The 101,449-nt window shown below is 44.9% G+C and overlaps 5 protein-coding genes across 11 annotated transcripts; 3 read left to right on the top strand and 2 right to left on the bottom strand.

Annotated features, from left to right (window-relative positions):
- Positions 1-293: 293 nt before the first annotated feature.
- unkl (unk like zinc finger) lies at positions 294-26,560 on the top strand. 3 transcript variants are annotated; one of them, XM_066690211.1, is made up of 16 exons: positions 294-596; positions 1,449-1,658; positions 10,932-11,108; positions 13,574-13,707; positions 14,337-14,472; positions 14,686-14,803; positions 15,135-15,219; positions 16,914-17,080; positions 17,799-17,987; positions 19,487-19,549; positions 20,170-20,347; positions 22,267-22,356; positions 22,581-22,817; positions 22,903-23,099; positions 23,339-23,596; positions 23,712-26,560. In XM_066690211.1, the coding sequence occupies exons 1-16, from the start codon at positions 532-534 to the stop codon at positions 23,865-23,867; spliced, it is 2,460 nt and encodes an 819-aa protein (XP_066546308.1). In that variant the 5' UTR covers positions 294-531; the 3' UTR covers positions 23,868-26,560. The 3 variants fall into 3 exon arrangements, with proteins under 3 accessions (XP_066546308.1, XP_066546310.1, XP_066546309.1); XM_066690212.1 differs by lacking the exon at positions 294-596 and adding an exon at positions 724-1,139; XM_066690213.1 differs by lacking the exon at positions 17,799-17,987.
- A 3,639-nt stretch (positions 26,561-30,199) lies between these two features.
- LOC136713187 (cyclic AMP-dependent transcription factor ATF-5) lies at positions 30,200-33,002 on the top strand. Of its 2 annotated transcripts, XM_066690220.1 has the most exons (3): positions 30,200-30,344; positions 30,959-31,237; positions 31,554-33,002. In XM_066690220.1, exons 2-3 carry the CDS (start codon positions 31,069-31,071, stop codon positions 32,321-32,323), a joined length of 939 nt encoding a protein of 312 aa, XP_066546317.1. In that variant the 5' UTR covers positions 30,200-30,344; positions 30,959-31,068; the 3' UTR covers positions 32,324-33,002. The 2 variants fall into 2 exon arrangements, with proteins under 2 accessions (XP_066546317.1, XP_066546316.1); XM_066690219.1 differs by having other exon boundaries at positions 30,200-31,237.
- A 98-nt stretch (positions 33,003-33,100) lies between these two features.
- Positions 33,101-38,155, bottom strand: gnptg (N-acetylglucosamine-1-phosphate transferase subunit gamma). Of its 2 annotated transcripts, none has more exons than XM_066690218.1 (11): positions 37,871-38,155; positions 37,008-37,062; positions 36,774-36,841; positions 36,613-36,667; positions 36,359-36,442; positions 36,170-36,263; positions 35,837-35,951; positions 35,565-35,647; positions 35,179-35,304; positions 33,910-33,991; positions 33,101-33,700 (listed from the first exon to the last, which is right to left on the bottom strand). In XM_066690218.1, the coding sequence occupies exons 2-11, from the start codon at positions 37,037-37,039 to the stop codon at positions 33,597-33,599; spliced, it is 843 nt and encodes a 280-aa protein (XP_066546315.1). In that variant the 5' UTR covers positions 37,040-37,062; positions 37,871-38,155; the 3' UTR covers positions 33,101-33,596. The 2 variants fall into 2 exon arrangements, with proteins under 2 accessions (XP_066546315.1, XP_066546314.1); XM_066690217.1 differs by lacking the exon at positions 37,871-38,155 and adding an exon at positions 37,200-37,376.
- On the top strand, positions 37,555-44,840 carry tsr3 (TSR3 ribosome maturation factor). 3 transcript variants are annotated; one of them, XM_066690215.1, is made up of 7 exons: positions 37,555-37,839; positions 39,174-39,371; positions 42,197-42,407; positions 42,939-43,132; positions 43,270-43,437; positions 44,070-44,124; positions 44,409-44,840. In XM_066690215.1, the coding sequence occupies exons 2-7, from the start codon at positions 39,236-39,238 to the stop codon at positions 44,620-44,622; spliced, it is 978 nt and encodes a 325-aa protein (XP_066546312.1). In that variant the 5' UTR covers positions 37,555-37,839; positions 39,174-39,235; the 3' UTR covers positions 44,623-44,840. The 3 variants fall into 3 exon arrangements, with proteins under 3 accessions (XP_066546312.1, XP_066546313.1, XP_066546311.1); XM_066690216.1 differs by having other exon boundaries at positions 39,142-39,371; XM_066690214.1 differs by having other exon boundaries at positions 39,138-39,371.
- Positions 44,841-45,404: 564 nt separating this feature from the next.
- Positions 45,405-88,673, bottom strand: baiap3 (BAI1 associated protein 3). Its single transcript, XM_066689597.1, has 34 exons — positions 88,564-88,673; positions 77,725-77,871; positions 64,347-64,434; positions 63,126-63,212; positions 61,689-61,796; positions 60,923-60,982; positions 59,441-59,507; positions 58,969-59,182; positions 58,768-58,812; positions 58,304-58,381; positions 57,635-57,737; positions 57,052-57,159; positions 56,658-56,750; positions 56,398-56,501; positions 55,175-55,292; positions 54,727-54,851; positions 54,383-54,473; positions 54,094-54,150; positions 53,493-53,590; positions 53,247-53,298; positions 52,908-53,059; positions 52,363-52,486; positions 51,572-51,715; positions 51,206-51,301; positions 50,578-50,793; positions 50,414-50,482; positions 49,797-49,876; positions 49,466-49,574; positions 48,675-48,746; positions 48,385-48,468; positions 47,632-47,752; positions 47,026-47,149; positions 46,621-46,826; positions 45,405-46,493 (listed from the first exon to the last, which is right to left on the bottom strand). The coding sequence occupies exons 2-34, from the start codon at positions 77,862-77,864 to the stop codon at positions 46,387-46,389; spliced, it is 3,540 nt and encodes a 1,179-aa protein (XP_066545694.1). The 5' UTR covers positions 77,865-77,871; positions 88,564-88,673; the 3' UTR covers positions 45,405-46,386.
- Positions 88,674-101,449: the final 12,776 nt, after the last annotated feature.

The raw sequence follows: 101,449 nt of genomic DNA, 5'->3' as shown, positions 1-101,449 counted from the left end.
TACATGTACATATACATTATATATATATATATATATATATATATATATATATATATATATATACATACATTAAGACAGTTGCTGTCCAAGTGACTCTTCAGAAAACCTGTCAACATGTAAACGGGGAATATGAATTTGGCAAAATCAGTTCTGCTTTAACCAGTATATTAACACAGACGAACTACTCACGATTTCAATTTAAAAGGGCATTTCTTTGCAGCTTTTAAACACAGATCAAATAAAACAGAGTCAGGTTGTTGTTTACTAGATTAAAACGTGTTTGGAGAAAAGGGGGAGCAACTGATTTCACTAAAAAGAAGAGAAGCACATCATTTTAAACTCAGCCCAGTTAGCATGTATATCTGTGTAGGGACAAATGAAAGCACACAGACGAGAGCAAGGCGTCCCTGCGCCGGACGCGGGCCGGTTCGTTTATCCCGCCAGTGGCCCATGCTGCCCTGCTGCAGTGTACGAGAGGGCGAGGAGCGGCGAGGGCCTTCGCGCAGGCGCCTTTCATTGTTTTGACTGAAAATGCCGTCGGTTTCGAAAACGGCGGCGAGCGCTTCTCCTCAAACCGAGAAACCAACCCACTACACGTAAGTAAAGGCAGATTGAAAGCGTAGAAAATGCATTAAAAATCCCTCCGTGCAGATCTTGTTGGCCGCAGCAGAGGCAGAGCACTGTAGATTTGGGCACCAAGAGTGGGTTTAAAAATGGTGCTTTTTTCCCTTTTGTAAATTCTTGCGAATACAACCACGTAAGTAAACTAAAAAGGCGATTTGAAAACGGCGAGGTGGGCACAGCTACGGAAAGGCATGTTTTGCGACGGCGGGACACCCCTCGCCACACGGCCAACACGAAACCGTGGCGATTTGCGCGAACGGGCAGCAGCTAAGTTGCATTTTTACTTTTTTATTTTTCCTTCTTCCATCTCGGCCTGATTTGCTGAAGTCCCTACGTGTCTTTCCTGACGTACGCACTCGCGGGCAGCACGGCGCCTACGCTGGAAATCTGGCGCAAGTGCTACCGGAATAGCCCAGTGTCGAGAGCGCAGCGCCAGAGTTTGGGCAGCATGGAGTAACATTTCTTGCAACAATGAGCGACGATGAAATGTGGTCCGGCTCTGCTGTGTGTTTTAAGTATGTTTTACTCTTGGCCACTTGATTGCGGCTGTATTTATGCGTGGATTAGGACTTATTTAGTTTGTGTAACTCTTCAGCTTAGTCGTGTGGGGGAAAATATTGATGCATCTGCTTCCATAAAGACAGCAATTAAATTAATTATATAAAGCTATAGGATGCGTGTGGCGTTGCTTTTCTGCGCGCAGTGTAAGCCGTGATAAAATCCGAGTGGCCAACAGATTGTGCTTCAGTGTTTTTTTTCTTCTTTTCTCTCTTTCTTCATGTTGACAAGAGCATTTTTTAACACTGGTCTCTGATACTTTGCAGCTATTTAAAGGAGTTTAGGACCGAGCAATGCCCCCTCTTCTTGCAGCACAAGTGTACCCAGCACAGACCTTTTACATGTTTTCACTGGCATTTCCTAAACCAGCGGAGACGAAGACCTATCAGGAGACGAGATGGGACTTTTAACTACAGCCCCGACGTTTATTGTACAAAATACGATGAAACGACAGGCATCTGCCCGGATGGAGACGAGTAAGTTCTTCGGTTCATTTGTTTTTAATGGATGTGTTGTTTCTTGCACCTCGACTCGCTATTCGTAATGGGGCTCTTATTTGAGAGAATTGGTGTATATTGGTTTTTATTATGGGTTTATTGGTTTGTTTGTCGGTGTTAAAAACAATCAGGTATTTTATTATTATTATTATTATTATTATTATTATTAAACGTGGTACTTTCCACATTGGCCTGATTTCATGCACTGTATAGAGGTGTGCTTTTTGTAATCCCAAGAAACGTGGGAGTTGATTGTTTTGCGATGCAAGCAGTACTGTATTACTGTATGTGAAGAGCTAATGGTGTGGCGTATTGCCTGCTCAACATTGTGCATTATGTTGTAGCGCGGTTACACTTAGTATATTTGCTCATTAAATATCGGGGTGCGCATATAATAAATCCCACTATCTTGGGTGCACATAATGCAGATATGACCCGATCCTCAAAGCACCTGCATGCTCCGTGCAGCCTATATGTGGTATTAAAAAAGCAAACGCGTATTCTGTATTTGCTGTTTTTTCGCGGCGGTGTTTCCATTACGATGGCTGTAACGAGCAGTGCATCCTGATAGAAATGGTCGAAAATGCGGGCGGTCGTGTCTATTGTTCTGGGGTATAACGCACGTACACACCCCTTCTGGCTGCTGCCATGCTTGTTATACAGCTGCATGGGGCTTTGAAGTGCTAGTACATCTCATTTTTGTAATGCGGAAGTCTGGCCTTGCTCTCTTTCTGTGTGTGGGTGTGTATAGGGGGGAAGAGCGAACTGTTTTAGGCGATTGTCGTCTGTAAATGCACCGTCTTTTGTGGGTGCGAAAAACCCACATATTAAAATACTGGATTAAATAAACGTTTTGTGTTGAAATATGATCTGGCTTTGTTGTGCGGGACGCGGAGGGAAGGTACACACCCCCTTTCTTTCTGGCTTGTGATTGGCTGTCCCGTCGCACGGAGCCTTGCTATTGGTTCAAATAATGTTTACCATTCCATTGCTGTGTGCCATTCGAATACCTGCGGTTGAAAATGGATCTGTTTTATTGTAGTCTTCCGCCTTTGTTAGGCATATCCCTACCGACATGAAGTCGTTTGTTGTGTTTTGGAGGGAAATTGCCTTTGGCTAGCTATACATTTGTTAAGACACGTGATTTGTTCTGGTCGCAATTGTTAGTAAAGGTAACACGCATGATTAGGGCGAGTGCAGTTCAAGAAAAGCCAGGCACCGTTTTTAGCAAAATGAAAATGACAAGTCACTAATATAACTCCATGTCATGAAAGATATAAGCTACAGTTTCGGCTTGTGCGACTTGCATGCTGTCAGGTGTCATGGTGCAGTCTGGGTACGAAAAGACAGTTTGTAAACTGGAAATATCTGCCCATGCACCTTTGAACCTTTTGGTGTAAGATGAAGAAAAAATTGCACGGTCCATTATTAATACAGAGGTGTAAATAAATTATGCAAGATTGTTTCAAATGCCTAGAAAAATAAGACCTTCAGGAATTTGGAGTAAATGTCAATCTCATTGTAGTAGCAGCAGTGATGTGTATTTATTTATTTTACTAGTTGGTGTTATTTAAAGACACTTCAACATGCAGGCACTTTTACAGGCAAACCTGTAAGATTATAGATCTTCAAACCTGAAATAGTTTGCTTTCATGAATTGGGAAAGCTGTTGTAACACGGAAGGACAAACAAGTGGTTACAGTTTCTTTTAAGTAGTAATTCAATGTGGGGAATTTAGAGCTGTGAGGGAACTTTCCATCTGGGATCTTCAATTAGTTTGTTAGAGTTGAAAGGGGTAACACAGCATAATGTGATACCATTGCACTTGATTGTGGAATACCCTGTAGTTTGAATGAAGGTCCTCTGTGTGCCCAGACTGGAGTTAATCCTGTAAATTGGTTCTACATGCAAACCTGGGGAATTCTGCAGCGCTTGTAAATAAGCGCTAATGAAACTCAGAGGGGGTTTATCTCCGTGGTGTATACAGCACATTGCTTAATTGATTGCACACACACTCCAGTTTAGTTTCTTTTGTAGGAAAATTATCCTTTGCTAAACGAGGAGAGGGTTACACAACATTTGACATCACCTGGTGTTGAAGGCTGATACGTTAGAATTTTTCCTTATTTAGAAAAGTAAATGATAAAGATCTGTATCGGGCAGAGAGAGCCTGTATAGGGAAACCAACCAGCCTTTTTGCAGAAGCCAGTTTATTTTCTGCATCATTAGATTCTGTTTTCTATCCCTTTAACCAGGCTGCTGTGGGTATGTGATATGAACTGCTAACGTGTGCAAAATCCTATTCCACAGATCTGTAACACATTTGTTGGGTGGTTTTGTTTAAGAAGCTGAAGGAGTCATGTACAATAGTGCCCTTTTAAAGGCTGTTGTGGAGGGGGGGGATCAAGTCCGCTTGGAATGACTGTACCGTTTGAGGAGCCAGGGTGATCGGAGCATCGTGGAGCCCCCAGTATTCACTAACTGTTCGCTTTAATTATAGTAGCTTCTCCATCATCATCATCATCATCATCAAGGCCATTCTGTGGAACCATTTCCTACAGTCTGGTGATCAAAATGATGTAAAATTAGATTATCAAAATTATATATATTGACCAGGTACAAAATTCCAAACTCGAAAAAACAGATAGGCCTATGAAGAACCCTTACGTTAGGCCAGAACTGATGAGCACAAAGCTTGTACACTTGTGCACTTCCATCTTTAAGGCGTTTGCAGGTCAGTCTGTAATGTTTAAACAGCCTGGTCTTCGAATAACCTGGCTTTGTTTTTTAGTGAAGGCTGCATTGAATGGACAGGCAGAGTGACGCATACATTCTAGTTGGTGGTGAACTTCTTCTAGATCTCGTACACTGCAACATACGGTGACAGACATTTGTCTTCTGAGCGATCTTTGCCTCTGAGGGTGAGATGTAGTGGCCATGCTGTAACTGATAGTATAACAAGCCAGACGAATCTTGGTATGGTGAAAATGTTATAAATTGGCGTCTGAGAGTCCGTTCTTACTCCTTTCCAAATCTGATACTGAGCATTGTGAAATTTTTAAATAAATAAATAAAAATCCTTCAGCTGTAATCGTTTTGCAAACACGTCTCTGCCAGACTGACAGAGCCCCACACAGCTGAGACCATTCAATGCAGGCTGTTAGCATTCATAGGCTTATATAAACATCACAAGAAGGGGAAAAAAAAAGAGAAAACAATAATGTCTGTGACCTGGGGGGTGGGGGGGAGAGGACCTGTGACCCCAAGACTGCAGTAACAAGTTCTGTCAGATGTTAACCATCCAGTGCTTTGAGACTCTGCTTCCCTGTGTGTCGCAGTGCTGGGTGTTCTACTTATAGAGGATCTCGATGTTGCATAATACCAGTAGCATCAATGTCCTTTTTCATTACATGCCATCACAAACCGCAAACATCTTCATGAGGATTGTACAGTAACATTGATCCCCATTCTTCTGTGGGTCGTCTGGGGTTGATTTGTCTTCAGATCACACACTGCAAAGCATTGGCAATTGTATAACTTGAGCTAGATACTGCTGATGAGTGGTAATCACAAGGCATGAGCTGGGATTAATAATGTTGAGAATTATACCATACAGTGCGAGAGACTACATTTAGTGCTGGTTAGTAGTTACTGTTGTTGCCAGGAGCGTCTGGGCTAATTCAGCCTCTGTCACTTGTTTGGATTGCTGCACTGACCGGTAATGGAGGCTTCTCCAGGATGCACCGCAGCTTTGTTCAAATTTGTGACCGTCGTTCGTGAAGAGGCAGCTTCTACAGGACTCTTCAGTGCAGGGGGGAAAAAATGAGACTTCAAAAGGATGAATATATGAATAGATTAACTGTGCATCTACCTATAAATAGGAACTTGTTTGATTTTATTCTTATTTTCAAGGTCATTAAAGTGAAGGGCTGCTGGTAGTCATTAAAGAAATGCACCAGCAATTTTATTAAGTAGCCTACCCAAGTCGGTCCTGCTTAGTGTGGTGATGAGAGAAAGACGCTCTGAAAATGAGATTTGGTGTTACTGCTGTTGATCTGTGGTGATGCAGAGATTGGAGGTGGAAGAGTTTATTCCATTGTGCTTAATGACAGTTTAAATTGTATATATATCCTTATCAGCCTATGTTGATGCACTGCTGGATGAAGGCCCTCACAAGAAGTTTTGACTTTTGTAAAAAGTATCTCCTCTTAATCTGTAAACAAGCACTTGCTGTTTACATGTGGAGTTTTGATCCCAATTCTAATTAAAAAAAAAAATTCTTGTCAGCTATAGACAATTCAGTTGTAACAAGCCCCAGAACATCTGCCTCCTGTTGTAGGTACCAGTCCCTTAGGCAGGTCCTTTTACTGGTTACTGTATTATAATATATAGTAATAGATTATTGTAAGAGAGAGGCCACCTGTTTTTCTGCCTCTTTTTTTAAGATAACTGGTTGGCTGCAATGTTGAAGTCCTTCTACATATTCAGTCGGTACATGGGACAAAAAACTGCTGGCTTACAGAGGTGTAGGTTTGCTGTAGATTGAGTAGAATATGTCAGAACAGTCGAGTTTAAAATGTTTCGCAACACTCGCTGTACATAACTGAAAATATTTCACTTCAGTAGTTGGGAACATAGGGGAACCAGACCTATCTGCAAGGGGAAAAAAAAGGCAGGGAACATTAAATTGAAAGCAGGTGTTAGGTGGTATTAAAAAAAAATAAAAATAATAAAAAACACAACATAATTTTTTTTTGTATTCCAAGTACCGGTTTTATTTTAGCTGATTTCATAAGTTAATGTTTAATAAAGATAAAGTGTGAAAAGTATCGCCTTGCAAACAGCCCATGTGTTTTGGCCACATGGCTGTCATCAGCTGTCATCAGCTGACACCAACTGCACTGAAGTGATAGGGTGTGTACAAATACATTTTTAAACCTGAATTTTCTGCATGTATTATCATTGTGTATTAATGACTTTAATCATTTAGAGACCCCTAGACTGTTCCCCAGTCAGGGTAAGGTAGAGGCGATTCCTTTTTCAACTCTCTTCCCATTCCTGTAGAGTTTATCTCCACGGCAGAAACTACTGGACTCTGAATTTGTAATGGGTATGAAAGAGGTTATCGGTGCTGGGAAGCGTGGTCACCCCGCAGTCAAGTGGCTCTGATATCTGAAATCGCAACGCACCTGCTCATCCAGCTAGTTCACTGCAAGTTCAGAATGCAAACTGTGTCGCTTCTGCCACTAAAAATAGTAACTTATGTAAATTAATACTGAACTTACTGTAGGAATTCGAGAGATCGTACTTCGAGCATACTGTATGTGCACCGACTTGCAGGAGGCGGTCTGTAATGAACCGCTTCAGTCTATTTGCATTTAACTATACAATGACTTTGCTACTGGCTCTTCTGAATGTGATGGTCATTGCACTTTCTCCCTCACAGTTGTTTTTAATGATTGTCTAATGAAGTGCCTAGCAGTGCGTGCTTCAAATCAGTGAATTTCTGCTTCCCTGCCTTATTTGGAAAACTACAGTTGAGTAGATCAATACCCTAAAAAAAACACAGCAGTAAAGTAAGCTTAGATTACGACCTCTTGTCCTGACCAGTGTCGTTAATCCCATTCTCTTCTTTTACGCAACTGTGTAAAGTGATGCAGAATATTTTATCCAGGCATTGTTTAAATTGTTATGAGCTAGCCTAAATGTATTTTTTCCTTCATATTTGCTCCTCACCTAAAATTGCCGGTTTAACCTTTGCTATTAAATATTCAGTGCGCTATTGAGGTCACACAAAGGAAGTTGACAGGTTTAAACACCATTGTTTTCCTCCCTGTATTGTTTATCCCACCTTTACTGAGTCTGTTTGCCGGAGCTGCTGTAGAAAACAGTTTTGTGCACTGAGAGTAAAATGCACACCTGGAGTTGGATGGCATTCCTTTCCTTAACCTGGTTTGCCCTTTGTTATGATTGATTACTTCCCATTAAGTCATTCGCTGGCACTCAGAAATCGCGTTTTATTCGAGAGCGTCTCTTTAATTTCCTGTTTCTTCGATCAGAAGCAGGGCACGGCTTCCTATTCGTGCCGATTCCTGCGTGCTGTTTATTGTCCTTAAAAGTGACTCTTGGCCACGTGATGACCAGTCCCTCGCTTTCTCTTAAACTGCGCTGTTGAATGATCTCACCGTGGTAATAATTGGACCTGGTGGTTGTTTTTCTGTTGTTTTTTAAATCGACTGGCCTGGCAGAGTCTGTGATTCCAGCAGAAGATTAACAACATCCCGCATTACAAGAGTTTTTGAATGTGATTCGCATCTGTACCATCGCGGCTCGTCAATGATTGTAATGATAATGACATGATGCAATCTGCTCTGTAAGTGTAGTGGTAAGGATGATGTTGCGGTGGTGTGGGGTAACGGAGGGTGGTCGTGTTCTTCCAGTCCATTTGACATGGATTTAGTGCCAATCAGGTCCCTACAGATTCTTAAAGGAAAAGTCGGTTCTACTCAGTTGTGGGTTAACGTTTTCTCTAAAAGGATCGAATACCCCTTTTGTTTGTTTGTGTGTTTTTGTTGTTGTCCTCCTCCGCAGCTTTGTAAGAATTAGTGGGGAATTTGCCTCCTGAGCTGGTTTGCAGGGGGTGTCAGCACTCCCAACTGGAGAGTGCCATTGGAATTGGGTCAGAACGGGTTTCACACAGCCGCGCAAAGCCGTGAAATCCCGGGAGGGTTGAGATCTACATGAGTCCCGGAGGAACTGGAGACGAGAGCTCGGTGACGGCCGGCCCCTGCCATCGCTGGTGTTGCCATAGTAACGGCTCTGGGTGGCGTAGGCTGGCTCTGCCTGAGCGCGGTCTGTTGGTCACCTCGCCCTCCCAGGATGACTGAACGCCGCTGCCCTTCCCCTCTCGTCACACGTGTTTGTCGTTCTTAAGCCTACGTGTTTCTACCCCCTCCGAGCGGTTAAGCAGAGACTTGGCTCGTGTTCCGCTCTTATTTTCCTTCTTGGAGGTAATTAATGCGTGACATGAATTCAGCACTCGGAGGTTTTACATTGGTGGGGTTTGGAGGGAGGGATTATTTTTTTTGTTTACAATAGAGCGAGTTTCATTCTGCCCACAAACGGATGCTGGGATCTCTCATCAGAGGAGGGAAGCGATTAGTATATTGACTGAGACTGAGCCCGAGCACGTTGTCTTGGGCTAGAGAGTAGGAGTGCAGGTGACTTGTGGGGACGACGCCACACGTTCACCTCGGTCGTTCGGTGTACAAGGACACGCTGACCACTGACAAAGCCCTTGCTATTCGTTCGGTGCCTTTCCCCATGTCCGGTTCACTCTGCACACTTGCAGCCCTCCCCTGAACTGACCTGTCTCTCCGTTTCAGGGCAGGGCCTTGTCCAGTTAGTCAGCCTGGTAGTGAAGCTGAGCACTGTCTGTAGGAGACCTTGTGGGGTAAAGGACCTAGCAGGCTGTAACCAGTGAGAATTCACAACCGTCCCCGTCCCCCCCACAGGGACACTGACTCTTAGCTCTCGCGATTTGACAGTGACAATATGTGTCTGTCGTTTGCGTTAACGTTGTTAAACTTTGAGACACTGTTAATGTGCCTTGTTCTGTCGGTTCTGTCAATATTCTGTAAATATCAACACTCTGTGTGTTTGTGTGTGTGTATCTGACTGTGACTGTGTCTGTCCGTCTGTGGGTGGCTGCTATTGTTCCCCCACGTTTTGCTTTCTCTCTGCATGCCAGAAGATGAAGGTTTCGGTTTGGCATGCTTCACTGAAGTGGTGCTGCTCTGTCACTGGTGCTGGTGTCTTTATCCTAAATTGTGATGAGTTACAATACGTGAAGGCTTTGGCTGAGCTCCAGGGCACAGTACATTGTGTGGTGCTGAAAGAGTTTAATTTGCCAATGAAAAATCTGCCGTTTCTTTTTCACACTGAACTCCTTGTGTTTTTGTTTTTTTTAATCAGTTTTAGTTTTTTTGATAAAATTGAGCAGATCAATTGTAGATTGGGTGGAATATGATACATTTATCTGAATTCAGTTTCTTACATGGAGTTAAAATATTTATCTCGCATATTATGTATTGATTTTTATTTCCTTGCTAATAAATGGCAGGTTATACCAATTATGCAGTTATGGAACAATTTATATTTTAATTAACAATTTAGACCAATAACTAGCCCACAAAAACATGTTTGTGTGTGTTCATGAACTTTCCCAAAAATGGAAAAGGATGACTGTCACTTGGTTCACTGAAGGGACGCAGTGCTAGAGGTGATGGGTTTGTTCCTGGTTCTGTTGAGACTGTATCGGAACAGGCTGTAGAAGCGCTGGGTGATGTGTGAGAGAGAAGAGCATTGATTAAAGCCAGTAAAGGGTGTCTGAAGAGGAGACTGCACAGAGAGAGATGATGTCAACTTGTATTTGCAGGAATTGTTATTGATGGTTGTATCAATTGAGCAGGTCTGTGTGGGTCAGGTTGACATGACTGAGCTCCTTGTTTAAGAATGCTAGGTAAAATCCACTTTTGTATCGGCGGCCTCTTCCTTTCTCCTCTGCGTCTCTCCGTGGTGCTTTCCTTGGGAGTTTTGCTCAGATGCGAGAGGTGGTGAAATAATAAATGCAGATAATCTGTAGAATTGGGAATCTCCCAGTCGTGGGGGTTTCGGATCAGCTCTGGCTCCTTCTGGTACCATCTTTGAGACTGTAGCACACACGCAGAGTATTGAACTGCAGGAGGATATTGGGTCTGATTGTACCATAGTGCAGAATTGTCTAGTTTAATTTAATTTTATACTTACATTATGGAAACCCCCCCTCCCCATAACTTGCCTGTGAAAATGTCCATCTTTACAAGACAAGGGAGGTGTGGTGCTTTGTAGCTGCTGTCTGGTGTGATTATCTGATTCTGACTACCTAATGCAGGGGTGGAGGGGTGTGCAGTTATTTACATGTTTGTTGCTGAAGTAGGGCAGGCCTTTGAAAATCTGCTGGGTTCCTAGTTTATAAATGTGCTGTCTTTGAGTTTTATTAAACTGTTTTCATGCCTGCACAACATACAAAATTCTAAGTGTTCAGTCAAAGTAAGGCCGAGCTAATGTTTGCACGCCTCCCAGAACAGGAAAGAGAAGGGTGGTCAGGGATTTAACAAAGTTTACAATATTCCTATTATTTAAAAACAAAACACACATTCTGCCCTCCCCCCCATCTCTCTCTCTCTCTCTCTCTCTCTCTCTCTCTCTTAGCTGTCCTTATCTGCACCGGACGACCGGTGATACAGAGCGGAAGTACCATCTGCGTTATTACAAGACTGGGACTTGTATCCACGAGACAGACGCTCGGGGGCACTGTGTGAAGAACGGCCTCCACTGCGCCTTCGCCCACGGCCCACATGACCTCCGACCTCCGGTCTACGACATCAGGTACGGGACCGAAGACCCAAGCAGGCTGTGTGTGTGTGTGTGTGTGTGTGATTTAGTTTTTCTAATTTGAGGATGCCAGCCTGTGAAGATGCATTCGATGTTCACACGTGTGCCTACGCACCAGCCTGCTTTGGCTGTTCTGCTTGAACTTGTGTTTCTGTGTGAGAGTGAAGAAGATAAAGAGCCGTGTGTGTAATCTGTGCCCTTCTACACTTGCCAGCTGCAGGGCTCTAACAGGCGTGCGGCTGTGCTAGTTAATTGGTCATAGCGAATGCATGAATAAGGAATCAAGTGCTGTACGTGGTTTATATTTGCATGAACATGAGTACAGGCATGTGTCTCTTGACGAGCATTGCCAGCTAATCGCGGCAGTATGCTCAATTACGAGGTACAGCAGTAGTTCCTTTATGGCTGCTCAGACCAACTGTAACCGAAGGCAGTGGCGTAGTCGCGTGGGCTTGTTTCCGTAGGGAGCTTGTGTTGGCAGGACGTATCGAGTAAGGAATTTAACAGAAACGTATAGTTTTTTCTGTATAGTTATAAGCTTTACGAAATACGCCGCCTGGCCCACAGACGCGGCTGTGAATGCTGGGTAATGAACATGGGAAGGGTGATTAGATGTTGATCCCTGCAGAGTGATGGTTGGGTGTAAATTATTTCATTCCCAAGAGTAGGTCTGTCCTGATTGTAAACGTAAACTCCTGTTATTTTCTAATTTATTTGTTTGCAGTGATCTTAATTAAATAACTGGTAGGAAATCCAGGTTTGAAAATAACCGTTAAGGCTCCATAAAATTCCATCTTCATAATTGATATATTCATGATTTATTTGATGTATTCATGAAATACACAATTTAAAGTGAGAAAAGGACTGAGGAATTAGGAATATTCAGTCAAGGGCCGCTGCAATATGGCTGAGCCCGGAGGCAACTACGGGAGATAGAGGAAGTGACCCGACCAAAGTGTGTAGCTCTAATCCAGGAAACTCCTGTTGCTGCAGAGGGAGGGAATTTCCCTGCCGAAGCGCCAACCGTGGCTTCTGGGCACGTGAAGTTTAAAAAGTTGCTGATCAGTGTGTTTCTCTAAAGTTTTAAAATAAAATCTAATACTGTCTCCAGGCACATCACTCATGGCACCCCAGACCCTTAAATAAGTTAGTTTTATTCCTTTATTTATTTTTGGCTGCTTAAACGAAATCCCAGTATTATTGCTGTCGAATCTAAATAAATACAAATAAAGAAATCAAAGAAAGGCACCGTTTGAACTTTTCTTTTCTGTTCCATAAAAACCATTCGAGTTCTCTGGCAGAACTGAGTGTTTACAAAATTCTCTTGTTTTTGCATCATTTATTTCTCTTGGCTGGCGCAGTAGGCGGCACGGCTCCCAATCAGGTCTGACCGGTTTGTGCCCCCCCCACCCCCCCGCTCTGTAAGCACAGGCCTGACTGTTTATCTCCCAGGAGGGACGCCAGTGTCCGGGGGGGGCGGTATATGGTGGGAGGGAAACCACATGTGGGGCACTGTCTGTGAATTACTACTGTTGACCAGAAAACGAATACCGTTTTTTAACACATGCCTGAGGGAATCATTGTTGTAGTGATAAAATAATCAACATGCCTATCTCCAAAACCACACGCATCTTAATCCACATGAAGCCGTTGATATTAAACAAACTGAAATTGAAGGCGGGCAGAGACGAGGAAGTGTGAACGTGGAGCTCTGCCTCTGGGGTTTTCTGCCCCTTCAGGACTGCTGACAAGTTTTTCTTCTCACTCTGGGTTTAACAGTCACGTCTCGTAGGATGTCTTGGCGTGTTGGACCAGGGGTTTCAGTTGGTTCCCAGTGTTTGCAATGTTTGAAAGCCCACGAGTTGTAGTTTTGGATACACGTGTGACACACAGCTCGGTCACAAAGCAAAAGCAACAAACGCATACATGTGGGCACAAAAAACAGGTACTGCTCTAGTCCATTTCCCCTCCTGGTGAGGTCGGTCTTTGTCGTGTGACGGGCACGTCCAGGAGACCGCTGCCCCCCCCGACCCGCCCAATTCAATTAGGGACAGTGATGTAGGTGGGTGCTGATACTCGGCTTAGTCCCACTTGTGCCTGGTGGGTAAATTGATGCCACTCTGAAATCAGGCCTGTTTCACGTTTACTTTTCTATTGGCTGCATTGCTTTCTCGTACTTCAGTGTATCCCGATCTGGTGTTACCCGGCTGCAAGAATTGCTCTTCAGGCAGATTCACCCTTCAGCGCCTAGGGAGAGAGAAATGAAAACTCGGCAAACGGTTTAAATCAGAAGAGAGAGCAATGAAAATCAGTAGAGTGAAATGATTGTGATTGTTCTGAGGCGAAACAAAAAAACACTGCTGAAGGATATTCTGCCGTTTCCTATCAACTTGTATTCTGTCTGCTCAGACTAAGCTGCTGCCTGTCATTGAGGGACTGTCTTTTGAATCGATTTGCAGAGAAATCCAAGCGCAGGAGGCCCTGCAGAATGGACAGCTGGGCGCTGGGGAGGGGATCCCCGACCTGCAGCCCGGAGTGCTGGCCAGCCAGGCGATGATCGAGAAGACGCTCACAGAGGACCCCAGGTGGCAGGGTAAGGAAGCGTGCCCCCCTGAGACGGCCAGGTGGGCCAGACCTCGGCTCCTGAGCCCGTCGGCATTCACCCCCATTACTTTAACCCTGCTGAGCCATCAAAGTGCGCCCCGATAAAGTAAACAAACGTCACTGTGTTGGTTTGGTTGTTTTCTTCACTTAAATTTGTCTCCCTTCCCTATTCCTTCTTGCTGCCTCCTGTTCTCTGCTGTATGGGTTTTATTTTGCTCGTTTTGTGGTTTTGCGTGGTCTGTACTGCAGGCGCATCTGCCCCTGTGGAAACATTTGATTTTCCACCAGTAAAGCCTTTCCTATAAAATAACACCAAGTAAATGAAGGTGGTTTGGATAAAATTAGTTTTTCTGTTCATGGAGGGGGTGCCGCCCTCTAGTGGAGCAATAGACAATAACATCGATAGCATTTATAAATCTGCACCTTTTGAAAAGCATTTTAAAAGGCAGTTGTTGCAATCTAAATGTGTGAGTTGGCTCCCCTTACTTTCACTTAGATTTCTTTATCTCAGCGATCATAACTTATATATTATTATTATTCTTGTATATTCTCCACCAGATGGTACAGTACGATTACATTTGTTTCACTCTGCATGGGAACACTGTTTGTCTTGAACAGATACCAACTTTGTTCTCGCCAACTACAAGACGGAACAGTGCACCAAACCTCCACGCCTCTGCAGACAAGGATATGCCTGCCCACACTATCACAACAGTCGAGACCGGAGAAGAAACCCCAGGAAGTTTAAATACAGGTAAGAAAATGGCTATTATAATAATCCATTAAAGTAATTATAATTGTTGTTCGACAGCGTAGATTTAGATTTCGCCGGTGCTCCGACCCAGGAAACAATTTTTTGTATTTCCAGCTATTTGGTTTCTGAAGAATAATTCAGAACTGATTTGAGGTTTTATTTTCTCTCTCATCGATCTTTGCCCAACGCATCCTGTCCTCTCTGTGGTTGCAGGTCCACCCCCTGTCCGAATGTAAAGCATGGCGATGAATGGGGCGAACCTTCGAAGTGTGACAGCGGAGACAGCTGCCAGTATTGCCACTCGCGCACGGAGCAGCAGTTCCATCCGGAGGTCGGTGGACCGGGTGGCACACGAGCCACTGATGAGAGTGGGACTGGACCTCGTTAGTGCGATGGCTGGAGTTCACCTGATTAAACCTGATCTGAATCAAGACTTTCAACACCTTTTAATAGCAGGGCCTTTCTTGAGCCAAGTCATTGAGTTTTTTGTTATTGTTTATCAGAAGAGACTGGGGTTGCTTGCCTTCTGAGAAAAGCTGACCGGGCCTGACATGTCCGTTCCTCCGATCAGTAGTAGTATTGTAGTATTAAGGATATCTAACCATGTACACCTTTTAATCCAGCTCACCTAAGTAAGTGTCTTGTTCTGTTGTGTTTTTCAGATTTACAAATCCACAAAATGCAATGACATGCGTCAAACGGGCTACTGTCCACGGGGGCCGTTCTGTGCGTTTGCACACGTGGAAAGTAAGTCTTTACTCTCTGGCAGGGGTCGTGAGATCTGGGGGGCTTTTTGGAAATAAAATCTTCTTGGCACTAGTTCTTTCCTTGTTCTTCCAGTTTGTTCAAACGTTAACCACAGCCTTGTTGTAAAATGCTATTTAAAGTCTGAAAAACAAGAAAGGTCTGGCAGTTAATTGTCAAGATGGATACAGATGTCATTATCTGATGTGAAAACCCCTCTAGGATGTGTAGTGAACAGGAAGTGTTAAAATAGATGGAAACTTTACTTAGCTGAGTTGCGTATCACTGTAAAGGAGGTCACTGTATTAACTCCTGTCAATCACCTGCTGGAAAGTGTACACTCACCTAAAGGATTATTAGGAACACCTGTTCAATTTCTCATTAATGCAATTATCTAACCAACCAATCACATGGCAGTTGCTTCAATGCATTTAGGGGTGTGGTCCTGGTCAAGACAATCTCCTGAACTCCAAACTGAATGTCTGAATGGGAAAGAAAGGTGATTTAAGCAATTTTGAGCGTGGCATGGTTGTTGGTGCCAGACGGGCCGGTCTGAGTATTTCACAATCTGCTCAGTTACTGGGATTTTCACGCACAACCATTTCTAGGGTTTACAAAGAATGGTGTGAAAAGGGAAAAACATCCAGTATGCGGCAGTCCTGTGGGCGAAAATGCCTTGTTGATGCTAGAGGTCAGAGGAGAATGGGCCGACTGATTCAAGCTGATAGAAGAGCAACTTTGACTGAAATAACCACTCGTTACAACCGAGGTATGCAGCAAAGCATTTGTGAAGCCACAACACGTACAACCTTGAGGCGGATGGGCTACAACAGCAGAAGACCCCACCGGGTACCACTCATCTCCACTACAAATAGGAAAAAGAGGCTACAATTTGCACAAGCTCACCAAAATTGGACAGTTGAAGACTGGAAAAATGTTGCCTGGTCTGATGAGTCTCGATTTCTGTTGACACATTCAGATGGTAGAGTCAGAATTTGGCGTAAACAGAATGAGAACATGGATCCATCATGCCTTGTTACCACTGTGCAGGCTGGTGGTGGTGGTGTAATGGTGTGGGGGATGTTTTCTTGGCACACTTTAGGCCCCTTAGTGCCAATTGGGCATCGTTTAAATGCCACGGCCTACCTGAGCATTGTTTCTGACCATGTCCATCCCTTTATGACCACCATGTACCCATCCTCTGATGGCTACTTCCAGCAGGATAATGCACCATGTCACAAAGGTCGAATCATTTCAAATTGGTTTCTTGAACATGACAATGAGTTCACTGTACTAAACTGGCCCCCACAGTCACCAGATCTCAACCCAATAGAGCATCTTTGGGATGTGGTGGAACGGGAGCTTCGTGCCCTGGATGTGCATCCCACAAATCTCCATCAACTGCAAGATGCTATCCTATCAATATGGGCCAACATTTCTAAAGAATGCTTTCAGCACCTTGTTGAATCAATGCCACGTAGAATTAAGGCAGTTCTGAAGGCAAAAGGGGGTCAAACACAGTATTAGTATGGTGTTCATAATAATCCTTTAGGTGAGTGTATATCATCAGTTTGTTGAAACGGCACCATTTGCATAGATTTCCCTGTGTAATGTCGGAGCTTTGTGGCACTCAAATTTTTTGCAGTTGTTTTGTTTTGATGAGTCGGCAAGTCTAATCCCTGTGTCGTTTGTTGCAGGAATATCTTCCTCCGATGAGCCCATGAGTTCGTTGCTTACTGTGATGCATTCTGGGTCCCAGTCCAAGCCGGGCTCCCAGCAGTATTCTGAGTGTCCGGTCAGTGAGTGGTGTGGCAACGCAAACTCTATAGGCAGTACTGCCAACAACAATGGTCAAATGGTGAATGTACGTAGACGCCTCCTTTTCTTTTCCTCTCTCTGTGTAGTTCTAAGGATTTTGTTTTCTTGTCTTCACACCAAACAGACTTGACAAATGGTAGGCCGGATGCTTTTAACGGGTACAGTTTCACCAGTGTTAGTTCAGCGCTGCATGGCGGGTTCTTTGCAGTGCCAGGGTTCAGTAAATTCACAAACCAGCATGATCAACTGAGAATCTGATGACTAATTTATAACTAATTGCACTATCCTCAAGGTGAAGAGTATTTCGAAGTCTTTAAATTCCCTCCCCTGACCTCACGTGAGCAAGTAATTTCTTCATTTTATGTTTTTTTATTTGTGTGATTATCCATTTATTTGCATACTGACATAAAGTAGGGGAGAGGCTGAGTAAGGCCAATGTTTATTTTTATTATTATTATTTTTTTTTCTGTTCCATCATACACTAGTCAACAAATAAATCTAAGGGGATTAGGTGTATAACTCAATTCAATATTTCTGTTGTTCTACCAAATAAGATATAGCTTTATTTTATGCATTCTATTTTTCTTTATTTTATGACTACTGTATTGTTTTGCCAGTCCAGTTAAATACCATTTAAGTCCAGGTCGCATGAAGTAAGTTGCTGCCAGTTGTCCAGCTGTCGGTTAACTGAGACGCACACAACAGCGAGCACATTTCTCTGGCTTTGAAACCTACTTAAGATCCTCTGTACTTTTCTCCTTCAGGTTTCATGCACTAGTAGTCCGACTGTAACGTCAGGCTCAGGAAGCAACAGTTCTTTGTCCCCAGTTGGACCCATCAGCAGGCCCAAATGCTTTACTAATGGTAGCTTATGTTCAGAGTCCACCACGTCCAATGTTTCGTCTCCGACGTCTAACTATCCCAAAGCACCGGGGTTTGAACGTGAGGATCAGGTATATAAAGATTAATTTCTCTTTACCCCTCCTGCCCTCCCGGGAGGCTTCAGTGACGCTATAGCAGGCAGGCAGGCCTTTGACCTTTGACTTTTGCCCTTTGGCCAAGGGCATTTTGCTTTAGACGGCTTCCATCCCAGCACAACATCTTGTCTACGATCACTCAATTCTCTTTAGTAAGAACTTCATTCAAGGGTTCTCCGAAAGTGCCTAGTTATCAGACGGATTGTACACACAACTTTATTTTTATACATGTATTATTTATTGTTATTATTTATTAGTTTAGCAGGTTGTTTGGGGACCCACTGGTTTTTACTAAAGAGTTTTGTTTTACTCCAATGGCAGGGTATTTTAGCAAGGGGGTGGCGGGTGGGTGTTGGCACAAAATATTGAATTTGTATTAACTACCTTAGTTTTCAACATGTAGTTTTCCCAGGTTAGCTGCCATGTCAAGTTTTTGTTTTTTAATGGGTGTGTACTTCTCAAAGCATTGCTGTGTTATGTCCTTGTACCAAAGAACATATCAGTGTTGTGCATTTATCATTTGTTGGTTATTTTTTTCTTAAAAAGTTATTACTATTATTATTGTACATATTTCCCAGTCTGAATCTTTTTTAAGGAGCTTAGAAATGCAATGTAGGATTATACATCTGGCTGCTGCTGTTTGATGAGTTTGACAGATGATTAAAACCAAAATAACTGATTTCATTCAGCTCTGTTGTGCTGTTTAGCGTTGTTACTTTTTTTGTGTGCAAAAGACTGTTTACTTCCTTGTCTCCTAATAGTTCAATCTGTGTAGGGGGGGATGAGGAAGTTAATGAAAATGCACCCGAGACCTGCCTGGGCTAATCTGACTTTGCAGTGATCATTTAACCATGTTACATTGAGTAAAACCTCCTAGAACACAGCTGCTCAGCCCTGGTCCTGGGGACCTTCTGACCTGCTGTTTTTTTTTTTTATCCAACCCAGCTCTCAATTCTTTAATTTAACCCTCAATTTAACTGTTTTGCTTCATTTGACTTTCTAAATTGTGTGGCTTATTAAAAGGTTAAGATTTCAAGCTCCAATTACAGTTTCATATTCAACATTAATTCTACAACTGTTTAAAATAATGTATGATCTCAGATTAGGGAAATTGAGTTAAATTAGGGTTCAATTAAGTTACACTACTTGTAATTAAGTAATTGAGAGCTCAGTTGGAACAAAAGCCGGCAGGGCAGGGTGTCACTAGGACCAGGGTTGAGAACCAGTGTCCTAGAAGAATGAAGATGGACTAGACCTGTAGTACCGTTATCCTTTCACTGATCTGTGTCTGTGTGTAACTAGCATCTGGGAAAGTAATCTCATCCCAGGGATCCTCTTTGCTCTCAACTGCAGCCATAGTGTAAAGACTTACTGATGTTTATACTGTCTCTCTTGTCCTGAAGAATCGCTCAGGCTGTGTTGTGTTCAGTAGCTGGATGTGGTGTGACTTAATGGATTCTGGTTTCTGTTTTTAGGCCAAAAACATGAAGGTTCATCCAATGGATGGTAGTCAAAAGTTAATGGACCACGAAAAACAGGTGCGTCTCACGGCAGGCTGGATGAGTACAGTACTGTATGTGTTTGGTGTTTCAGACAATCTGTCGGATGAGATGGCAGGAGATTTATGGAAACTATATTTTAATAATTTTCATCCATATAATAGTGTTTCTCAACGCTGGTCCTGGAGGACCCCCTACCTGCTGGTTTTTGTTCCAGCCGAGCTCCCAGTTTCTAAATGTTCTAAATCGGAGCCTTTTAAATATTTTAAACAGTTGGGGTATTAAGGAACCAACTTTATATCAGTTACACAATTAAAAAAGTGAAATATAAGAAAGTTATTACTTCAATTAAGGGTTCAATTAAGTAATAGAGAGCTCGGTTGGAACAAAAGTTGATGGGATACGGTGTCCTGTAGAACCGTTGTTTAGAAACACTGGCATAAGAGGCTTCTGTATATTTTCTTTGACTAGTACTGAAGACAGGAGTGTTGTCTGTTAGGTCCACTGGGGGCACTACTGAGTTCAGATATGCAAACATGCTGGAAACTGTATAGCATTTGAAAAAGAAGACTTTACAATATTAAGAGTAGAATTATGATTATTTTTGTGGAGTCAGTTTGAAATAATTAACGAAAATCCATGTTCTTTCTTCTTTGCAGAATCTTATTAGTGTTTTTTCAGTGGTAAACCCACTGGCGTCGAGTATAACATCCAGTATAACTTCAAGCCTAGCCTCCAGTATTGGCTCGGACAGCTCGTCCCCGACTACTCTGTCAACGATGAATGCAAAAGCTACCCCCTTCTACCCTGGTAGCAATACTGTTGAATCGGTGATAGGTAAGTCCAGTGTTTGAGCTTGTGTCAGTGTGTAAGCGTTGCGAACCGGATGCTGTTTCAAACTGTGGGAGGCATGCACCCTTCAGGAAGGTTGTGTCGTCGTGTGAAGAGGCTGTCGGCCCCGTTTACACTGGCCATGTTTAGGTGCACCTCCGCCTGGGCCCAGACTAGTTTTGTACATCGTGGACACCTTACGTAGCGGCCACTATCGATGGGCGAGATGCAGTAGAAACTTTTCCCAAGAAAGACTGTGGGTGTTTACCTTGAGTAGATGACGAAATTAGAGCACTTATTAATGTATGGTGGGAAAGTGCCACACACAATCGATTTGCTTGGAGCAGTAAGACATTAAAAGGTGTTTGAAAAGATTGCAAAAAGACTGCATTGGGCTGCATTACAGCGTGTCGTGACCAAACACATTTACCTTTTTTTGGTGGTATAAATACACACAAATATGAGACTAAGATATCGCAACAACATTTCAGTCCAAAGTGTGGTATGGACAGGCTGAGGTGTACCTAAGTGTGGACAGTGGAAACTGCATGGTACTGGCATTTGTGAATGAGGTTTGGCACTGCTGCTCCATTAGGTTTCGAGGTCTGTCCTGAAATGACAGCTACGGGGCTTTGGAGGGATTGGAGGAAATAAATAGTGGTGGTCGGGACTGTGAGACAACAGAGTTTGGTTCAGCAGAAGGTTAAACAGGGTCTGTTGTTGCCTGCAGCCCTAAGGAGTACAATGGTGCTTCAGTACTCTAGTAACTGTACGCCTAAACCCAGTGGAAAACTGCTAGCTTGTCTGCCTCTATACCTGGCTCCCTGGTGCTGCTAGGCAGCTGTGGTCACATGACCAGGGCTTGTTGTGCTTAAACGTGCATGTGCAAGGGGTCTGTGTTTGAATGGTTGTGCTGAGAGGGAGGGATGGAGTGAAGGAGGGAGGGAGAGAGAGAGAGAGAGACGCGCTGGCTGCTGCAGCAGCCGGTGAGTCAGCACTTAGCAGGGTGGATACTAATTCTCTCTAACAACTCCTTAGCTCTCTGCCAGTGAGGTAGGGTGACTTCACCGCGGGAAATTGGTGAAACTTGTGTGTGTCGAGAGGTTTATAATGGACAGGACGAGCATCTGTTGTGACTAGCACACTGCCAAGTTGTTTCATGTTTGTGATCTCGTTTTAAATGTACAACTGATGGTGGCTAGTCTGTGTGTATATATCTTTATAGATCTACAATGCATAACTGTAGAGTGGCTCAAATTGGTCTTGGAGTTCTCTGTGCTTGGTGACTATTGAATTGAAAGACTTGTATCTGTTGTTAGTGTGACTTTCAAAGGGAGTATTGCTATTTAGTATTACTGTCAGCATGATTTAAATGCTGTGTCACAGTGGCACTGCTGCCTGGAAGTGACTGTACTGTGATACAGCGTATGTGAATCTGCATAGAGCGCAGCACGGCACATATTTCTGGTGCTGGGCGATGTGAATCGAGTGGAGGGTGGACAGTGCAGACGGACGGTCTAGGGAGAAGACATGTCCGGAGTGAACGTGCCAGTGAAGCGGCCGGAGCAGAGGGTTATAAATAGCAATGAAGTGCAACTGCGTTCAGGAACGGCGGTGCTTCACACAGAGGGCTTTGTGTTACGAGGAGCGGGGGGGCCGAGCCCGGCCGTGGATGCTTGCGGAGTCTCTGGGGGCATTTGGCCACAATCCCAGGGGACTTCCTGCCTGTTGGCAATAGTTCCTCTCACACGAGCGAGATGCGCAGATTGTCACTCCTCTTGCTCTTTCTTGTGCTCCAATATTTCACTCGGCTTGTTTTTTTATACCATGTAAAATACTCCACTGTTTATTTTGCTTGCCTTCCTGCTGCAGGAAAACGGCATCTGCATTCAAACTGCAAATTATCTCTAAACTGGTTCTTTCAGGTTCTGCTCTGGATCTAAATTTCAGTGACATCAACGTCTCTCTAGACAAAGAATTAGAAGACCAAGAGAACAGCGACCTTGGTTTGACAAGTAAGTGAGATGTTTTGGTTAGACTGGGGAAAAATAAAACTATCGCCTAGTGGGACCCCGTACCTGCCCCCTTGCACTCTGTATTTAAGCGTAGACCTATACGATGCAGACTGCAGACAACCTCCGAACTTCTCTCCTGCAGCTCCCGAAGCACGTCTTGCACTCGATCGTGTCACCTGTGCATGTTCTCATCCCTCTCTCCCTCTCTCATCTCCACCCCACAGATCAGAGATTGTTAGGCGGCTCGGCTCCCGTCAATATTCCTGGCTCCCTGGCCCGCTCTTCCTCGCTGCACTCCTCCTCCTCGCTCTCTGCCTCCCCGCTGAGCTCGCTCTCTCAGTCCCTGTCCCAGTCGCTCCTCTCCGCAGGAATGGCCCCCCAGCAGAGTCAGCCCCAGGCCCACCCAACCAAAGCAGAGCACGGCCTCCTGGGAACTTCCGCCTCCTCCCAGAACTCCCTCGGTGAGAAAACGAGGAGCCCTAGACATGTTTTGCTAGTGCTGGTTGTTAGGAGACTAACCTTTTGATGGGTTTCTTGACGTGACAGGTTTAAACGGGGGTGCTGGCAGCATATGGGACTTTGTGAGCGGCAGTTTCTCACCCAGCCCGTCGCCCGTGTTCAGCAACGTCACCTCGACCACTGTGAGTTCCAGCAGCGCTGACCTCGTCAGGTTACGGAGGGACCTGGACGAAGCCAAGCGGAAAATCAAGCAGTGGGAAGACTCGTGGCAGCAGGTAAAACAGGTCAGTGCCCGAGACGATGGACGCCTTCGTTTATTGCGGCCGATTGCACAGCGTCGCGGTTCTTGGTGGGCAGGTCGATCCATGCAAGGTTGAGGTAGGCAGTGGGCCGCACTCAATCCCCTGACCTGTTTAGTACCCCAGTTAGTTTGCCCATAAAGACATGCTTACCCGAAACACTATGTCTGAACACAGGTCTTAGACGGGAGTTTTTGACTGTGCGCCCCCGTGTGTGTTGGCAGGCTTGTGACGCCTGGCAGAAGGAGGCGCAGGAGGCGAAGGAGCAGGCCCAGTCCGCGGAGGCCGAGCGGCTGCTGGCGGCGCAGAAGCGGGACGAGGCGGACCGGCGGCTCAAGCAGCTGCAGGACGACTTCGACTCTGTGTGCCGCTCGCCCAACGTGCCGCTCTTGCGCAGCTACGGCGATCTGGACCAGATGCCCCTGCCCAAGCTGCACGCCCTCCAGAGCCAGCTGCGGGCCGACTTGGACCTCATAGACGGGGTGAGCTCCGAACCTGCCCTCGCCGTGCCCTCCTGAGATCTCGCTTTTACTCAGTGGATTGTCTTGTTTGGTCTTCTCTCTGGTCCTGTGACTGATCCTTCTTTTCTCCACACAGGTAATATATCAGCTTCAGTCAAAGAAATGTATAGTTTGCCAAAAGCATGACCGGTGCATCGTCCTGCAGCCATGCCAGCATTATGTACTCTGTGAGAACTGCGCGCCTAGCAAATCCGAATGTCCCTACTGTCAGACGAAGATACTGAAGTGGTGATGTAGAGATATTCAAGGTACCCGTTCTGGATCTAGCTCTTTGAAGAACTACTACTAATATATTATGTTAACAGTTTAAGTACAGCATTTTGTGTTCTCAGTATTTCATATAGTAATTGAATTGATAGTTTTATTAGAAATTATTAATGGTGTTTGACTGATACATCTGTGGATCTCAAATCATCCAGGGGGTCTGTCAGGATTCGTGAGCATTGTGATATTTCAGAAGCTCCCCCTCAGCTCATTTTGATTACTTAGGTCTATATAATTCCCATTCCAATACCGCATGTGATAATTGATAACACATTTGATTAAAGGTGTCAGTCAAACACTGTTAGCGCTACTAGTTATGTGAAGAAGATTGATTTCTTGTAAAAGCACTTTGTTGACCTGGGGATTTGTTAAAAAGTTACTTTAGAAAATTGCTTCAAGCTGCTTTGTAGAATTATTTTTGTTTGTTTTTAGTTTTATTTCATTTTCTCTAAATATGCTATTATATGAAGCTTTTGTTTGTGTACTGTGAAACATAATAGAATATTTCATATTCAATTTCTTACTGTTAAATCATGGTATAGTAAATATATTGTTAAAGATTTCATATTCTAAAAAACAAAATAGTACTTAATAAATAAATATTAATATTAGTATTGTTGAACTTGATTAGGATTTTTACATTTTTGAATCAAAATAAAAAAATAAAAAAAATAAACAAGTGCAAATGTTTAATGCTTATAAGCATAACCAGCAAGTATAGTGATATCATAAAGGCACATATGCTAAAGCATTTAGGAAATCAATTGCCATTTAAATTTTTTTTTTTTTTTTTTTTTTTTATATATATATTTTGTTGTTGGAGGAACCAACTTTTTACTTCTAACAGCTGCAGGTACCAGCCCTGTGGTGCTTTGTAACTGTTTTTGTAGAGAAATGTTTTGTATAACTCCTAGCCTCTTGGAACTGTTGTGAACATACCTGATACTTGGCCACTCGTTCTTTTAAGTGCCTTGCACAGAAAATCTTAAGCATCTGTGAGCAACTCAAGATTGTAGTAAAATGGCTACAGGTAACGATAAGCTTGTACAAATTTCAGTCAAATATTAATTGCATTTTGAAATCAGAAAAACAAACCAACAATAAAAACTTACTGTAGAATTGCCTGTGAACCACTTTGGGTTCTCCTCTATAGGCATTTCAATCTAAACAAGAACATTGATCTTGTCAGTGTGGGATCCTGACGCCAGGCTTACAAGTCCTGTCCCCATTTTCAATGTCTAATGGGCAATGGTGCTTCATTTTGGTGTTTTTATTGGTGTCGCTACAGTATCAGTTCAAAGTGTTAACCATCTTTAATTTACTTGGTTAGGAGTATGCAATTCAGGATATCTTAATGTGTGTGTAAAAACTGGCACTGTTTTTTGTTTTGTTTGTTTTTGTTTTAAATGTGGAAAAAATATAATTCTGTACTGTCTTTACAGAAGAAATCAATGGTGTTAAATTCTGTAATCTGTGTTGTCAAATGCGACCGTGTAATGTGCTTAGGTTAAACTAATTGAAATGACCTACTACTGTGTTCACAAAAAAGTATTTGTGTTCATATTCTTTACTCTATATATGGTCCTTTAATATTTACAGCAATGAGTACGTTCAGCAGAAAGAGGAGATTTTCCCATTCCTGATTTTGACATGCGTTGTGCTGGGAGATATCTGTGTAGATTTTAAGGAACAAAACCTTTTTAAAAAACAAAAAACAAAAACCTGAATTGCACCGGAGTCCATTTGCACGACAGACCAGAAGATTTTATATCGGCCAGTTAATTTCATTACATGGCAAGGTATATCACTAGTGCAAAAATATAAGAATAACACATCATCATAGAATAGCTGTAGGTTCTTGTTACAAGTTGTTCAGTTGTCGTTTAATTTATAATACAATGAAAGCTTTAGATCTTTTTTTTTTTATTCACTTGTTGGTCAGATCGTTGGCAAATTCATCTACTACTACTTAAACATGCAAATATATACGATGATCATCAGGAATACAAAAGCAAAGACTATGTTAGGTTTTTTTTTTTCTTCCCCAGGCACTCATTTCAGTCGGATCCAAAATGCAACCTAGTACTTTAAAAGTGGAGCAAAGTTTATTTTTTCAGCCCGTGTGGGGGTCCGACAGCTCTTGCATAACCCAGTTCACACGGCCAGCTTTTCATCTGTTCCGTTAAAAGCTTTTATAATTGAGTGTTAATCAACAAATTATTAGATTCAAATGATCTCGTGCAGCTTGAAGACATTTCTGTGCTGAGGACTAGACTTTTACAGCTGATGCATTTGTATTAAATAAACCAAAGTGCTATAGCTTTTAGTTCGTGTTTAGTGTCACTTTCAAATATTTAACAATAGTAATAAAAAAAATGGTATCATGAAATATATATCTTCCCTTGTTTAATCTAAATGACTATGCCAACTGCTTTTGCTGACAATATTAATGGACTTTTAGCCCATTTTTGTAGTTTTTTGCCAAAGACCTTTACTGTTCTACAATGATTATTTTGTGATTGTTCTTTTCTTTTAATTATTATTATTGTAACATTCTAAGCAAGAAATGGCTAGAACATGATTTTTGAGAAATGACCAAACTTAATGTCATGTTCAATTGTGTATTGTGTATCAGAACATGTATAACAATAATGCTCTGTTTTGTTTTTTTTCTTTTTTTTTCTCGTGTGTGTAATTATTTAATGCACAAGTTGGGGAAAAAAGCAACACAAAAATACATGGCAGTTTAAACTGGCAGCAGTTAATTGTGAAGAAATGTTGGAGAAATTAATGAATTTTGTGTTGAAATTCTTAAGTGGCCATACGGATCAGTACTTGGTAAAACAGAATAGTACAGTTTTTATTTTGTGCTAAACTCACTTATTTGTAAGCCTCTTAATCTATATTGCATATTAATGGTTGTGCACTACTATTTGCAGTCGGGAGTAAATATATTTGGACTGTAAGGTGCTTTCTTTAGTTTTCACTTGACTGGTTTATTATGATCGCCATTCACAATATATAGATTTTATATTTAATTCTACAACCAGAAGTACATAAACTAGCAAGAAATGTTACCAATCCATTTGAGTTATTCATGTATTTTTATTTTATTTGTTCTCCCCCCCCCAAAATGGTGCTTGTATCTTTGTGGCTGTATTTTCAGAAATGCCACTAGAGTGGCTCCTTTGACCAGTTATGATCTGGGAAGAGATTTAGACCGACCCTTCTCTGGGCAATGCAGGTGGGCCGGAGTCGCAGCAACAGAGGCAGCTGCAGTTTCCACCTCAAACAAAAAAGCCCCGTGTCCTGAACGACACCGCGCGCTCCCGGATAGACCTGCGTAAACGTTGCCGCTCAGACGCGGTTTGGATCTCCCGTTTGTGTTGAAAGGGCGCAGGGCGAACATGAATGAACCGGATTTTCACACTGCAGCTGTGGGGGCAGGGTGGTCCCTGGGGAGGAAACCCTCGGACCAGTGGCAAGGGTAGTAAAAACAAGTGAAGACGGGTCTACGATTCATAACCTTGTCTGATGTCTGTGGAGGAGGAGAGGGGAGCTCTCCCTGGGTGACTGTTCCCTCTAGCTTCTCCTTGCTAAAGAGAGCGCTCCAGCTCCTAGCCTTTCAGTTTGCTTGCTGGTAGCTTGCTTGGTGTTTCGTGGCAAAGTTTTTGTTCTTTTCTCAGGAAACATTCAACGTTTGGTTCCAGTCTCTTGCAGGATACGGGCAAGAGATGCCAGTGAAGGGGCTGTGCGAGAGCAGAGATGCTTTACAGTGGAGCCAGAAAAGTCTGTTTCCCTTGAGTCATTCACGTCATTCATATTTCTTGGTTAAAAAATTAAGGGAGTTCATTCTCACGATTCCGAAAGAAACTGCAGTTTCAACCGAAAGGTCTGTTTGATTCTTTCATTTCAAGATCAGGTGTGATCAGGAAATGTCTGGTTTTTCTTTTGCTTTTGCACTGTACCTCTACATCGTCTTGAGGGCTTGCCTTCGGTATGAAGATGCCACGTTTGTGCTGCTGTGGCCTGGCCAGAGGTGACCTGGACAGCACTGTAGATGTTGGTGGTGGACGGTGGCTTGTCCCCTCATCCAGGCACAGATGCACCCGTATCATGTGCCAACTGTGTTTTTCCCCCCAACCCCTTTCATAAGGGCTGCTAGTGATTCAGCGTGTTTTCTCAGTGCCTCATGCGACAAGGCAGCCCAGCGGTTTCTGTTGGGGGTCTTAGGACTTACAACTCCCCTCCTGCCTTTACTTACCCCGGGGGAGGCTAGCTCGGTGGTCCTGCACACCTTACACGACTATGAACTGTTGAGCGTGGCAGTCCACTGTAGTTAAGCTCTACCATGGGTGGAGCTGGAGAACGGTGCCGAGGTCGGTCGTTGTGGTCTGGGCCTGGAATGGTATTAAGCGATTCTTGCCGGAGATCAAAGCTGGTGTCACAGGAAACCCAGTCTCCTGTGATGCCCCTCTGGTTGAGCTGGTATTGGACTGTATTGGTGTTCACTGTGGTATCCTGGCCAGTATCGTAACTAGGTGCTTATGCTGAGTCAGTGCGAACCACTTATTCCCCGAACCGTTCCCACAATGCCTCTGTGTCCCACCGTGCCCCGTCCTGCCTACATCTGCCACCCTAGGATTACAGCACAGCACTTACTCCAGGGCTTATTTATTTGTATTTCTTCAGTTTTATGCATGCAAACCCCCCGAGAGAACTTCAGATCTATAAAGCAGGCAACTGTCACTAGAGAAACACACCCGATGGAGATCTCACTGTTTGCAGCTTTTAAATGAACTGTATTTGAAAAGTATAAAGTCTTGGGTGTGAATGATCTTGCATTCACATGAATTTTTTTTGTTTTTTTGTTGGTATTATTGTTACTAAATTTGAGGACTTTTATGCAATCCTGTATGGAAACCTAAAGCTCTGTTTTGACTAGAATTTCCAAGAATTTTAGAATATAAAGTTTATCAAAGCATTAAATATGAATTCTCTTCTTAAAGGATAACAAAAATGTTAAATGATGTTAAAATTACTGGAACCACTGTTCCCTATAATTAGTTTTTTCTGATGTTTTTTTTTTACATTCTAGTTTTTTCTATATTTAAACCCAACCTTGAATGTACCATTCACAAATTGAATATAGCCCACTCTGAAAAGCAGAACGTTTAAATTATTTAGATGTAGCATTAGTTTTGTGAAATGGCTATAAAATACAAACTCAAAAGTATGAAATAAGAATTTAATGTGAATGCAGCTTTTCAAGTTTGCGTATTTATCAGCCTAACGATATGAAGAGGGGGAAAAAGAATTCAGTTTATTTTCTCAGGGTTTTACAGTAATAACTGTAGAATAAAGAAAGGTGTTAAGTTCTTACAGACTTTAAGCTGCATTTCATAGATTTACTTGCATTATTGAATTGGGGTAGACCTTTTATTATAGAGATTGAAACATATCCCTTATTTTGTTATGTATTGATATATAGAATAGCTCATATCCTAATTAGTGTTTAAATATTCCTAGAAATATTACTGTCAGTATATTAATTTTGTGTACGTGTTGTCAACATAAGACCTTAATTGCATATTATGGGATTTTTCATATGTTTAATTTATGGAAGCCTTTACATGGTGTAGCTGAGTGTCTATAGAAGAGATTGAAGACCGGAATGGCTTTTTTTCTTAAAAAGTAGAAGGCATTATTTATAATGCATAATCATTTACTTGTAGTGTATGGTTTAAAATTGTTAACACTTGTTAAAATTTTTACACTATAGCATTTATGCAATGGTTTACAGAATTCATGGAATTATTTTTATTATCATTATGGGAATTAAAATAATTTTTGATCTTAAACGTGTGTGAGTGTTTATTTTAAGTTTCTTGCTTCAAACTACTCGGTTCACAACATTACAGATTAAATTAAACTAGTCCAATAATTAAAAACTAACAGCTCATTGCTTAACAGGGATATAAACCACTCCAATCTTCTTCATCCCTTTGTTTCCAGTTTGTACAGCCTGTGATGCAGAAAACACCAGCCTGGATGGCCCAGAATTGCCTTAAATTGCATCATGTTGCTGTTCTTTGGTGCAATCTGTCAATCTTTAGTTTTGTAGTCTCCGGTTTAATGAGTTAAGTGGGAAGTGGCTGGAAAGCATAAAAGGGGGAGAAAAACAATCCTGCTGTGGATTGCTTACAGATCCTGTAATCTGAGCCCAATCACATCCCCGTGCTGCAGTTTGAGGCTCCTCTGATTGGCAGAGGCAGTGGGCTGCGGTTCTGTGATTGGTGGTCTGCTGGCCAATCCGCCGCAGGGCTGGGAGAGTGTGCCGAGTCGGCTGGAGCGCGCTGTCAGTGTCCTTGGGTCGGGCACGGCGGCTGCACTCTGCCATGGACTCCCTCGCCTAGACCGTCCAGCACCCACACCCCAACATGGAGTGAGTATCCTGGGAATCCTGCGCGGGGAATCTCCACTGCTGGGAGATTTTGTGGGCATGTTGTGTGAGGGAAGTGAAAGTTTAGTATTGTACATATAGAGGCATTTATCAAAAGATATGTATTTAAAGAAGCTGCAGAAGGGTGGTGTGTGTGTGTGTGTGTGTGTGAGAGAGAGAGATTTTTCAAGAATAGATTTTTCTCTAAACGGAATTAGATTTTCATTGTATGTTACTGATGTTTCCTTGCCATGAGTGCAGGAAAAAGACAGGCATGCTGTGGGGGGGGTGGGGGTGCCGGCGCCGGCAGGGTAATGATTGCACAGCACATTGCAACGCAGCTTTAGCACATTTCCTTTGCTGGCCTCTTTGGATGAGCTGTATTAAAAACTAAGCTAAAACCTCCTTTACTTTAGATTTAAGACTACATTTCAATTCTAGAGTCCTTTAATTTTAGTTTTGGACTGAATTTAGTGAATAATTAATCATATTACAACACATCTAAACCTCCTGATAGTGACAGCCTATTCTGTACAGCTGCTCAGCATTTCCTGACGGAGGCCGGTCCTCTCCGGTCTCCTGTCTTGTCTGTGTGCATGTCCCGCTGTGTTCCGCAGGCTTCACGATGGCACCTCCGCCCACCTTGTGACTCGTGCCTTGCCGGAGAAGACCTCTTACCCCCGTGGGTCAGTCCCAGCCGGAGCCTTCGCCGCCCTGACCCGCGCCCATGGAGTGGACAGAGACGCTGTGGCCAGAGAGCCTGTATCCAGAACTTGTTTCACTGACCGCTGAGCCCGAGATGCTGCTGGGTGCCCTGACTGGTCCCGGTGGACACTGCGAGCCAGAGGGGGGGGCAGCGTCAGCTTCTCACAGTCTCCTCCAGTCTGGCTCACAAAGTAGGTCTTGGCTACTGGTCTCTATACTTCACTTTTCCAGGTTACCATGTTGCATCCACCACCTGTTCTCATTCATGGTATTTCAATACAGGCGCCTCATTACTTTTATACTCCTGCGGCAACTGGCCCAACTCCTCTAACAGTGCTTCCCAGTAGGCACCTAAGGGTTTCATTTAAATATCTGCCTTAGGTGAGGATGTATTCCATTGTAAACTGAATGAGGGTGTGAACTTCTGAGATGTTTTTTGAGATCTTGCAGGGTGGGTGGGTTAGTAGAGGGTACCAGGGTAGAGAGAACTTGCGTTTAATTTTGCAGGCATCTCTGAGATGGACTGGATGGGCGAGAGGATGGACGTCTACCTCCTGGATAGCCTCATCGAAGATGGGCCGATGCCCTCCGAGGACCTCCCGCGGGGGGTGCGGAGGGGTGTGAAAGTCCAGGCCGAAATCTCAGCCGCTCCTCCTGCAGACGGAGGGTCGCCAGCGTGGCGGGACTGGGCCAGCGATCAGGTGGCTCCCTACACGCCTCCCCGCTCCCCGGACTCTCCGGTGCATAGAGCCAACGGCCCGTATGCCCTGGCCTCCGCTCAGCCCAGCAGGCTCCTGGCGTACGCACCCGTGAGGGTGGTGAAACTGGCCTACGATTCTTTGTTGAGCAGCACCGGGCCGGCAGCTCCCTCCGACGCCGAGAGTTCAGAGTGTGATGACCGGGGCCAGGTACCGCTGAAACATCCCGCTCACTGCCCGCCCAAAATCCTCCGTGGGGGCGGCTCTCCGTGTAGAGTGACGGAGGCCACTGCCGCTCCCTCCTCTGCCAACCCTAACCGCAAGCACAAGAAGAAGGAGCAGAACAAAACCGCAGCGACCCGGTATCGCCAGAAGCAGAGGACCAAGAGAGCAGTGCTGGAAGGGGAGCTGGGCGAGCTGCTCTGCAGGAACAAGGCGCTGCGGGAGAGACTGGCCTCGCTGGCGGCCGAGACCCGGTGTCTGAGAGGCCTGCTGACCGAGATCCGGAGCGCGGGGGCGGACCAGGGTGGCACTGGTAGCTGTGACTCTGCTGTAGAGCGCAAGACGGGAGATAACTGATGCTTGCTGCGTTGGGTAGTGACTAGATGTCTCTGATCTACGTTTCCAAATCCTGAACTGCGGCTCTAGTTTGCTTTGATGGCGACGGACGGGAGGGAGCTGGGACAGCCGTTCTGTGACCGTCCCTCTGTGGCATGTGGTGTTAGTCTGTACTGGTGAATCACAACCCCCTTCTGTAATTGTTTCATCTTTAAACTGAGTTCTGGGTTAAATGTGTCGAATACCATTGATTCCATCATGCTAGGGGAAGTCCCTTGCTGTGTGCCTCACAGGATAATATTAGAGCTGGCTTACTCCCACCCTCCGCTAGTGCAGTGTCGGCTTTCTCATTGTAATTATAGACACGAGACTCTGAACAGATTTCCTTTCTGAAAAACTGTGCCGTCGGGTCACGTCCAGGCGCATGAGATGGGGACACTTCCGACTCTGTCCCAGCATGGTAGATAACGCTTTAAAAAGCACCATTCAAGAAAGTTTGCAGTGATCTTCTAACAATGCTTGGGTCTCCGTGATCAGACGAGTGGGGGATAAGGACACAGTTGGGGGGAGACAGATGAATTCTGCCACCGTGTGCGAGAACTGAGCTGTAACATCACGTCTGCGGTGACCGAGTTGGATCACAGAGCGAGTCACACACTTTTAATTACTTTTAATAATCGGAGAAGGCGGTGGTTTAGCAGGGATTTGTCCAAATGAGGCGCAGGATTAAACACATTATATTCTCTACTTTGGGGTGAAAATAAACTGTTTTGCACGGGTTTACTTAAAAGACCTGCACAGCATTTACAAGATTTTTTAATTTAACAGGTCAGACGTTCCATGTTAATCCAAAATCACAGCATAGCATTACTTTTAAGACATTAAAGTTTGCCGACTATACAAAAGGGTTACCATTTTTTGTTTTGTTTTTCTGCACAGCAGAAATGTTGTAATGCCACTGATTTAAATGTCAACAACCAGCACAGAGCAGCTACTTTACACTGCCTGTCTTCCTGTCCCTGGCACCTGCGCTGAGCACTGACCGTTATCTCTGGAACATAAACAGGAAGACCCCAGTCTCGTTCTGCTGCACAATCGTGAATGTGCAATTTTCATTTGGCCCTGCAAACCAACCATATTTTAACTCTTAATGCTGATCATGTGAACAGCAGTGACCCTGGAAGTTTGTTTAAGGACAGACCTCCTCCCACACTACAAAATATGTCTTTCTGCAGCAGTCTCTGTTCATTCCCGGGGCTGTGGGCGCCTCTCTCCCGCGCTCCTCTCGTCTCCCTCAGAGCACGTCGCTTAGCAGCCCTGTGTCGCCACGCAGGTGCCTCTCTTTGGATGCCGGTGTGGTGGTTGTGGGCTGATGGCTGTTAGGCGGCTCTGTGGCTCCTGTCCATGAGGGAATAAACACATAAACGTGTGCACAATCAGCAGTGCCTCTCACAACACAATTCTCAGACCAGGCCTAAGAACGCCTGGCGAAGCTTCCTGGGGAAGGAGCCGCAGAGCCTTTACACTGTAAGGAACTTGAGGCAGTGGCCATGTCTACAAGCAGCAGATATTCACTGAGCGGAGAGTGTCCGTAAGGGCCGCCTCACCTGGCTGTGTGTTGTGCTGTATGCCGTGCTGAGACAGCAGCGCCTTCAGCCTCTCCACCTCCTCCGTCTGTTTCCGGACCTCCTGCATGAGACACAAACGGCAGGCGCCTGCAGTTAATACGATCGCTGGACACACGGCTGCCAGCAAGTGATTGTCAGAATGACACCAGCCTGCGTAAGAACGCCACACCCCCATTAAGACTGAATCAACAGGGGGACAAATGAGAGGTTACCGTTGACGTTGTGAAACATTGTAATGCTCGTGCTACAAAGCAAACACCCCATTATTCAGTCTTACATGTTTGAATTGTGAAGATCTGCCAAAGATCTGAACAGGGATTTAGGCAGTTCGATTTTAGTGGGAATGACTTCAGTGTCAATTCCTGCTGAAAGAAACTAACCCAAACCTTTCACACGGCCTCCTCACGATACCAGGATCTACCAGGTTGCTCAAATGGGATATCGCTGGGTCACGGCTGTAACCGAGCTCTGATCCTTCAGAAGCCAGACAGGTAATTGGGATTGGGAAAGCTGTGTATTTAATAATACACATTACTGCTAAATCTAAATTGAACAGGGAGGTTTCAGGAGGAAAACACACCCCATTTAATGGAGAACAAAGGGCTAATTATTTCAATGAAACTGCAGTTCCAAAAAACCCAAAACCAAGCCATGCGCCCGAGGCTCAGCGAATCTATTAAATGTTTCAGATGAAACTGATGGCTCTTAATATGGAGCTGTGGGAGTGTTGATGAGCGGAGGCGGCGGGAGATGCTGCAGTGCCTGGGGGTGGGGGGGGATTACCTACAGGAAAGTGCTGGATTTCTGCAGCAGGGACATTATGAATGTAAAGAACTCTGCTGGGGGCTCTTGTAGTTCAATCCAGTCCATTTTAACAAGGGCAGTTTCTACACAGCGGCACAAACCGAGGTCTGATCTTGCGCCCAGGAGCCCCGAGGCCCTTTTATTCATGAGCATTTAGCTACCTAGATGTTACGTGGATGGTTTAAAAATAGATAAAATGCTTACAACTTCTATTTTTAAATCTGCTTCAGTTCATAGTAATCATCTGACTACAAATCACTCATTAACTGTAATCAGGCTTTAGATTTATATTCGCTGTTCAATCACTCCATAGTAAATGTCACACACTAAAGCCGACGTGCACAGTGTGTGTATTAGTAAAACAACTGGTGGAAGGAGGCGATGTTCACTGCAAACTCCCAGAGGAGCAGCAGAACCGTCTCCCCAGCCCCCCAGCTCACGCACCTCACCGCACTGCTCCAGGGTATCGAACTTCCTCGAGGGATTGCTGACCGGCTGCTTCTCCTTCAGCTTTTTGTTTTTCAGAAACCCGGCCTCTTCAAAGATCTCCTTCAGCATCTTATTGTAGCCCTTCCAAAAACAGGAGCAAATGTTTTCTGTCCCCATGAGCTCAATAAACAGGGATGGACAGACTTCTCTCAGAAATCTGTTTTTAACAGTTTGGTAGCACATGACAATGACCGGCCGTGTCCGTATACAGATATCTGTAGATCTTTGACTCCATCTCACCTACTGAGGGCATGTTTCTCTAACTGAGTAAGACACAGATATAGATAGACATCTCTATACAGATGTGCTGCAGTCCAGCGGTGGTATTGCGCTCCTCTGACCTGCTCTGTGATGAGCCCGTCGTAAAGGGCCTGCTCGGCTTCGTTCCAGTCTTCCTGCAGTCTCTCGGGGAGTGTTGGATACACTGCGGAGAAATGCAAGAGTCCTCAGTGAAGTGTTTCATACACTGTGTTCAAACTCAGGACACTGTCTCCTGCTGTGGAGACGTCCTGTTGCACATGAAGTCTGGACGGGGTGTCCCACAGAGACCGCTGCCCTCACAGTGTCCACAGAGATCGCTCGCCCCGTGTCCCTGCTGGCCCGGCTGCCTTACCTAAGAGCGCGTGTGGGTGGCAGACCAGGGGGCTCTGGAAGGTCAGTGAGTAAACGCAGGTGCTGGGCTCCGACACCTGTGCCAGCTTACTGCTCTGCCCACAGGTCAGGAGGACCTGCGATATATACAAGAATGTGAGGCAATAACCACGAGTCACTCAGTGTGTTGTTTCTGTAGACAGGTACATAAGTCACTTCACTAATAGTGTCATCATCATTTTGTTCTAAACAACATAATCCCCCACACTCGTCTTGGGTGTGACAGAAGTGTGCGGACCACCACGAGGGCAGCTGGAGGAAAATCCACCTTGACCGGAGTGCGAGAGGCCCCTACCTTTGTCTGTCTGTTCTTGTTGCCACAGGAGTCTCCTTCTCTCATCCACATGGCGGTGAAGGTGTTGTTCACAATCTCCCACTCCTGCCAAATGCTATTGATGTGGAACACACAGAGCTGCAGTGAGGTGAGGTGAGGGGGACAGCCAGCTATCCCAGCTGAAGGCAGAGTGTGAAAAAGACCACTCACCCCAATATCCCGCTGTAGGCGTTCCAGCGGAAGGACTGCTCGTGCTGGGTGATGTTGTGGAATGGGCAGAACTCATATTTGTACCTGTTGTTAGGCAAACGCAAAGACGTTGAAATACAAATGTAATGTATTAATCATGTCAATATAAATAATGAAGGCCAAGCTTTAATAATAAAGTCTCCCCACAGCTTTAGCAGCAATGGAGAGCAAACGCATCAGTGAATGATGAGTGCAATGATGGCTGCCATACGTACGTGGATTCTATGAAGCTGAAACACTTCCCGGCTAATTTCTGCAGGTGAGCTGGACCTGAAACAGAAGAGCACAGCATTCAAAACATGTGCCCCCATGTTTGTGCACACACAGTCAAACACCAACAGCAGCTGTTAAGACAAGTGAAAAACAGATCAATTACCCGACACAGGAGATGGAGTCGCCCTGGGCTGCAGCCTGTTGCCCTGAGCCAGCAAAGGACTGTTAAGCCTTCAATATAAACAAATAAAATGTGATTTGACATGACGGGAGGTCTCTGGTTTTGTCATTTAATGTCTTTGGTATGTGAGGTAGTGGGATGAGTGCACGTACACTTTGCACGGGAGTAAAGGTACATCATGACGTGATCATTTACGTCACGGTGACTCTCACTCACCCGAATGTATTCGGTTCCTCCACGATCTTCATCTTCCCCCCAGAGCAGACCAGCACTGCGTCACAAACGACACGGGAATACGCATACTCCTGTTATCACTTCACAGCATTACGCCATCATTTCAATCATTATTTTCAATTCTAACCAACGCATCTCCAACACTGCAGCTGCTACACCCGAGCAGACACTCACCTTGCAGCGCCACAAACAGCAGCGCCAGGATGTGCCAACCACGACGCACAGATCCAGAAATGAACACGTCTAATCCCATCCTGTATCCAATCTTAAAACAATAACATCAAATACAGAAGCGGCAGAAACGCGGCACCGCCTGCGAACCCGGAAGTGGCCGATGAGGACCCACGTGACCGCCGCTCCGCCCAAACAGGAAGCCGGAGACCAGAGTAAATCTTACGTTTGACGTGTCGAGACGTCCAGAAAGTTAATCTTATATATTGTTCTTCTAAACAACACGAATATAAAATGGGAGAGCACCGTGAGCACAGCGCAGCCAATACATACATCCGTAATTGGGCAGTTTAGCAGCGGGTCGTTTTTTTTAAGTTAAAGTTTTATTTTAGTTTGACCCACTATTTTGTAATATTTCCATAACGACGTATTTCTTACTGATTTAACCTTTTATTTTTATTTTAAACCCCTCTGTAAGCTACGCACTGAATTAATAGAGTTAGCATCATTTTGTAAAAGTGCGTGTTTACAGGACCGTCTAATTCCCAAAGGACTGGCGTTGCAGGCGGGCGGATCCGTTAAACAGAAAAGAAAACGACAAAATGGCCGCGCTTGTTTATAAGCGTGGCGACTGAGAAACAGTGTAAGTTTATCGATGCATTTCAATATCTCACCTTTGACACCCTTTGTAGCTTGAGGCAGTTAATACGGTGTTGAAACGAGAGGCCTGGGTTCGCTTAAACATGCATTTAAGATCAAATAGGCTGGCTAGGCTGGCCTACTCGAGAGCCTGTGCATCCAGAGAGAAATGAGCGCACAGCCCTGCGCATGTAGCTGCAGCTTTACTGCCTCTGCGCTGCCGTGTCTTCATCATTGTGTCAGGGTCGTTCATTTGCCATGGCGGGTTATTTCTGATTATTGTGTGTTCAGTGCAGTATAGTAAAGCAGCCATTCTCACCCATCCTGCTGGATTGTGGTCCAACTAACGTCAATTTCCCAATTTGACTCGTGACTGGCCTCATCAGTGCCTTGTCATTATTTTAATAGGGGGTAGAATTGAAGTTAAATATAAAATGTCACGCACTTGCATTCTCCAACGTAAACAAACAAACAATCTAACAGGTAAAATTAAGCAAAATGTTAATTCCATGAACATCTCAATGAAGTAATTTATGGGTTTTGTGCAAAGCTAGGGTTGAGAAGGACTGTAGTGTAGTCCAGTGGTTTTCAAACCGGTCCCGGAGTACCCCCTGCCCTGCTGGTTTTTGTTCCAACTAAGGTCTTAATTGCTTAATTGAAGCCTTAATTGCTTATTTGAATCCTTAATTGAACTAACAACGTGATATACTGTTAAATTAAGTAATTAAGACCTCTGCTGGAACAAAAACCAGGGCAGGGGGTACTCCAGGACCGGTTTGAAAACCACTGGTATAGTCCAATCAGTCTATGAACCGATGAGAATGTTCCTTCTATAATGGATCATACTGTGCAGTGCAATTTATCAATATCCCTTTAACATGTAAATACTGTCCAAACAATGTAAATCCAGCCCATGTGTCATACAGCACAGTCAGAGTGTAGCAGTAGCAATACACAACACTGTATAAACCACACTGACTTCACATCTCAGAGTGACCAGAGAAAGATCTCTAAGCAGAGTCATATTAACGAACAAACTGCTCAATGTTCAGCAATATTGACATGTTCATCATTAGTATAGCAACTTGGATGCTTGATATTTTCCTAAACTATGAAGCAGGGACACCTGGGTGGGTAGCATGGAGAATTTGGAAATAAATAACAAATAATTAGAATATATACTGTTTTATTGTGTATAGTATTTTACGTTTACATATAAAAACAATTCAATTAGAATATATACCCTGAGATTATCTGCCTGTCTTTTGTATGGATCATCTTTGTCATTCCTTCTCCTGTCAGGCAGCGTGTTGGTCTCACTGGGGCTCTTTCCCTCAGGGGCGGCTGTGTGTGCGTGTAGCGGGGAGCTGTGAGGCTTTGGGCAGCGTGGGTGGCTCAGGATGGGCAAAAAGAAGAAGCAGCAGCCGCAGCATGGCAAACCAGAGGGCACCTCTGCCCGGGGGAAGGATGCCCGCCACCGGCACAAAGGAAAGTCCCTGGAGGCGTTCACAGAGGAGATGCACGACGCCCTGCAAGGTCGGTCACAGTCCTTCTGTCCAGAGTCAGCTGCTCTTATACTTTAGATCTAGCGGTCACAATCACAGTGCAAGCCTCTCTCTCAGTCTCGTCATTTATATAAAAAAGCTGCCTGTACTCATGATACATCTACAGTGAGGGAAAAAAGTATTTGATCCCCTGCTGATTTTGTATGTTTGCCCACTGACAAAGAAATGATCAGTCTATAATTTTAATGGTAGGTGTATTTTAACAGTGAGAGACAGAATAACAACAAAAAAATCCAGAAAAACGCATTTCAAAAAAGTTATAAATTGATTTGCATGTTAATGAGGGAAATAAGTATTTGATCCCCTGTCAATCAGCAAGATTTCTGGCTCCCAGGTGTCTTTTATACAGGTAACGAGCTGAGATTAGGAGCACTCTCTTAAAGGGACTCTCCTAATCTCAGCTCGTTACCTGTATAAAAGACACCTGGCCACAGAAGCAATCAATCAATCAGATTCCAAACTCTCCACCATGGCCAAGACCAAAGAGCTGTCCAAGGATGTCAGGGACAAGATTGTAGACCTACACAAGGCTGGAATGGGCTACAAGCCCATCGCCAAGCAGCTTGGTGAGAAGGTGACAACAGTTGGTGCGATTATTCGCAAATGGAAGAAACACAAAATAACTGTCAGTCTCCCTCGGTCTGGGGCTCCATGCAAGATCTCACCTCGCGGAGTTTCAATGATCATGAGAACGGTGAGGAATCAGCCCAGAACTACACGGGAGGATCTTGTTAATGATCTCAAGGCAGCTGGGACCATAGTCACCAAGAAAACAATTGGTAACACACTACGCCGTGAAGGACTGAAATCCTGCAGCGCCCGCAAGGTCCCCCTGCTCAAGAAAGCACATGTACAGGCCCGTCTGAAGTTTGCCAATGAACATCTGAATGATTCAGAGGAGAACTGGGTGAAAGTGTTGTGGTCAGATGAGACCAAAATCAAGCTCTTTGGCATCAACTCAACTCGCCGTGTTTGGAGGAGGAGGAATGACCCCAAGAACACCATCCCCACCGTCAAACATGGAGGTGGAAACATTATGCTTTGGGGGTGTTTTTCTGCTAAGGGGACAGGACAACTGCACCGCATCAAAGGGACGATGGACGGGGCCATGTACCGTCAAATCTTAGGTGAGAACCTCCTTCCCTCAGCCAGGGCATTGAAAATGGGTCGTGGATGGGTTTTCCAGCATGACAATGACCCAAAACACACAGCCAAGGCAACAAAGGAGTGGCTCAAGAAGAAGCACATTAAGGTCCTGGAGTGGCCTAGCCAGTCTCCAGACCTTAATCCCATAGAAAATCTGTGGAGGGAGCTGAAGGTTCGAGTTGCCAAACGTCAGCCTCGAAACCTTAATGACTTGGAGAGGATCTGCAAAGAGGAGTGGGACAAAATCCCTCCTGAGATGTGTGCAAACCTGGTGGCCAACTACAAGAAACGTCTGACCTCTGTGATTGCCAACAAGGGTTTTGCCACCAAGTACTAAGTCGAAGGGGTCAAATACTTATTTCCCTCATTAACATGCAAATCAATTTATAACTTTTTTGAAATGCGTTTTTCTGGATTTTTTTGCTGTTATTCTGTCTCTCACTGTTAAAATACACCTACCATTAAAATTATAGACTGATCATTTCTTTGTCAGTGGGCAAACGTACAAAATCAGCAGGGGATCAAATACTTTTTTCCCTCACTGTAAACGTTACATTTATTTAAGAAACACAATATAAATGCTGTAGCCCAATGTGAAGACAAGGAAGGGCTATAGAAAAACTATATCTTAAATAACAACAACAACGCAAAACATGATCCCAAACCCAAGCAGAGAACTGGGCTGCAAGTAATTGTGAGCCCACACATCAGCCCTGTGCAGTTCATGTGAATAGAGATGTCGCTCTGTTTCTGATCACAGTTCAGGAAACAAAGTGGAGAGCGTCCACTGGGCACCGCAGTCACACAATGGGCCTAGTGTTCCACAGCCGGCGAACAGCCCACTCCAGAAGCTGTGGAAACTCACCCCAGTGCGAGTGTGTCGTCTGGTGTTCTGATGGCAGTGAATTAAACCAGATGCCACCACTTCTCTGCCCTCTCCAGCCATCTCCACAGCCACACCATTGTCCTGCCACCGGCTTGGTCGCCACATTGGCCAAAGTGTTTATAAACTGAGACCGGAGAGGCGATTGCAGTGCTGCGCTGACACCGGCAGAGGGCAGTAGAGACCTTTGCTCCCGTTTACCATCACTTAACACAAGTCTCGCCACAGAGCGGCACTGCTTAGTGCTGCAGTCTGAAATGCTACTTATCTAGTTTCAAACGTCCTTCAAACAAAAAAAGATCATTCAGTACTGTTTATATAAAAGACCCTTGAGAAAATGTACTCCCACATGCTGTTACTTTAAATAATATTATTAGCAGACCCGTGCAAACTGTCTGCCTAGAGTTTCAGGGTTTGTTTTTCAGTGTAGCTTGATTTTATATACCAGGCAGAATTATAGATCAGCTTCATGTTTAGCCTGACTTATCTGTTGGTCGGCTGGGCTGTTGTACGATTTGCCCGTTACAGGTTATAATTATGTGATAAAAACACGCTGAAAGTCTACTCGCTATGTGCCAGTGGTCTTTAGATCCCCAAATTCCAGGAGGTCAAAGAAAAGTTTAAATCTGAGCAGTTCATTAAATAATTAGACCGGTAATCCAATTAACCAATGAATGACCCAGGTGGGATGAAGAGTCGAACACGCTGGCAGTGTAGTGAGCGGCCCGTCCCACTATGTAACACGTCTGCCTCTCCGGTCCCGTCAGCTTGTGTCGAGGGAGACGGCGCTAAGGAGGAGACGCAGTTCCGGCTGCCCTGCCCCCTGGCCATGTGGGAGCTGGGCCACTGCGACCCCAACCGCTGCACGGGGCGCAAACTGGTGCGCAAGGGGCTGGTGCGCACCCTGAGGCTCAACCAGAGGTTCAACGGCCTCATCCTCAGCCCCATGGGCACCAAGTACGTGTCCCCACTGGACAGGTGAGTCACCCCTGGCCCGATGGCATGACTATGTGAGAATGGGTTTTGTTTGAGGTTTTATTTTGACATCGGTAGCGGTGCAGACAGCTTGGCGTTTTTTAATTTCCTGTTACAAAATCAATTCCTGAAGCGACAGCATGCCAAGCCAGACAGTACAAAGTGATTTAAATGTAGGCAAAGATACTTTTTTCGGATTTGCAGGGGCTTATTAGTATTCCACCGAGCGGGATTATAATCAGTAATCAGCGAGCAGCATCTGTGCCTGAGACTGATGCATTGTGGGTCTGTTATTGTTTTAGATAATATTCCATCTGATACAGAGCACTGCCTGCTGTTACCAGCAAACCCCTGTACGGTTACTGTATCGTTCACCCTTTTGAAAACTGGCCACCATGAAATCCGCATGATCTGGAAAGTGTGGGTGTGTGTGTGGGGTCATTTATTTTCATTAATCAGAGGGTGTGTGGGTGTCGGGATCAACTCTCCCCATCGTGGCCCCCCAGTGTGGTGATGAAATGCGTTCTCCTCCAGGGAGATCGTGGCCCAGAGCGGCGTGGCGGTGATTGACTGCTCCTGGGCCAAGCTGGAGGAGACGCCCTTCAGCAAGATGAAGGGCACTCACCCCAGGCTGCTGCCCTACCTGGTGGCCGCCAACCCCGTCAACTACGGCCGCCCCTGCAAGCTGTCCTGCGTCGAGGCCTTTGCCGCCACTTTCTGCATCGTTGGTAAGCGAGGCATCTCCGCTTTGTTGATTCCACGACCGGCCGGCGGGTTGGGTCGTGCGCTTGCATCCTATTCGTACATGTTTCGGCCCCTTGTGAGGGCGAGGGCAGTGACGGTGTTGTCTGTGATCGGAACGCAGGGTTCAGGGACCTGGCTGTCATCCTGCTGAGGAAGTTCAAGTGGGGGAAGGTGTTTCTGGACCTGAACCAGACCCTGCTGGAGGGCTACGCGGCCTGTCAGTCCGAGGAGGAGCTGCTGATGGTGGAGAGGGAGTTCCTGGCTGCCAAGCCCGAGGAGGAGGACATTGGTACAGTATAGCAGCAGCAATGTAGGCCCTCCCTGCTCTGATAGGCAGAAGCACTAGGGTGCAGGCCAACAGGCATAGTGTGCGATTTGTGCGGTGGCCTGTTGGCGTGCACCCTGGTGCTTCTGCCTGTCTGAGCAGGGAGGGTGGGTGCATGCATCTTAACCTGGCTCAGTATTTTGCAAGACAAACTTTATACCAGTTACAGCATATGAAGTGCAAATGCCCTCTCAATGAAGCTCTGTAACGTAATCAGATGAAGCCGTCAGTGCGTGTCATCGCACGGACAAAAACTCCCAACAGTGCCGTCTTGTCTGCCACTCGACCTTGATCGCTGGTCTCTCAAAGCCTTTTAACGCAGCTGGAGATGTATTTATCGTTTTTAATTGAATGTTGTTGAATAGTCCTCCATGGGAGATGATTCTGTATGTGCTATTGATATATTTAATGCAGTGTATCACTCCTGTGCCCACTGAAGGTCAATATTAAATAGTCTGTACTTGCTTTTTGGAATTTGAATTCCCCCTTAAAACATGACAATATTGATTTGCATTGTGTCGCACTGTAAGGGACATGTTCGGTGATTTGAGTCACATGTTCGGCAACAGTTTCTCGTGTTCCCCGTTTCTTTTCAGATCCCTTCGACGTGGACTCGGGCAGAGTGTGTTCAAACCCCAACAGACCCCGATGGTAAATTACGCCTTTGTGCTCAGAATTCACTCCTGATGTCCTGAATCCCGAGTACTGGGTCTCGGGTGAAGGTTAGCTTTTCAGTGTCTGGAGGCTGAATTTCAAATGGATAAATTGAATTTGATATATGTATGAGAGAGAGAGACTGATATTCCAATCGTCTATCCAGCAATCTGTTTCCCCTCATTTTTCTATATTTCTATCTTTGTATGATTTGTGAATCTGAATTGTCCTGAAGATACTCACCACCTCAATCTAACCTGTGCCATTGTGCCATCCCTCAGGGCCGATGAGGAAGAGGAGGAGAGCGATAGTGAGGAGGAGGAATCTGATGAGGAAGAGGAGGGAGGCCCTGAGGGAGAGCAGGAGGCGCCTCCACAGAAAGAGGGTGAGGATGAGAAGGAGGGGAGCGACGAGGAGGAAGAGGGGAAGCTGTCCTGCGCCGCCCCCAGCGCCGATGCCATATGGAAAGGCGCCAAGAAAAAGAACAGGCGCTGACCGCCTCTCGGCCCTGTGGACTTCAGCTGTAAAGACTGTGTTTGGCCGTGGTCTTTATTGGAACCATAGCTGAAAGCATGTGGAGGTAGGGGCTTATTTTTGTAGTTTAAAATATGCCAAAAACAGTAAAGTTAGAAGATCATGTGGAATAATTTATCTCTGTATGTGTGGATCCCCACCTAACTTCAAACCATTAAAGTGCTGCGATCGTGTCAGGATTCGTGGCGTCTCATTGGTTGGTCTTTTGTTGTCTGGTTGATTCCTCTTCTGCTGAACCCTGTTCCTTATGTTCACACACTTGTACACAAAATATCCCCTCGCCACTGCAGCAATGTTTGTATAATGTAATGAAAAAGTGTAATGTGTAATGCAAGACATTCTCTCTTGGTTCTTTTACACACATTTCAACATCTGGAACAGCTGCCAGGGTGTCGGAAAAGTTCCATACATAGGAAGAGTTTTAATATCCACTAGGAAATGTGAAAATATGTGACTTTAGCTCACTCAAATAGGTCCTTCCAGTTTCACTACATTATCTGTGGACTTAAATAAGGTCACATGAAGTGCAGCCCGTATCCGTGCTGTTACCCTCTGTGACCCCAGACGGGGGTTTGCGTGTTTCAAGGCTGCCGAGCTGCACCGCACACACAACGCCGGAGACCCGAGCGCGGCTGGCGCTTTCATTACCGGCAACTCTGCAGCCGCCCGGGTCTTTACAACAAGATGACTGAACACACACGTATAAAAACGCAACTCTCAGCCAAGGACACACGCAGAAGGCCTTTTTAAATAAACGATCCTTTTGATTTCAACAGTTACAAAATCGTACAATGCATCAATTCAAAGGACAACTATTCAACATCAACGGGCACGGAGTTTACTTCAGACTAATACAGAAATTCTTCTTCTTCTTAAAAGGATCCGTCACATTTATAGATTCCAAGAAGACGACATTATATAATAGAAACTCCATTACACTTTGCACAAGAAAACCACCTTTGAAGCAGATTGTCTTTACAGGTCACCAAATGTTATACTTACTTTTCTCTTTTCTTTAAATGACACTTATTTACAGGAAAAAAAAAAGCCATGTCTTTTATAATACATTCATAGTTCTCATCACATAATTGATCTGCAAGGTCGTCTCTCTCCTCCTGCTCGCCTGGCGTTTATAGAGCAAATGTTAAAACGTGAAGCTGCGCGAAGACTGGCTCGGGGATTAGCAAAGGAAAACGGCCAGGCCAGGGGTCAGCACGGGGGTCCTGCGGAGACGCACTCCCACGCCTCACTTCCAGAGGTCCACGTTGAAACCTGGAAAAGGTGCTAACTTGTACTAATTCAGAAAACATTGAAAGAGGATCAGTAGAGAGTACAGTAAAATGCCAGTAAAGAAGACCGCTCACTCCAGAAAAAAAAATGTTACGCACATGCAATGTCTGTGCCTGGATGTCTGTCTAACGATTTCCAATGAGTGTAAACAAGTGTGCAGTGCAGTTTCTAGTGTGAGATTTGTAGTAATTAAGCGATTAATTACTGAGCAGGAAAGAAAGCCAGAAGCCTGGCTCGTAGGATGGGGTTTGCAGACCCCTGGGCTGTAGGGGAACACAACGCACGACCACAACGCAAGGTCACCTGCAGACGGAACCAGACAGACAGGGTTCTTCGCTCAATAAAAACTAAATGTACAACAGGACTTTTTCTCGGAACACTGTGGTGAAGTGGCTGGAGAGACCCGGGGGCCGGGGGGTCCGGTCACGCCGCCGCTCAGTCCTCTTCGGCCATCGACTTCTCGATCTCTTTCAGCTTCTTCACGAACTCCTGGGCCTCCCTGTCCCCGGCTCTCGCCTCCAGCATCTTCAAGATAGGCTTGTCTGTGTCGGGAGGAAATGGAGGAGGGTGTGGATTGAAAGTGGGGAGAGGAGACGCAACCAATCAATTAGGATTTAAAAAATAAAAGGGTGTTTATTTTCCTCTATACCCCCTGAGCGTCCGCCTTACCGCTGGGCTTGGGTCTGGACAGCTGCAGTATCAGAGGCTGCACGGCCTTCCCTCCCCCGGGCAGGACGGCCTTGTCCGGGCCGCAGAAGTCGCTGAGGGGCGCGGTGGCCTCCCCGGCGAAGTCATTGGTGGACAGCCAGTCGTGGTCCATGACCGTGAACTCGATGCAGGCGAACTTCTTCCTGTACTGCTCCGGAGAGACGTGGCTGAGGGGACAGAAACGCGGGGGGTCAGTGAGCGATCGACAGCGTCCAGCCTCGCTAATCTGACCACGACGACCTCCTTCGCTCACGGACTCGGCAGCCGACCGGCCCGTTCTTTATCGCGGTCTGTTAAATCAGCCCGAGGAGCCGTTTCTCTGCCCCGCATGACGCCTGTGGGCTGTACTGTCGAACTCATACTCACAACTGGAAGAGCTCGTCGAACACGGGGTGAAGGGTTTTATTCTTCACTTGAGTGCGCTGACTCTTGGTCGTGGGGAACAGGTGGTGTGGGCACAGCTCCACGATGACAAAGGGGTCACTGAGACCTGTGGAGAAAGGATGACGGAGAATAAACACGCCCGACGGTGGATGAAAAGAGCTTCCTGAGACAAATGAAGATGTTTCTGCAGTGAGTTATTCAGAAACATAATTATACTATTGTTAGTAATTATATCAAAAATAATTATAGTAACCTTTAGACTGAAAGGGGAGGAGACGGGCCAACAATGCTGGCGGTGGGTGTGTCACGTGTGAGTTTATTTGGCTGCCTAGCACGTGACTCGGGCACCGTCTAACCACCAAGCATGACATCCATGTGACGCATCTGCCACCACTCCCTGCGCTTCGCAATGAATGAAGTGTGCATTTCAAAGCATGCGTCTCTCACAGAGGGCTTCTCTGCGCCTGGCCGTGATCAGCCCCACAGGGAGGTTTGATGGTTATCGTAGAGAATGGCACGATCTCACAAAGAGAGTGCCTCCCTCCTGCCTCCCGGTGAAACTCCACGCTCCTGGGTTCATTCCCCTACCGTTGGCGTCCAGAGCGATGAGGTCGGCCGCGTGCAGGACCTCCACTGTGAGCCTCTGGTCGGCCGCCTCGTAGTAACATTTCACGCTGATCCTGCCGAATTTACTGTGCTTCAGAGTTCTCTGCAGAGGACAATAAAAATGGAAGAAAATATATACACAGATGCACCCCATATAGTTAACATCACTTTAAAAATGGTCCTGGAGGTGGGAGCCCTGTGGCATGGCTGGAGGAGCTTCTGTGATGACTATAAGGACTATGTTGACATCGGTCCTACTGAGAGACTGAGGGAACTGAATCTTTACATCCTGGAACAGAGGAGACTACGTGGGGACTTGATTCAAGTCTTCAAAATCATGAAAGGCATCGACCACATCAAACCAGAGGAGCTTTTCCAGATCAGCAGGGACACACGCACCCGGGGACACAAATGCAAATTGGGCTTCAAGGCATTCAAGACAGAAAACAGGAGACACTTCTTCACACAGAGAGGCGTCACAATCTGAACAAACTCCCCAGCGATGTGGCTGAAGAGACCATATGGGAAAATTCAAAAACAGACTGGATAGGATCCTTGATCACTTCGTTATTAATGGACACCAAACGAGCACGATGGGGCGAATGGGCTCCTCTCGACTGGACACTTTCTTATGTTCAACCCTTGCTGTTCCCTTGGGAATTGTGCAATAGTGCTTAATATTTTAGTGCTGTTGTTGTTCAGTATGATAGCGGACGGCCAAACAAGCAGCCCTACCTGCTGACAGATCTTCTCCAGGAAGTACTGCTCTATCAGCTCATTGGACGAGCACTTGTTCAGCCTCAGCTCCTCCTCCAGCGCCTGAAAACAGAGGTTAGCACATTTTACTCAGAAGATACCAATAAAGTTTAGAGACAGGATTAAGAACACAAATCATAATTAATTATTTTTGTTATAAAATGTGTATATATTATTACAATTATCTTTTAATTGTTGTATGTAATTCAAAAAAGCATCGATCGGTGTCCTGAGAGAAACTGCTGTGAGTACTGTAGCAAATTGTTTACCTTGTAGTCTTCGTTCCTGAGGTCTTCAAGCGTGAGACCCTCTCCCTCGGCATGGAAGAACTCCACCAGAGCCTGGGGGGCACAATGTGGGTGTGGGGTAAAGCACCAGAAACATCATCTAGTTCATGCGAGGGGCTAATGGGATAAATTAGCGGACTGGAACCAAACCCAGGCCTTGATCCTAAAACAAAAGAACTACAGCGGCGTGGTTCTTCTCCGTCTGTGTTTATCGTGTGCAGAGGCTGCGTTTCTCAGACTGAAGATGATTCCCTACAGAGCGAACCTGTTCTTCCCCATCTGAGGAAACTCGAGGACGTTTCTGACAGTCACTTACACTCTCGAGGCAGGTCTCATGCACATGAATTAGCTAAGCAGGCGACGAGCCCAGCAGGCACTTCCTAAGTTTTCCTCCTGCTCCAGATTGCACTGTCAATACGGGAGTCGCTGCGGTTTCTGTGCCTCGGCTCCCCACCTTTCCCACCATTGTACCCGGCACCGTGGCGCCGGCAGCCGAGGAGCAGTAACTGCTGCCATCCTGGCCCCCCACTGGGAGCTGCTTCAGTTCTTTTCCATTTAAATATTTAAATCTTAATCGCAGAGCAAATCCTGCTAATAGCGCTGAGGAGCTGCTGTCGCTGCCTTGATGAGCGTTTGATTGGGCCGATTTCACAATTTAGAGCACGTTCGAAAACACAGCAGCACCAAGAGCCAAGATATTTCGGTAATAATAATACTAATACTAATACTAATCCCCCCCTCCCCCACCTGTGAGCTGTTGTGCGGTCACTGACCTCCACAGTGTAGTGGAACCGCCCGTAAAACTCGACCGACACGCCTCGGTTCTCGGCCACTGTGTCGAAGATCAGCCTGAGGAGGAGGCGCCACAGGCCATGCAGCACCCTAAGAGGAGAGAGAGGGGAGGTGATCAGAGTTTATATGTGTGTATATTAGGTGTGTGTGTAAGAGCGGTATTGTTAACTGATTAATATCAGTTAACTCAATTACACCATTGCTTTTATCAATCAATAAATTTTATCTGCCTTTGATATGGGACTGGGATTTTTCATGATGCCGTTTTGGTACAAGCTTCGGTAAAAGGGGTAAAATAAAACATAAAATCACCTGTCCAGATTCTCCTTCACCAACGACTCATTCAGGATCACCAAAGTGTCATCCAGGTACTTCATCAGAGGAGTCACGGCCTGCGGGGCGAGAGAGAGAGCACTCTTACATGAGCGGTTTTCAAAGTTTGCAAACACGGCATCTGCGCTTTTCCTTTCTCTGCAACCCCCCCCAGACTGTCATTTGCGCTCATCGAGCTCCTCTTGCTACCTCTCCCTTGCCTCTTGCCACACTTGAACGTCTACAGTTCATTTCTGAAAAAGCGGTGAGGAGACGTTGCCGTGAAGCAGCTGCCACGGGGCTGAAGCAAGCGCGCTGCCAGCCTGCCTCCCAACAGGAGCCGGTGAGTCTGCTCTCCACGCTGTGCCGCTCTGCCTGGTTGCTTTTGTCTTCCTGTCAAAATGCAGTCGTGGCGAGGACTCCGGGGCCCTGGTGTGTGACCGAGTGTGACCGAGCTGAAGTCTCAATCTCCGGAGAGCCCACTATCTACCTAATTACACGGATCTCTCTCCTCTAGAGTTAGGACTCCACACAGCCGACAGCACATTGCAGGGCTATGACTGTGAAGACGTCGGGAGCTCAGGCCACAGGCGGCAGGGGGAGAGAGCGGGACTCACGTCATCGTTGTTGATGGAGTCCGGGGACAGACTGATATGCTGGATGTACTTCTTCAAGTCCAGCACCATCTGAAACGGCAAAAATCAACGGACACGATTAACTCGACACTGGAGTTGCACACAGAATAAATGGGAGTCCGTCCTGGGTAAGACGACGCAGTCACCTTGTCCGTGAGGTTGGCGATCATGCGCTTGGCTTCGCGCTGCAGGTCCATGTCGATGTTGAGGAGCTGGGCATTGAGGGCTTTCTGGACCTGCTCCTTTCCGTCAGCCCCACAGGACTCCTCCATTGCCTGCTCCAGGGCCTTCCAGTCCAGGTCCTTGGGCAGGTTGCTGATGAACTTGCGCACGTGTTCGATGTTGTTGAGGGCGATGCAGAGCTGCGGGAGAGTCACGAGACGCTGGTCACTGGCACGGCCTGGGGGAACGGGGCTCTGACACATTCCCCTGCTGTTGTAGCTGCCATGGACCCACTGCAACCCCCCACAGCCCCACCCCTAATTGGCATTGGGTACAGGAGACTATTAAATTACTTATACGCAGCTTAACACTTGCAGAATGGTTCACTGCAGAAAGAACTAACAAAAACAGTTCAATTATAGGAACGAGAGTTCAGGCAGAATGAAAATCCATGAAGGCTGTTGTGCACCCGTGTGAGGGTGTGAGGGAACTTGTTTAGTCAGCCGAGGGGGAGAGGAGCAGTGCGTCCTGCCTATATACGTCTCTATCTGAGAGACCGCTTCATTCAATCCCCCCTCTCGTCATGCAGTGGTGCGACAGACGCTGCGTTACCTGGTTGGTGAGGTTCTTGCTGTCCGGTCGCTGTTGGCTCCTCTCTATTTTGCGCTTGATCAGCTCGGAGTAACAAACGGCCGCGCTGCACACATCCTGCAAATCGAAGAGGAACACAGAGGCCAGTCTGTCATGTGAGCTGACATTTTAAATCACTCGACAGTACTTTCCCCCACAGCGGGACACAATATCTCCAGATCTGTGAGTAACGGGAGGATCGTCTCTCTAACAACACCGAACATAACTCGAGTGCCGCTGGGCTTTGGTTAGTGTTTTCCGTTGATATCATTTACTGTTAAAATACATCACGGTGGCGAGGCTGGCCAGCGGGCAGCAGAAGCAGAGGAGACTGGCGGCGTTACTCACGTCTGTCAGCCGAGTGACGAAGATAAAAGCCCCCGCAGAATCCGGCCAGGCCAGCTGGACCCAGAATTCCCTGACTTGATTGAAACAGGTGGTCACGTCCACCGCCGAGGTGCTGTGCTTCGATAAAGGGTGAACAGGTTCCAGCTGTTCCAAACACAACACAAAGACACGGACCCACAGGGAGCAAGCAGGCTTTTATTCCACACGATGCCTCATCCTGTGAACTACTTTCCCTCTCCGCTGGGATTGACTTCCAAAGTCTTTTCTGTCCGCCTCGCAATTAGCAACTTTTTTTTAAATCTTTTTTTTCTTTCCAAGTGGGAGTTCTATTAAACTAAGAGACCTCGGAGTGATTGACAGGCGGATTTTAAAAAGTTGTAAGATGGAACATTGAAAGGAAACATTTTTGCCGTTTCTGACATTCTTAAAACTGCTCTGATTGGAGTCACACTGAGATGCCAATTTATTTGGATGGAGGTAGTTTCACCCACACTAACGAAATATATTTCTTATGTGGTGGAATCGTGTAATCCTTAGATTTGTCATCATCCAAAATTATATATTTAATATATGGACTATATTTTCAAGTCTGTAATCTTTTATAGGTTGAACATATGAGGTGAGGTTAATTTCTACAGTGTATTTTCAACATATACAATATATTTATCGATAAAGACTTTTTAAAGTTTTTAAATATATCCCATATAGCACATTGATTTGTTTTTGGGCTTTACATATGAAAGAGGGGGGGTTAGTGGACCGCCTGAGTGCTCAGACTCCCCGACCGTTACCTTGTCCACCTCCACCGCTTTGCGGATCCGGTCGCAGGACCTCTCATGGACGATCTGCAGCCACTTGTGGATAGAGCTCTTGAACCAGTCGTGAAAGCCAGACAGGGCCAGTGCCTTGGTGTCCCTGAGATGCAGAAATTAAAGTCAGATCCATGCTGTCCTCCTACAATCAGCACTGCGACGCTGAACCTCGATGGTGCCGCACAACACAAACACGAGGGCTCGACATGAACATGTGGAGAACAGCGAAGAGAAGATGCTCATGATCATGCTCATGCTCATATCATGTATATTATATAGACACACACACTCAATTCAATTACTTGCGCTGAAAAAAGATGATTCAATATTAATTCAGTAATAAATATGTAAATCTTACTACTCCACGTTTTCTCCCACTGGTCCATTTCCGTTAATCAAAACAGTGAGTATTAATTTGATTTTTAAATGTTTCGGACGCAGTGTGAAGCCGCGCAGGTTTCCTCGTTATTTAAACAGTAACGTGCCGGTGGTGTGAGGGGGCGGGGGGGCCGCGCACAGCTTACTTCAGCGGGAGGAACTCTCTGTACTGCTTCAGGGTCTTCAGGGACATGTAGAGCTCGAACAGCGTCTCCCCCATGCCCTGCGTGAGGCGGGAGCCCTCCTGCTCCAGGGAGCCGCACACCTTCTCTGTGGCAGCGCACACGTCATCGGCGACCTGGCGGGGGGGCGGACAGGGTCCCGGGGTCAGGCAATCGCACCGACACAATCGAGCCCCAGGGAGAGGCCTTGTTTACCCGGCGTCTGGCAGGTGTCACACTCTCTTACTCTGAGCGGAACACTGACATGCCCATCTTGAGGGTTATCAAACACGATAAAGGATAAAAGGAATAAAAGATTCTTACCAGTTTCTCCAGCTGCCGATAGGAGATGCTGAAGAAATCTATCTTAACGGCACTGTGAAGAGGTTGGGGGGGGAGGGGAACAAAACTGTTTGTCAGAACAATTCCCAGTTTAATATCACCGCTATATAATCCCTCTCTCAGTGCAGGACTTTTCAAATGCAGCCCAGCTCCGGGGCGGTCATGTGATCTCCGGCTGATCTCGTCAGTCTGACAGGGAAGTGTAATGAATGGCCGAGAGACTGTTACCTGCTGAACAGTTTATTGTACACATTCTGGCTCTTCTGCACGTCAGCGCTGACTGCGTCCACCACCAGCACCAGGCGCTTCATTTGCTCCTCCAGGGTCTGAGCGAAACACACGAGGGTGAGGAAATGGCATTGATCAGCATGAACATGGAAATAGCTATGGCTTTGGGGTCAGGCTTCTGCTCGTCTGGATCAGAGGTGTTCAGCCCCTGTCCTCAATTTCTGTGTGTTTCTTTTCTTTTTCTTCTCACTTTACTTCAATAATGTAAGATTACTGACTATATATATACAGCTGAGCCCCTGCAGTGTTTTCATGCTGCCCAGGCTTTTAAAGTACCCAATTCAAGTCATTACTGACCTGTCTGGACCTACTTAACACCAATTTCTCAGTTATTAAAGTGCTGATGATCCGAGAGACCTGGCAAACCTATCAAAGGCTGAAGTTCTGCCCCCGTGGGCTGCAGCGGTTAGATCAGTAGGTGATGGAGTCAGGATGCATTAAAAAAAATGCCCCTTCCTTTCTGTACTCCCTGTGTATCAATGTCGTTTGAGGAACTGCGGCGGTCTTTGACGGACACGGAAAGAAACCTGCGCCTACGTACCCCCTCCTCCGGCTTGAAGGTGGAGATCGTCCCCTCGTACCACTCCAGCGTGCTCTTCTGCAGGACGGAGAACACAAATCTGTCTTATTAAGGAATTGTCCTCAGGGCTGGGAATCACAGCCGCCTCACTGCACAGCTATAAGACATCCCTTATTTAAAATCTACATTTTAGAGGGACAACATTGCAGTGAAAAAACCAAACACATCTTCAGCACAAGTCAGCGAGTGTAATTGTATTTACTGGCACATTATTTCCAGGACAATTACTGAACTGTGCGGTGGCCCATACCTTGATAACGGTGACGATCTCCACATGGAGCTCGTTGTGGAACGGACACACCTTTTTGAAGGTCTGCATGGCATGGATCTGTCCCAGACACCTGCGGGGCAAACAGCAACACAAACGGTTACTCTTACCGAGCGCCTCCAATCCAGGAACACTGTTCAATTCACACAAAATAAAAGCATAAGTACAGCCCGAGGCCTGTAAGTATGTCCCTTGTTTGTCCTAGATTTCTCTAAGTCAGAATTCACAAAAAACGATGATTTAAAGTTAAAGGAGGGAATAGACAGGAGAGGGAGGGTGGCAGGGAGGGTGGCAGGGCAGGGGGGCGGTCTCTCGGCGGTATTTACCTCAGCATGAACTCGCAGCGAGCGACGGCAGCGGCGCTGGAGCAGGGGAACACTTGGCGCATGTTCTTCAGCAGCGCCAGGCAATACTCCACGAAGAGGCCGAAACTGTCTGCCAGGCCCTGCTCCTGCGGGCGCCCGAGAGACACGAGACGACAGATAGATAAAGAAGGAAGGAAGTAAATTAATTAATTAAAAATTAAATCAATGAATGCAGGAGATCCATGTCATAATGTTCTCAATGGATGTCAAGCTCTGAATTTACACCCAGCAGCTCAACTCGGCTATCCTTTACGTTTACTCGGAAAACAGGAATCGTGTAAAGAGGCTCAACTCTGAACACCACCAGCAGCTATGCAAATAAATGCTTGCAATCAATAAAACAAACTATGTAAACAAAAATCGCAACAAAAACTCTGGCGCCGATGAAGAGTGGAGGAGGGCGACCTACCATCTCCGGCTGCAGGGTCGAGTCGTCCCACTCCTGCTCCACGTTGCGCAGCAGTTCCAGCAGGAAGGTGTAGGCCATGGTGTGCGCCCGGTGGTGCTGGCTGTAGCACTGCCACCGTCTGCAGGAGAGGAGGCAACGCGGATCAGCCCGAGAACTGGGGAGCGGCCAGGCCCGGCGGGCTCAGAACCACTCTCTCAACGAGATCTGGGTTCGGCACTGAGAGCGCAGAGAGGGACGTAACATACTGGGAGCAGCTGATGAACTCAGTATCGCCTCTGAACGGGCTTCTGGAGTGACACGCCACTCATATTAAGACAACAGAAAGTATTGCTTCAGACGTGAGCGACGGGGAAAGTGAGATATTGCAGTGATACGGGAGTCACAGGAGATATCGACAGTAATTAACGGCATACCCTGAAGCACGGCTAGCTGGAGTGTGCACGGCTTCTATATTAATTTGAAATCCGTATGTGTTACATAGTAGGTTTCAGGTTAATGCCACAGGTACAGCAAAGATTTGTGGGAGCGTCTGGGTACTGTCAATCTTCACACATAATATCACTTCTTATCAGGTATTCAGAGGAGAGAAAAAGGATGTTTCAAGATGTTCCCCCTCAGAAGCTTCTCACAATCACATTTCATCAAGACGAGCCTTTATAATGCCAAGAAGATTTTAATGAAAAAACCATCTCGTTACATCTCAACGGACAATGGAGTGGAACATTAGCTAAAAAGGAAGTTCCTCTTTGTGAAAGGGAAACTAGAGACTCACAGGGATTTTGTTTGAGATTCTGACATGAACAATATAAAATGTATATATTAAATCGAGTTTTCTGGGGTGAAGGACTGTTTTAAGATGGTTAAAACTATATTTTATCTTCTTGGAACTGATCTAAGTAGAACAACATTAATCGTCTGAGCGTCTGGTGTAGCGATGCGAGAGGCACGATTAACTACACATCGCAGAGAGAAACAGGAAGAATCACAGTGCAACCTGCAAGATTGTCTCACCAGACAGACAGCTGCTGTGCGCTTTGAAAGGTTAATCCCGGACAAGGCATCTTCGTGCAAAATCAATTAACTTAATTAGAAGACACCTGAGATCTATCCTTATGCTACCTCTATGTGTTATTATTTAGTTTAGTTTATCTTCGCCATTACTTTCCCGATGAATAAGCACTCTGCGGAGCTGGGAAGGACGTGACTGCGGGACAAAAGCTTACATGATGGCCTTCTGCTGCGCGGACAGGTCAGTCTGCACGGCATGATGGGAAATCAGCGTCCATGCCGGCTGGCTCAGCTTTCCCTCCCAGTTGTAGGGCTCGGTCTGGAAGGAAAGCCCAAAGGTCTGCTTGAAAAAAACTGGACATTCTTTCAAACACAACCATGCTTATCAATAACCCCCATCACAAGCTGTTACTTCATCATAAAGAGGAGGCACCCCCAGGCTGGCAAGATGCATCAGACACAGCAGCTGGATTACCTTCACTTGCGCATGCTCGTACTGCAGGACCCGACTCAGCAGCCTCTCGTGAATGGATGCGTAGGAGTCCTTCTTCCCCAGGGTTGTGTCTCTCTGGGGGAGGGAACGGAAACGCCAGCCGTCAATTTGCATCAACACACGCTTTTCACAACAAACAAAAGCAAGCTTCACTCCCGTCAACAGACTGAGCCTCCTTGAACCTCCCGGGGCCTAGCAGAGCGGGGGTCAGTTGCATAAAAAAATCTAAGGAAACACTGTTTTATTCAACAGTTTTAACCAAGTGTCTGAGGTTGGTATTACAGTCTATGTTTAGACCGGCGGATCATGGTGACATTACCGTGGTATTCTAACAATGTTAGTTCTTTGTTTCTGGAGCAGCGGAAACCCTGCCTACCTGGGTTGTGACCAGCCTGAGGATGAGGTGGCACTCTCCCTGGACTTTGGACGCACTGGATCGGGGCTCCAGTTTGAACCACTTATCGAAACCATTCGCAGGGATCTCCTACACCAGTCAGGGTGGGGCACAAGGGAAGCAAAACGGACAGGTTTAAACCCAGAAGTTAGTGGGACTCAGCATTCTCGTCCCCTGACCCCTGGTGTCACTTCATGATTCTCTCAGAGGGATTCACCTTCCCAGCAGGAGGACCTCAGAACTGTAAACATCACTGCCAAGGCCGGCCATCTCCCCCGTTTGAGTCACAGTGATCTTGTTCCATTGCATTCAAACGACTGAATTCAGAAACCATTCGGCAAAGGTGTGACAGCCTCACAGACAAGGGAAGCTCTTGATCGTGCTAAGCACATTAGTGTTCCCATTTAGTAAACCGTAATTTGCTTTCATGCAATGTTGTGCTTTTGCCAAGATATCAGCATGCTTAATCGAGGTCAACAGCTTTTGACTGGTAGCATTCCAGCGTTGGAAAGATGAATGCGTGTCTGTATTTAATGGCTGCTTTCATCCCCTGCTCTACGCTTACGTTAATGGGTATATTGAGGCAGCCCAGAAAGTCATCCACGTTCTCTTCCACCGAAGCTGCCGTCCCATTCGTTCGGACAGATTTGGCAATCTGCTTGAAATACCTGTAAATCAATGGGACACTTTCACACGTAGGCCGCAGGATCATATCTTTGACAAGTATATCACCATGCTCGTTTTTGAATGCGCTTATTACTATGACAACAACAGCATAAAACATTTACGATAACCACCACGAGATAATAGGACGATATCGTTCCAAAACCGCTTTGTTCTTTTGTCAGATGCAGATTTCGGGGCCTTAATTATCGTTTGGCATGATAATAGAGGCACCTCTAGCTAAATCTACATCATGTGCATTCTGTTTCTGTTTTTCTGAGGAGAATGCGATTCATTCAATATTCAGTACTTGCATGCATATGCTACTAGGGAGGTAAGAAGCTTTGTGTTGTTTTTAATGAAACAGGATCCAGAGGAAAAAAAAACATTAAAAAACCCATACAGTTAGCATACAAGGTTACAATCTTTTTTATGGACTGAACCCAGCACAATGATTCTTCTTTTTTGAAGTCATCCATTTTAAGAGAACAGGAAGCAAAAGAAAGCAGTCATGCATTCACCAATAATATTATTATTAAGAATAATAAAACATTGCACTCTCACACAGTACCTGCCCATGCCCTTGAAGCCGCTGACTTCGTTGAGCTTCTTGCAGGCCTCTGCCACCGAGACATCGTCATCGTGGTCCCTGGACAGACCAGAGCCACAAAGAGTTATTCAGGCAGTATCGTTTATATTGTGACTGTTACATGTTCTTAAATTCCTTTAGTTTCTAAAGCAATCATTCATTTGGATTTTCTACTTTCTCTATAGGTGTGGGATAATTTAATCATTAGTTTCTTGGAGATGTATTTAGCTATTGTCCGAGTGATTTCAATCAGCACTAACAGTATACAGGTTGCGTGTTTTGGGGCTTAAACTGATGGAGGAGCCTGGGGACACGATAACAATCAAGTTTAAATGTGAAGAGCCACACCGAGTGTTTCCTGGAAGCACATTAAGAGAAGCGACAATGCACTGCTGACACGTAGGCTGGACGTGGGTGAATGTGTAGCGCATACAGAAATGTCTCACCATATGTCCAGGTGGAGCAGGTCGCTGTAGACGTCGTCAATCTCACTGCAAGAGCGAGGGCACCGGAGATTTAGATCAGAGAAGAACATGATATCAGCTTTTTGGAGAAATCTGGCTCCGGCATTTGGATCTTGGAATCACAAAGCCTACACAGATGCTGCCAATGAATGTCAGAAAAAGAAGAGAAGAGCATCTACTCACAAAACAAAATGCTCATTCCAAACGGGATTGAGAGTCTGGGATTTGACCTCGGTGACCTGGATGTACTTGGCGGGGAGCACCTCCCTGACGCTGGACCGTTTCTCGGCCTTGTCTTTCTTCTTTCGGAAGCTAAACTTCCTCTCTTTCTTCTCCTCCGTCTCCCTGGGGCTCTGGCCCAGCAGGATGCCCAGCATGCAGTACGGGTCACTGTAGCCTGGAGGAAAACTCAAGGTGGTCAAACTAAGGAAGGAATCCAGTGAATTTCCCATTTAATGAGCAAACAGCGGGGTTAAAAAAATACCAATATACATCATTCAGCTCAAATACTACATCACTGAGGTAACTTGATTCAAAATGTAATTATATGATAGACAGCATCAAATACTGGATGGCACTAACTTCCAAAAGAGTGGACAAAGCCCCAAGCTTGGCATCAACCACAAAAACACACCCAAAAAAAGGTAGGACTTACCGTTGGCATCTTTAGCCAGAAGGTTCTTGCCTTTCATCACCGAGACTTTCAGAGAGTAACTCGCCCGCTGTAAGACACGGTGCACACAGACCGAGAAACCTAATCATGAAATGGTTTCTTCTTAAGCCACCCAGACAAAAATAATACATATATATCTACTCAGATTTTGAGACCAGAAATAATCTGTGCTTATTCCCGAAAAGCAGGGGGCATTTGTGAAAACGATTCTTCTTTCATTGTCACTCAAGCTAACAAGGTCTCCATAATCCATATTGATCTGTGGGGCGGATTTACACAGATCTCCAGACTCCTACATCAGATAAATCATAATTACTGGAAGGCTCAGCTCTCCTAAAGTTCGGACTTGGAAGTGGACTCGAATGGGATGCAATAATAGAATAGAATAATAAACCACGGAAGGCCTATTCCTGATTTTATTTTCACCTTTTCTTATGCCACATTTACAGTCTCCTGAAAGGTCAATTTGAAGCATGCAGTTCTACTATCGAAAAACAGCTAGTGGAGCCTCTGCCACAGAAACAAACCCTTTTCTCATTATTCCCAGTTTCCCTACAGCCCTTTATGTACAGCTTAAGCAGCAGCCACTGACAGCAAGGCGAGATGGGGGTTTTGGGTATTGTGTGGAGCATTTAAAGGGCACTGCATTTCGACTCTCCTGCTGCAGATTTTAAAGCCGACGCAGCCGGTGCATGGGGGGGGTCCTTTCAGACTGACATTTGCTGGACAGGAAGGTTGCCCTGCCGGGTCACCGCACAGCAGGGAGAGAAAATCTGTCATTCACTCACATACACTAGATACGTTCTGGTCCAGAAGAATCATACAATTATTGTTGTTTTCCTTCCCGTTCGGGTTTCCAGTGTTAACTGCAATCTTTGGCCTCAGCAGGTCAAATACTACCACAGATGGTCAATATTGATTAAGGTTAAAACAAACATAGCACAACCAAATGTGCAGAGGTCACACGCGGTGCAGGATGAGTGCTCTCAGATCCCCCTGATTGCGGAGATCTTCATGTATCTCTGATTTACGCTGCACCAGAGCAGGCAGCCTGTTGCCAAACCCCGCTGACCCCATGACACTTCATTATTTTGCTTATTTCTATCATGCATTCTGTTTTCTCCTATCGGCAGAAGAAAGGGAACAAGTCATTCTACACTTATATTCAGTATCTTCCACTTACAACAACAGTGCACGTTTCTATATTTTGGCTTCTACATGCGGTAATTTTCAAATATCGGACACAGTTGCTGGCAAAACAAACCGTTCTTGGTCAAATCGCTGGTTTGCATTTAGCAGGAAATTCTCTGCTTCGTTTTGCATCTCCTGCTGAACACTCGTTGTGTCTGTGCGAGTGTGGAGGCTGCAGCATATGTCAAGTAACGAAGGAAAATTGGTCACGAGAGATCTGTAACACCCACTTTAAAATATATATAACACACACACATATTTATAAACTCTCACCTTAGATCCTCGAACCCTTTGGAGGATTATGTCGTGTTCTTCTTGGCCGACATCAAACACCTGAGGAAAAGAGCGCAGCTGCTAAAACTGTAAACTTTAAGGACAGGTTGTTCATCTGCAGATCAGGGGGCACTTTTGTCCTTATGAGTCTGGATTCATACCCCCTGGCACTGGCAGCCGTGGCACACACATCCGGAGTCAATCTCTCCGGCTCAAAGCCCACAAGATGATTGTTCTCCTTTGTTCGTTTTTCTGGTAAATAACTGTGAGAACTAAGTTGTCCGAGGCACTGAATGTCACTTGAAATCCACCGTTCTGACGGCTGGCGTTTGATTTATGACTCGGTTTTGAACTCATGATTAAAATCAGGGGAGGTCACGGATGAGAATGCCAGCTCCCACCTGTCAGCTCGGGGCCCTTGTTGCGGACCCAGGGCAGCACATTGGATTCAGCAGCCACATCAAACACGGCTCGGGATGTCACCTGCGTCACTGGCAGCAAAGGCCAGGTAATCGGAGGAAATGATGATATGCACCCCAAGCACTGACAGGCAGGGCCCTTCGCAGGGTCTGACCCGGACAACAGCGCCAGCTTTGACAGGGGCCTGTTTTTAAAGGCCACGAGAAAGCCGAGCGTCCGGGTGACGTTGAAAGCACGCTGTGTCAGACAACATGTAATTTGACACTGAGGAAGATGGATGCCGACAGCTTCAGTGCGAGTCTGTATGGATTCAAGTTTTCGTTATTATGTTTAATATAATTGTTACCTTCTGCAGATAAGCGAAGAGCTCGGTCTCATCCATCACGTACTGTGGGGAGGGGACGCCAACCCTGTTGACCACGGTGTACAGGGCCTCTTCGTAAAGGAGGTCCAGCTACGAGGGAAGCAGGGGGTCACAGATATCACACTGTACTGGGGAAGGAAACAACATGCTGGCGATGGGGAGATAAAAACACCGGCTCACAGGGACGGGCTGACGAACAGCACAAAAGGACAAACCCAGCCGGCTGAACAAAACACTTAAATAACAACAAGACAGACTGTACTGCAGAGGTGCTAACTTCCTTCGCTCAATGAAAACCGCCTGCCGCTACTTCACCGAACCTCCCTGGTGAGTCAGTAGAGCGCAGATGTAACGCTGGCGACTCACCGGCCACTCAGTTATCTTCCTACTTTGGTGGCTGTGCCGTCATGAAGTGGTCTCGACCATCAGGCTGTTTACAGCACGGCCCCTGCCTCTGAACGGGCCGAGGGCTGATAGTGTGGCACTTCAGTAGACGGTAATCCCATTACCGGTTAATAAACTCCTATTAGGCCGACCGTGGGTGCATGGTGTCTGCGTGAAGCCGCTCTTCGCTCTGCAGTGTTGGATTCAGTTTCCACCTATCCATTTCACCCCAGACGCTCGTCAAGAGCAGTCAAGAAAGACTAAATAGACTTTTGAGCCGCAGTGCTACACGCGGAGAGATGGGAGCCAAAGGTGTTGTTTTGTGGTGGGCGGATGCCTGTGGAGAGCTAAACTCAGATTATTAAGCATCATGTCTAAATTAATTTCTAAGTCACTCGAGACAAATTAGATTTTAACTCTCCTTTGAAGTAAAACAACAAAGTTTGGGTCTGCCTGGCAGCAGCAGGGCGACTCGGCTGTGTGGAGACACACACACACACACACACACTTCAGCATTGCTATCATTTTGTTCGGTCTGTTCTGCACTGAAGACTGACATTTATCAGCTAATCTGTGGCCGCCCGGTTGACTTGGGTTACAATATTGGGATGAAGTTTGTACAAGCCAGCAAATCCTCCAACTAAGCCGGCACCTTCGCGTGTTCACTGAGACTCTCTGACACCTCCCGAGCCCACGAAATGTCAACAAAACCCACGGACGAGAAAAGGAAACAAAATCCGTGCATGTTAAGAAACCCGGCACACCGAGCTCCTCACACCTGCACGGGAGCGAGCGCACACCAGCGCTGCTCTGAAATCCACAGGTTTCCTTGGCAACAGCAGGCTTCGAGCCTGGAAACCTCGAGACCGAGGCGCTGCGTCGTCTGGAACGTCCCCCGTGCGTCACTCTGCAGTCTCCCCGTACTTTTGTTTCAAACTACGACTACGACAACAAAAAACACACCAATAGACCCGCTACAATCCCTGAGACGGTGTCTGTGAAGCCTACAGGCTACATCGGGCCCCCCCAGCTCACCTCTCTCCGAGTGAAGGCCGGACACTCTGGGACAGCAGTCTGCCATGCTGCCTCGGGGGGGGGAGGCGCGCCACTGTCAGACAGGCTCTGATGGACAGACAGAGAGGAATCACACCACGGGCCAGTTGCATAAAACTATATTAGACTAGTCTTAACCATGAGACTAATCTTAATTTGACAGACTAGTCTAATGCAAGTTAGTATAAAAATTAAGACTAAGACTTCCAAAAAAAAAAAAAAAAAGTTAGCCTCTTCACAATTTAAGTCTATTTTTTTTTCAAGTGTCTTCAAATTCCCAGAATGCATTGCACAATTAAGTAAGTAAGACCAGTCTACTGTTTTAACGGTTTTAACTGAGCATCTATCGTTAGTATGACTTATAATTATACTAAGACTTGGTCTATGTTTATGCAACCGGCCCTCCCAGCTTAACCTACATCGAGATCATTGTCATTGTACCCAGAGAAGCCCCCTGGGACTCCTGTTAAAAGGGACTGGACATGGACAGGCCTTGAAGCTATAACGTCTAAGAAAAAAAAAACTAATAACATAAATACATTTAAAATTTGCATTAGCCTGGGGTTATAAAAGGTTTGAATTCTGAAAACAAAAACATAATTTAGCACACTAAGTGAGGTTTAATAAGCAGTGGGAATTGATGCTTCTGGAAATTAATATTTAAAATGATCCCAGATTTCAGCAACAGATAAGAGCTCCCAGCTGTTGCTCGTCTGTCTCTGTAACAAGACCAAAAAAAAATTAAAAAGCCAAGTCGCCCTGAAGCAAATGTCCAGAGAGCTTCACTGATACAATCAATTGCTTTTTCCCTTGTGTGGGTGCTGGAGATATCTGTGCTTATCTCCTGAAAGCATCTCATGTCCGCCTGAAACCTGCTGACCCCGGCTGCTGTTTTATTTTCTTTTTTTATCTTTAATATCCTCATGTTTGCAGCGCATGCCTCACACTTCATCTGAACACCGAGCAGCTCCTACAGCAGCGGCTCGAAACCACCTGCGTTATTAAAGGTGGGCTTTAATCTGACGGCACTCCTGGGACACACAGGGACAGAGGTGCAGAACAACGCTAACCCAAAATACCCGTTCCATTGTGCGGCTAGTCTGTCACTTGAGGAGGCAGCTGCTCACGCCTCTGTCCATTTCGGTCTTGCCTCAACATTGCCAATCTCTCCGCAAGTCACTCTCAGTGGCGCTGGTGACTTACCTCACTGCGCGCCGAACGCTGCATGTTTCCCTGCTTCTGAAGGATGCTTTTCATGCGCTCGAAGAACTCACCATCTCCTTCGACAACCCTGGAACAGACAAGCAGTTGGACTCCTTAACAGACGCTCAATTAGACCAAAACAAAGACATACGAGAGTGTCCGCGGCGCGAGGCCGAAGGCGAGGATTTAAGCCACAGTAACACACGTGTGCACTGGTGAGTTAAAGCACCACACGATGCACCCTTATCAGTGAGAGTCTCGGGAGACCTTTAGTTGTCTTGTTTTCCTCGAATGCTGAAAATCATTAATTCCATTAATTCCACTTCCCTTCCGTTGTCTGTCACTGGTTAATACGATTACAATGAGGCAGCATGGCAGAGCATGTGGTGATCTGAATCACTCTCCTGTGCCCGAAAGTGGGAGACACACCAGCTCCTCGGGGCAGCAGGGGCACCAGCAGGCCCGCAGTGACTGACCCGATCTCTCTCGGTCTGGGCGTTAGCAGAGCTTCCGTGATTTTTGGCAACTGCAACCAATGGTAGGTGGATCTCACAGTAACAAGAGTGTGTTTGTAATTTGAACCAGATCCAGGAAAAACGCAGGTCTTCTGAAATCAGGAATTACAACATTTGCAGCAACTTTTCTTATAACTCACATTCTGGCGGCATTGCAGTATGATTGTGACCAAACAAATCAAAGTACATACTGCTTTTTTTCTTTGCTTTTTAATTTATATACTGGTATATAGAAGTCCAGAAAAACGGCAGTGAGAGGTCTGAGGTTTAACTGCACATTGTGTGGGTTTGTTGTAGCTCTATGCATCAAAAGAAACAAAAGAGCACACAGGATTAAATGAAATCTCGACAACCGCAGCGCCAAGAGGAACTGAGAACTCATGACGAAACCGTGCCAGCTCATGAAACGGTTACAATTATGTTCTTGGACAAAATTAGCAAAACTCAACCAAATATATCCTGTGACGAGCAGCTGAGTCTGCCAGGTGTGAGTGTTTCTGCACTGACGTGAACCTGCTGATCAGGGTTCGATTGTCAGGGACCCAGTATTGCCCCCTACATGGTATTAAGGATTACGATGGACCGACACTGTCATGTCAGAACTTTGAGACGCATCTTTGCATAACTTTGATGAAAGATTAGGATGAAGCAATAAGTAAAAAAATATCTATATTGTGACAGTGCTGGGGATCTAAAGGCGGTGCTCAGGAAACAATAAGGCAGGGATGTGGGAGAATCGGTGCTTTTATTTAACAGTGCGCTGGTGCTCAACACAAAAGAGACATACACAAAGGTAAACATAACCTGACTCTTTATTGATCCTAAACTAACACACATGAAACAGATCCCTAACTACACAAATAACTAATAATAACAAACAAGACAAGCCACAATCAGTCTAATCCAACATCCGTCATCAATCCAAAGTCCAAGTTCTGTATTCAATTCTTGTTCCAGTTCTCTCTCTCACAAACAATAACATCCTCTCCACAATCCCCAGGCTCTCCTCACTGCCTCTCCACAATGGGTCTGTAATTTCACAAGGGAAAGTAAGAAAGCCTTTCTATGTGGCAGTTGAGAGGAGTGTGGGTGACCTGGGGGTGAGAGTCTCTGAGGTCCTCTAACAGCTCACCTGGACCCTCTAGAAAAGCCCCCAGGAGGGGCGGTTTCGGGGGGCCAATGGTACCAAGAAGTAGAGGGTTATGACAGAAGACGACATGCTAGCAGAACTGAAAAGCACGGGGGGAAATTCAAGTTTTTTTCTTGTAGTTGTCTGACAGAGTGCCGGCACTCCCCCATCAGCGGCCGCTATATTTCTCTCACGGTTGTCTGTGGATTACTCTCCCAGGATCTGGCAATGGGAGTCTGTTTCTGAGGAGCACGGTGTTCACTCAAACAGAGAGCTTCAAAGGAGCCACAGTGGCAATCCTTATTCGTTTTGCAGATACAGTCTTTGTAAAATCAAGGTACGCGTGAGGAAAACTATCCCCCAGCTCAAAAATGCAACCTTGGAAAGCAGCTTTGAAGAGCTTGGGATACGAGTAGCAGGTCACACTTGCGTAGGAAATCAGCAGCAGAACTTCAGACGCGTCTGTCACAAAATCGATGCTTGATTTCGAACAATGGCTTGACAGGTAAACCACATATAAGCCAGCTTCGAGGGATGCCACACAGAAGAAGAAGTAATAATTCCAACATACTAACCGATATAACGTTGACACTTGCTGTTGAAATTATATGCTTCACCACTTTCAATTTAATATGATTTGGCCTCAGCCCTTCTGCACTACCAAGATTAAACCACATGTTGCAAATAAATAAAAATATGTGTATATATATATATATATATATATATATATAGATTTCCCCCAAAATGTGGAGCCCAGGAATTAAACCCCAATCCCCAATCAGGGATTACTGACAGGGAACCCTTATCTGCAGACGCACAATAGGAGAGGTAACGGAAACAGACACACACACTGCCTGAGCTCCCATCAGTGCAGAGTCGGAGAGAGCTGTGGTTCTTCCCTGAGGGGACCCCCTTGTCCAGAGCCCTGGGGTTCAGTGTCAGAGTCCCCTCATGGGACAGACACTGGGTGGGATGTGTGGCATAGACGGTCCGGAGAGAGGGGCTCACAGGGGGATTGGGGTCTGGATCCGACCTGTTCACTGTCTCATCACCATGGATACAGAGGCATGTTTGCCGAAGCGTGTCGGGAGCACAGCGCTGGAATTTCACTCAAACAAAACCGGCAAGGTAGAAACTGCCAACGCAGGCACTCTGGGACCGCACAATGGTTTAATTAAATATTTATTTATTATTTTACCTCACAAGAAGCATATAAAAGGACCAGCGCCGAGTTGTCCACGCACTGCGTAGTAACATTCTGCAAGTTTTCGCTCCCCTCGTTCGCACGGATAACCTCTCCTCTCCATTGAAGAACTATTTTCGGGCTGATTCAGTCAATATGTTAATGGTGTGGATTCTGAGGAAACATTTTTCATAATTGGATGTGACTCATTTGCATGTGGGCAGAGAAAGCGCACGCGTGAAGCATCAGTGAAGTGAATCACTTCCCAACCCCGCCGCCAAATTAACCTCTCTCCCCTTTGTGTCCCAGGGTGACGGAACCAATCAGCTATCATATCGTTCCTCTTCAGGTTTACAAAACCGAAGTACGCTTGACCGCACTTTCTTTTTAAAGGGAGAGGAGCTCAGAAATTAATTAACGTTACGTTTGCGCTGTTCTACACATGGTAGCTGTTACATTCGAAGCATCAGTACAATCAGACCAGCAGTAATGTGCCCGTGTTGACCACTTCCCTGCTTTAACGAAGCCAATGCGCTTTACATTCCATTCACAGCAACCGGGCCCCTGGGAGACACAGCTTTATGATCGCTGTTACCATGTGGCGCAGAGTAAACAAAACTTTTCCCCTCCGTTGTGAACGCCTGTATAGTGTAGTCGATGTGCACCTCTTGAAACGTTGTGTATATTTTGCAATTTTCAAGATCACATGCCATCTGAGAATCCGCCACTATTTACTAAATATGGAGGGCAGGCCATCTGGACACACCAGGCGTCCCTGCTTCCATACGTCTCACATAACCGCTCCGCCTGAGGGTTGCTAGGGAACAGCACCCTCCCACGCTTCTCTGAGCTCCGGCAGGGCTTTAAAAGGGACGCCCTGAAGACTAAAAGGTGTGCATTAAAGGTGATACTGTTTGCTGTTTTTTTCCTTGTTTAGTTTTTCTCCCAGAGCAGCAGTGGAGGGACAAGCCGCGGCGAAATCTCGAGAAGGAGAAGCTGCAGGGGTTAAAACTAGACGCGGCGCTCCGCATTGCGCTGTCAAGACGCCTCACATCAAGGCCTGCGTTTACAAAGGCTACTATAATTAGGAACAGAAGCCCTGAGAAGATCCAGGTTTCTACAGGAGAATAATTCCACGTTGCCTCAGAAAATAGGGAATTCAGAGATAAAGTCACACAACAACAGACTGTAAACCCCCGACACCAAGTGTGATATCAGAGTCGCGAGTTCGGTGTTGTTAACACAAGTGACATTTATTTCCTTTCAATTTTCTCTTTGGTAACATTTTAAAAAAGGGATTGCGGTATTCATGTATGAATCGGGGGCAGTTAGTGATTGTCACAGGATCAATATCTTCTCTTCAGGATATGGCTTCTGAAGCTGGAGGAAGTGGCTGTGATATCCAAAGTGAAATTCATTTGTGGCCGTTATGTGACATTATTTTCTATCAGGAATTGGCCGCTGGGTGGTTTTTACATATATATCTTGAGCCCCAGAGTCCATTTGAATGGATGTACACGTGTGATACAAAAAAATTAAACTGAGCTTCAAGCTTGGAAAACAAATATGGAGGAGACTCCATAGAGGAGGACAGAAATACAGAATGCAGTATAATGTGGCAGATATCTGATTAGGAAGAAATAAACAATAAGTTAAAAAATATTTAAAAAGGTATTTGACAGGAAATTAAACCTGAAACCTGAAAACCTGAAAAACCTGAAAATTAAACATGCATTCTCTCTTTAACTGTATAACAATTACAGGGTTAATGTAATCAATGTCACTTGGCCTTGTGGGCTGAGAGATGCTAATATAATGTACATACTGTGTGAGAGCCAGCAGGAAGTAACCAAATGATTTTCCTCGCCAGGCATTTACGAGTGGGAGATAAAATGTACAGCTGTCATTTTAGCATAAATAATGCCCTGCACAGAGTGCTAAGCAAAATACAATATGGAAACCAACCACAGCTAAGGCAGTGCTGTGTTTATTCAAGTCTTATCAAGCTTGGTGATATCGAGACTCCGGTGAGCTCCAGAGGTCAGTGGGGCAGCGATTACAGCATCATAAACAATAACAGACTGCCAGGGCTCAAAAAGGCCAGGCGCCGGTCTTACCCTCACTTCACAGTTTGATTGTGGCTCGGAGGCCCGACGTGAGCTTTCTGTTCCCGATTTTTAAAACCGTAAGTGGTGGAGCACCTGTCCGAGACAGTGCAGCCCTCAGGAACGACTGTCCTATTCTTTTCGAAGAGGACCCCGCAATCCTTCAAGTGTTTCCCCTGAATTCCCAAAGCCAATCTGACTGGGGGCTCTTGGCATCCTATCTGGATTGCCGTGTCTGTTTTCATTGGTTCAGGAGTTCTATAGTAACACTTTATATCGAGTATCCGTAGTGGCATAACTTTCACACATAAACCACAACACACTATTTCCTTGACGTATTTGCATTGCTTCCTATAAATACAATGGCCACATGCTGTGAAGTATCAACAGTCCTGTTTGGAAATAAGCTGTATTGAAACACAGGGCGATGACAGTGACACACAACATGGCTGAGAGGTGCGTAGTCATCCCTCTCCCGCTGATACGAGGGTTGCACGGGTGAGCCATGTTGATTCACAACCGCCATCGACCGATTGGGAAGGAATGATGAAGAAAATAATATCCCATTCCAACTGATAAATACATAAATAACCTTTTTTTTTTTTCTTCAACAATGGCCTTAAAAATACATCTCCACACTGTTATGAATGCAAGGCCGTCCATGCAATACTTCTCCCCGGTGGCTTTGTCTCTGTATAATGCATAAGCCTTAATTGAGCGAAACGAGGCTCTCGCGCTCTCTTATTACAATCAAACCGGATGAAAAACAAGGCACTTTAACGGCTGTATTTAGAATACTGTGGGCCTCATTTGCATAGGCAATTTAGGGGAGAACTTCTAAGCGTTCTAGGGGAGCGAGATAAACCCCACTCGGGCGGCCAGACTTACTCGCACGAGCGTGTCCGCCGGAGGCCCCGTCAGAGACCATTGAGGACGCTTGTTAAAAAGGATTTGAAGCAGCTCGCGGACAAAGGTTCGCAGCCTTACACTAAAGATGAAATTATAATTGCGGATATGGAAACACGGACCGCAACATCAAACAGGAGAGTAGGCTTTGAGCTTTCTCAAGGGGTTGTTTATAAAGGGGGGGGGGTAATTTATGTCAACAGCAAATGATATGCTGTCCCGTGGCAGTGTTCATTTCTCTGCTGAAATCCCAAAGTTTCCGGGACAGGGGAGATGCACGTTAGAGAACCCCCTCTTTAGGTCCTTGTTATTGGAAGCGATCATTTTCTCGGACTGTAGGAAAGACTGAAATGAAAAATGTGATCTCTGAAACATGGGCTCTCTCCGTTAACCTTTCCTTCAGACATGCAGGTGTTTTCTGGAGGTTTGTGTTCCCTTAGTAACTATAGCAAATCACTGCAAATCATCTTCTATAGGGCCTCCTGTCCCAGACACCGCATGACACGAAGCAAAGTCGTCACTGAGACGGCAGGGCAAAGAATGGTACATGTACAGAGATATGCAGTATATACACATTAAAATCACTTCTCTATTCAAGCCCTCTCTCTAGTCGACGCACTTGCTTGCTGGTGGACATGCTGTCTGAAGGATATGAAACTCCGGAGCCTCATCTGCAGCAATCATCTCCACACGCAGGCTCTATATCGGGATCATTTGCACTTGGCAAGGCGGCACGACAGGAACCCGGCCATTGTTCGCCTCCTTTCATTTGCGTACGAATCGCCAAACCCGAAATATTAGCTTTTCTTCTGAAAGGCCTGCCGTTAATTAAGATGACAAACCACTTCCGGAGGCTAATGACTAGATGTTCGGGCGGAGCTTCCAGGAACTGGGGAGGTGATGTTTTTCAAAGAGGATTAACACTTAGACAAATGGATGGAGTGGGGGTCCTTCATATCATAGCGCACCGTTTTCTTTCACAAGTCTCGCTCTCTCCATTTCCTCCGGGCTTAATAGAGGGCAGGCGCTGAAAGGGAGGCCAGGCGCATAATCAGGCCCTTGCTCATTCACCAGCAAATGCTTTCAGATAAATTAGTATAATTTATTTCTTTTTTAATCTTAGAAGACATATTGTTGGAGTATTTGATGTCTCTGGCGCGGAGATTTCTTTCAATTACCGGGGATTTACAAAGCTTTGCCTCTCCGTGTTGCTCGAGCAATTAGGCCCAGGTTTGCCTTTCACTCGACTGCACTCAACACTCCCACCGAGCGAGACGAGGCGTCGAGGCACGGGGCCACGGGAACAGAGGAGAAACTGAAACGGGTTTTTAACTTCTTTGTTCGCCCTGGGGGTCAGGGAAGGGCGAAGAGCTTAATAATTTGCGTCTTCTGCTTAGTTTGTGACAGGTGTTTGTTTTTTATTTTTTTCTGTCGGGGAACAGGTGCCGAGTCATTTAGGATGAAACGATTAAGCTTTTAAGAGCAGCTGTGAAAGTGACATGCTGGAGTTGCTATAGAAACATTAGAAGCAGGAGAAACTTGTTGAGTTTTCTTTTTACCTTTTTAATTTGCGAACTTGCCCTGGATTTCCTTTTTTTTTTTTTTTCTTGTAAGAAAACAACAACAGAAACACCTTCCTACTATGTTATAAAAGAAAACATATGCTGAGAGAGTTCCACATTACCCTCCCGCTTTATACAGCACCTGACTACAAGATCATTTCTGTACACAGCTTGATCCTAATTACATTTTCAGCAATCTTTCCAAGTTCTTACAGATGCTCGTATGAAGATAATTAAAAAAACTGAACTTTTTTTTACAAAGTAATTTAGTCTGGACATCTTTCAACAGCTCACAACTATTAAGACAACCTCCAATTCGTGATTAAAGCCTACTGCTCCAAATCATATTCCCCCCTGGCATTTTGACAAGTTATTATTGTGACTTAATGCTGAAACTCTTCGATCAATTGATGTATGGATGGATGTTGTACAGGTGTATGTTGTATAGATGCAACAAGTTACTGTTGTCACAATATGGAACAAACTCCCCAGCGATGAAAATGTGGGAAATAGAAATTCAAAAATAGACTTGATAGTATCCTTGGATCACTTAGTTATTAATGGACACCAAACGAGCACGATGGGTCGAATGGCCTGCTCTCATTTGTAAACTTTCTTATGGTCTTATATCTAAACACTCAGTATTTCTGAGCTTTCAACACTAGGTCTCTCTCGGTAGCACAAGTAGTCAAGGCTTTGTGAATCCCTCCTAAACGCATGGAGGATGGGTGCTGAGTGTACAGGTATGTTCCCCGGCAAGCCGTCTGTTTGTGCTCTTGCACAGGAAACCAGACACTTGAAGAATATAAACTCAATTGAAGAGAGTTTGTATTAACATCAGCCACGGACCAAAACCAATGTATTCAAACAGACCTGCCCGTGTGGCTGAAAATCTCATCATCAGGAGCACTTCAAGCTTCAGAGAAATTCACTGTCAACGGTGTATGGTCTTTGGTCAAAGTCCCAGTGGGATTTGTCAAATAATCCTTTCTTATTGCCAATCTGAATTTTCTCTTTTTCCCAAACCCTGGTTTTAGCTCACAGCTGTTACTCTGCAATTGCTTGAAGGTCAGATGTTTCCTCCAGTGAATAGATGTGGTTCGATGATATTTCTGATGCTTAATGTTTCCTCAATAAGACCCGCAGTGAATGTGATGTTCTCATTTAGCAACTCCAGCCCAAGCAGCGCAGAAGAGAGTATTATCTGAAACATTAGAAACCGGACGCGTTTATTGCTCCAATCTGCATCGGCCTTTCCTTATGAAGGTGCTTATAAAAGCTTTGGCGAAATATCAGGTATGAATTATTAAGATGCAGTTTAATAAGAGAGATATTACATTAAGGATGCTTTTTCATGTTTTGCATATAGACTGCCACAGCAAACTGGGAAGAAAATAAAAAGTAGCCTATGTGGAAAACTCTAGATTATTTTCATCAGTTTTTCCATTCCCCTGTTGTGAAAGCTGCCTCCTTACTGTACAAAACATTGTATGGTTGACAACCAATGGGTTGTGTTTAATTTTCTTGGAGCTGCATAAATTCAGAGTAAAACTGCATTCCCTGACACCATGTGCTGCAAATTCTCGCTCTTCATTTTTAATTTGCAGGAGGTTCAGCTTAATGGTCTTCAGGCAAAGCTCTCCTGGGCTTCACTGGATTGTCGGTGTGGCTCATATTAAAAATCCCCTTGTCGTCTTTGGCGTGACATTAACTGTCCTCAGTGGCCCCGTTTCATAAATCTATTGGTGCTATTCCCACTGCGAAAGCCTTCATTTCCCCTTAAGTGTGCTAATTAGAGTTTTGTTACAAACACAAAGTTCAGCGTATCAATCCATGAATATCCCTTTTCAACTTCCCTGGCCCTCTTGATTACTTCAACATCAGATCTCTTTTTGCAGCATCTGTTTGTCCATACAGGTCAAACAGTGCGCTAAGGTCTTTCTTGAATACAGGTAGGCAGCCCAATTAATCCCACTGCTAACACCATCCTACCAACTGGCTGGGCTGTTCCAGCACCACAAGGAAAACACTGTTCACACCATAAACCCACAGAACCTCGCAGACATCGATGTTATCCCAAGCCTTCGCTCAGTTGAAATGGAAGTAGCACAACGTCAACAGGCTGCGTCCCAAGTGTAGGTCCCCCTTCCGAAAACAATCCCCTCATTAGAGAATCATTGAAATGCTATTCATCCCCTTGGGAGGCCGGTGGCGGAGACAGAAACAGGAGGGTATGTGACTACTCAAGTGTATGTGCTTTTAGCCATGTCAAAGGCATATATTGTACAGATGAGAAGCTTGAAACTGGTGGCTCATATCTCCGCTACATTGAAACCCACAAGGACAATTCATTGCATTGTACATGATAATCTGCCTGTGACAGTACTAATTGAATCACATACAATGAAGCCCCCACCACCCCTTACATGCTTTCTGAGAATCAACAATGAGACGTGCTTTCATATAAGGGTTAAGAAAAGAGACAGAGCTTCACACAGAATAGAAAACACGATGTCTTCAGATTATATACAGTTCTATTTTAGACCGCGTTTCATAAAAAGAGAAAAAAATAAAAGAAATGTATGACACGGTGTTCATTACAATTAGGTTTCACCCGCCTGAAAGTCTTAATATGGACAGGATTCTTCATCCTTTTTTGATATTCTCATCCTGTCACGCACTGCAACTTTACTCCTGCACACAGAATCGACCAGTAACTCTCGTTCCCTGATCCTGGCGTGGGAAAGCATGTGTGGGTTTTGCTTACCAGTGTGCGCTGCCCTGCAAGGAGGAATATAACCCCCTTGTGAATCCGAGTCCTAGTCAGCGTTAAAAAACAACACAAAACAAAAACCCACGGGTTTGAGTTCAGTGCACGCGTCATCAACACCACTTTAGATCAGCTGCTGAAAAAAGAAACACAAGACTCACGGACACACGTTTTCTCGGGTGATGTCAGACTCACAACCACAGCCTCTGCACTCTTTTATTACTGTTTACTCTGTGGTTCACATAACCCCTACAAGGTAAAGATTAAAGAAAAGTACACAGACACACACTCACTCATAGAGGCTGCATGTCCCTTTAAAATGATTAACCTGAAGCATATGTTGCTGTTTGGAGGCAGGGGCCTGACTGACAGCGCTGTAGGATTAATTTAATTTGATAACAAATTTACTGCCTGACCCACCTGCTCGGTTTGCTGTGTGTGTGTGTGTGTGTGCATGCTCCTCTCACTGCCCTCCCGTCACAAGCATCCCTCACTCCCGCCCCAGAGCTCTCTCACAATGCTACTTTCAATTTCCCGGCTGCATCCACAACGTCAAACATGCAGACACACCGTGCAAACTGCGGAAAACATCAATGGGCAGTTAGTGGAATTTATGCCGTGTTAATTAGGGGGCGTGCTGTCATTCCATTCATATATTCTGGGTGATTAACACATTTTTAAGAGGAACGGGCATTGCTTTAGGCAGGTAAGCTTACAATGGACAGGAACTGGTTTAAAACTTGTTGACTACAAACATGAAGAACATGTCCTGCCTGTCTCCTAGCATTATACTGGAGCTCAGGAGACGCCCCACTTGAACAACACGGAAAAGAACACACACACAAAAATAACAACTTTAGAACACAAGTGCACATGCTCCGCTCCCCACTCTCGTTCGCTACTACACACACACACACACACACGCCCCCTCCGTCGACGATGCACCAGCACCGTCCACCCACCCAACAATTCAGCAACAGACCGCCAAGCCTGTGCAAATGTCTGGGGGAAACACAACACTGCATTCATTTCTATGTGTAGCGGCAAACAGACACATTGCGGTTTATTATTCCTGGACATGAACTGTGAGGACCACTGATGGTCCCAGGGGTTTCTGGGAAATGGAAGACAGAGAGAGGCAAGGATGACGATGAGGTGTTCTTAGGAGCACACTGGAAAACGTCAGTGAGGCCTTCATCCGGCTGGTGGATTAGCGAAGTCACTGTCATGTTGGAAGTAGATTGTGCTGCAATTATATTCACGGTCAGTCTCCTCCATTGCAGTTATGCAGTTTCAATAATTTCAATTCCAATAAATCCAACAGCTAGAGAGTTTAGGATCCCCTTCACACCGCTGCCTATCAATTAATTGTCAGATATTTGTCCTGTTGCCATTTTTTTATTTGAAAAACAAGTTCCGTCAGACCGATCTGCGTTCAAAGAAAATACAGATCGGTTTTAAATCTTGTAATGACAGCACTCTGAGCAGACGAGGTTATTTTATTGTCCTCCTGAAGATGAATGTGTTTAACGATTTTCGTGCTGAACACAATGGCACAGTTTGGCACACATCAGCTTTGTAAGGACCATTAAATTGTGCCCGTGAATTCTCCCGACTAAGCTTGTGATTTACAATGCTGAGTCTTAATTGTGCCTCGTATTTACGCAGCTCTTAACCTTGTTTAATGATGGAAGGTATTTGCTTTGTGAAACTAAAATAGCTATGGCTTAAACAAAGAAAAGAAACCTAGGTACAAAAAAAAAAAAAAAAGACCTTTATTTCACCTAAGAAAGTAACTTAAATACTGGCTTGCTTTTGGGGTTTTATTTAAAGCAAAACATGAACAGAACAGCTTTTAACTCCCCCTGAAAGAGAACTAGGATTAAAACAAAAAAGATACATTTATTTTTCTTTTGATAAAGATGCCTCTTCCTTCTCTGATGCTCATCCACACAACACATGGTTTCAAATTTGCATGTGATCTTCTGGACAGTTCCTCATCTCTGGTGCTTTTGCATATTATCTAAAACCCCTGAAAAACACCTGACAGCCCGGTTCTCCGGGCAGCCCCACGTACGAGGGAATGCACTTTTGACAAAAGCATCTCGGCTTCAGTTATTCGCGGCAAACCTGACAGAGCGAGTCTCCACGGCAATCCTCCCTCCTGCAAAAAACAGCCATCTTGCATAACACTATTGTGTATGCCAGATATGGACTGTTTAAATAATGCAAGCAATGTCACCTTTTCAAAAGTTATAACCTTGGAGGACCAAACAAAAAAGCTTTGACAGATACAGATAATTCAAGCATTACTATTGTGCTCTTAATGGAAAACATAAACTGTGTTGTTGTGAATAGCTGGCAAGATCTCAACAGCACACATAACATACTATCAGATTAAATATTATCTAGTCCAACGGGAAACTTTTACTATAGCCCGTAGTCAATGAAATAGAAAGACTAACAAAGACTTTCACATTACTCAAAGACAATATTTCAGTTCCTGTACTATAAATCTCTTTTAATGCCATCCCACCTGAATTCTGTAAAGAAACAACTGTGTTTCTGCAAAATCGTCTGTTCTGTGGTGCAGTGTTTAGAACAACTTAAGCCCCTTGAACATTTCAATCAAAAAACATAACAAAAGCATTAAAGTCTCTATCAAGCTAAGAACATTCTGCCACAAGAGATCAAAGTGAGGCTTGTAGTACAACCAGGAATCCCTTGAATCCCAAAAGAGTTGAAGCATCTTTCATTCTGTGTTTTGAGCAGAATGCTGTCTGGAACAAACTTGATTATAACACCGCAAGGGTGCATTTAACTATTCACCCGGCTGACACTGTTGAGGCAGTAGGAAGCGAGATGAAATGAGATGCAGTGATCAGATGTTTGTACAGCATCAGGCACACAGACGTTAAGGTTTTAAAACAGACATTCTGGCCAAAAGGGATCTTTGTCAGTGTCTGTCTAAACCCCCAGGAAACAAAACATGACGATGAGAAGACAACACCAACAGCACTCAACTGCAGCAGCCCTTGGAGAGAAAGCAAAGTAGCACGTGTGTGTGAAAAACAACTGCACGACAGGCATGCCAACTAGTGCAAAAAAAAGAGGCAGGAACAAAAACAAGTGGCCAGAGTGGGGTTCAGTGCTGATGAGCTGTGAGACCGCTGGTGTCTGTGTCGCCCAGCGGGAGGAGGGCACTCACCCGGTAGCAGCAGCTTCGGTGCTGAGTGTGTCGGGGTTGGATGCCGGGGCCGGAGTCTCCTTTCTGCCGCGCAGGGACTGACGGCTCTGCACCTGCCTCAGCACGCTGCTCTTTATCTCCAACAGCGTCGACATGCTCATTCGCTACCTGCAGGAGGAAGGGAGCGCCGTGTCACTGGCAGCGGGCCAATGGCAGCCCGGGCCGATAGGCTTGCTTGTCCTCAGGAACAGGTGGCTTCCCGGCTGTGCCCTTTTTGAGCTTTGAGAAAAGTTACATACACACATAAAAGTACTGTTCCCACTTAAACTAAGTGGAGCCAATGCAGGTCAACATTAAATGCTACTGGAATCATCCTGCCCCCCCATTCCCCCTTCCCAATTACCAAACAGCACCCCCCCCGGTCCCCCTTCAAAGTCCATGATTCAACGGTGCCGTACTGCATGCCGAAAAAGCTCTTTCCAGAAGAGATTTGACTGGAGCGCCCTGTTGTTTCGGCACAGCGCAGCGCTCGAGATTGATTCTGGACAGCTGTTGGTGCTGTTGTGTGTCTGGTGCACCCGCTGCTTTCTCCGATGTGGAAGGACTCTGATTGCAAAAGTTTTTCACTGTTCGCCTGGCCCCCCCACCTCAGGCCGGCAGCGACTCGGGCTTCGTTCTGTACTCGGCTGAATGTTTTTACAGTTCAATCAATTCTATTTACTCCTGAAATTCCATGTGTGGCACCAGAGAAAAACACTGAGTGCAATAGCTACGTCCTGTGCTTAATGGAGTTTCTGCCATAACTGTCTGCTGGAGAATATGAAAAGGCATCTCTGTGATGTGAATTGTCTTCCTGTTAGGAAGGCATTATGTAAGCACTCCCCTACACTTTTAAGAACAATCATAAACACAGCATGCCACCTTGTTGAAACTCAGACCTTAATTTCTTTGTCCTTTCTGAACACACTGCCGTTATACCGATTCACACAATAGAAGCCTGTCAAAAGCTTGCCAGAATTAGATACTGCGCAACGATTACAGCTACAGCAATTAGCAACAAAGACCGAGATCTCTGATTTTCAGCTTCCGTCATTTAGACTTTGCATAACTGTTTCAATAATTGCTCGCGGGCAACATTAATTCAGTATAATAATATGTATGTATGTATGTATTTGTGCTATATATATATATACATACATACATACATACACATAACGTACATGTCAAAATGAAATTCATTTCACAAAGTCCCTGTCATCTGTGTTTATGAAATCCTGCCCTTTCACCCTTTCAGGAAAGTCAGTACGGTTGGTATTAAAGAAAGTGGGGGAAAATTACATTTTGGTTCAGATAATAAAATAAAACCTTTGACTACGGGGCATTCTGTACATACAGAGCTTGGGGAGCTACAGGATGTTTTTTTACAAAAGTACTGTAATTCACTGAGACCTTTCATTTATTCATTTATTTTCTGAAAGATGTTCCCTGCCAAAGGATGGCTACAGTGGGCCTGCCTTCTGTACCTGAACTGCAGTGTCTTTGCCGTCGTTTTAGGACGCCTCTGACATGAACTTTGCATTTGTTGGCACCAACGTAAATCTATCAGTTGTGGTTGCGATTGATGTGCTAACATTAGGTGAAGCGCGCACTGAAATAATTGGAGGCTCCCGCCCGCCTCACCATCGATTCAGAGGGTAATATTTTTGCGGTACACGTGAAGTCGGAGACATGGGAAACAAAATCACTGCATGTGCCCTTTCTATGCAATTAAGTCTCGAGGATCAGTGCAATAGACAGATGTTTGCCTGTAGTACACAGTGAAATGTGCCCGGATGAATAAGGGAAAACTCTACAGCCTGAAAAACGAAGCAAAGGATGCCTTTCCCTAGGATCTCTCTAGCATTTCATTTTGATATTGCCCATGAAAAGGCCAGCTACAAAACGTGGAGAAGCAAGGAAGGGAACTCAATTCAGACCGTTTCAGACAGGATTTTGTGCAGAATGAGCAGCTTAGAATAAAGGCAAAAACACAAGGGAAGAGCTTTTAGCACCATCTGGGACTCGTTTCACCCTCCATTTGCACCAAGATTGTCCATGTAAAAACAGTCCTCTATTTGGCTACTGTGATCAGTAATGTTCATCTGATGGCAGACAGTTAGTCGAATCAAACACTTCTAACAATCCAAGGTATTTGTGACTCCCTGTGGTTCCTCCACTGAAAGGAGACTTGCCCCTGACCAAGACAAGCCAGAAGGACCCATGAAGGCCACCCCAGTAGGTCCTTTCCATGAAGCAGAGGATCCTACCCTCTAATTTCACGATGGACTGATCTCCATCGTATTGGCAGAACACAAAGACATCCAGGCTCCCAGGACCTCACAAGCCCATAAAGACAATTCCTCTCTATTGTTATCACAATCACAATCAATCATTCTGTTCAGTTTAGCAGGGCATGTCCACATCAGAACATTGTGGCGTCTGCATGTGGCGACGTCTCCTCTTCTTATTGAGCACAACAGGGATATTTGCTCCCTGAATTGCCACTATGATTGTACTAGATTTCCAAATTAATAAAATCAACATTGTTCAAGGCTGGTTAACATGGATGTGTGACGCAGAAACAGGGGGAACGATTAGATATGATGACTGTTAACTGCACTAAATGAAGAGACATCAGAGTGGAAGTCTTCCACTGATTATTTGTAATTGTACCGGTTTCTCGGGGCTCGGATGAACTGGTAAAGATGAAGACACGGCTGGTTGTAGTTCAGCGAGTAGCTTCATGTTTTGTCACACACAAGAGCGTCTGAGAGAAAATATTTTGGCATCTGAATAGATTCAATTATATGATCATCCACAGTACCTTACAAAAAGTTTTTGTTTCCTGGAAGCATCTACGGATGTTGGAATTCTGCCTACTTTCAACAAAAAACACTGAGCGTCTGACAGTGAACGCGTTGGTGTTGCATTACAACTGATCTATAAACAGCCTATAAGCCGTCACACTCAGGGTCCACGCAGTTCCTTCATTATACACATATCAGATGTAATTGATGCAAATGCCAAGATTGCATTTGTTTCAGCTATAGCGAACACGAAGTCTGGATCTGTTCATTGTGCTCCTCACTACAGTCAGATCTCATGGCAAACAGTACTTCACACTTTACTTGCATGAAAAACTTCACGTCTACAACCACACAGTCACGAGGCACGGAAGTTCATTCTGGCCACCGGAGACGTGTAATCAGAGTGATTCTGGCACAGTGGGAAACTGATTATTGAAGGATGCCCGTGTTTCTGGATTAGGCATCATGGCTTCTTAAATTGTTCCACATATTACTCCTCCGGGGGGGGGGGGGTAGAAGCACCGTTTAGCTAAATCAGCTCCTAATGCACCTTATTTTTTGTTTCCATGTATGCATTAAGTTTGGAATTGGTCTATTTATCCCTATGGAGACATTGATGAGCCTCAGATCCACACAGATCGAGTGGCCCTACAATGGTGCAGAAGCAAAAGGCCCCTACAGTCTTTACAAATTAATCCTGTTGTTCTGCCTTCAGGACACTCTTCTCTGCACATTGAATAAACCAGAAGTCATCCAAGAAAAGCAGGACACAAAAAGGACTTGACTTTATGTCACAGCATAACACAATGAGAATAAAAGTTGATCAAACAGGAATCTTCCCCCAAATTACTTCAGAAGGCGAATGAGAAATAAAGGCAAGGTCAGCTTTCGGAGGTTCTCTCATTTTCATTCCTGGGCTTACAGACCCTTAAAGATATACACCAGGCATCTCATATCGAGTGCCCTTTCAAATGCAGAATGGAAGTGAAAGTCAGCGCAGTGCTGTGGTCACCGATGGCATATATTTACATCTTATTAGCTTATTAGAGAGTTCCTCCGTGCTATTCAAATTTCTACAGCGGAAAAGTTTCCAAAATGTTACTTATGGTGATTTGCGTGAGGTTTATTGGGTTGTGATGATGTCTGTGTTTGTGTGTCACTAGAACAATGTCTAGATTATACTGTAAGAAGGTATTTATAAGGCCAGTGCAGTGTTTGTATAATACTGTTTGTGTGCCTACATCGTGTGTAGACAGTGGGTTCATACAGGAGACATATTCCATATTCCATATTCCGGGGAAATCTGTATTCTGCTGAACAAGGAAGCCCCGACCAAGGTTCGGGATTAGGGGCACTCTTTGAGATTTGTTTCTCCTGATACAATTTGAAAAATAAATTGTTGTATAAACGATGAGCGACAGAATGATTTTTGCTAGATTAAAAAAAACGGGCCCGTTTTGCCTGGCAAGCACGAGGGCAGACCTACGGCGCGTGTGGTCTATGAATATCCACTGTAGATCGGCACAATCGATGACACGCACTGATTAATGCTCAACTCCAAATGTACACCCCTGGTCGCCAAACTATTGAGTGTCTTTTTATTTATTATAACTGCGTATCATCAAAATCAGGAAGGGACAAGAGCCTGCTCGGTGAGCCGACATAGTTTTTTTAATAATAAAATCGTATCTATCGTACTTCATTCCTGCGATGGCTCTGACCTTCATTCAGCCCAGACGCAGGACTCGACCAATCAAATCACTACTCCTGGAAAACGCAATAATGAAAGAGACTCCTCAAGCCAGGAGAGCCTCTCGCACAACGCAAATTAACATGATGTTTCATTACAGCCTCATCCCTATTGATCAGAAACCAGTTTTACCAGATGAGACCATTGTGCGCAGCGTTCGGAGGAAGGGGAACCACGCACTCTCGCAGTCACACAACTGGGACGGCCGCGCATTGTCTCGACCCTGTAATGTCTTCAATTCAGCGCACAAAGGGCTGCCCTCTGTGCACCAGGCAGGCTCAGACTCTAGAGGACTCATCCATGTGGTAATCAAGCAGAAAATACAGGAACCAGCCATCGCTCTTTACGTAAATTGAATCTACCTGGCTATGTGCGCTGGTTTAACCGTTTCCTGTTACATTTTGCTTAATAGAACCCCTTAGAGAAATTCCAGCAACAAGCAGATTTATGTTTTTACCAGTGTAGCAGTATTTTAATATTATTATTAATGATAATCTATTTATTTATTGATAGTACTAGATTCTCTATTTTGTAGATACGAGTATTTACAGAATTGAGACTAATATTTGAACTACCCATCACATGGACTGGTTCTCAAGGAAGCTGGTGAATGCTCCACCCACTGCAGCGATGTCAGGAGAGTCTACGGAGAAAGTGTCAAGCTGTGGGTTTTTATCCGCCACTCACACCAGCTTGTACAAAAGCTGGAATTACATCTGAGATTTTACCCATCACTACGGCTGCTCATTCCCCGCCGCTCTGGCACAGATGAAACCTCAGATGAGGAGCATTGTCTGGTTCCTGACAGGAACGCAGCGCCACTATTGTTACGGAGCACTGCCTGACAATTAAAACGGTTCGACATAGGATGAGGGTGACAGGAAACACCTTGGCGGTATTCAAACCTTGCCCCTCGATGATATGCCTCTGCAACATCTCATAACATGGTGAAAGGTAGAACAATACAAAACTGGCGTTACATAGGAGGGAAAGACATGGCAAAGCTGAGACAGAGACATCTAAGGGACCTGGTGAATGATGCGAGAAGTTCCTGTGTGTCAATCCAAGACAGATCAATTGACCTCGTAAAGGTCAAACCTGTGTTTGGGCGAAAACCCACAGAGAACACCTCAGACCAAAAGTTTTCAAGACGGCCAACGTGCGCTGTTTACAGACGAAGTCACACACCCTGGTACTTATTATTGATTTATTTTTATTGAAACACGTCTCTCTTCTACAGTTGCCAGAGCTCCAGGACTCTCCCAGACCCTCCTGGAATTGGAGATCAATACCCAGGACACAGAGGTGGGCAACGGAGCAGAACGATTACTGCGAGGAGTGATGCCAACGCCCATCAAACCGCGATTTCTGAGTCATGTTTCGCCTCGTTAAGCTAAACGAGCTGCTTCCACCAATGGCTTCACAGCTTCAGTGCTGAAATTCGCTGTGCTTCACTAGGGAGAGCTGGCCACGGCAAGGCATAATATAAAGCAATAACACTGGGATGACGTTGCGGGGAGCCGGGGTGCGATTGTGTTCTGTACTTATTTATCTTATGAAAGTGCTCGTTCCTTATCGCAATTCCTTTATTCCCCTCAGACAGCGCGGCTCCCTCTTTGAAGTTAAATCAAAACAGATTCCAGGTGCCTTTTTTTTGGTAATGAAATGTGTCCCACTGCAATATTTCGATTTCCGTCATGTTCTCCTTCAATTGCTTTGCACTCACATCAGAAGCAGGCTTTTGAAATGCCACAGGGGAGGGCAGGGAAGCAAGGTCAAGAGGGAGGGGGGGAAGGTGGGAGGTACGGTAAAATGTCCAAATGCTTTCTGCTACATTCAGATGAAAATGCTAATTGGCGTCGTGTGTGGCGATGGGCTTTTAAACCCTCTAATGTGTGTAATTTCATGTAGGTCTCATCACGGCCAAAACAAGAACAAGAATAATTAATCGACAGCTTTTTCTGCCCTTTGTAACAGATTCCCGTCCTTTCGAACAGCCTGGCGCACCGTCCCTCAGACCGTCGGCCCACACTGGCAGCCTGCGAGTGGCGACCCGTTTGCCTCCCGAAATTGGCACGTGCCAAGCGCTGAATCAACGCCGAGAAACCCGGGGAGCCGAAGCAGGGATCTGAATGGAGCAAGCTGTTCTGTGTGCTCGACAGTATAATCACTAATTAAGAGATTAATTGATTTACACTGCCAATCAATGCTGGGAAAGGGCTTAAGGCAGGGCTTCCTTGCCATAGCAACAAGGCACAGACTACATATTTAATTAATTCGGAATAGCCGTTTCTTTTCTCCAACTGTAAACATGGCTCCATTTTTGAATTTCTTTATCTTCCTCTTTGATCGAGAAGCGCTGCTGCAATTTCAGCTCTGATGTGAACCATATCAGACCCAAACGTATTGATCCAATCACTGCAGGATCACAATCCTGATGCGATCGTTACATGATCACCAGGTTGCAATTAAAAAACAACAAAAATAGTTATAGCGACAGCAATAATTTGTAACCTGGGCAGATGCTTTTACCCAAAGAAAAGGACAGAAATTACAGTTGGAGGTCACAGTGCTTACGCTATCACTTCTCCCTCTCCGCACAGAGCACAAGAAGGTCAAGTAACAGGTTAACAGTTAACTCAAGGCGAGTCGGGAGCAGAGATGGGAGCTGATCTGCAATCTCCCGATCACCAACCCTTCAAACTGGAGAATGACCCCCCGGAGCACAAGACCCAGAGTAATTAGTGGAAAAGAAAAGAAGAGTCTATTCTCTGAAAAGGTGAAGTCAGAAACTCAGGGAGGACTGAAGAGAGAAATATCAGACACCACAAATAAGTCATTGCAGGACGATATTATTCAGAAAGCAGTGGGTTTTCATCAATGGCACGAATCTAAAATGAGAACACAGAGGGGCCCGTGCCAAACAGGCCCTCGGAGGGACCTATGTCTGCCAGCAGCTGACTAGGGACCTTGAATGCCTTCTGGACTCTATACCTATGTCCTTACACTCAGTAGTTCCACACAGTCGAACCAAGGTCTTCTGAGGAATGCCGTTCCTATCTCAGGGCTACAATACAGCGTGAACAGAGGCGCTTCATTGTGAAGGAAAGCTCTATTGTTATGGTCTAATCCCTAGTTTTCTGAATGGTATGTGAAAGCCGTGCAAGAAATTAGACCATTAAACCAAGAGCGTGGCTGCATATATTGCATCCATCAGTTGTACGTACTTCAATTAAAATGAGATTATTAAGCATAATATTACAGCCGTGAAACAGAACTGGGTGTTAGTAAATGACTTTCGGTGGCAGAGTATTCACAGGCAAAACGAGCTCTTATTTGTCCAGAAATCCCCATTACGAGACGCCTGCACATACTGTGGCCAAGAAACAGAGATCCATCCGTATTTTAATATCCGCAGGAACTTTATTAAATTCTGCTTGAAATTCATATTTTGAGATCCAGGATTGTCCTTGATGGCAGGGTAACCATGGAAACACCTCACTGCTCCCCTCGAAAGTATACCATCGCATCTTTGACACTTAATGAGCGCTTTTAAAATGCCTGTGCCGAAACATTGAGACCGATCCCAGATTTCTTTCTCCAATTAGAACTTGACTCGACAAATTAATGGTCTGCATTAATTATCTGGCTCTCATTCGCGGTCTTTACCGATCTGCTGTAATAAACTCTACATATGTGCCACTGGATTTGCCGTCACCTTGAGTGAGAGTTCTCCAACTAGAGTCGGCGTGAGCTTGAATCCCTGTCACAGGAAGTGCACGGGGGGCATGAATGGTGATCGCACATCCAGGCTACTGGTAGAGTCTGATGAATTGTTCTCAGAGCAACCCTGATGTCGGACAAACATCTGATAGCTGCTGCGCTCATACTGTGATCATCATGTCCTGTTATTGGCTTATTAAGGTAGTTTTAAATAAATGCTAGCTGTACTTGACACCAATAATTGCTAGCAAGTGCCAGGGAATTCTCTAATCAGTTTATTCCAAGGCAATATTGCTTGCAATTTCAAGGCCTTAGAAAGTGTTTTAATTGAGCAGCCTGCAGATTCTTCCATGTGGCTTCCAGTGATGCAAGGGATAACGGCTCATATTATATACTGGGGATTATAGACCGTAACAGAAAACTGAATATGGTGCCTAGAAAAGGGTTCTCTTCTGAAGGATAAAGAGCACACAATATATTGTGCATGATCTTACACAATATTTTGCCACCAAAATCTGTTATAACAGATTTGTCTCTGTTAAGTGTCTGTGTTAGGTATTTGTTCATCACTGGTACTGGTTCCTTACATTTACTTTAATGCTGCATTGGGGTTGTTTCCAAATTGAATTGCCTGCCCCTCTTCAAAAAACATCACCCATTCTCTCTCAGTCAACCCTTCGGAGACGCACAAAGGAGCAGGAGCTGAAGAGTTAAACAGAAGGAAAGCAACAGAAACGAGCCCAGCTTTGTAAACGCAGCCCCAGATCCCAGAGGGAGACGTCTCGTCAGCTCCTTTAACACCGTCTCCTACTACCTCTGAGCAGCACGCATGGCCAACTAGCGCTCCAACTACTTACCGCCTGGTCCGCGGTAATCGGCTCCACTGGACCTTCATGGTCTCAAGCCATTAACAATAAACAGCATGTGTGAATCGATTACCTGGCGCTGTAAAGAATCCTGGAGAATTTCCCTGGCACCCCTACACCACCCAGCCTAGCATCTCCAATTCATATCTCTGTTGCCCAGCTCTGTCTAATAGGTCCCTGTCGCAGTGGCCAACTCCCGCCTCGCAGCAGCTCCACTCTGTTTCCAGCAGGACACGCAATGTCACCAACTGCATAAACATCCTGCATACACAGGTAAAAGGGCCGCACTCTGTAAGTATCAGGTGGTGAAGGTACTGAATTCGACATTGGCAAACAGAATTCAGGAAAACTTTCTGAGCATGTTTGCTGAAGACCCCTCAAAGACAGACAGTCATATTTCAATAAAAATATAATGAGCTGCACGTGCCTGTGTCAGATCCCAGCTGCGTGGTATTGTGCCAATTGTCAACTGTGAACAAAGCAAGGCCAGTTACCCGTAATTACATGGCTGCCTTGGTAAAACAATTGGAGCAGTATAATATAGGAACCCACATATGTTTTGCCATTGTTCTTAATTGTTCCACATTAAGCTGGGGCTCAATCCACTTGGACTACTGGCTCATGTCTAGCCTCTCTCCTCTCCCAAACAAAATCCAGTTACATTACCTCTTTGTGAAAAATATAATCAGATAACAAAAACAGCAGACACATCTGAACACACATCTATCAAAGGATTTCATTTCCAAATTGTAGTAACTGTGTTTTTATTGCAATACTTCCTAGTCCTGTTCTGTAATTCGAATATAATTACACACGTTTTACTCATTGCTTGTTTTCCTCTTGCAAAATTAATGATTGAATCCTCAGCAACCGGGTACTAAGGGAGATACAGCTGATCAATGTTGTAACTTTACGTGCTGCACTGTGCTAATGAAATACATCAGAAGAAATCAAATTGATGTAATGAATTAATTAAATGCATGCAATTAATACCAATTTACCTAACGTGACAATAATACCAATAACGACTAATGCTTCTAATAATATAATTTAATAAATTAACCACTAATTCTATAGACAAATATTATTATTAATAATAATAATAATAATAATAAACACAAGACGGTATAAATGTAATCCTGGATTATAGACAGTATGTCTATAAAATTGTCTGATTTCCTCTGTGACAAGCTTCGCATTTGGGAGGGCAATTGCCAATCTAGGAATATGTCAAAACAACGAACTCCCTGAATGATAAATTTAATCCATCACGGTCTCAAAAGCCTAATAATCCTCCTCCTCCTCCTCCTCCTCCTCCTCATGATGTAAAGACCGTTATCCATGCAGATATATACATGAGTGAATCCAACAGGTAGGTTTCAAACTACACTACAAACTCATTTATGTAACAGCTGCACAATAATAATATATTTGCCCTTATATATAAAGTATATACAGATCATTTTCTAACTAGTTCTACCTTTCCGAACAGTCTGCTAACTTAATGCAAATGCAACAGTTTCCCGTCCGCAAATTAACGCACTGACGGAAAGCAAGCAATGAAACATAAAATATCAGACAATGAAACACATTTTCTCCTCAATAAAATCAAAAGGTCAGTGCAGCCCCCCAGCCCGATACAAAGTTGCAGAATCAGGGCGCAGACGGAGCTCACCTGTTATGATCCGCAGGCTGCAGTCCTGAGGCGCGTCTGTGCTGCAGGTGGCTCTCAACACTGAGCCCGTCTATGTGCCGAAACATTGATCCTTCATCTCTCTCTCTCTCTCTCTCTCTCTCTCTCTCTCTAGATATGGGCGGCGGAAGTGCTGAAGACCCAGGCGAGCCGAGCCGCAGGGACGCGCTGTCTCCTCGGGGTGTCTGTCTGTCTGTCTGTCTGTCTGTCCCTTAAACCGCATCCGAGTCGTATTCATGCCTCCCTTCGTGCACACGTTGAAGACAAGCGCGCTACTGTTTACCTGCATGAAAGTTCAAGCTGAGGAAGCAAACAAAACAGGGATGCAAAGGACATTATAAACGGTACCGTGATGGGCGGACCTGGGAAAGTGTCTTGTTTTTAAATGCACAGATCTCACAAATACTAATACTAAAACAGTTAAGTGTGAGGTATGCTGTCTTACATATTTGCATTCATTACAGACAATCAATTAAACGTGTTCAATATGTCTGTTGTGTGCACTCTTTGCTATATACACTGACGGTTGCTGATTCTTTGTTTTATTTCAGTAGGATTGCCCCAGTGGCACAAAAAGTTTCAATGGCAATGCGTTCAAAAACAGGGAAAGAAGGAGAGAGAGAGAGAGAGAGAGAGAGAGAGAGAGAGAGAGAGAGAGAGAGAGAGAGAGAGAGAGGGTGCATGAGACAGAAGATACGCCATTTGTACAGAACAATGCCTTGCCTCATGCTATAGTAGTGGTTGTACCCATTGCAACCCCATGCAATAATGAAAGCTTGGTGTGAACTATAGGATTAAGGGACTATTTTAGCAGTTTTTGTTGAACCAAAGCAATTTACAGGGACTAGGGGATAAACTGTGCATCGAAAGGTATTGCTGAAGTCACTTACAATACCCCAGTATAATTATTGTTACCTTTGTTTTAGATCTCATCCCATAATACAGACAGCTGTAAACATAACCCCGCCAATATTCATGAATTAGAAGCAACCAAGCGCCCCGGGAATTTAAATTTAGTCAGAGCTGTCCTTAATCAATGTTTCCGTTAAGCGACTCGATCTAGAAAATGCTTGTTTTGCTTCCACAATTTGTGAGCTATTTAGTCTTCAGTTTCATGCACTTTGTCACCATGGCGATGTTGTCTCCTGTATGCGACGTGGCCTCGGGGTTTGAATCACCTGTCTGAACGTTGCAGAGGCCAGACTGGCACAGTCCTGGAGGGAAACAGTCATTCACACAAAAAAACACTTCTTTCAGCCCCAATTTTCATTTTTTCTCAGAGGGCGGAACGTGCATATTCTCAGCTTGCAGGATTAGCAGAGTCTCATCAAAGTTCATGTAGCTAATGAAACATATTTGATCTTCACCACGTGTCCTGGAGGTTAGTTACATCCAATAATGCAATTTCCTGGAAAATACTGAGTGGACTGGATTGGACAGGCACTTTCTCTGGCATGTGTAGGGTTGCGTACCAAAGGAAACCCAACTGAATCAGCCGTACCGAGACAGAGCAATTCTAGGAAACACTAATAACTCCTGTGAGTTGGGGCACTAATGTGCGGTCACCCTCGTCACACTCTCCAAACACCCAGCCCGCAGATGTGAATGTTCATGATGTAGTTGGTGGCTTGAAAGTGACAGATATGCTTTTTTAAGATGCCTATGACGATTATGTGAAAGTATTAGTTGTTTTCTACATAACACAGAGAGGGCCCTGCTGCAACAGCTACAGTGAAGATATCATTAAAACGAGGGACCTTGATGTAGCTGTGGAGATACCTCAGCACAGGCAGCCACAGCAGATGTATTGTTTCTATTTCTTAGCAGACACTCTTATCCAGGGTGACTTACAATTGTGACAATGTATCACATTATTTTTCATACAATTACCCATTTATTCAGCTGGGTTTGTACTGGAGCACTCTGGATACAATCCCTTGCTCAAGGGTACAGAAGTGTCCCCCACCTGGGATTGGACCCACAACCCTCTGCCCAGGAGTCCTGACCCTGGGTCTAATGAAATTCAACAAGAGCTCCACATTTGGCCATCAGATTCTTCCAGGTATTGTGTGTATCAGTGTTTACCCACGACCCCTGTGGCCGTTATACATGCCTACGGCTTGGCCACCCCACCTAATGCAAGAGGAATTGGGTTATGAAAGAAAGACGTATCCGGAGATCACATCTCCCCCCACCGTTCGTTCAATCCCAGGCTATACAAGGAGCAGATGCTGTGCGTACCGTACAGTGAAAACAGAGACATGTATTGGCTTGATGCTTCTGTTTTTAAATATATGTATTCGAAATGACTGGGTGACTCACGCAGTCAGTGTGAAAGTATGAAGGCTGCGAATCCTAAATGCCAGCGACAGCAGATGGAATCGTTCAGGGTTCGGCAGTGAATGCGTCGCTTCGAAGATAGATTCGGGGTTTCTGTCCAATCTTCTGTTTCTCAGACTCCTGGCGTAGATATTTAGGTGACGGATATTTTTCAGATGACATCTCACAGGAAAGCAAGCCAAGGTCCGCCTGTTTACGCGCTGTGAGCAGGGGTTGTACCTTTAGGTGGCCTTAAAACGAATGTGAACCGAGGATTCAAGAGAGAATTCGAGTGTGTGTGTTTTCCAGCATTTAGAAAGTTAGGGTACAAATCACAGCCAGGGCCAAGATGGTGATAATACGGGTCGTAAGTGTTAAATTAGAATAAATATTTAATTCCCTTCTCTTCCTTTTGTGCAAATAGGTGTGGTAAGTCTCTGACCGCCTCTCTGGCACAACCGGCCCGGCTGAAGGAGCCGCAGAGGAAAGCTCTATGAATAGACAGGGACACATTAATTACAGAGCTGTCAGTGTGAAATGTCTCTCCTTCTCGAAGGAATTATCCAACAAAGCCTGTGAAATACAGCGAGTCCAGACTTCATTGCACAGGTAAAAAGTCATGAACACCAACAGCGGCACAAAAAAAAGAAAAATCACCCAAGAAGATGCTGTGGGAAGTGGCGATTATTACAGGATGTTCCCAAGCACTTCTTCTTTGTCATCAATGTAGTTCAGATGAGCAATTTGGTATAATTTACACTGAGATTCGAGCAAGCGAAGACTGATTTACCTGACAGGGAGGTTTAAAATAGAAGTGTCATTATTTCCTTCCCCCCGTTTATGACTTATACAATTGTATGTTGTGTTTTGTTGTCCTGAGATGGTTGCTGTGTGTTTCTTTCCTCCCTCGGATGTATTTTTGCTATTTCCAACCTCTACTTTTGCACAAGTAGCTCTTATATCTGCACTTACCCTGTTCAGCTTTTCTCCGCTTGCACGTCTTACAGAGTAATACAGTCATATACTGTAATCATGTCTTTGCCTGCTTTCCTCCACATCCAAACGGGAGCAAATGAGCTGTACTTATTTTGTTAAACCTTAAAGGAAATAATGAACAATTATAGAATTCAAATATGAATGCACACTGAAAAATAATAATAATGATAATAATAATAATGAATTGGTTCTCGAGAGTAGCTTGTTGAGAGTCCTGGAGTGTATCTGAAGTGGGGCGACAGGCTTCGCTATTTGGATACATTTTAAAACTTTCAAGGGCCTTATGTAAATTGGGATTAATCTGAATGGCCAACCACTGAGCAGAGCGCTTATATTTTAATCAAGAGCGCTTCAGCTGAGGCTCGGCCCGTTTTCAGAATAAAAAATGCGAGAGCAAGGACTGGCAAAGCGGCAGCAGCGACATTAGGAAGATCCTTCACATGTATTCACATGTATGATGATGGCTGTTGTTATTGTTGTTTATTTTGAAAGACATCTCGGCCTTGACTTCATTCAATAAAAAACGTACACGAAGACCAAGCCTTTCACAAAGACCTCTGGACTTCATTCTGGCATCCGGCAGCCACTGCTTCCTTCACAATGACATTTCAGACTACGGGGAGGGGTGCGGATAACCTACTCCAGGGTGTTTTCTTTTCAGGGTCTATGGTTAATTTTACCAGGCAGCTGCAGCCGGACCCACTGGGGCCCTGCTAGGATCCCCGATAGATAGGTGCTTGATATAGCCGGGGAGGGACTGGGGAGTCCTGCGATACAGCCCATGGGGAGGGGACTGAGCTTGGTGGGGGCAGGGGGGCAGGGAGCTGATCAACTCCCACTTTTCTGGCACCACTTCCTGATGTCCGTATTTAATTTGATTGTACTGATCATTATGGATATTTTGATATATTTCACAGACTGGCCATTTTGCCGAATTGTCCGCCATGAGAGGCCGGTTTGGTTTGAAGTGGTTGACCGTTGTGCGACTGAGAGCGGCCCGCTTCCTTGTGTTGCTGGTTAACCAGTGAGGGAGGTGCGTCGGCGTCACGCGGTTACTCTCCCCCATGGCACTGCTCATACCTGGGATTTTTTGCACTCACCCGGGGGAAAAGGGAAAATTATCCCATCTGCTGCCGGCTGACACTTCAACATCACGGGCAGTCCTCCGAACACCAGATGAATTCCATTGTTTCCCACAATAAAGCACCAGTTGGTATTCCTTCCACTGCCATCGCTCCCCTACTACCTCCTCCGCCAAAATGTGTAGTGCAAAGCATGCAAATATCTCGATTTCTTCTTGTCTCTTTTGTAATATCTGCCTTTGTTAACATGACCCGTATCATTGCTTCTGTGTGTCTGTGTGTGTTTTTGCAACTGATGCAGGTGAAGAATGACTGCTGTCATTTAAAGCAGGACATCCCAGCTGCCGTGGAGGGGGTGAGGATCAAAGGAGTCTGGGAAATTAAGGAGGAGATATTAAAGGATTCCACTTGTCAGCGTTTTTAGACAGGGGGATTTTGGACGCCTGTCATTCCCGTTCTGTTGGCACATCATTAGTATACGCCAAGCTGGCCCCAGATCTTTGATGTGCCCGCTGCGGATACAGTTTCAGAATAATAAGCCTGGCAATCTTCAGATTTCATAGGCAGACTGCAAAAAAATAAATTCATGTTACATCAAAAACCGCGCACAGCACACAGCAGCAGAATGTTCAGATTAACTTTAATGATGGGCCGAGCAGAGCCGAACACCAGAGCTGAGGATTTTACTCAGAGTAAGTATTTATTTCAGTCTGCCAGCTGTTTTTGTGTTTCCATTCTCTTTAACTGTAATATGCGGATGTATTTTCAATATCGTTAATTTCATGCGTAGTAGACTAGCATCGAGCACAAACTTCAGTAAATCGTACCTATTCCCTGAGGATCGAGATATTACACAACCCCGCCTTATTCTGTGCATTTTTCCTCGTTATGCTCAGTGGATCTTGTACTGCACAGACAGCGCACAAGTCGGCGTGATTACACACAGTGGGCGACCACAATATGCAACGGAAAAACATCAAAAACTTTTTAATGTATTCTTCTGCGCCGTGTCTGTCCGCGTGAAATACTTTGACATCGCCTGCCTAAAATGGGAAATCTAATTCTAATTTCTCTCCTTAAAAAAATACCAGCTAAATAATAAAACCGGCCATAAATTAACTCTGTGCCAAATATAAGAGTTTGACTGATTACCACCAATTACCAGTTATAACTGGATAATTCCATCCATATTTTCTTTGGCATGGAAAAAAACAAAATGTCCTGCGAACCTCGGTTTGTGTTTTTTTAATTCTTTGCTTTCTGAATGCACACGTTGCATGATTTCCACATTTAGGAAGACTTCGCTCTGGGAAGCCCTGCGACATGGAGACAGGAGGAAATCAACAGATTCAGGCCTTATTGGACATATTGATTCCACATCATGGCTGGGTTAAGTCATGCTGGCAGAGTTTGAAGGAAATCTCAAGAGGTAGCTAAAGACGCTGCGGCTGGATCAATGTGCTCTGAATGTGCCTGTACTGGGGTCACCCTGTAGCCCCTTCCTGTAGAGGAAAAGTACACTGAATGCAAACACGAAGTCTGAAACAAGCGGACTGCTGGGCGGAGCTGCTCCCAAGTCAAGAAAAATATCTCCCAGTCTGGTTCTAGGAGACAGAAAAATGCCCAACGATCGCCAGCAAAAGAGAACAATAAACTAGCTGGTCAAGAAGTGTTTCAACGTCCTGTCTTCAGTGGCATAGCCCAACATTTCACAATTGTCCACAAAGGTCTTCAAATGAAACGGTCCATCTTGCTTGACCTTTAACTGACCTTTACTCTTAATTTAGTGCTTATTTGTGACCCTGGCTAATGCTCAATTAGGCCAATTACTGAAATGCTGTTACGGTGTTGTTGTTGCACCCCCCCACCACCCCGGATATAGACCGTAACCTGTGTTATCTGTGGAACAAAAGGAGCCCCTTCTCGAGAGGAAGGATCCACGTTCTGCTAATGGTCTGATAATTAAACGAGCGAAGTAACAATCTGATGCAAGCTGCTCTGTTGGAAAACAAGGGCTCCCTCAGTAATGATGTTTATTTTTGTCTCCTGTCTGTGTCTATCACTTGCCCGATAGGCCTCCCAGATACTGCCATCTGTGCTGCTTTTAATTCCCTTTCATATTATGTTAACAAAGGCGAATACTTTTCAGTTTCAACAATCGGTTACCTTTACAACAAAAAAAAAGGTTTTGTTTAGGGTACTGCACAGAAAACAAGCATTGATCCCAAGCTTAGAAAACAACCCAAAATGGAGTCCATACTTTCAGAGCTTTTGAGTGAGTCTGACAGATAGGTAGGGGATTTGATACGGTTTAATTTTTCATGCTTTGTTTCGAGGACCTCACTGACAGGGGGGCTATGCTGAAAACACCCTCCCTGCATCACAATGGGTAGGGGGGCTTGGGATCACAAGACCAGTCAGATGAAAAGGACACCTGACCACACCTTTCCTGAGGATGCTGAAGAAAAGTTTCCATAATCGTTTTTAAACCACCAGGACCTTTATTTCGGGAACGGCTTCAACCGGACGTGTAAAATCCTAATCTGAAGAGGCAGTCGCTGATTAAAACAGACACCAATACCTCAACGAAAACATTTCTACGAATACAAAAAATAAAAAGTTCCTCTCTTCCCGAGACTGCTCAAGTGCATCTCATCAGACGCACAGAAACCTCATTAAGGCTGTCAGCGCAGTGTCAAAATGACATTAACACATTAACCTGCCTATTAATATAAGCCAAAATGATAATTGGAGTAAAATAAATAAATAAAGCCACGAGACGGGGCTAATTGGCCCTGGTGGAGACGCACTGTTTCACCGCACGGCAGCCAGACCTATTTGATCTGCGCTGTGTCTGCCGCGAAGCTTGAGTCACTCAGAGGAAACGCAAAGCCATCGCCTTCATAAGAGCAGGGGGCTACGAGCTCAGGCTTTCGGAGACAAGTGATAATAAGGGGATCGGCGAGATCACCTCCAATTCTCTGTGGTGCCCCTTTCCGACTTGAAACACCTCCTGTTTCTTTAGGTGGAAAGACAGCAAGGTGCCGGTTTGAGCCGGAATTAGTGAGTTGTCCAGTCCGGTCTACCACCAGACGGGTCACACTGCCCACCCCACTGTCCTCTCCAGCCAACGCCTGCGAAGTGCGAATAGCAATCTCAGAAAGACAAAGATGAGCAGACGGATCTCACAGCCTGTGCATAGGGTATACAGGGAGGATAATAAATTAAACCAGTGCCCGCTGAGCTGTTATGTACTTTAAAGGATGAGAGCATATTCCAATTGGATAGAGATCGATGCAGTAATGCGAAAGGATGCTTTGAAAACAAGTAAGGTGAATCCTGGCCCCGAGTATAGCACAAATCTCCTGGCTTTCCAAGCATCTGAGCTCCTAATGATCCAACTAGAGGAATAATTAGTTTAATTAGACCACTTTAACACTCATCTTTCCTCTTAACCTCGTGATTATTTACACAGTCCCATCAGACATCAGAGCACACCAGACTGCGCCTCTGAGACAGGAGGGGCGATACCGTCACGCCAACTTACACCAAACAGCGCCACCCACCCGCGACGCAGGTTAGAGCCTTCACGGGTAGCTGCTTCAGCTTATAAACACACTCTCGGGCTGTGTGCCTGGCATCCAATCTCCGTGATCAGAACGTATTACGTATTACGTATCTAAAAAAATCAATTGAGTGAAAATAAACACTGGCCAGATCACTGCAGCAGGACAACAGTGACCGACTGGGTCAGAGAATTAAAGCTCATTTTGTTTGTTTGTCTGTCTGTGTAGATACCTGATTAAACCATCTGACAACCACTGTCAATGACTCAGTTCTACAAATCTTGTCAAGTGGAACAGTTTAGTTTGGAATGTAAAACTTTTGTTAATACTTTAAAGTACATGAAACAAAAGTCAAACACGTTGTCTTTATTAAGACCTTTGAATTTAATTAAAGCAACCCCATTTTGTCTTTGTTTAGTTTTTTATTAGGAAGGGATATTGTACATATGCTATTTTTATATTGTATGCCATGTACATATATAGTACTTCCCTCCTTATGGTGTTAGAAATCAGAATTTTGTTAAGCATTCAATAAAATAAAAAATAAATAAACAGTCAATGAATAACAAACGTCTAGTCAACTGTGTAGCCTGTCTAAAGCTTGTTTGTTTTTAAGTTTTCTTTTCAGATCTTGGGAATCATCTTGCTAGAGGTGGGCGATGCCATTCATGACTTAATTTGAATCATAAACCGTCTCATTTGCGTGTTAATTGTACTTAACCTGTTGCGTTGAACAGGCAATCACCGGCTCGTGGGGTGATCCTGCCGTGACTTCCCCGGAGAGAACAAAGGCAGCTGAGCAGATTCATTTGAAACGATGCTTGCGGCTCCTTCACCTCTTTTCCACGGTGCTTTAATTGGATTTAGCGACAGAGATGGAGCGCACAATTTGGTTACTGTGTCAGGGATACACACGAGAAGACGCTCAGGGTGGGATCAGAGAAATTGGGAAGGTGTGTTCGGAGTCTGAGCTTTTTCACCAGTCACTTTTTTTATTTTATTTTATTTTATTGTGGGTGTTATTTCTGCATTACAAACATGATAAGCAGTATAAGTCAAATAAATACGCTAAAAGCAATGTCTTTCATATATACAGCTCTGGAAGAAATTAAGAGACCACTTAACATTGATTTCTTAACTTGGAGTGGTCTCTTAATTTTTTCCAGAGCTGTATATATATTTGTTCAATAAGTGTGTCTATTCACTTAACACCTGAGAGCTATTTTAACAGGTTTGTGCTGTAGCCAAAGGAGCAATGAAAAACCCTCCAGTCTGTGATTTGAGGGCTGCCAAAAGGCCACTAGCTTCAGGCTGTGATTTGGCACGGATCACAATTGTCAACCGTGAGCATTATAAACATCAGATAGTCCTTTTACCACAGGTACGCTTTCCTGTTGCACAGAAATTATTCTTTCAGAAAAAAACTATTTACCCTGCAAATGAGAACAATCTTTGCAATGCTTGGCAAAAGGAAATCGGGAGGTAAAAAAAAAAAAAAAAAAAAAAAGCCAACCCCTTATTTACTCAAAACCAATCACGGCACACAACCATGCATGTCACCGCGTGTAAAAGGAAAGGGGGCTTAGAAATGTGTATAATACTCCTATAGAAACATAGCCTAAAGATAAAACATGCTTCGTTAGCAAAATACAATGCTTGACAGGATGTCGAGTGAGAGATCACAATGGTTTCGTGTATAAACTCAGATTAGGCCCAAACCCATGCGGCTAATGAGGCATGACGTGATAAGACAATATTTGATGACGTAAATACAGATTTTAATTTTACAAGGTAGGTTTAATAGGTGCAGAGGGGTAATAAATTGGATCTTGAGCAAGTCAGAGCTGGGAAAATTACATGGAAGATTAAAAGGCAAGGTTCCCCCCTTGTATGAAGACCCCTCCTACAGAAATTAATTTAAAACTTACATGGACAGTAATGTTTCGCAGCCCACGGCTATAAACTATAATTTGTGGATTTTAGTTTGATGGAAAAAAGAATAGGTAAACCTAAAACTAGGTTGTATCCTAATTCAGGTTTCAAACCTTCCTGGGGATAAAGCTCTGGTCAGACATTGTGGCCGGTCAGGGGCCACCAGCCTTGACATCCCAGCAAATACTCTTATGTTGCTTCAACGGTGTGAGAACACTGCGTTAGCTGGGATGTGCGTCTCCTAATATTAAACGGGCTGTTGGAGATGAAATTGGCCTGCTATAATGAAATCCATCATTGGGCTCCTTACAGTGAATACAAATAATTTAAAATAATAGCTTTATCCATTGTGTGATGAGCAGACTGGAACATTTATTAGCCTACATTACAAGGCCGGCTTTTCTAGGTAATACAGAGAATTGTCTTGCCATGGCTCATGAGCACAAAAGTCTTTTTAAACATGTAGTGGTTTGAGAGTGTGGCGTTGTATGCAAGCTTTTATATGCGAACAGCGATGACAAACTTTCAATATGTATAGGACAGTTACATTCAATAACGAATGCTCTCCTGAAGGGAAGAAATTATCTTCAAATTATACTAGCCGTAGGTTTGGTTTATTAATACCCTCTCCCTACATCCACTAACTGCCATTGATAGGGAACCAAAAAAAATAGTTGAACGCGTTTAGATACGGACCCAAACATGCTGGCACTCATTAAATACATTCAATTAGACTAACTTCTGTACCACGTAATGATTTCCTCCATCGCAGAAGAGGAAGGCAAGTACTTTTAATAGTCTCCATCCCCGTCCCCTTGGAAACCAGCAGGTTAGTCCCTCCCATCCTCATATCCATCAGTTGTACAAATTTTAAAACCATCTCCTGCCCCAAATAAACACCTTCAATTCGGTGAAAATAAAATACAACATCACCCGCCTCAATAAAATCTATATCCGTGTATACGAAAAGAAATATCCTGCATCAAAGCGTACCTGTCGGGGGGTGGGAGAAGTTATCTTCTGTCTGTTACGCTCTGCTCTCCCCGACAGGTATTAAAATGCAGCGTTGACCTTCTGTTGCAAAGATGGCGGAAGTTCAGGCTCTCGCCCACCGGAGGGGGCAGCGAGGCAGACCGACAACATCCCACCCTTCAAACCCACTCAAGCAAAAAATAAATAAAGTTGATAGAGATATTTCTGTACATACACACACATCTCTGTGGAATCTTCCCCTCACGGTGCGCCAAGAACCACAGTCTGAGAAGACTTGGAACTGTTGCACGCAGGGGCACCATGCAGCTCAATGCTTTGGGGGGGACAGTCGGAAAACATTTCGATAGTTACAAATGGCTGTATTTCTTATATATAGTAACGGAGATGGAAAGGCAGCACCGCCCAGCATAATTAATATGCAGCCATCTCAGCTAGGGCTGCTGGGCAGTGGCCCCGTCACTCTATAAAGTTAATGAATTACAAGTTCCTTTAGTTCCATCCTGTTGTGCAGTGGTGTTTATTCCCCTTTTCTGTACATCTGCATAAGGCGGATTGTGTGCAAATGAAGAGCACTTTGCCTCAATTGTTGTCTCCTTGTTTAGGACCCAGAAGGGTTTTTAACAGAACCAAAAACTGTTACAATATTAATCTCTTGCCAGTCAATCTTTTGGCACAATTAAACTTGTCTCCGTTTCCGATTATTTAAAAAAAAAACTCCTTAAAACTGGTGTGCATGCTGTATTGTACAAACTATAAGAACAATTGGGTACATTAATACTATTGCAACTGAGCTTTTTAGTCCCACTAAACAGTCATCACTCATAAGGCCACCTCCTACCTGTCTGACCCTCCCAGGTGCTGCTACTACAGCTGCTTCAGGGAGACCTCTCTCATCTAACACTGCCCAACGGGTCCCTTTCTATTCTCATCTCTTGCCAGTTGACCTTCTGGCTCGCTCAAACTGGTCTGGGTTTCTGATCATGAAAAAAAAAAAAAAAAAAAGTTTGCATAAAGCATTGTACAAACTAGAACAGTTAAATAGAACTGCAACTGAAGCTTCTTACAATGTTCCACTTTGACTTTATTACTAAAGCATGTATTAGGTCTTGTTGTACAATTTCCATTTTAACCGTCACCCTAAACAATCACCACCAGTATTCTACTACCAGCTCCCACCTGTCTGAGCCTCACTGCTGCTGCTACTACTACAGCTGGTTTGAAGGGACTTCTCTCAGCTTTAAAAAATAAATTGAATATGCTTTAATATAGATAATAGTTTTCATTCATTTAAGCAGCTGAATGTACACGGTCGCTAAAACCCACTGCACTCTGTGATGTGAACAATACTGGAGGCAACTGCTTGTTGGCCTAGTTAGTAGTATTACTAGATGTACTGAAGTTTTTTTTTTTTTTTTTAAACCCTCATTGTTAACAGGAAAAGCACCTCAACACTTAAAGTACCAAAAGTAAAATGATTGACAGCAACTTACCACAGTTACAAACATTTAACAGCTTTACTATTCTTAATAAGTTAACATTTTTGTAAACTTTTGACTCACCTGTTGTCAATGCATTAAAAAAAAAAAACAATAGTACGGGAGATAAAATCCCCATTTTAAAATGTACTTAAATGGTTTAAGCATATTGCATACCGATTAGAAACAGAACATTACCACAAAAATATGAAATTTCGGTTTAAAACAAACCCCGGGACAATATACGTGCTTCAAACTGCCTGCAATATAAACTAAAATTGAGTGCCTAAACAAAAGGAATTTTTAAAGTGTGTTGTAATGTGTGTGATGTACTGTACCTGCAGTCTTCTCACACAACTTGTCACAGAAACACCGGCGGCGCCAGGTTCACACTCTGACTCGCATGTGCTGACTAAGGGGCAGTTGCTAAATTGCATACCATAGCTGAATTGGTGAGGGATCTAAAATAAATCATTTATTGATATGTATAGGTTTGACAAAATAA

The sequence above is a fragment of the Amia ocellicauda genome, chromosome 17 (assembly GCF_036373705.1).
Source record: "Amia ocellicauda isolate fAmiCal2 chromosome 17, fAmiCal2.hap1, whole genome shotgun sequence".
Classification (NCBI taxonomy): domain Eukaryota; kingdom Metazoa; phylum Chordata; class Actinopteri; order Amiiformes; family Amiidae; genus Amia; species Amia ocellicauda.
The sequence above is the reverse complement of the archived record's forward strand: the minus strand, read 5'-3'. Positions and strand labels throughout refer to the sequence as shown.

Excerpts from the sequence above, each read along its gene's own strand:
- unkl (XM_066690211.1), top strand. The coding sequence starts at position 532 with ATGCCGTCGGTTTCGAAAACGGCGGCGAGCGCTTCTCCTCAAACCGAG. Across the intron at positions 20,348-22,266 it reads TACTGTTGAATCGGTGATAG|GTTCTGCTCTGGATCTAAAT; the intron begins GTAAGTCCAGTG and ends TGGTTCTTTCAG. Across the intron at positions 23,100-23,338 it reads CGTGGCAGCAGGTAAAACAG|GCTTGTGACGCCTGGCAGAA; the intron begins GTCAGTGCCCGA and ends GTGTGTTGGCAG.
- baiap3 (XM_066689597.1), bottom strand. The coding sequence starts at position 77,864 with ATGAGCATGTCGACGCTGTTGGAGATAAAGAGCAGCGTGCTGAGGCAG. Across the intron at positions 61,797-63,125 it reads CGGCCTTCACTCGGAGAGAG|CTGGACCTCCTTTACGAAGA; the intron begins GTGAGCTGGGGG and ends CTTCCCTCGTAG. Across the intron at positions 50,794-51,205 it reads GCAAGAACCTCACCAACCAG|CTCTGCATCGCCCTCAACAA; the intron begins GTAACGCAGCGT and ends ACTCTCCCGCAG.
- gnptg (XM_066690217.1), bottom strand. The coding sequence starts at position 37,278 with ATGGGATTAGACGTGTTCATTTCTGGATCTGTGCGTCGTGGTTGGCAC. Across the intron at positions 35,305-35,564 it reads ACGGGCTCATCACAGAGCAG|GGCTACAATAAGATGCTGAA; the intron begins GTCAGAGGAGCG and ends TGTTTTTGGAAG. Across the intron at positions 33,701-33,909 it reads ACAGCACAACACACAGCCAG|GAGCCACAGAGCCGCCTAAC; the intron begins GTGAGGCGGCCC and ends CCTCATGGACAG.
- tsr3 (XM_066690215.1), top strand. The coding sequence starts at position 39,236 with ATGGGCAAAAAGAAGAAGCAGCAGCCGCAGCATGGCAAACCAGAGGGC. Across the intron at positions 39,372-42,196 it reads GATGCACGACGCCCTGCAAG|CTTGTGTCGAGGGAGACGGC; the intron begins GTCGGTCACAGT and ends CGGTCCCGTCAG. Across the intron at positions 43,133-43,269 it reads CGCCACTTTCTGCATCGTTG|GGTTCAGGGACCTGGCTGTC; the intron begins GTAAGCGAGGCA and ends ATCGGAACGCAG.
- LOC136713187 (XM_066690220.1), top strand. The coding sequence starts at position 31,069 with ATGGAGTGGACAGAGACGCTGTGGCCAGAGAGCCTGTATCCAGAACTT. Across the intron at positions 31,238-31,553 it reads CCTCCAGTCTGGCTCACAAA|GCATCTCTGAGATGGACTGG; the intron begins GTAGGTCTTGGC and ends TTAATTTTGCAG.